Raw genomic sequence first — 114,708 nt, 5'->3', positions numbered from 1 at the left:
TCGGCTGCTTCTGCACCCAGTTTGCAGCCTGTATATTTTCTTCAAGAATTCCAAGCTTGGGGTCTCCAGCCAACCCCTTCTGAGGTCCATCTTGCTCCCTCCCTAACAATACTTCCTGAGAGCATGATCCAGTTTCCTGTATCTAAAACCCAAGTCCTCTGGACCCCAATGAACATATAGAATCTTTCTGTTCCAAAGTGAGGGAAGTTCTTTTACTTCAGCTTTTTCCCAGCAATTTTGTCTCTGCCTGCAATTTCTGCCCTTTAATGAGGCTTAGCCTTTTGAAATAAGAGCCAGAAAGTTTTCCTGACAACTTCAATATCCATCCTTAGTACATACTTCTTCTTGGCGAAGAAAGCACAGATCTGGCCTTAATTAAATATTAAATGTTTCAAAATGTTTTTGTTTTTATTTTGTTTAAATATTTGCCTTAGATACCTGGAAGCTTGGGTTCAAATTTTATGCTCAACATACATAACAATTAGGAGTGCCTGAGGTGGCTCAGTCCGTTAAGTGTCCACCTTCAGCTCAGGTCATGGTCCCAGGGTCCTGGGATCAAGCCGTACATCCAGCTCCCTGCTCAGCAGAGAGCCTGCTTCTCCCTCTCCCTCTACCTGCTGCTCTGCCTATTTGTAATCTCTATCTCTCTCAAATAAATAAATAAAATCTTAAAAAAAAATACATAACAATTATAGACCCTTGAAGATAGGATACTTAATAATTTATTAGTCTCAAATTCTGATTTCAGATTGTCATTCTCATATTATTAACTTTATGAAGTATATCATGTAAACAAGTACACTATTCAAGTCATTTTTTTTTTTTTTTTTTTTAGCTGACAGAATTCATTGCAGTAGCGTAGGAGGTAGTTAGGGTCTAGAAGGTTACAGGAATAGAGACATACTCAAGTTACCAGGACTCAAGGAGACAGGATATGGCTTGGGAACTGCAAGGTCTGTCCTGATGTTCAGCAGGTCTAGTGACTCAGTAACCTTCCAGTGACCTTCACTGTATGCTGGACCATAACAAAGAATCAATTAATCTGTGTCTGATTGTCCTGCTCCAGATGCCACCAATAAACTGACCACTTCTTTCTCTCAAAATAATGGCATCAGCTAATTTCAGCATCTCCTCATTCTTGACTTCTCCTTCTTACAGGCTTCAACTAACTAGCTTTTTAAAATCTTTGTCTTTCAGCTTTTCCCCGTGCTACTATTTGAACACCGCTCAAGGAAAGATGATATTCAGCAGCCTAACTAACTACAATTATTTCCAACTGAGTTTCCACGAAGGATCAACTCGTATGTTATTGAATAAATGGATTATTGGCTTTCCTCAGATCAGATAACTAACTGCCTTTGTTCACCCTAGTTGTGGCTAAGATGACAGGGTGATTTTATATAAGAGGAAAATTCTATGTAGAAGTAAAATTCTAGAAAAATATTACAGGCAAGGACCTCTTACAAGGGGCTGTGGGCAGACAGATATCTAGGCTTAGCTTGTTCAGTGTTACTATCAAAGGTAGAATAAAGAATGGAAATACTGCTTCCAGAATATAAACATATGTTTACCTTTGGGGATAAAGCCTCTCCTGCCCCATGCAGACAAGGTTTGGTTCCATGACCTCTGTGAGGCAATGACCGGAGTCCAAATGGGTACATGCTCCAGAGTCTGGGCTATTTGATCTTAAGTAAGACCTTATACAACAAGGTAGCCTATGGCTACAAAATCAGAAGATATGTTCCATTTGTCTCTAAATTTTTATGATACAGGTTCCCTTCAAAATCCTCAATAGTTCTGATGATAACTTCTGACCTCTAGATTATTTTACATTTCGATTTGTCCAGCTTCCACCAGCTTGTTAGATGCAAATAAGGCCATGGTAAGAGGAATAGCCCACCAGTCACTGGCTTATGTCATCACCTGCATAATGCAGGACTTCAGTCCTTTTTTGAAATCTCACTTTCTTGAGGTGTTTTAGGCATCTTCAGTGGGTGTCTCACATATGCTCACCAACACACCCTGATTCAGCAACCACCCACCAGGTACCACATTTGCTCACAGGAACCTGGAACTTCTCCCCCAGCATTGTTTCCCTAGCAGGATCTGTGCATGGCAACTTCTGCTGAGTTCTGCTGATGTTCAGAGATCAAGATCACTTGATGGGTACTGTGGTTTCCAAGTTTGCTGAAGACACTGCTGTGTTCCATGGGACGTCCCATCTTCTGCTCCAACAGGCATGGCAGTTCTTACTGGTCTTAGCCTCGGTTCTGCCTGCCAGCATCTGCCACCAAGCACTGAAGGAACAGGCTTCTCCCCTGTCAGTTCTGAGCAGGACAATCCAAACTACCAGTGTCAGTGTTTTATGGCCTTCAGTGAAACACACTTTCAATTTTTTTTTTAATTAAAATTGTATTTATTTATTTGAGAGAGAGAGGGAGCATGAGCAGAAGGGAGGGGCAGAGGGAGAAGCAGACTCTCTGCTGAGCAAGTAGCTCGAGGGGCTTGATCCCTGGTTCCCAGTATTATGACCTGAGCCGAAGGCAGACGCTTAACCGACTGAGCCACCCAGGCACCCCAACAAACATTCACTTTTGACTTACAGCCCTCTGTCTCCGTAGGCCCTAGATATTCCACTTATAAAAGAAACTGAGCTAAATAACAGCCACCAGGAGGCCGGCAGAGCACCATTCTCTTCCTGAGAACGCTCTCTGACAAATTCAAGTCCATTGTTTCTGACCTGGTCTTTCTTCAAGGTGATTTATTACAAGATACTAACTTTGTCTTCATACAAACGTTCTCCTATCAGCTTGCCAGACATCCCTGCTCATGCCTGAAACTTACCCTAATTTCAAATTGCGTCTCCGCCCTATACTTTAGTACCATTGGCTATATTGTTCTTTCCCAGTTCTATCTTCCAGATTAAAAGGAGATCTTCAAGTAATGTGCGCAAATACATATGCTCTCAACACCACTAAAACAGAAATAAGGCATTCCTATAGATAGCGAAGTGATAACACAGTGACAGAAAATACTGTAGAGATGAGAAAAACAAAACCTACTTCATGTCAGAGCCAAATGCTTAGTCTAATATATGTAATCTGTTATAGACTTGCCAGGTTTCCACAGCTTTGCAGAAATTATTGCACAAATAATAAATCATTGCACTCCAGAATCTTAGAATAATTTAGAAAGCTGTCAGTAATTCATAGGACTGAAGAATAAATAAAGACTGAATCTATCATGATAATTCAAAGAGAGTGACTAAATTAGATTGGTTTAAAGCAAAATTTTTATCCAAACTAAACAGAATTAAATAGAGAAAATAAAATGAAGTTTTCAGTTGGTTTTGTTGAGAAATGTCAAAAACATTCATTAGGAATTCAAGAACAATTGTAGGGAACCTGGGTGGCTCAGTCAGTTAAGCATCTGCCTTCAGCTCAGTTCATGATCCCAGGGTCCTGGGTTCAAGTCCCACATTGGGCTCCCTCCTCAGCAGGGTCTCTCCTTCTTGCTCTACCACTCTTCCCCTGATCCAGTGCATGTGCGTGCTCTCTCTCTCTCTCTCGTTCTCACTGTCAAATAAATAAATAAAAACAAATAAAAATTTTTTAAAATCTTAAAAAAAAAAAGAACAATTTGTCATGGACTGGATTAAAGTTAACTGCACAGGGTGCCTGGATGGCTCAGTTGGTTAAGCAGCTGGATCTTGATTTTGGCTCAGGTTATGATCTCAGAATTGTGAGATCGAGCCCAGAGTCAGGCTCATGCCCTGGGCATGGAGCCTGCTTAAGATTCTCTCTCTCTCTCCCTCTACCTCTCTCTCTCTTTCTCTAAAAAAATAAAAATAAGAGTTAACTGCAAATCTGATTATAATAAATCACTAATGTAATTGATTAATCTGTTTAATTCCTACTGAGTTTACATATTTCTTCAGTTTCTGTAGCACCTGATGGTTATTTGTTTGTTTTTTAATGTTTTTACCATTCCTAGAAGAGCATTTTTTTTCATAGTATGCATTCCAAATAGTATGATAAATGAGTAGCAAATCAATGGTTGGCATGTGTAAAGGAAGGATGTTTCCCTTCAGTGTTTTGGCCTGTGGTCTTATAGCAACATGGCAAAGTGGCTGGGGGAGAGCTACAGACTGGAGCCAGCCACACAGTGTAGGTTTACACTCTGATGCCGTATGTGTTAGAAGCGCAAGACTGTACAATGTACTTCACATCTCCATGCCTGTTTCCTTGTCTGAAAATGAGGATAATAACAGTACATATCTCATAGGGTTGTGGGGGGAATAGATGAGATTTTATAGATAAAGTCCTTAGAACATTGCCTGACACATGATAAAGCAGAAGTGATTTCCACTATTATTCCTTTAACTTATGCACGAATACTCTTCATTTTAAGTAAAAAAAAAGAAAGAAAGAAAGAAAGAAAGTTGGGGGGCCTGGGTGGCTCAGTTGGTTAAACATATGCCTTTTCCACTCAGGTCATGATCTCAGGGTCCTGGGATCAAGCCCCAAACCTTCTTTCCAGTCCTCTTCTCTCCTCCTCTGGTTGTACTCTCTCTCTCTCTCTCTTGCTCACTCTCAGTCTATCTCAAATAAATTTTTTTAAAAGTTTTTTAAAAAGTTAAAAAATTTGAACTTTCAAAATTATCTGACATTAATTTGTTTTACATATGCTAGAAACTAAACATTAAGACATTTTTAGGATAGAAAATGTTATGTGTGCTGAAGAGAAAAAGCTATCCAGGAGATGTCCATGAATTAGAAAATTCTGTGACTTAAGTGAAATCCTGGGAACAGGGGATAGTACTGATAAGCAAGGCAACATGCAGGGTCAGAGATCCTAAATTACAAAGGGACTAAGGAAAACCAAAGCCAAATATTACCAGAAGACACCTCAGAAGTCTGGTCATCATATGAACATGGTCTAAAAAAATATTTCAACACTATCTTTTGGGGGATTTTTGTCCTATGGAACAATTTCTTCCATTTCATAATGTAAACAGAGACTTAAAATGCCCACATCATATCCCTGAGACCCACCTCTGATATGTTAATTGTTCACAGTTACATTAAGAGTCAGACTGATAGGAGGAGGAGGAGTCAAGATGGTGGAGAAGTAGCAGGCTGAGACTACTTCAGCTAGCAGGAGATCAGCTAGATAGCTTATCTAAAGATTGCAAACACCTACAAATCCATTGGCAGATCGAAGAGAAGAAGAACAGCAATTCTAGAAACAGAAAAACAACCATTTTCTGAAAGGTAGGACTGGCGGAGAAGTGAATCCAAAGCAACGGGAAGATAGACCCCGGGATGTGTGGGCGGGGGGCTCCCAGCAAGCGGTGGAGCAACGGAGCACAAAATCAGGACTTTTAAAAGTCTGTTCTGCTGAAGGACATCGCTCCAGAGGCTAAACCGGGGTGAAGCCCACGCAGGGTCAGCGTGGCCTCAGGTCCCATAGGGTCACAGAAGGATCGGGGGTGTCTGAGTGTCGCAGAGCTTACAGGTATTAGAACGGGGAAGCCGGCTACAGAGACAGAGCCGACAGTGGGCTCACAGCTCGGGGTTACCTTGAACCAGCCACAGGCTCGGTGAGCTCGGAGCGCAGCCAGAGGTGAGGCAGACGGGAGTAACTGGGCACTGCTCTCTGAGGACGCACTGAGGAGTGGGGCCCCGGGCTCTCAGCTCCTCCGGGCCGGAGAGCAGGAGGCCGCCATTTGTATTCCCGTCCTCCGGAACTCTACGGAAAGTGCTCAGGTAACAAAAGCTCCTGAAAGCAAACCCCAAAAGCTCCTGAAAGCAAACCCCAAAAGCTCCTGAAAGCAAACCCGAGCGGATTACTCAGCCCGGCCCCTGGTAAGGGCGGTGCAATTTTGCCTGGGGCAAAGACACTTGAGAATCACTACAACAGGCCCCTCCCCAGAAGATCAACAAGAAACCCAGCCAAGACCAAGTTCACCTACCAAGGAGTTCAGTTTCAATACCAAGGAGAGCATCAGAACTCCAGAGGAGGAGAAAGCAAAGCATGGAACTCATGGCTTTCTCCCTATGATTCTTTAGTCTTGCAGCTAATTTAATTGTTTTTTCTTTTTCATTTTTTTTCTCTTCTTCTGCTAAAATTTTTTTTTTATCTTTTACCCTTTTCTTTTTTAATGTTTTTAACTAGTTTATCTAATATATATATATTTTTCTTTTTTATACTTTTCTTTATTCGTTTTCTTTTTTAAATTCTTTTCTTTCTTTCCTTTTTTTTTTCTTTTTTTCTTTCTGTACCTCTTTTTATCCCCTTTCTCCGCCCTCACGATTTGGAATCTCTTCTGATTTGGTTAAAGCATATTTTCCTGGGGTTGTTGCCACCCTTTTAGTATTTTACTTGCTCCTTCATATACCCTTTTCTGGACAAAATGACAAGGCGGAAAAATTCACCACAAAAAAAAGAACAAGAGGCAACCGAAGGCTGGGGACCTAATCAATACAGACATTGGTAATATGTCAGACGTAGAGTTCAGAATGACAATTCTCAAGGTTCTAGCCGGACTCGAAAAAAGCATAGAAGATATTAGAGAAACCCTCTCGGGAGATATAAAAGCCCTTTCTGGAGAAATAAAAGAACTAAAATCTAATCAAGTTGAAATCAAAAAAGCTATTAATGAGGTGCAATCAAAAATAGAGGCTCTCACTGCTAGGATAAATGAGGCACAAGAAAGAATTAGTGATATAGAAGACCAAATGACAGAGAATAAAGAAAATGACAGAGCAAAAGAGGGAAAAACAGCTACTGGACCATGAGGGGAGAATTCGAGAGATAAGTGACACCATAAGATGAAACAACATTAGAATAATTGGGATTCCAGAAGAAGAAGAAAGAGAGAGGGGAGCAGAAGGTATACTGGAGAGAATTATGGGGAAATTTCCCCAATATGGCAAAGGGAACAAGCATCAAAATTCAGGAGGTTCAGAGAATGCCCCTCAAAATCAATAAGAATAGGCCCACACCCCGTCCCCTAATAGTAAAATTTACAAGTCTCAGTGACAAAGAGAAAATCCTGAAAGCAGCCTGGGAAAAGAAGTCTGTAATATACAATGGTAAAAATATTAGATTGGCAGCAGACTTATCCACAGAGACCTGGCAGGCCAAAAAGAGCTGGCATGATATATTCAGAGCACTAAATGAGAAAAACATGCAGCCAAGAATACTATATCCAGCTAGGCTATCATTGAAAATAGAAGGAGAGATTAAAAGCTTCCAGGACAAACAAAAACTGAAAGAATTTGCAAACACCAAACCAGCTCTACAGGAAATATTGAAAGGGGTCCTCTAAGCAAAGAGAGAGCCTACAAGTGGTAGATCAGAAAGGAACAGAGACAATATACAGTAACAGTCACCTTACGGGCAATACAATGGCACTAAATTCATATCTCTCAATAGTTACCCTGAGTGTTAATGGGCTAAATGCCCCAAACAAAAGACACAGGGTATCAGAACGGATAAAAAAACAACCCATCTACATGTTGCCTACAAGAAACACATTTTAAGCCCGAAGACACCTCCAGATTTAGAGTGAGGGGGTGGAAAGAATTTACCATGCTAATGGACATCAGAAGAAAGCAGGAGTGGCAATCCTTATATCAGATCAATTAGATTTTAAGCCAAAGACTATAATAAGAGATGAGGAAGGACACTATATCATACTCAAAGGGTCTGTCCAACAAGAAGATCTAACAATTTAAAATGTCTATGCCCTCAACGTGGGAGCAGCCAACTATATAAACCAATTAATAACAAAATCAAAGAAACACATCAACAATAGTACAATAATAGTAGGGGACTTTAACACTCCCCTCACTGAAATGGACAGATCATCCAAGCAAAAGATCAACAAGGAAATAAAGGCCTCAAATGACACACTGGAGCAGATGGACATCACAGATATATTCAGAACATTTCCTCCCAAAGCAACAGAATACACATTATTCTCTAGTGCACATGGAACATTCTCCAGAATAGATCACATCCTCAGTCCTAAATCAGGACTCAACCGGTATCAAAAGATTGGGATCATTCCCTGCATATTTTCAGACCACAATGCTCTGAAGCTAGAACTCAACCACAAGAGGAAGTTTGGAAAGAACCCAAATACATGGAGACTAAACAGCATTCTTCTAAAGAATGAATGGGTCAACCAGGAAATTAAAGAAGAATTGAAAAAAATCATGGAAACAAATGATAATGAAAACACAACGATTCAAAATCTGTGGGACACAACAAAGGCAGTCCTGAGAGGAAAATATATAGTGGAACAAGCCTTTCTCAAGAAACAAGAAAGGTCTCAGGTACACAACCTAAACCTACACCTAAAGGAGCTGGAGAAAGAACAATAAAGAAACCCTAAATCCAGCAGGAGAAGAGAAATCATAAAGATCAGAGCAGAAATCAATGAAATAGAAAGCAAAAAAACAATAGAACAAATCAACGAAACTAGGAGCAGGTTCTTTGAAAGAATTAATAAAATTGATAAATCCCTGGCCAGACTTATCAAGAAGAAAAGAGAAAGGACCCAAATAAATAAAATCATGAATGAAAGAGGAGAGATCACAACTAACACCAAAGAAATACAAACAATTATAAGAACATACTATGAGCAACTCTACGCCAACAAATTTGACAATCTGGAAGAAATGGATGCATTCCTAGAAACATATAAATTACCACAACTGAACCAGGAAGAAATAGAAAGCCTGAACAGACCCATAACCAGTAAGGAGATTGAAACAGTCATTAAAAATCTCCAAACAAACAAAAGCCCAGGGCCAGACGGCTTCCTGGGGGAATTCTACCAAACATTTAAAGAAGAACTAATTCCTATTCTCCTGAAACTGTTCCAAAAAATAGAAATGGAAGGAAAACTTCCAAACTGATTTTATGAGGCCAGCATCACTTTGATCCCAAAACCAGACAAGGATCCAATCAGAAAAGAGAGCTATAGACCAATATCCTTGATGAACACAGATGCGAAAATTCTCACCAAAATACTAGCCAATAGGATTCAACAGTACATTAAAAGGATTATTCACCACGACCAAGTGGTATTTATTCCAGGGCTGCAAGGTTGGTTCAACATCTGCAAATCAATCAATGTGATATAACACATCCATAAAAGAAAGAACAAGAACCATATGATACTCTCAATAGATGCTGAAAAAGCATTTGACAAAGTACAGCATCCCTTCCTTATCAAAATTCTTCAAAGTGTAGGGATAGAGAGCACATACCTCAATATTCAAAGCCATTTATGAAAAACCCACCACAAATATCATTCTCAATGGAGAAAAACTGAAAGCTTTTCCACTAAGGTCAGGAACACGGCAGAGATGTCCATTATCACCACTGCTATTCAACATAGTACTAGAAGTCCTAGCCTCAGCAATCAGACAACAAAAGGAAATTAAAGGCATCCAAGTCCGCAAAGAAGAAGTCAAACTATCACTCTTCACAGATGATATGATACTATATGTGGAAAACCCAAAAGACTCCACTCCAATACTGCTAGAACTTGTACAGGAATTCAGTAAAGTGTCAGGATATAAAATCAATGCACAGAAATCAGTTGCATTTCTTTACACCAACAAGAAGACAGAAGAAAGAGAAATTAAGGAGTCAACCCCACTTACAATTGCACCCAAAACCATAAGATATCTAGGAATAAACGTAACCAAAGAGGCACAGAATCTATACTCAGAAAACTATGAAGTACTCATGAAAGAAATTGAAGAAGACACAAAGAAATGGAAAAATGTTCCATGCTCCTGGATTGGAAGAATAAATATTGTGAAAATGTCTATGCTACCTAAAGCAATCTATACATTTAATGCAATTCCTATCAAAGTACCATCCATCTTTTTCAAAGAAATGGAACAGATAATCCTAAAATTTATATGGAACCAGAAAAGACCTCGAATAGCCAAAAGAATATTGAAAAAGAAAGCCAAAGTTGGTGACATCACAATTCTGGACTTCAAGCTCTATTACAAAGCTGTCATCATCAAGACAGCATGGTACTGGCACAAAAGATCAATGTAACAGAATAGAAAGTCCAGAAATAGACCCTCAACTCTGTGGTCAACTAATCTTCGACAAAGCAGGAAAAAATGTCCAATGGAAAAAAGACAGCCTCTTCAATAAACGGTGTTGGGAAAATTGGATGGCCACATGCAGAAAAACGAAATTTGACCATTTCCTTACACCACACACAAAAATAGACTCCAAATGGATGAAGGACCTCAATGTGTGAAAGGAATCCATCAAAATCCTTGAGGAGAACACAGGCAGCAACTTCTTTGACCTCAACTGCAGCAACATCTTCCTAGGAACATCACCAAAGGCAAGGGTAGCAAGGACAAAATGAACTATTGGGATTTCATCAAGATCAAAAGCTTTTGCACAGCAAAGGAAAGAGTTAACAAAACCAAAAGACAACTGACAGAATGGGAGAAGATATTTGCAAACGACATATCAGGTAAAGGGCTAGTGTCCAAAATCTATAAAGAACTTAGCAAACTCAACACCAAAGAATAAATAATCCAATCAAGAAATGGGCAGAGGACATGAAGAGACATTTCTGCAAAGAAGACATCCAGATGGCCAACAGACACATGAAAAAGTGCTCCATATCACTCGGCATCAGGGAAATACAAATCAAAACCACAATGAGATATCACCTCACACTAGTCAGAATGGCTAAAATTAACTAGTCAGGAAATGACATATGCTGGCGAGGATGTGGAGAAAGGGGAACCCTCCTACACTGTTGGTGGGAATGCAAGCTGGTGCAGCCACTCTGGAAAACAACATGCAGGTTCCTCAAAATGTTGAAAATAGAATTGCCCTATGACCCAGCAATTGCACTACTGGGTATTTACCCTAAAGATACAAACGTAGTGATCCGAAGGGGCACGTGCACCCGAATGTTTATAGCAGCAATGTCCACAATAGCCAAACTATGGAAAGAACCTAGATGTCCATCAACAGATGAATGGATAAAGAAGATGTGGTATATATACACAATGGAATACTATGCAGCCATCGAAAGAAATGAAATCTTGCCATTTGCGACAACGTGGATGGAACTAGAGTGTATCATGCTTAGTGAAATAAGTCAAGGGAAGAAAGACAACTATCATATGATCTCCCTGATATGAGGAAGTGGAGATGCAACATGGAGGCTTAAGAGGGTAGGAGAAGAATAAATGGAACAAGATGGGATTGGGAGGGAGACAAACCATAAGTGACTCTTAATCTCACAAAACAAACTGAGGGTTGCTGGGGGGAGGGGGGTTGGGAGAAGAGGGGTGGGATTATGGACATTGGGGAGGGTATGTGCTTTGGTGAGTGCTGTGAAGTGTGTAAACCAGGCGATTCACAGACCTGTACCCCTGGGGATAAAAATGTATTATATGTTTATAAAAAGTTAAAAAATTAAAAAAAAAAAAAGTCAGACTGATAGAGTCGCACCTGAAGCTCTCCTCGTGTTTTTCTGCTTGTCTGCCAGCAAGCGCACACCTGGCTATCATCACTCCAGAGAGCTTCCCCACAGTAATGCTGTCGTCAGTTGACATTTACCCTTACACTTGCATTGCTGTGTTTCTCGTAATAAAGTTCAGAGGACAGGCAACCTTCCTTATCCCCATGTCATACATTTCTTGAAAAAAGAAGGTAGCATTCTTTTTTTCTTAATATAATTTTAATTTTTAAAAGTACATGCTCATTAAAGAAAACCATCCCTATTAAAAAGGATAAAGGAAATGAAAAAAGTAGTCTTTAATTAGTCCCACCACCCAACACCATCCACTGTTCACATTCTAGTAAGTATCTTCCCCCTTCCCTCCCTTCTTATTTCGTGAAACACCTACCGTCTGCTATTCCCTGGATAGCATTCTTTCTTGCAGCAAAAAAACACTTTATTATACCTGGCTATGTCATTCATTTAAACCATCTGCCTAGGCTTGTAGGTATTGAAATTTCTGGGCTATGTTCAGAAACGTGGCTTAAGTGAATACATAGAGAAAGACTTAACAACTATTGTCTTGGTAAAGATTTCAAAAAGAATGAAAATGTCCAGGAGTGGCTTCAGAGGAATACCTTTAGAATTTCATTGTTAAGAATGACTAACTGGCTATTTGTTTCAGATAAGTAATTATAAGTAATTATCATGATAATAAAGAAGTAGATCACAGTTCTAGTTTGAATCTGAAGTGGGCACTGAATTTTTATTAAACATACTTTCAGTAGTTATCCGGCTGAGTTTGTGAACTTTTTCCAATGAAGGGCTTAAGTTCATCAGTTTTATACCCAATACATAACATACATACATATAATAGGCTTTTAATAAATGCATTATTTTCCATTGCTAGAATAAATCATATTTTGCCATGATTCATTCAAAGACACATGGGTATATTTCCCTAATATTTTATTTGGAATCCTTTTTCCTCTTTTTTTATTTTATTGAGGTATAATCAAGATAAAATGTTATATTAGTTTCAAGTGTACAACATAATGATACAATAATTGTATATATTGAAAATTGATCACCACAATAAGTCTAGGTAACATCCATCAACATATATAGTGGTAAACATACACAGTAAACATTCTTCCCAATCATCTTTAATTAAAAAAAAGTATTGTGTTATACATGGCTTTATACAATGTACTGTTTTAGTCAATAATATATTATAGATATTTTTCTGTCAATAACTAGAAATGTATGTTATTATGTTAATACATGTTAAAGTATCTCATCTTGTGATGAGAACTCCTTTTTAAAAGATTTTATTTATTCATTTGCAGGGGGAAATGCAGGGGGAGAAGTAGAGGGAGAGGGAGAAACAGGCTCCCTACTGAGCAGGGAGACCAACATGGGGCTCAATTCCAGGACCCTGGGATCACAACCTGAGCTGAAGGCAAACAGAAGCTTAACCATCTGAGCCACCCAGATGCCCCATGATGAGAACTTTCAAGATATGCTCTCTCAGCAACTTCCAAATATGCAATACAGTATTATTAACATAGTAACCAGGCTGTTCATTACATCCCTGGACTTACTTATTTTGTAACTGAAAGTTTATATTTTTTGCCCCCTTTCTTTTTTTTTTTTTAAGATTTTATTTATTTGACAGAGAGAGAGAGAGATCACAAGTAGGCAGAAAGGCAGGCAGAGGGGGAGGGAGAAGCAGGCTCCCCACTGAGCAAGGAGCCCGGTGTGGGTCTTGATCCTAGGACCCTTGAGATCATGACCTGAGCCGAAGGCAGAGGCTTAACCCACTAAGCCACCCAGGTGCCCCTTTTTGCCCCTTTTCAATCATCTCCCAACCCCCCCTTTTCCTCTATTTTTAAGTGATTGTTCCTATAGATTTAATTTTAAGTTTTGTTTATTTTGTTTAAGTTTGGTTTTGATGTCTGAGTCATGTTAGCCTCTTAAAATTAATTGAGAAGTTTTCCTTTGTTTGTATTTGCTCCAAAATATTTAAATAGAATATATAGCACCTGCTTTCTAAAATCTGATATAATTTATCACTTAAACCATTTAAGCCTTTTGTTTTGGGGAGAGTTAACTCTGACCATCTTCTCAATTTTTTTGTTTTTACTGGAGTATTTATCCATGACTCTTCTTGGCTGAGGTAAGTCAGATGCTTAACCGATTGAGCCACTCAGGCACCCCTTGCCTAAATTCTTCAAAAATTTCTTTTTGCAAAAAAGTTAGTATATAACATATTTATGTAAGTTTAAAAAATATTTTCAGAATTTTTGGTTTCATTCTCCTTTCATTCCTAACCTGATAGGTTTGGTTTTCATCTCTCTTTTGTTGTAATTTAATGTCATTAGGTGGAGAGTGCCTGAAATAACTCATCAACACAATAGGAATGGTCTTGTCAATAAAGCCCCTTCACTGGCCATGAGTCTCCCTCTCTTGGATAGTACTTGGATGAATACTGCCTAAATTAGTTTCTCTGACTCTTCTCATTCAGTGCTTCCATAGCAGACCAGTCCCTACTGGCTGACACTGGCACTCTTTCTTTTGATACGTTAATGTTTTCTATCTTTTACAATCCAGTCAACTTGGTCTAGAAGTCATTCTATTTAAGGTGACTTTATCATTATTGGTTTTTGCTTTTGACATGAGAATAACATTTATTTTCTGATTTTATTTTTTATTTTTATTTTTTTAATTAAAGTATAATGTGTTACTTGTTTCAGGGGTACAGGTCTGTGAATCATCAGTCTTACACAATTCACAGCGCTCACCATAGCACATACCCTCCCCAGTGTCCATCCCCCACCACCCTAAGCTGGTTATAATACACTTAAATATTCCAGAACAGCATAAAGAATGTAAAATCAGGGCCGCCTGGGTGGCTCAGTCATTAAGTGTCTGCCTTTGGCTCAGGTCATGATCCCAGAGTCCTGGGATTGAGCCAGGCATGGGGCTTCCTGCTCAGCGGGGAGCCTGCTTCTCCCTTTCTCACTCCCCCTGCTAGTGTTCCCTCTCTCACTGTGTCTCTCTCCGTCAAATAAAGAAATAAAACCTTTAAAAAAAAAAAGTAAAATCAACCAGAGACCTCCTACCCAGTTAAAACCATCCTTAACAGTTTGGTAAACATCCCTCCCAATCATCTTGAATTTTAAAAAATAAGTATTATATTATACATGCCTTTACCTCATGTGCTGTTGTGTTTTTTTTAAGATTTATTTTTATTTTTATTTATTTATTTGACAGAGAGAGATCACAAGTAGGCAGAGAGGCAGGCAGACAGAGAGGAAGGGAAGCAGGCTCCCTGCTGAGCAGAGAGCCCGATGCAGGACTTGACCCCAGGACCCTGAGATCATGACCTGAGCCGACAGCGGCTTAACCCACTGAGCCACCCAGGCACCCTCATGTGCTGTTTTTAAGTCAATAACATACTATAGAAATTTTTCTATGTCAATAACTAGAAATGTATGTTATTCTTTTAACAGGTAGGTATTATTACAATGTATGAGTTTTCCATCATTTGTTGGTGTTTAATTTTAAAGTTAAGTATTAAAGGAAAATCTTATTTTCTTATTTCTAAATTCTTGAAAGAACTCACCATAATCACCCTAGAACAAACACCCCCTTTTAAGTTTACCATGTGCTAGCCACTCTGCTAAGATACCCCACGTGCGTTAACTTATTTCATTCTTCTTATAAGGGCATCAAAGCCTGAGTAAAAACCAAAATCACAGACTGTATTACAGGTGAAAGGTCACCATAGGTTCTTTACAAGAAAAGTAATTTTTCCCCCACTGTTTTCAAAGCACTCTAGAAGATATCCTTTGACCTATTTTGCCAAATCTTCATTTTACTTCAACTAGCATTTATTGGGCTCTTACCAACACCTATTTTGAGACCCAGTTATTTCACCCATAAAATGAGATAGTTGAACTGGATGTTTCTAGGACTTTTTCCAGCTCTGAAATATTTGTTTCTGGGTAGGAGACATTGAGACGGGAAGTTTTGTGTGTTTTGGCGGCGGGTCGCGGGGGAGTGGGAGACAAAATGATTGTAAAATGTCCCTCACCATCAAAGAGTTTATACCATGCCAGAGAAGATAAATATACAGGCAGCTCTTAATAAAGTGTAAAATTTCAATCTCTTAAGTGGAATTTAATGGGAACACATTGGAGAACAAATTGACTAAAGAAACCAAAAAGCCTTTATGGAAAAGGTGGAAATTAAATTAAGCTTGAAGACTAGATGCAGAACGCAAACTCTACAGACCTGTGGCAATTTAATCTGTGGTTTACGAGGAGAGCGAATGGGATGGGAGTTGTGCAGGATATCTCTCATTTGCTCCTTTCATGTCCCTTCTAGCTGTGTTCCACTCTGCTTCATTATGTTCTGTGCACCAGAAAATTTACCGCACTCATAAACTTGCTTTTCCCTTGGGTTCTTCCCCCCTCCCATTTTATTTTATTTTATTTTATTTTATTTTTTCAGTGTTCCAAGATTCATTGTTTATGCACTACACCCAGTGCTCCATACAATACGTGCCCTCCTTAATACCCACCACCAGGCTCACCCAAACTCCCACCCCCCTTCCTTTGAGTTCTGATTGGGTTCAGCTAATGTGAAGATAGGAAGGCGGGGGAAGAGTGAAGTAGGGATATCTATTCCCCATACCCTGCCCTGCCCCGTTTCCCTGCCTTGTTCCCTCCCTCTTGTTTAGAGACCCATTCAATACACTTGGGTCTTGGTAATGGTCCTTCACTTGCCCCTTCAGACTTAGAGGTCTAACTACTCCCCATCTTAGACACTTAGGGGTCTATAATACCCCCCCATCCTATCCCAGAGCTAGCCTTAAGGATGCTGCACCATTTCCTGTGACTACATACATTTTGGCCATGTCTTATCAGTAATTCCCTTGCTAACTCTCCTCGAATCACCTAGTTTATTATGCCATCTGTTTCTTGCTGTTTCCCTAGTACTGTATCTGTGATTATAAGAATCATTAAATAGGGCACCTGGGTGACTCAGTGGGTTAAGCCTCTGCCTTCGGCTCGGGTCATGATCTCAGGGTCCTGAGATCGAGCCCCATGTTGGGCTCTCTGCTTAGCGGGGAGCCTGCTTCCCCACCTCCCCCGCCTCTCTGCCTACTTGTGATCTCTCTCTCTCTCTCTCTCTGTCAAATAAATCTTTAAAAAAAAAAAAAGAATCATTAAATATGTCTTCACATTTTAATCCTTATAAGATCATGGTGTATCTTAACCACGATGTATAGGGCCCACTGTACTCTTGTTTCCTGACCCAAAGGCTATTATTAAAGCAATCATATGTCATGATCAACAGCATCTTAGAACTGAAGAACAATAGTATGTAATGAAAACTATTCTAGTGAAAGGCTAAAAAGGCCTATCTCAGATCCTTGTGGAAAAAAGAGAATTTGAATTTTATTCTCTGGATAACTGAAAGCAGTTGTTGGGATTCTGAGTGTTGTTATTAGGCTTGAGGTATAAGAAGAGTAATCTCTCAACAGTGAGAAGGGTGGACTGGAGGTAGAAGTCTGAGTACAGGAAGATCAGTGAGGCTGCTATTGCAATGATTTAGATGTACAGAGTGAGGAAGGTTCGAAATAAGGGAAATATGCGGCACCCGGCTGGCTCAGTCAGCAGAGCACATAACTCTTGATCACGGGGTCATTCGTTTGAGCCCCACATTTGATGAAGAATTAACTTAAAAAAAATAAATAAATAAAATCTTTAGAATAAGGGAATTACAATGGAAATACCAGAGTGGGACAGATGTAACAACCTTGTAGAAGCTGTTAGAGTTGCAAGAAAAAGCAGCTAATAAGGATAGCTCAAGAATTAGGTTTGAGACTTTCTAGAAACCTGGAAGGATAGGTACCAGCCAAGAGATCATCTCTGTCGTAGGTCCTAAGACAATAGCCTCATTTGTGTGGAAACTAGGGAACCTCATACCAAGAACTTTGAAGGCCATAGTTGGTAACAGTTAAAGCTGGAATGAAGTTTGTTGCAATTTTTACTGCTGTTGCATATGTTTGGAATTTTCCATATTAAAAAATTAAAATGTGTTCTTTCCAAACTTTGCAAAACATCTTCCAAATACAGAAGCATTTGGACAAAATTGAGGAAAAATTGAAGAAGAGGCATTAATATTAGAGGTTAAGATCACAATCTCTGAGCAAGACTGCCTGAGTTCATTTCTAAATCAAAAGCCCAAGACCCACAAATCTTTCAAATTGCCCAGGACCTCAGCCCACTTCCTCCCTCTTCTTAGCCACAGGAGGGTTATACTCATAATACCCAACACCTACAGATCATTGCCTATACACCAGCCATAATTTTAGATGTGTTACAAGCATAAACTCACTAAATTCTCACAATAGCCTCATTTGACAGTGAGTTAGCTGAGCCATAGAGATATTAAGAAGATCAAGGGCATACAGTTAGTAAACAACAGACACAATCCAACATTCAGGCTTCAGAAGCTGGGTTTGTACATATTCCATATCACAGTAAGGGATACTGGTTGCTATAACAAAGAGGATATACCCATCCCTAATATTATAGGACAGTTTAATAGTTCCCAGGTAGAGAAAGAGTGGGCAACCAAGGAGAAGTCATCAATAATATTTCTTGGACAAAAAACAGACTTGGATAGAACTGCTCATCGATGCAACTATGAAGAAAAGCCCAACAATAATAAATAAATGTACAAACTAAAAGAAAGAAAAGAACCTATGGTACAACTGGATGATAGTTTAGAAAAAGAAAGCTGGATTCTTAAATAACACATTCCACCAAAAAACATAAATAATTCAAACATTTAAACTTAAGATGTAAAAATAAAAATATAAAGTACACAAAAGAGAGATTAAAACAAACAAACAAACAAATGTATCCTTAGAGGGACACTTAGCTGTCTCAGTCAGTGGAGCCCTCAACTCTTGATCTCAGGGACATGAGCTCAAGCCCCACGCTGGGCATAGAGCCTACTTAAAACAACAACCAACCAAACAAACAAACCATACTCTTAAAATAAGATTGAATAGCCTAAGTAGGAAATAACCTCATAAGCCATAAAGCATAAAACTGATAAAATGAATCACATAAAAATTTTTTTTAAATTCTTCAATAGGAAAACTCATCAACAGTTAAGAAAAGTGACAAACTATAAACTGGGAAAAAATATTTCCAATTCATGCCACAAAGAGAAAATTTCCTTAATACATAAAGAGCTCCTTAAAGTTGATAATAAAATGATCTCACAACTCAATAGAAAAATGGACAAACATATGAAAAGACATTTCATAAAACTAGAAATTACACATGGTTCTCAAATATAGAAAGAAACACTCAATTTGATTCATTAGGAAAGACATACAAACTACAACATTATGATATCATGTTTCATGAAATTACTAAAGCACAAAAAGTTTGATGACTTTGTTCATGAGGGGATGAGTCAGTAGGTCCTGTCATGGTTTGCTAATGAGTATTACATACTTTATTATTTGTACAGAACATTTTACAGTTATCTACAGGAATCACATAATCACATACACTTTTTTTACCTAACGATTCCTCTTTTAGGTTCTCTTCCAAGCACATACTCACATGTGAAATGACTTATGTATATGGAAATTTGTTGAACCATTCTCGCCTTAAAAAAACATTTTAAAAAAAGCACATAAAAGCCTCCAGGATGCTGATTAAATAAATCCTCCTTCATCTATAAAATGGAATCACTTACAATGAAAAGAAGGAAGTATTTCTCTATATATTTTTATGGAAGCATCACCTACAAATATTATGTGAAAATATTATATATATATATATATATATATATATATATATATATATATATATATATATAAAAATGGGGGCGCCTGGGTGGCTCAGTGGGTTAAGACTCAGTGGGTTAAGACTCTGCCTTAGGCTCAGGTCATGATCTCAGGGTCCTGGGATCAAGCCCCGCATCAGGTTCTCTGCTCAGCGGGGAGCCTGCTTCCCCGTCTCTCTCTGTCTGCCTCTCTACCTACTTGTGATCACTCTCTGTCAAATAAATAAATAAAATCTTTTTTTAAAAATGTGTGTATATACTCAAAAATATATATGCCTACCTAAATAGGAGTACACTATGTATACTTTATCATATATATGCGTATGTATATATGCACCAAATGAGTAAATTAGTGTACATATAGTCAAAAATAAGTGGTATTCCAGAAATAAGATTGTGTATAAGAACATGGAAGGAAATCATCAGCTCAGTACTTAAGTATGCTCATTTCTTGGATTTCTCTACATTCCTCCATTCCTCCATTTCTCCCTCCATAGTGCCTTCATCCTAAACTTGTTCTTCTATGATTACAAAATAGGTGCGGCAATTTAAGTACTCACATGGACAAAACTGGCAAGAATGTCTCTTTTTAGGTTACTTTCCTAGGAATGAGGAACGCTTCCTAGAAGCCCTCTAGTGGATAATTCCTTAATAACACATTGGCCGGGTTGAGGATAGGGACCCAAATCCTAAATCTACCATTGGCAAAAGTAAGAAAATCATCATAAATAGCTTAGACCAGTAGTTCCCAACCTGAGGTGATTTTGCCTTCCAGGAGGCATTTGGCAATATCTGGAGGCTTTTGGGTCACAACTTCGGGGCAGGGTGCTACTGACATCTGATGGGTAGAAACCAAGAATACTGTCAAACATCCTGCAATGCACCCAACAGCTCACACAACCAAGAATTATCAGACCCCAAATGTCAATAATAGGGGAATTACTGACTTAGGCTAATCACTTGGGGAGGGACCACAGCTGGGGAGTCATCTGCCAAGATGACTTGCAGAAGGTTAACTATCTGAAGCACTTCCTTTCAAGTTATAGCTTCCCTTTTCATTTCCTCTCCTGGGTCCTATGCTTCCACTTGTGGTTAGAGTAAGGAGATCTCTGAGAGGGACTCCAGTCAGACCACAGGGTTAGAGAGGGAGATGAGTAGGTCATCAGAAGAAGAGAATCACTGTTACCAGAGGAAGGAGAAAGCTGAGCTAGGGATCTAAAGATGTCCACTACACTAATGTAGTGAGAATGAAGAGATGAGGGAATATTTGGGAATGTTAAAAAAAAATTGTTTATTCCTGCTGATTTTTTAAAAAAGATTTTATTTATTTATTTGACAGACAGAGATCACAAGTAGGCAAAGAGGCAGGCAGATAGAGAAGGGGAAGCAGCCTCCCTGCAGAGCAGAGAACCCAATACAGGGATTGATCCCAGGACCCTGGGATCATGACCTGAGCCAAAGGCAGAGGCTTTAACCCACTGAGCCACCCAAGCGCCCCTCCTGATGATTTTCTAAATATGGAGGATGAGACAGAGAGTCATGGGAGGGTTGATGACAAGAATTGTAGAGAAACAGTGACTAGAAGAGGATTTTTATCATTAACCAGGATAAAAAATTCAGGAAAAGAAACGTTTGTTTAGGTAGAAGAGAGATTTATAATGTTTTGGATTCCACTTATTTTCATTAGCATTCATCTGGAAGCAATTTTTTAGGATTAATTTTATTGGGCTACCTTTAGGTTTTACATCCTATTTAATAACCACAAGTGTCACCAACTGTGTTAGTCTAGAATAAGGAGAGATTCCTGGCTCACAGATAAGCTACCATATTTGTGTTTCAAGGCCCTGAATATGCAAGCAGAACAGCCAAAATTATCCTTCTCAACTTTCCTTTTAAATATGACAGGGAGGGGGCACCTAGGTGGCTCAGTGGGTTAAGCCTCTGCCTTGGCTCAGGTCATGATCTCAGGGTCCTGGGATCGAGCCCCGCTTCGGGCTCTCTGCTCAGCAGGGGGCCTGCTTCCTCGCCCTCTCTCTCTGCCTGCCTCTCTTGCCTGCTTGTGATCTCTGTCTGTCAAATAAATAAATAAATAATCTAAAAAAAAAAATGGCAGGGAGACTACCTCTCCCTTGTTAAAGCACAATTGTTCAGGCAGAATATAACATAACCACTTCATTTCAGTTTCTTCACAATCCGGGGATGCCTGGGTGGCTCAGTTGGTTAAGCCGCTGCCTTCAGCTCAGGTCATGATCCCAAGGTCCTAGGATGGAGTCCCGCATCGGGCTCTTTGCTTGGCAGGGAGCCTGCTTCTGCCTGCCTCTCTGCCTGCTTGTGTGTACTCTCTTTCTCTCTCTGGCAAATAAATAAAATCTAAAAAAAAAAAAAAAGTTTAAAATTTAAAAATTTTAAAAAAATAAAATAAAATCACAATCCGGAGTGCCTGGGTGGCTCAGTAGGTTAAAGCCTCTGCCTTCAGCTCAGGTCATGATCTCAGAGTCCTGGGATCGAGCCCCACATCGGGCTCTCTGCTTGGCGGGGAAATTGCTTCCCCCTCTCTCTCTCTCTGCCTGCCTCTCTGCCTACTTGTGATGTCTCTTTGTTAAATAAATTAAAAAAAAAATCTTTAAAAAAAATAAAATAAAATCACAATCCAATTGTGCTTCTCTAAATTTATACCTGGGACATCTTTATTGAATTTTGTTATTTTCTACTCATTATTGAAGGAATATGCTCTGTTTTGGCATTACGCGCTGAATTATTAAAAAGTCTGGAAACTTACTTAGTCCAAAAAGGCCTGTTCTAATTCTAAACTTCTTAACCACAGAAAAGGGAATTGGAGAAGCATACCAGTTCACTAACAGCTCTAGTTTGGAGTTATGATTCTGTCTACTAATACAATAATACCTCGCTGATCCAAACTATAGCATTTTAACAAATTTAAGAACACACTCTCCTAGACAAGTAAGTCATGAGGTAGAACGAAGAAAAGCAGGGTGCCTGGGTGGCTCAGTTGGTTAAGCGTCTTGATCCCGTGGTCCTGGGATTGGGCCCCACACAGGGCTCCCTGCTCAGCAGGGAGTCTGCTTCTCCCTCTCCTTCTGGTGCAGCTCTGCCGGCTTGTCCACATGCTCACTCCCTCTCTCTCTCTCTGTCAAATAAATAAATAGATAAAATCTTTAAAAAAATAAATAAATAAAAGGAGAAGAGAGTACTCATGAGCCATATGCTCTGAGACGCAGGGATTTTTTCCTGTCCCCAGATGCCCCCTTTCTTCATGGCTAATTCCTGGTACCTTTGGTGACCTTTACTGCCAAAAGACATCATTTGAGACCATCTTAATCCATTAAATAGATTGTAATAAATTGGAATATCAGATGAGAAGAGGTCCAGGCCTTGGTTCCTTTCCACCCAGGAGGCTTCTAGTTTTCTAAGAAAATTTGCATATCAAGAAGCATGTGCAGAGGCAGCCTTTGTCAAGACAAAATAAAGGGTATGGGGCACCTGGGTTCTTGCATTTATATAACTAAAAGTGATTCTATTGCCCCCCCCCAAAAAAAAGAACTGCTCTAAACTGAAATTGTGCCTCTGCTTAGAGTAGCACCTGGCAGTTATTAAATTTGTTAAAACAAATGTCGAGTTCTACCTAAACGGACAACACATTACACTTCTGAGTTCCATTCTCACTGTATCATACTGTGGGAAACTCAAAACTGTATCATACTGTGCTTTTGCTTCTTGAACCAACTAAATTTACTCTCTGCCTCATTTGGGGGTATTGGTTATGGGTTTATCTCTACAACATAGGCCTTAGAAATCTTGAACGGCCCCTAACTTTCTCTTGCGTCTGATTCCTCTAATCACACATCTTTCTTTTTTTAAAGATATGTTATTTATTTATTTCACAGGCAGAGATTACAAGTAGGCAAAGAGGCAAGCAGAGAGAGAAAGGGGGGAGCAGACTCCCTGCCGAGAAGAAAGATGTGGGGCTCTATCCCAGGACCCTGGGATCATGACCTGAGCGGAAGGCAGAAGCTTTAACCCACTGAGCCACCCAGGCGCCCCTCTTTTTCTTTTTCTATCTATCTAAACTTCAGTGCACTTTGTGACCTCATGTAAGTATCACACCTCCTTCATCAATGGGTGTTACTTCTTTTGCAGATACTCTTCCCCCAGAGAGCCGAAGAACTGTTCTCTCTGCTCATTGCAAATTCATGGAACTGGTGACCGTTACATTTTATAGGTTCTGGTGAGTTTTTCATCATACACGAAACCTCTTTTAGTTTTCCAGTATAAAATATTCCTCTTGCTTAACAGACTTTTAAGGAGTCTTGGGTCCTCTGTCTCTGTTTGCTATTTCTTCACAAGCTTTGGTACACTACAGATGTACATATAATCATAAAAGTTTCGAACACTATAAACATGTAAAACACGGATGTGTCTGCACAATCCTTCCCCCCACACGTTCTCCAGAAATTACCGTTGCTAATACACGGATATGTATTCCTCTGGATGTTTTCATATTATTGTTCTTTCAAAATATGCTCGGGGCACCTGGGTGGCTCGGTGGGTTGGGGCCTCTGCCTTAGGCTCAGGTCATGATCCCAGGGTCCTGGGATCCAGCCTTGTGTCGGGCTCTCCACTCAGCAGGAGAGTGGAGAGTGCTTCCCCCTCTCTCTCTGCTTGCCTCTCTGCCTGCTTGTGATCTCTCTCTGTGTGTCAAATAAATAAATAAATAAATAAAATCTTTAAATAAAAATATGCTCAGTTTTTATTCTATTAGAGCTTATTTATCTTAGAATATCGAGATTGGTTGATCTAGTTAATTATCCATCTTTGTATGATTTTTTTTTTTTTTAGATTTTTGTTTATTTGAGAACGAGAGACCCCAGGGATCGTGACCCGAACCAACTCCACCAACTGAGCCACCCAGGTGCTCCTGTGTATGATTTTAATGAAGCTTTTGTCTTTTTCTTCTATTCTAAATTTACACTCCTTTCCTGGCAGCCCATCACTCCTTTCATCTGTCTGTAACCTACTCTTCCTCCCCTCCAACTCTCTGACTCACACAGAAGTTAATACGTTGTTATAAACGCTATCCCTTTCCCAGGCAGAGTTGACTGCTCCAAGAGAAGCGTATAACCTAAGTCAGACCAATCGTATCAACCCACCCTTGTTGGACTTCATCAGCTGTGGTCTAGATGGGGGCCCATGACTTACAACACTTCCTTCCCTGCGACTAATTTAGCATAGAACAATGGGAGTCAGTACCACTATTGCAGCGAGGCCTATAGGATGACAGCGAAGTTTAGAGTTTTGGGCAGCCATGAGTCCTACAATGTGGAGACAGTTTGCGGTGAGAGAGAATGAAGCGGACATGTGGAATGCAAATAACAGAGGAGGTTTGGGAGTCATTCAAATTCCTTGTTCCTGAGACTTAGATTCGTTCTTATCTTTTTTTTTTTTTAAGATTTTATTTATTTATTTGACAGACAGAGATCACAAGTAGGCAAAGAAGCAGGCAGAGAGAGAGGAGGAAGCAGGCTCCTCACTGAGCAGAGAGCCCGAAGCGGGGCTTGATTCCAGGACCCTGGGATCGTGACCTGAGCCGAAGGCAGAGGCTTAACCCACTGAGCCACCCAAGAGTCCCCGTTCTTGTCTTTTTCTAAGATCTTCCATTTAAAAGACATTCTCGAATAATTTCCCTCTTTTTACCTACGCTAAGTCCCCAAGTAACATATGCTCTTTAGTTTAAGGACACTCTCATTTTGTTCCTACCATTCTGAAATATCACATTTTTTCTTTTTTTCTGAAACATCACTTTGTTTCAACAAAACAAAACTTTTCGACTTACGTCATTAAGGTTACACAGGGCGTTCTGAACTTTATTTTCACTAATAGGATCTTCGAAAGTTGTAAGTATAAGATGCTATTTCTTCAAGGAGCACTCATTTAGAGTCAATTGGATTAGACTCTCGACACTTTTTCCTTATTATCAGTGCATGGATGAAAACATGCAATGAGGGGCGTCTGAGTGGCTCAGTCAGTAAAGCGTTTGCTTTAGGCTCTCAGGTCATGATCCCAGGGTCCTAGGATTGAGCACCCTATCAGACTCCCTGCTCAGCGGGGAGCCTGTTTCTCCCTCTCCTCCTGGGCTTATGCTCCCTGTCACTATCTCCGTATCTCTCTCAAATAAATAAATAAAATCTTTAAAGAAGAAAGAAAGAAAGAAAACAACAATGAACAAACATGCAATCAAAATAAAATCATGTTCTTTGAGTTAGAAGTCACTAAGACTGAGGTGCCTGGCTGGCTCAGTTGGTGGAATGTGTGTGTGACTCTCGATCTTGGGATTGTGATTTCAAGCCCCATGTTGGGTATAGAGATTGCTTAAAAATAAAATCTAAAAAAAAAAAAAAAAAAACCCAAAGAAAAAAAGAAATCACCAAGATTGATATAAGAGTCACACAAACATACTCCTTCATCTTCTACAACCATAATTTTCATAGTTTAAAGCACATTTTTCATCAGTTCTATTCACAATCTCTTGATGAATTAAATGTCATATTAATTACTAGCATTCAAACTAGGAATTCCATTTGGCAGATTCTGACAAAGCACCTTAATATTAATTTCTTGAAAATTTTCTTGAGGCTGGTAAACAGCAATCATTTTAAATCTGTCCTGATTACTAACCCTTATAAGTTACATATTACCAACAATATATAAAAGGATTTTTAGAGGTACAGTCTTAAGGAAGGATGCCCTAGGGAGAGCTGGAGGAAGTGTGATGTAGGAGGAATACAGAAAGCGTTGTTGCAACCATATCTGCAACACTCTAAAAAATTTTTTTGATTAAGTAATCTCTGTGCCCAATGTGGGGCTCAAACTCATGGCCAAATTCAAAAGTCACATTCTCTACTGAATGAGCAAACCAGGTGCCCCTGCAACACTTCATTTTATTATTTATTTATCTATCTATCTATCTATCTATCTATCTATCTATCTATTTAAAAAATCTTTTTGAGACAGAGAGAGCACCTGTGCCTGTAAGCAGGGGGTTGAAGCTAGGGGGTAAGGGAGGGGCAGAAGGAATCTTAGGCAGGCTCCATGCTCAGTGTCAAGCTTGATCTCACGACCCTGACATCATGATCTGAGCAAAATCAAGAGTCAGCTGCTTAAGCAACTGAGCCACCTAGGCACCCCTGCAACACTTTATTTTAAAAATAAAACATCTGGTCAACATTGGAGGAGGCTGGGTATTAAGAGTCCAATTCTACTTTAAGCTGGTGAGTCCTAGATATTATTTTTAGCTATTCCAGTGTCTCTGTGCTTGTTAATTTTATGAGCCAACTTGACTGGGCTAAGAGATGATCAGATAGCTGGTAAGTCATTTTTTTCTGGGTGTATCTGTGATGGTGTTTCTGGAAGACATTAGCGTTTGGCTGGTAGACTGAGTAAGATTGCCCTTACCAATGTGGTGGGCATCATCCAATCCAGAATAAAAAAGCGGAGGAAGGGTGAATTTTTTCACTACTTGAGCTGAGACAGCTATCTTCTCCTGCCCTTGGACATCAGTGTTCCTGGTTCTCCAGCCTTTGCACTAGGGCTTACACAATTGGCGCTCCTGGTTCTCAGGCCTTCAGACTCAGACTGAATCATACCACTGGATTTCCTGGTTCTCCAGCCTGCAGACAACAGACTGTGAGTCTTCTTAGCCTCCATAATTGCATAAGCCAACTCCTATAAATCATGCATATAGGATATATGTATATCCTATAGCAGGATATTATTCTGTTTTGTTATGTTTCTCTGGACAATCCTAATATAGTCACATAAGGTAACTTAATGAGAAGGTCTTATCCTAGCAGCCTGACTAGAATTCAGTTATGGGGATTGGAGAGTATGGGGTCAGCATGTCCAAATGCTGACTTTTACCTGTTCTCAATCCAAAAAAAATAGCAGGAACATTATAAATAACATAAAGTATAGTTTCAGGATTTTAGCATTTCCAAATATAGAAATGTGTAAGCCACCCATCTACGTATAATAATATTCAGCCACATTCTCAAGCTCTATTACCCTAAAAAGCAATAATAATCCTTTGGGTCAAGACATATGCATTCTTTATATAGAAGTTTAAAAAAAATCTGGAATTCACAGCTTAAGTTGCCAGATGTGTCACATTATAATTTAATACTTTTCACTCTGATTTACATATTCAGCTTAATATATGTACTCAGGGTTTTTATGATTATGCCATTATATGGCATAATTATGCCATATATATTTTGACATTATATATTTTCCAATTTATTCATACATAATGATTCAATCATGAATTTCTCTAGGCCTATTCAATTGTTGGTACATATTTTTTAAAATATTTCATTTAAAAAGCACTAAACATAAGTGTTCTTCTACACCTATATATCAAATTACACCTGCTCAGAATTTTTAAGTATTATGTATATTGGTTGTTGTTGGTTCTACACTCCGGGCAGTATACTCTGACACAGAGCTTGGGGCAACAGGTCATTCATTAAAGGCAAATCTTGTTAGGTCACCGTTGCGTTAAAGGCAGTCTATTCCCTATGCTGCTCACATTCACTGCTTTTTTTTTTTTTTTAAGTAATTTTTTTTTAATTGAAGTATAGTTGACACACGATGTTAAATTAGTTTCAGGTGTACAGATCCACTTCTTCACATATATTTCAGAACACCTCCTCCCAGATTACAGTGGACCTGTTTTCCCAGGGAAATTTGGAAATGGAGGATGAGTGGGAAGAATTATAAATACCTAGCAAAGCAACTGATGTCAGGGCTGGGGCTGAGCCTCATCATCTCCCTCCTCCACTATCCACTCAAGATTCTCCTCACCCTCAGAGAGCACCTGTGCTGGTCTCAGTAGTTTACCCCATTGTTTGGTCCAGGTCCTTCCCCTAGGGTTCTGATTCCCAGAGTGCCGTGCCCATCTGTACCTATTTGCCTTTAAAATTAGGCAAGAAGGTACCAGGAGGCCCCCAGGTGGGTCTCTTGGGCACCAAGCCTTTAATCCCTGCCCTCATGGCTTAATAGCAGTTCTGCCTCATCCTGATTGGCCTGGTCAATGACTTCTGACAGAAGGATGAGTCCTTCTTTCTTCTGTGGAGTTGGAGCTTCCCAGGCGCTATAGCTACATCCGCCTTGGTGAGTTCATCTTTTGGGGGCCTTGTGTGGCCTCCATTCACTATTCCCATGGGTATTCTGTCCATGCACCCATTCTGCAAGCACTGAGGTGGCTGATGACAGAGGCTAGCTAATGTCAAGTGGCCAAGTCATTTTGTTTTCTTGGCTGTTAATAGTCTCTTCCATGGTAGATGCTCTCTGGTGGACATGAACATGTGACACATGGATCCTCATTCTTGTTTATCCACTCTAATCTTCCCTTATTTCTTCTTTTACGCCCCTATCTAGCTGGCTGAGCCATTCACCACTGACACGGGTTTTTATAACATTCTGACTAGCAGAGTCGTGCAGCAGAAGCGTGCTGGGCCCATAGCATTCTAACCCTGGGCCACTTGTCTTTCCATTCAAAGTGGAGGACCAAGTGTACTCACTTGGAGGAATTTCATTCACCAGTGATTTTTTTTTTTTTAAGTTTTTGTTTTGATCGACTGGTGCTCATCGTGTCAAGTACGCTCCTCAATCCCCATCATCTATTTCACCCATCCTCCCACTAGAAGCTAAAAGAGTCTGTTTTGGGGGTTGTTTCTCTCTTTTTTTCCACCTTTGCCTGTTTGTTTATTTTGTTCCTTAAGTTCTACATATGAATAAAATCAAATGGTATTTGTCTTTCTCTGACGGACTTATTTCACTGTTATATGCTCTAGCTCCATCCATATCATAACAAATGACAAGGTTTCATTCTTTTTTATGGCTGAATAATATTATACACACAAACACACACACACACACACACACACACACACATATGCCACATCTTCTTTATCCATTCATCTGTTGATGGACACTTGGGCTGCTACCATACCTTGGCTATTGTAAATAATGCTGCTATAAATATGGGCATGAATGTATCCTTTTGAATTAATATTTTTGCATTCTTTTTTCCCTTTTTTTAAAGTAGGCTCCACACCCAACATGGGGCTTGAACTCATGACCCTGAGATCAAGACTCATATGCTATATCAACTGAGCCAAATAGGCACCCCAGTGTTTTTGTATTCTTTAGGTAAATACCCCAGTAGTGTGATTGCTAGATCATAAGATATTTCTATTTTTAACTTTTTGAGGGACCTCCAGATTATCGTCCACATTCACTGCACCACTTTGCATTCCCACCAACAATGCAAGAGTTTCCTTTCTCTCCACATCCATATCTGTTGTTTTCTATGTTTTTTATTTAAGCCATTCTGACAGGTGTGTGGTGATATCTCACTGTAGTTTTGATAGGCATTTATCTGATGATAAGTAATGATGAGCATCTTTTCATGTATCTATTGGCCATCTATATGTCTTCTCTGGAGCAATGTCTGTTCATATTCTCTGAATTAATTGAATAATTTGCTTTTTGGGTGTTGAAATGCAACAGTTCTTTATATATTTTAGATACTTAGTGCTTTATCAGTTATGTCATTTGCAAATATCTTCTCTCAATCCATAGGTTGCCTTTTAGTTTTCTTGATTGTTTCCTTTGCTGTGCAGAAGCTTTTTGTTTTGATCTAGTCCCAATAGTTTATCTTTGTTTTTGTTTCCCTTGCTTCAGGAAATCTATCTAGAAAAAAGTTGCTACAACTAAAGTTAGAGAAATCACTCTCTGTGCTCTCTCCTAGGATTTTTATAATTTCAGATCTCGTGTTTAGGTCTTTAACCTATTTTGAATTTACTTTGTGTTTGGTATAGTTTCACTCTTTTGCATGTTCCTGTCCAGTTGGGAAAACCCAACACCATTGTTGAAGAGATTGTCTTTTTCCCAATGGAATTCTTTCCTTCTTTGTTGAAGATTGATTGACCATGTAATTGTGGGTTTGTTTGGGTTTTCTATTCTGTTCTATCAATCTATGTGTCTTTTTTTGTGTGTGTCAATAACATATTGTTTTGATTACTACAGTTTTGTAATATAACTTGAAGTCTGGAATTATAATGCCTCCAGCTTTGCTTGCTTTTTTCTTTTTTTTTTCCTTTTTCTTTTTTAAAAATTTTATTTATTTGACACACAGAGAGAGAGCACAAGCAGGAGGAGTGGCAGGCAGATAGAGGGAGAAGGAGAAGCAGGCTCCCTGCTAAGCAGGGACACCCCCCCGCCCCGCCAATGCAGGACTCTATCTCAGGACCCTGGGATCACGACCTGAGCTGAAGGCAGATGCTTAACTGACTGAGCCACCCAGGCACTCCGGCTTGCTTTTTTCAAAATCACGTTGGCTACTTGGAGTCTTTGTAGTTCTATATAGATTTTAGGATTTTTTTTTCTAATTCTGTGAAAAATGCTATTGGAGTTTTTTGTAAAGGTTTTTACTTATTTAAATAATTTCTACACCCAACATGGGTCTTGAACTCACGACCCGAGATCAAGAGTCACATGCTCTTCCAACTGAGCCAGCTGAGCACCCCTGCTGTTGGTATTTTGATAGGAATTGCATTAAATGTATAGAATGCTTTGGACAGGATAGACATTTTTAACAGTATTTGTTCTTCTAACCCATGAGCATGGAATGTCTTTCCATTTCTTTGTATCATCTTTGATATCTTTCATCAGCATTTTATAGTTTGCAGAGTACAGGTTTTTCACTTCTTTGGTTAGGTTTATTCCTGGGTATCTCATTGTTTTTGGCACTCACCCGTGTTTTTTAAGGCCACGCCCATGTGGAGCTGCAGTGAACTTTTATTTTCAGCTTGTACCCACTCATTGAATGGACACAGCCATGATTCAACCTTGACCTTTCCTCCTCCATCAGGTGATCTTGAGTAATTCTCCATACAGCCACAGTGTAAGATGAAGGAGAGGTGCTGATGCAACCCACTTGTGCCCTCTGGTCCTGCTTATGCTAGATTCCAGGTGTATAAATTTCATCTCGTAATGAATCATTGCTAGGCTGCCTAGCCTTGTGACTTAGTGGAATAGGTCTGACAGATCCCAGCTCATCATGGGTAGTTGCAACCATATGGGTCACTTGATGTCCCATGGGCAAGTATTTCCCTTCTATCAGGGTCTGAGAGCATGCCAGAGAATTGTTTTCCAAAAGGAGTAAAATTCTTTGCTGCAAATGCCATGGCCTTTCTATGGAGCCCCAGAGGCTTACATTGTGATTATTCTTCTACAGCTTGCCAAAAATTCCACACAGCATCTTTCACCATCATTGACACCCCTAACATCATAGGTCTTCTGGTTCATATGGTTCTTTTTTTTTTTTTTTTAATTTGACAGACAGAGATCACAAGTAGGCAGAGAGGCAGTCAGAGAGAGAGAGGGGAAAGCAGGCTCCTTGCTGAGCAGAGAGCCCGATGTGGGGCTCAATCCCAGGACCCTGGGATCATGACCTGAACCGAAGGCAGAGACTTTAACCTACTGAGCCACCCAGGTGCCCCCAAGGTTCATATGGTTCAAAGGGCAGAGCTATTTGCACCTTAATCTGGTCCTACTCTAGAGCCCTTTCTCCTCTGGGCCCCATTCAAAGCTAGCAGCCTTTATCACTTTATTCCAGAAAGAGAATATGCTGCCTCCAGAACCTGAAGAAACATATATCTGATGTTATGCTTCCTTTTTCACTGGAGGTGGTGTGAGATGCAATTAGTCCTTTAGTTTGGATGGGCTATCCTGCCATGCTCCTGACCATTGGATACCTAAAAATTGTAATGACATGTCAGGCTCCTGAATCTTAGTAGCATTTATCTTCTACCTTCTGATGCACATATGTCTTACCAAAGTCTGCAATGTGCTACCCTATTTGCTCATCCAGCTGGATTAGAATGATGTCAGTGACACAACAAGTAAACGTGATGTTCTGCAAGATGTCCAGACATTCAAAACCTTGTAGAACTATATTATGAGAGAAGCATGTGGTATACTGTATTATAACATAGACTGAGGGCAAAATTATAAATATAAATGTATATGTAAATATAAATGTCTATGTAAATGTCTATGTAAATGAAGTCCTTTTAATCCACATTTTAGATAAAGATGGAAAAAATTGCACCAAATTTAATGGACATATATGATGTATTGAGGCCATGTTAATCTGCTATAGCAAAGATACTATGTCTGGTACAGTAGCAGCAATTTGAGCTTCTACTTACTTGAGTTTCAAAGATCTAATGTGATATTTTGGGATCTATCTAGTTTTCAAATGGGCAAGACTTGTGGATTAAATCAAGATATAAGGGGGACCACCATCGCTGCATCTTTTTGAGTTTTAGGAGTAGGACTATCATTGTTTCCAGAATTGTACTGGTTTTCGTTTATTATCTTAACTGGAGACAGTGGGGGAGGAGGAGCAGTTTCAGAGGTTTTCACCTGGCCTTTACCACTATGAAACTTTCTCACAAGGGCTAAGTTTCCAACTACAAAGTATTCCAGTTACACATTCAGAGAATGGTAAAATAACTACACAGTGGGTTTCTTGATACAGTGAATTTACTGTGCACTAGACACTAATGGGGATTCCATTTATTACTTGAATTTCATATGCTCTCATTCTAAGAGGGGGAGCCAGGATGACTTTTCAGGGCTCTGGGTATCAAGGTAAAGTTAGACCTGAGTCCAAGAATTTTAGAAATATTTACATAATCCCTTCTCCAGGGTGTGCACTTACCCAAATAAATGGTCTTAGATCCATTTGAGAAAGGACTGAGAAAATCATTGCTGGCCACGATTCCTTTCTCTTGAGCTGCCAGCTCCTTCAGTCAATGGAATATGGGTCTGAAAACCGGGGGCACCTGGGTGGCTCAGTGGGTTAAGCCTCTGCTTTCGGCTCAGGTCATGATGTCAGGGTCCTGGGATCGAGCTTCTCATTGGGCTCTCTGCTCAGCAGGGAGCCTGCTTCCCCCTCTCTCTCTGCCTGCCTCTCTGCCTACTTGTGATCTCTCTCTCTCTCTGTGTCAAATAAATAAAATCTTAAAAAAAAAAAAAAACTGGCTCAGGTCCAGAAATTGGGCAAAAGATTGTGTTGAGTACATTTATCTTGATGAGCACTGATAAATGTATAGAATTATTTAATCATTGTATTGTATACCTGAAACTAATATAATACTGTACAATTTTAAAAATTGTGATTTTTATTGATATGACTGCCTTTGGGCTTCTATCATCCATCATAATTTTTTGATAGTACAAATCAAATAGTTTTCTTTTTGGCTGCCCATCTATTTTGCACCTACCAGCTTCATGTCCCATTAACTATTTCCATAATTCTGAGGGACAGACCCCATTGGCTTCTAAACACTTTTTAATTACACAAGTATTCCTATCAATCCTTATTCATTCAAAGATTAACAACCAGAGAATCTAGATGAAGAGTTTACAGGTGTTTATTATACTGTTTCAACATTTTGTAGATTTAAAATTTTCCAGAATAAAAAGGAAGAGAACAAAGGTAAAGCCGATGAATAAGTAAATACAAAAACTGGTGATTAAAAATTATTAACAATATATTCTCTTCATTCCTTTTAACACCCAATACTAAAGAGTTTGTGTGACCTGTTATGTCAATATAACACTTTTAGAGAGCAGTGTGAATTCCGATATGTATAAAGAGTGAACATTTTGCTTATACTTTATAAACTGTTTAATTCCCCTGCTGAAAATTCATCCTGAAGGAATCATCTAAAATATGAAAGAAATTTCTCATGAATGTATGTACTGGAACATTATTCATAATAGGAGAAAGTGGAAATAGTCTGAATATATAGCTATAGGGAATTGGGTAAGAGAATTGTAATATACCTATTCAGTGGAATATTCTGAAGTTACTAATGTTACCAATGTTGTGATGCACTAGATGGGACACAATATTACTTATGTAGTATTTCTGCCAAAAACGTACAATCCAAAAATGTTGTATCAACATAATAAGATCACAATAATCCTACCAGCACTGAATGTCAAACTGTTGTAAGGAAACAATCAGATAAACAAAAGTAAGAGATAATCTTCAAAACAACTATTCTTTATTCCTCAGAGTGTCAATATCTCAAAAGACAAAGAAAAACTGAGAAATTGTTCCAATTTATAGAAAACTAAATGGACATGACAACTAATGCCATTCATGATCCTGGACTGGAAAAAAAAATTCTATGAAAATAATTATTGGAATAATTGACAAAATTCAAATATTTATTATATATTTTTGATAAAAGTATTGAGTTAATACTACATTTCCTGATTTAATTAATTGTATGGCTTTATAAGTAGATGTCTTTATACTAAGGAATACGCTGAACCATTTAGAGATTATGTCTGCAACGTGTTCTCGAATGACTTAGAAATAATTGAAGATTAAGAGACAAGGCAACATTTTAATGATCAGTGGATTTCGAAGCATTTGTGGAAGTTTACCATTAAGACAGTTCTGTAAGTTTGATAAATTTTCAATATAAAATGTTCAAAAATGTTATCCAGTCTGTAACCAATGCTCAATATGCAGTATTTTCAACAAAATATCATGTGAAAAAATACCAAGTTCAAAATTGCATGTGCCCTACAATTATAAAAGCATAAAATGTGATTTTATGCTTTGGCATGTTGGATATACTGGAGTAGAATAGATTTTCCTTTAAAAAGTTTTTTTCTTGAGAATAAATGAAACAAGATGGGATTGGGAGGGAGACAAACCATAAGTGACTCTTAATCTCACAAAACAAACTGAGGGTTGCTGGGGGGAGGGGAGTTGAGAGAAGGGGGGTGGGGTTCTGGACATTGGGGAGGGCTTTGGTGAGTGCTGTGAAGTGTGTAAACCTGGCGATTCACAGACCTGTACCCCTGGGGATAAAAATATATGTTTATAAAAAATAAAAAATTAAAAATTAAAAAAAAAATTAAAAAGTTTTTTTCTTGGGGCACCAGCACTCAGTTGAGTCACTGTCCAGCTCTTGGTTTTGGCTCAGGTTGTGATCTCAGGATGGTGGTATACAGACCAAGTCCAGGGTTGAGCCCTGCCTTGGGCTCCATGCTCAGCAGGGAGTCTGCTTGAGCTTTCCCTCTCCTTCTGCCACTCCCCCTGCTCTCTCTCTCTCTCTTTCTCTAATAAATAAAAACATCTGTGAAACACTTTTTTCTGTGCGCCAGGGTGGCTCAGTTGGTTAAGCGTCTGTGTTCAGCTCAGACTGTGGTCCCAGAGTCCTGGGATCCAGTCCCACACTGGGCTCCCCGCTCTGAAGGGAGCCTGTTTCTCCCTTTCCCTCTGCCTCTCTCTCTGTGTCTCTCATGAATGAATGAATAAAATCTTAAAAAAAATAAAATTTTTTTTTAATATTGTTTGTTATATATATATTTTTTTAAGATTTTGTTTATTTATTTGACAGAGTAGGCAGAGAGGCAGGAAGAGAGAGAGAGAGAGAGAGGGCAAAGCAGGCTCCCTGCTGAGCAGAGAGCCCGATGCGGACCTCGATCCCAGGACCCCGGGATCATGACCTGAGCCGAATGCAGAGGCTTTAACCCACTGAGCCACCCAGGCGCCCTGTTATATTGTATTTTAAATGAAACCACAACATGAGATTAAATGCATTTTAAAAATCACCAAGGGGAAGAACTATAAGAAATGAAAAGAAAAACAAAATAATTTTTAAAGTTCCAGTTCTTCTCCAAGGTTCCTTAACCATCTTGAAAAACAAAAATTTGTAGATTCAAACTGATTTACGCTGTTGTTCCAACCCCAAAGTGAAGTCTCAAAAAGTCCAGCTCTTTTTAACTTAAAGCAAACAAATTCACTTTTGGGTGTGGGTGGGATTTTTTTTTAAAGAACTAAGAACCAAACTTTTGAGTAATGTTATCTTCTATCATATATCTGACTTAATTTCCCAAAACAGCAACATAATTCCAAGTTTATCAGTACTTTATTATTTTATTAAGACTTTATTTATGTGTTTATTTGAGAGAGATTGAGAAACAAGGGAGGGGGAGCAGCAGAGAGAGACAAGCCAACTCCTCGCTGAGCACACAGTCTATGGGGCTGGATCTCCCCAACCTGAGATCATGACCTGAGCCGAAACTAACTTACTGAGCTGAAATCAACTTACTGGGCTGAAACAGATGCTTAACCAACTGAGCCACCCAGGCACATTTCTTTTGTCAGTACTTTAAATACCTTTACCCTCTAGGCAAGTTTAGAAAATAGCATGAGTTTCCTATATCAAACATTCCCTTTTCAGCTTAAAAAACAGTTTTATTGTGGTATAGCCTTACATAGACTGTAACAATGCTTTTCAGGACAAAAATAAACAGAAGTAATAAGCTAAAATATTTTAGTATATGTGCTGCCGAAGTGAGCACAGCTAAAATATTTTAAAAAGCTTTCACTCAAGGATTTTCAGTCAAGTAATGTTGATTGCTGTGGCTTTCAAATACTACATTTAGCCAATTTTTGTAATTAACAAAACACAATATTTTCCCCTTGGCTTTTCAATTTTGACAATGGCTGCTGCTATTTCCCTATATATTTCCAAAAATCCTTTCCAGAATGTAAAAATTAAGCTCTAATAAAATGATAATATTGTGTTCACTCACCTTGCCATCTTACTTCATTGTAAAATGAAATAGTTACATTTAACTTTCATCTGAATAAATTCTCTCAAATTAACAGGAGTGGCTGGAAGTATATAAGTATATAAGGAATAAATTTTAAACAAGGTGAGATTATCTCTTTTAAGGTGTCTTTTCCATAAATTACCTGGCAATTAAACTAACAGTTTCAGAAGTCTGCTGAAAATTGTATTTTGTCATTTCCCAGAAGTCAGTTTTCACAAACCAAATATATCCAGTCTGCTAATACCCATATCTGGATCCCCCTTAAAACCTGATAACCTCAGGTACTGATATGATAAACTATAAACCCTTGTTTCTTGACTTTCCATTTCAGAACACTAATGCTGTTGGTTAATTTGTACTAAATGCATCTGTAGAGCTGGCAAAAGGTCTCCCCAGAGAGTGTGACTTAGTGATTTATTTTTTTCAAGATATAAATGGCTCTCTTTGAGTATTATTAACATTATTTTATAATTTATATTAATAAAACAATAATCATGGTTTTCCACTAGCTACTTGAAACACATAGTGTCATATCAGAATTTTTAGTACATCTCATGTTTTTAAGCAACTTCCTGAATGAGGTTTGTATTCTTAGGCTTTGAAATGAGAGTTTAGAGATAGATAAGTCAAAAATGTTTATTTCACAGGTCTCTAAAGATACAGTTGGAATAGAAAGGCATGTGGCAAGTCTTAATGAAGGCTGATTAACCATCCAGACAATTCCTACAGATTGACATTTCTTCAGAGAATCATTAGAGTCTGAGGACACAAAGAAAATCCAGTCTGCAGGGGTAGCTGTTTTCCAAGCTCAGAGACTGTAATTATAAAAAACTAAAAAACTTTGTACTATTTAAAAAAAAGAAGGGGGAACTCTGGAGTGCCTGTCTGGCTCAGTAGGTAGAGTATGTGATTCTTGATCTTGGATTCATGAGGTCAAGCCCCATGTTACATATAGAACTTAATGAGCTTACATTAAAAAAAAAAAAAAGACAAACAAACAAACAAACAAACAATCCCCCCCAAAACCCAACTTTTTAAAAAGGACTCTGAGCAATGAAACTATTATGGATCTGAATATTAGTGTTTCCATATCAGCCCCACATTTCTACGAATCAACATGGGAAGATATATTTACCATATGATTATGAACCTGGAGTCAAAGCAAGGTGAATCCGTTGTATGATTAGTGTCCTCAAGAAATCATCTCTCTCATCATCTCATCAACCAAGCCTCAATGTTAATGTTAATTAGAGGTTGCTTTAGATTATATCTGAAGTTAATAGCAGATTGAGGAACAATCAACCAGGGATCCATATTTTAGCACCAGAGCACCTTATCTGCAGAAAAATACTAGAGACAGATCATCAAATATTGTTATTCTAGATTTCTCTTCTACAGATAGCAAGCAGACCATCTGCCACCCATTAATACATTTCTTTCTTTAGACAAATTCAATGCAGGCATTTACTCACATATGTGGCAATGACAATTCAGTCATGTCTCCCTGGGAGTTCCACTTAAACCTCTGAATTTTGGGTGTTTACAATCTTGCAGGTTACTTCTAAATACTATAGATTCCTCTCATATGTTTACATTTTTCTTAATTTCAGTTTTAAAAGGGAAATTAAGGTAGATCATTTTGGGAGCTACCTTATTGTTGCCCAACATACTACTTAATATGGATTTTTCACATACTCTTTGCAGATTATTTCTTTCTCATTATTTCAGACAATTTCACTTACTAGGTGGTCCAGTCACAATCCAGTCAATATTATATAGTGTTAAGAGCCCTGAAAACCAAACTGTGTTTTTGGGAAAATTATTTAACTGCAGTTTCCTTATCTATCTCAGAATGTTGTTTTGAAGATAAAGTGAGGTTATTACTGTGGCAAGTAAACTGAGTAACATGGGGCTTGACATATAATAATTTTTCTATTACTTACATTATTTGTTTTGAGGCTAGAAATTTTACATAGTTTTACAAATTATATTTGAATTTTCCCAATATTTGTTAGCAATCTACCTACAAATCATCAAAAAGCTAATATTTTAATACTGGATACCACCTATAATTGGTTAAACAATGTTTTATATACCCTTGGGTGTTGAGCTGGGGTAATGAAGTATTCTGAAGAAAAATGAAGCAAAGTAAGGAGATAAAAAGTAATGAGCATGCTAACTTAGGTAGGGTGATCAAGGAAGTCTTCTCTGAGGAGATGGCATCAGAACAGAAAACTGAGTGAAACAAGGGAAGGAACTGTGACTGTCCCATTCATTAGATGAATTAGTGCTTGTTATGGTGTTTGCTAGCTGCATCCTTTTGGTTCTTAGTCACACTTCTTTATATGGGTACTGAACTATTTATATTTCTATGACTTAGGATGCCAAGCAGATTTTACAGTCCAGGAAGGAAGTGCCTGGGCTTTCCATGTGCTTTAAATATCTGCCAGTGATTACACATTTCCCATTACTGACTTAGTACTTCTTGAATGGTTTGTCAGTTCTGTAAATGAACTTAGTATTAGAAGTCCTTTGAAAAGGAACAGGCATTTGGAAGAAGCTATCAGAGGAAAGCCGCTATGGTATGAAGGAAAGAATCTTGAGTCAAGAGAATTGGGTTTGAATTCCAGCTCACCATTGGCTGTGTGGATATGTCCCCTAACTTTAAGGCATTTGTTCTTTACCTATAAAATGGGGATGATAATGCTTGATTCACATAATTGTTGTAAAGTTCCACCAAACTAATTGATATGAATAATACTTAGTATGTTATATGAAATCAATAAATGTTACTTGAATTTGAAAGCTTAGAGTATCCTTAAAGATAATGGTCTGGGGTTGGTTCTCTGCATAAAAGAATTCTTAAGCATATTAGACTAAACTAAGAAGTAGTAATAAGAAACTTATGTTACTACAATATCCCAGTCATAACAATTATAGTTAACATTGAGTGCTCACTATGTTCTAAGAACTATCCTAAGAATGTTACATAGATTAAATCATTTATTTCTCACACTAACCATACAAGTACTATTATTCTGCCCCTTTAACTCATGACAAAATTGAGGCTCAAAGATGGGGCTCCTGGCTGGCTCAGTCAGAAGTGTATGTGACTCTTAATCTCATGGTCATGAGTTCAAACCCCATGTGGAGTCTACTTAAAAAAATTTCTTTAAATGAGGCAAAAGGAGATTAATCTGCATACGGTGATATAGTAAGTGGTAGGATTGGGGTTATGAATTAGATGATTTGACATCACAGCTCATTCTTAAATTTTATTAAACTATACAATTATAATTTAAAAGATTATCTTGTCTGAAGCCATCATCTCAGGCCTTTCTTTAAGGAACATCACTGTAGAAAGTGACATTAAAAAAAAAGATAGAGTTTATGGTATGACCAAGTTTAAAAAGAGAGTGAATAAGGTTAAAAGAAAAAAAAAAGCAAAAAACCAAGCCTCAATGTTAATGTTAATTAGAGGTTGCTTTAGATTATGTCTGAAGTTAATAGCCAGCACTGTAATATTAAGGATCATCTACTTTATTATGCAATTTCATATCTTGTTTGAAGATCTACTCATTTTAAGAAAAATGGTTGCTTAATACTGACCAGAGACTAAGAAAGACATCTAAGAAGAACAGATTGTCTAAAATTCCAAGTCCTTAAAAAAAAAAAAAAAAAAAAAATCCCAGAGGGTGAAACAGTAACATTTTTTGAGGGATTGGTTGTAACAGATGTGATCAGTTTGAACTGCAGCTGAACAACATCCAGTAAAACAATGATTCTGGCTATCTAGAAAACCTAAATAAAGTTCCAATGACAAAGAGGTAAATAAATGAAAAAAAAAACCCTGATGTATTCTATCAAATTATTTAAAATATTTTACCATGAGTTAAATCTATAAAGGCTGGTAATATACCAGCTTGTGGAATATATTATGTAGGAAAAAGATCATGACTATACATGCTAAATGATAACCAATCATCCCAGGCTTATAAGTAACAGTTACCATGATACAATGCTGGGTCATTAGTTATGTATTAGCTAATTTGATGAAATAAAATAGTATTTCAATGCTATATTCCATTTCATACATTTCTTTATTGCCCTTTCTTTTTCTTAAATATAAGCATAAATATGGTATTAAGGTAACAAATGTAATTTTTTATATATTAATAACTAAAGTATAACATTTCTACTCTGCACAATTCAGACTGACAAAAACAATACAATCACATAAACACATAGATAAAAATCTAATCACCAAATCTTTGACATGGTAGAATCTAATGGTGATATTAGGCAAAGACACACGAATGTGCCATAAACATATGTGCCATAAACAAACTGTATACAAAATGGAGATAAATTAAGCTACAAAGAATAGGAGCATATATAAGTATTATAGAAGTACTGAGATGATTCACAAAAGTGGAGAGATTTTTAATTGAGAAAAGTTAAAAAAATGGAAGCTATAATTAAAGTTTTAGGAGTATCACTGGCTTTCAGTCTCATATGGGGACTGAAGTTCCCTTAATTTTTTGCTACTATCTAGTAGCACTATGAAAATACATCTATGCTATCCCCTCGAAGAAGATAACCAGATACTACAGAAGATATCACTGAGATCAACTGTAATTACTTTGGGTAGTATAAGTAACAGTAGATAGTTTCCATAAGTAGAAATTCATTTATTTACTCAGAATTTCATATACTTTAAGCCTGCTAGAGGTAAGCTGATTGGAAAAAAGCTTTCATTAATCACCTTTGACATCCAGGGAAACCAAAGCATATGAAAAGGCGATGGTTTTGTGTGTACAGCCTCAATTATGTGTTAGTCAACTCAAGCAACCATTATGTACTCAATAATAGGTATGACACAGCTCTGGACATCAGCAACACTAAAGCAGGCAGGCACAGGCAGCCTGCTAATACTGATGTTTCTAGTGTTGACATTCTTAAGAAGTATGGAAAATAATAATGATGTCTTCCTCATTAGAACTTTATAGCCGTGTTCTTTTAGATTTACCTCCACTTTTTATTAACAACCAGGCTGTGCAGAATAACACGGTCTTAAGAAATTACAGCAGAATGTCTTAAAGGAAAAGGAAATGTACGATGCCGGTGTAGGGATAACTGCGAGTGATTTTTGCGAAAATAACAATATATTCTTGAACATAAAGCCTCTGTAGAAGGTAGCTACAGTAGTAACGAAAAAAGTCGTCTTGAAACTTTTTAAAATTTTAATTCCTTAGTGTACATGATAATGTAGCAAAGTAAACAGAAAAAAAAATTAACTTGTTTAAGAAAACATTAGGGGAAGCAGCTTATCCTTAGGGAGGCATGAGGTTGCCTTATTATTAAGTAGTTAATAGAGTTCGATGCATTTTCAAAGCTGGTTACAATCATTACCACAGCACACCCTTGTGAGGTAAGTGTATTATCATCTGTGGTTCATAAATGACAAAGCTGAGGCACTGAATGATTAAGTCACTCGCCTAAGGAGAATGAGTCAACGTCAAGAGTCATAGTTGACCGACCTAACTTCTTCCGATCAGTCCAGGGCTCAGTCAGCGGGGCCCAGAGTGGCTTCCCTGGCTGGCACCTGGACTTCGGCTATTTTCGTTCTCGTTAAGCAGACTAGTGGGACCGAGAGGACAAAACTTTCAAATAATTTTTACTTCTACTCAAGATTTAGCCCTGAGGTCTTAATCTCAGAATTTGGGGCAGGAAAAGCTGTCGGGCGCACTCTCCCTCCCCCAATCTGCGGCTAGTGGGTACTGCGGGCGGTTCCGCCACCCCCTTTCGCAGCGATGGCAATGAGTGACCACCCTCTTTAGCAGAACAGGGGGACGGGGGAGGGTCGGTTGCTTTAAACAACGACTCTCCATCGCCGCCTCTTTCTGAAAGCAAGAGAAAATGGTGGGAAGTCAAACAAAATTTAAATAAACAACTTGTCCTCGGACCCCAACTAAGCAAATGAAGCCTCATTGTGCGTGCTGAGCCTGCAGTTCCCAACTTTCCGGGGAAGATGGGCGGACAGGGCAACAAAGGGCCCAGCAGGCATGCCTGGCAGTAAACGCGACAGCAGCTATCCAGGCGGAAGAGCACAGGACTGAAAACCACCCTCCGCCACGCTAGGGTCCGCCGCCGAGAACCGCGAACCCGACCCACCAACCACGTGACCAGTCCTTTTCTTTCTTTCCTTTTTTTTTTTTTTTTAAACTTCTTTGCCCTTAAAAAAAAGAGGGAGAGCGAGAGTGAGCGAGAGAGACTCCACTTCCCAGAAGCCTCTTGTTACCCACGCAGCCGCAGTCGTGCGCAGGCGCCGCCGAGCCAAACGGACACGTCCGTCACGTGGACAGTAGCCGGCCAATCCGGTTTGAATCTCATTTTTTTCCTCTCACCCCCCCCCTTCAGGAGCGGTTGTGCGATCAGATCGATCTAAGATGGCGACTGTGGAACCGGTGAGTATTGCCTTTGCCCCCCCCCCCCCCACCGGTCCCCGCGCTCCGTCTCCCTTCGGACTGGGGGACCCCGCGGGACGGCGTTCCCGGCGCGCACGCTACTGCTTGCTGCCCCCTCCCCCTCTTCTTGGGCCTGACCTCTCCGCGGGCAACTGGGGGCGCCCCGGAGGCTGGCCGAGGCGGCGTGTAGCGCACACGTTCTGGTGGGGGCCCGAGAGCAAGGGGAGAGGGGTGGGGGAGGGGCGGCACGGCGCCTCCTGCGGATCCGTGAGGTGGTCTGCTAGGGTGGAGAGTGATCGGGATCCTGGGCAGGGTGTGTGGGGTTTGTGTCTTCAGGATAGAACGGCGCAGGACTGGCTCGAGCGGGTGCCCGGATCCGCAGGGAGGGTGGGTGGCGAGCCGGCCCGGAATGAGATGGAGGAGGGAGCCCCGGGGTAGCCTTTCCGTCCCTCTCCCCCTCCCGAGCTCCAGCCTGGGGGTTCGTGTGCGAGGCGCGCGCGGGTCTTTATACCGGTGGGCCGAGGGGCCGGTGGGCGCGCGTTGCTGGAGGGTGGGTTGGGCGGGAGTGGTTCCGCGGCACGCGCGGAGAAGCTTCGACCTCGCTGAGGGGAGCCGAGAGGGGCGAGCGCATGTTACTCCAGCGCGCCCGAGAGTTGCCGGGGTTGGCGGCAGGGGAGGCGAGAAAGGTTTGGGGCGGGGAGGAGAACCTCGTGTTGCGCGGTAGAGCTCTCAGAGTAGGGTGGAAGGTAGTGGTGGTGAGAAAGGGGGATCACATTGTCCTCTCCCCTCCATGCTTGATACTGGGCTGTCATGGAGGAGGGAAGGGGGAGGAGCGAGGCCTACAGATCGCTGCTGCTGGTCTGGTTGCCGGCCGGACCTGCTGCGTTTCACACGCGCCTGTCTTCCATTCATTCATCGTTTTCCGCGCAGTGCGCACGTCTCGAGAGAATGCGGATGGGTCTTGATCCATCTGTTCTTCCAAACCTTTATAGTCTGAAATATTTCTAAGACATAGTTTATTGGAAATAGGAACTTAACTTTTTAAAATCAGTTTTTTGTTTATTTTTCCTTTACCTATTCTGTCGCTTTCTTTTCAGTTTAGGCACCATCTTAAACTTAGTGAAGCAAGCCGATCCCAGAACAGTAATTTGGTAGTTAACCGCCCGAAGGAGAGGATATCTTGGTCATGTTTGGTTTTGCCGGCACTGGCTCACTGAAACTTACAGGCCTGTGTTGCAGTTTTAGGAATGTCACATCTAAGTGAAATTTTTTTAGAGGCATAATGGACTGTTTTAACAACTAGAAGACCTTTGACACTCTGGAAGCAGTTCTAGACCTTGGTTGCTAGATATTTTTGTGTATCTTTAATGATAGTTTGTGATTTTGATAATGATTTAACCAGTTTGTTTAGACTTTTTAGAGACTTTTATAGCTAGATGAAAAATTAGTCATGGAAGGCTTGTAGAATACAAAAAGACTTATTCTTTCATTACGTTGGTGTGAACTATCCTTACCTTGTTGCCAGAGTTTACGGCAGTTCTCTTCGGTTACTTGTTCTTCATTGGTGCGTGTTTTCATTTATGTTCTGCAGAACTGTCTCTTAACTTGCTGATACACTTAACTAACTTTATAACATTAATGTTACATAAAAAGATAAAGGATGAAAATGAAAATACTCCCTTTTAACAGGTTCCCATGTCCACTTTTTACTGGATCTGCTCTCCTCCCTACTGTTACCAATATCATTAAAAATCATTACAGCGAGTAATAGGGGCAAGGCTGAAACCTCTAAGCTGTGAAATAATGATGTATCCTGTGAAGTTTAAGTAACATTTAGGCCCTTTGGATTTTGCAAAGCTATGCAGTTTTCTTTCAGCCCCGCAGAACAGAACTACAAAGTGTTGAAGGACTATTTTGAGTCAGTGAACATTTATAGTCTCTTATGTTTAGGAGGCTATACCAAATGTTTTTTAGGATACAACGTTATACAAAATGTGATTCTATACCTTGTTCAATTTAACTTTTAAGGAGCTTAATTCTCAGTGATGTGGTGGGTGATACAGTATAGTATTCGCTCTGTTGCTGACAGAAGGAAACTTGGATAGTGCATTTAAATTTAGGGAGTAGGGAACCTAAAAACCTAAAGTGTGTGAAAGTGGAAGGCCAATAGTAGTTTGAAGATGTATGTAAAATACATTGACATGTTTATTTTTAGTGAGAATGGCTTTTTTTTTTTTTGCACCTTTAATGCACCTTTTTCACAGGTTATTCTTAGAATTCTTTGATGATTGTAAATACTGGGAGGTGGTTGTTTTTAAACTGCAGCTGGTTAGTATTGATTGTAGTTGGTGTTCCTGCTGAAGCCTACAGAAACCATATTTATATTTGTTCATTGCTATTTCATCTAGCTTGTGAGTTTCCTTACTGCTTTTTTGTTGGGCATAATCAGTAAGCACTTAAGGAGTCATGGGCCTTTCCTGCTTGTCCCACCTTTCGTAGATATTTGGGAGATTTTTAACGATGGAAATGACATAAAATATCAGTCATTTTCTGTTTGATATTAGTTGATTTTTTTCAGATTTGTTTAAGAGATCAGTTACATAAAGATGTGGTTTACAGATACTAAATTTATTAAGAAGCTTGATAGGGCAAAGTAAAGGAAGCATTTTACCTCTCTGTAGGTAATATGGGAAATTTTTGAACATTGGGATAAACAATGTTTTCCTGTTAGTCTCTTGGCATTTGAACTGTGGCTAGGTCAAAATTAGACTTTGTGGCTAGGTCAAAATTAGACTTAATATTAGTAGTGAAGATGGCAAGGCAGTTTCCCCAGGCCATCTTGCTTCTAGTAGCAAAACGTTTCTTTGTAGCTATCTTCATTCTGCATTCTTCATTGTTGGGCTGGTTTTTGACTTGTAGTTCTTTTTAAAGGGTTTTTTTTGTTTGTTTAATTAAACTGCAGGTATACAGTTTTACATTGTATCTCTTGGGTTTTTAAAACTATGTTAATTACATAACTGGAATCAACTTGGACAGTGGGCTGAACTGTTGTTTCCATTTTTACCCTTTAGAAACATGTTTTGTACTACAAAGAGCTTATTAAAAGTAAATAAGGCTTGGGCACCTGGGTGGCTCAGTGGGTTAAAGCCTCTGCCTTCCACTTAGGTCATGATCTCAGGGCCATGGGATCAAGCCCCACATCGGGCTGTGCTCAGCCAGGGAGGCCGCCCCCCCCCCCCGCCCCCACCTGCCTCTCTGCCTACTTGTGATTTCTATCAAATAAATAAATAAAAATCTTTAAAAAATTTTTTAAAAAGTAAATAAGGCTTACATATATATTGACAAATCTATTGTATATAATAAATTTTTGGTTAATCAGAGACTGTTGATTGACAAGCAGACTTTGCAAGTTAATATTCTGTTTTCACCTTAATGAAAGAACCCAGTATATATATCAAAGTTCATTCATAAACCAAGTAAATTTGGTTCTGGTGTTTATATTTCAAATTTCACTTCATTTTATACTTTGAATTAATACTATGTATAATCATTTGACCTAGAGAAATCCAGTTTAGAGAGCAGTCCTAATTTGTACACTGAAGTTGCAGAGCATACAGTGTTAAATGAATTAGGTAAGCTTAATCCAATTTGGACAGCAAATTCTAGGCAATACAAAAATATGTTGTTTAATATATATAAGGTTAAAAATGTAGTAGAGTACCTGGATATAACAAGGAACTTGTGAAACGGTTACTCTGGCAAAGATAATTTCTACTTTTCCTTCTCTGCTACTACTGGAAATTTTCTTGCTCTTCTGGTACCTGTTAGATTTTCCATCTTTGTTGTAGAGATTTTTGTTGTAGAGATTTTTTAGAGAAGTGGAAAAGAGCAGGGGTTATAGTCTAATTTTAATATGTTTGACCTTGACTGAAATTTCTATGTTTAGCTGAGAAAATGGGAATAAGATATCTTACAGTGATTTTGATTTTCAAGTTCAGTATTCAGGGATGACAGTTTGTTAGTTATGGAGACCTAGGTATACCAAGTTAATAGTCCATGAATGTGTTGCATGCAGGTGTATTCACGCATACGTATACTCACCTTTTCCTCTTTTTTCTCAGAAATTCATGTGGCTGCTTTTTGATTATCATTCTTGGTCTTTGGCAAGAAATGCAAAACTTATGCTGTACAGTCCTGAGATACTCTTCCCACTCCTATCCCTATCATAAAAATCACTAGTGTTTGTACGAAAGTTCCTGTTTATGTCAGGAGAAAAAAAGAAAGGATCACTTTTGTCTTGCAGGTACTTAGAATGTGGTCAGAAAATAAGTTCTTTTTTTTTTTCCCCCTCTAGTTGGAACTTTTGATATATTATTCCACAGAAACAATGGAAAGCTGTGATTTAGTCACATTGTTCAGTAAGTTTCTGTGGCATTAGGACAAATCTAACCAGCATTGAATTTCTAGGGAAATGGATATAGAGTTCTAAGCAGTTGTATTAAAAATGACTTTTAAGGGGTGCCTGGATGGCTTAGCCAGTTAAGCATCTGCCTTTGGCTCAGGTCATTGTCCCAGAGTCCTGGGATCCAGCCCTATGTGGGGCTCCCTGCCTGCTCCTCCTCCTCCTCCCTATACCATCCTTCCCTTCACCACCCCCTCCCCACTCCCCGCTCTGTCTGTCAGATAAATAAAATCTTTGGGGGAAAAAATGACCTTTAAGCAGAACCTGTTTGTAACTGATTTTTAATGTAGGCAGATCTTTATTTCTTAATTAAAATGTAGCACTTATGTATGTCGGGCACTACATTACTTTACATATATTAATTCATTTAATCCTACAGAGCCCTGTGAGGGAGATACTATTGTCCATAATTCAGATGAGGAAACCAGAGCACAAAGCGATTAAGTTACTTTGTGTGACTAACTTGATCAAGATCGCACAGCTAATAAATGGTGGGGTGGAGTTCAAACTAAAGCAGCAAATTTCAGCATATGTGTTCTTAACTGTGACACAGTCTTTCCAGTGGCCATGTAATGTGTTTTCCTTATGTGATTTGGGAACAGTAATTTGATTAACTAGGTATTTTGCTGCAGCTCTAAAAGAAAATGTGTGGACATTTTAGGCTCTTTTGTACTACAGTGTTAGATAACTGATAACTGAAGTACAGTAAGAAAATAGCACTGTGGTGTCTAAATCCAAGGACTAAACAAGTTTTTACACCTAAGTTTATATTTTAGAAACTGGTCCACAACATTTTGGATAGATTTCTGAAGAAAGCAAATGGTCACTTCCCTCCCCCCCTTATTTGCTTTTGGACCCTGTCAAATCAAAATCAAATGATTTGCCAATTAAAATATTTTGCTAGTAAAGACACAGTAAGTTTTTAAGAATTTGTCATTATGGAATTTACTAATAACTACCTTGAACTGTTAGTAATTTTGATGAAAGGACTAAGAGTTAAGCAGTTGTTTTGAAAATGTTTCAGTATAATAATTGCTAGCTTTTTTTTTTTTAACAGATCTATTTTATTTATTGTTTAGAGAGCACGTGAGAGAGAGAGAGAGAGAGAGAGTGCCTGCGATCAGGGGCATGAGCGCCTGTTGGGGAGGTGTGGAGGGAGAGGGAGAGAGAATTTCAAGCCGACTCTCTACTGAGTGTGGATCCAGATGCTCAATCTCATGAGATCATGACCCGAGCCTAAGTCAGGAGTCAGTTGCTTAACCAGCTGAGGCACCCAAGCACCCCTAATGTTGCTAGTCTTAGAAGCTCAGGTGTTTGAGGAAGATAGTAGTAAGACCATTTCTCTGAAATTCAAGGCTTTGCAGTAATTGTTAGAGCTAAAATGTGTATTTAAATGTTTTTAGCTGTATGTTTTAAACTTGTTACTATAAAATGTTGAGGAGAAATTACAGTCTTTCAATACTGTGCTTATTACAGTGACCATCAATAAGATTTTTATATTTATCTGAACTAATGTCAGTGGTTTTTTTTTTTTTTTTAAACATTTTATTAGAGGGAGATAGTGCCAGTGAGGGGAAGGGCAGAAGGTGAGAGTAAGAGAATCTCAAGCGGCTGTACTAAGCATGGGGCCTGATACAGGGTTGATCCCAGGACCCTAGATTATGACCTGAGCTGCAGCCAAGAGTCAGACATTTAAATGACTGAGCCACCCAGGCGTCTCGTGTTAGTGTTCTTATGAAGAATTTTTATGGGGTTTTATATAGTCATCTTAGGGCAACACCTTATGCAGTCACAAAGTCTGATAACTTCCAAGTATTAACTAAGGAAAGAAAATTTAATATTTTAATGGAAAGATGAAACATCTTTTTCTTGTAGTTTTTCTCCCTAATTCTCTTAATATTTTGAGATAAATAATAGCTGGGAAATTCATATTTCAAGTCATTTTTTTCCCCTGTCTAACTTAGAACTCAAACTCAGGCCCTTGGGCCCAAGTTGTGTTACTATTCTATTAAAAAAAAAAAGAAGAAGAAACTGAAATTCAAGACTAAAAAGTCTAAGTCCTTGTTATCAGTAAATCTCCTGCCTTAAGCATAAATTGCTATATAGATCATTTTGCACAAGTAAATTAAATATAAAATTCTGTCTTTGAGGGCGCCTGGGTGACTCCATTGTTTAAGCTGCAGACTCTTGATTTTGGCTTAGGTCATGATCTCTGGGTCCTGGGTTTGAGCCCTGGTTCAGGCTACATGCCCAGTGGGAGGTCCGCTTCTCTCTCTCCCTCTGCCCCTTCCCCCACACATGTGCATGCTCTCTCAAATAAATTAAAAAACAAACAAACAAACAAAAAACCAAAAACCCATTGTTGAAAAGATATATCAAATGATTTATGGGCTGTGGTATGGAGCAATTCGGGTTTTTCTTTTCTTTTTTCTTGTCTCTTCTCTTCATTTGAACTTGTACGCTGTATTTTTAATAATGTTCAGGATTATAAAATCTCGTTTGGATTTTGGCTTATAGGTAATTCCCATTTAGCTTTTCTTTCTTTCTTTCTTTCTTTCTTTCTTTCTTTTTTTTTTTTTAACTTTTTTCTTGAATTAGTAATACATGCTCATGGTCCAGAATTCAAATGGATCCCTTTAGCCGTGAAGTCTATGGCTCCATTATCAGAATAATGTTTTTAAATGCATTAAGTAAAATATTTAGGATTACAAAAGAAACCGTATTTGAAGTACAGTAAGGATTAACTGAGTTAACATGCAGCATTAAGGATGCTGCCTAGCCTAGGCTCAGTCCTATCTCCCCCCCACCCCCACCCCCAGAGATTTTTTTTGTGGGAAGGGAGAGAGAGTGCATGCTAGTGCGCACATGAGTGGGTCGGTAAAGGGAGAGGGAGAGAGAGACTCTCAAGCAGACTCCCTGCTGAGTGCAGAGCCTGTATGGGCCATCGCATGATCATGAGATCACAACCTGAGCTGAAACCAAGAAATGAGGAGTTAAAAGCTTGACTAAACCACGTGGACACCCTGTCCTCTCTTTTTATGGTTTAAAACCTATTTCCTATCTATCTTTCCAGCCATCTAGTTCCCTTCTCCAGTGCATCCGCACTGTTACCCACTTTTTTGAAGATTCTTTTAGATAAGGGCTGTCCAGGAGAACTTCTGTGATGGTAGAAATGTTCTATATTTTTGCTATTCGGTATAGTAGCTACTAGCCCTTCATGGCTTTTGAGCACTTGAATTGTGACTGATTCCACCAAAGAAGTGAATTTTAAACTTCATTTAATTTTAATTTAAATGTCATTTTAATTAATTGAAATTTAATTTGATTTGTCACTAGTGGCTACCAGATTGGACAGTGTAGCTGTAGAATCTAGACCTATCTGGTATAAACATATGCATATTGTATTTGGCTTAACTTTGTAAGGTACAATCAACTATAACCAGTTTGGTTGGAGAAATTATCAAATTTTATCCTAGAGAAACTTCTGTCTGTATTTTAAACTTTCAAAGGGAATTATTTGCGCTTATATGTATAATTAAAATTGTCCTATAGCCTTTTGTGTGCTGTTTAAAAAAAATTGTGAATAGGCAGTACTTTATGTTGTTTGAAATTCAGATTTTGTACAAAAGACTAGTGAAGTCTGTGTCTCACGCTGATCCCATTCAGGTAGATCACTTCTAGACACAGCCAGCATCATCACTTCTTTCCATGGAAATTTGTATGTATATAAGCAAAAAGGGTATATATTCTTTAAAAACAAAAAAAGTGGTCAACTGTATACACTAATCTGGCACATTGTTTTTCACTTTTAATATGTGTTTTAGAGCCTTGCATATCAGCACATAAATCTTTTGCTTTTTTTTTCTGATGGTATGTATTGCATGGTTTGGTCTTAAACATAGTTATTTCTGTATTGTATTTCTATACATTTGGGTTATTTCCAACTATTTGCTAATTCATTTTATAATAGCCTTTTACTAAGGTTCCATACATGAGGTAGTATAGCTGTAAGGTAAGTGTTTTGGCAATAAATTGAAAATTAAAACTCTACTGGTTAGATAAAGTACGTTGTGATTACAGTTGGCTATTAGGCTATAAGTTTTTAGAACTACACCTTTTTTTTTTTTAAGATTTTTAAATTTACTTATTTGACAGATCACAAGTAGGCAGAAAGGCAGGCAGAGAGAGGGGGGCAGCAGGCTCCCTGCTGAGCAGAGAACCCTATGTGGGGCTCGATCCCAGAACTCTGGGATCATGACCTGAGCTGAAAGCAGAGGCTTTAAAACACCTCTTTTTCTAATTGTGATAGAGTTATATGTAAAAAACGTAGAAGATGCACATGTGCATAGGTTTTAGAGTAATACGTTGATGACCTGTGTATTCATCACCTAAGACATCATCATGTCTTTATGATGGCTTCAGTTTCCTTGAATCTCTACTAAAGCCCTACTTGGGGGAACCAGTGGGCAAGATCATGAACATATTCTGGGAAACATAGGACTCCACAGTTGTTATCTAGCAGGTTACGGTGTGAGTCAGGCAAAGAACCTTCAGTTAGGAGAGTGTTTTGTGCTTAGTAAGATGCTTTTGTGTTGTTTTAAGTGCGAGTTCCTCAGTGTGAAATTTGTAGCTGTTTCAGGGGAAAGGGTGCAAAGGAGAGAATGGGAACTTTGTCAACACAGGGTTAAGATGAATTAAGTGTAGTTAAAAATCTGGGCTAGACTAACCATGGCAATCAGTGTTTTGTTTTAAGTGTAGAATAATAAGCATCTTGATCATTACAGCCATCAGATGAAGAATGTAGCCTGAATCACATTGCTCGGATCTGGACCTTGCTCTCTATACCTGGCGCACACCTGTCTTTGACTATGCTCGTGATTCCCTCATCTGACTTCGTGTCCCTTGTTGTCTTATTTGGTTTTCTGTATCATTTCAGTAGGTCACATCTCAAGTAATTTTTTGAGAAAAGATACATGAAGAGTTGGATATTTTTGATACCTGGCCTATTAAGCAATATCCTGTAGTTTGGCTGGGTGGAAAATTCTTTTCTTCAGAATTTTAGTTGTTATTTCAGGTCATCATCTGTTGGTGGCTGTTTAAAGTCAGATATTCTTTTTTTTTTTAATATTTTATTTATTTATTGGAGAGAGAGAGAGCGAGATAGATCACAAGCAGGTAGAGAGAGCAGAGAGCTGAGCAGAGAGCCCAATGTGGGGCTCGATCCCAGGACCCTGGGATCTTGACCCGAGCCGAAGGCAGAGGCTTTAACCCACTGAGCCACCCAGGTGCCCCTAAAGTCAGATATTCTGATGGCTACTTCCTTTTCTCTTTGCTTTCCTTTCTTTTCCTCTTCTCTTCTCTTTTCTTTGTGTGACCAGTTCTCCTACTTCAGCCCCGCAATTTTTTTGTCCCCATTTCACAGTGACATGCTCCACTATGCTAGGTACTCATTGCACTTTTTAATGTAGTAACGCCTATCATCACTTTAGATTTATTTGTGACTTTCATTTCATTTCTCTTTTCTTTCCTCCCTTTAAAATAGTTATTCAGATAATAGATCGCCTAGCGTGGTTCTCTGATTTTTTTTTTTTTTTTTTTTTAGTTTAAATCTTGCTTTCGTTTTCTGTCTTCTGTTTTCTGGGAAATTTTACTTTCCAATCTTTTCTGTCATAATTTCAATTTCCAGATGTCTTCTTTTTTCTCTTCTCTTCTCAGTGTTAACGTTATAGCTTCCTATACTTGTGATGCAACATTTTATCCTTTGGAGGATATAGATTGGTACATATTTTTATTTTTTTAAGATTTTATTTATTTATCAGAGAGAGGGCGAGTGAGCACAGGCAGACAGAATGGCAGGCAGAGGCAGAGGGAGAAGCAGGCTCCCTGCCAAGGGAGAAACCCGATGTGGGACTCGATCCTAGGACACTGGGATCATGACCTGAGCCGAAGGCAGCTGCTTAACCAACTGAGCCATCCAGACATCCCCATATTTTTGAAGGCATTTTCTTTTTCCTGCCTCTTCCTCCAAGTTGCTTATTTTCTTTTTTATTTTTGAACTCATGGCAGCAATCCTGTGAAGGTGGAGGGAGGAAATTGAAGAATCTAGTTATTTTTCAAATAGCTTTTGCCATATTCTCTTTATTTACCTCCTTCTTTCACTGTCAGTTCTAAAGGTGCTTTCTTTTAGGTGCTGCCGGCTTTTGAGACTTTTAGGATCTAGCTATATATATTGATTAGTGACCACTTGTCCATCTGTGTTCCAGCCCTTTTCCTTTTTTCCCTGCTCTTTCCATAGTTGTGGGCTTAGAAAAAAGTTGTGGGATTTTGAGAGGGAACAAAATTAAAATCATTTATTTGAACATTTGAGTACCTATCATGTGCTAGACACTTCTGAGTGCTTAACCCAGCTCTCCTTTGAGCTTAAAGTTACTGAATTACTAAATAGCAAAAAAGAAAGAAAGAAAGAAAAAGTAACTTATTGTTGCATTCTGGTAATAGAACACAGTATTACAGTTTTTCTCTAACTAGGCAGATAGTGCCGGAATAGTAAACTTAGCAAGTAATTGACCACTTTCATGTACCCAGGAACCAGTGCCTTCAAGTGCGTAGAAATTATAAACCTAGTAAGTAATTTGCAGAATTTATAAATGAAAGCTATACAGTTCTACTGAGGAATACAGTGGAGGGCTTTAATAAAATCATAATTTGCTTTTGGGAATGATTCAGTATTGGAAAGATGTTAATTTTTCCTGAATTTAATGCTTAAATTTGGTATATACTGAATCAAAATGCCAAAATCATTGCAAGGGATGGGGAACTATATGCTGAGGTCCACAAACTGGCCTTAGTGCTGTTCTTGTGCGGCCTGCTAGCTAAGAACATGTTTTGTATTTCAGAGGGTTGTAAAACAAAACAGAATAAGTGATAGAAAGATATCAGCCTAAAATATTTACTCCTTGACCCTTTATAGAAAAAGTTTGCAAACTCCTGCTTTATAAAATGATTATAAAGTTTATTTGAAAGGATAAATAAATGAGAATTGGCAGTACATTTTTAAAGAGAAAAGAGGAATGGAGAACTTGACTTAAAATGAGAAAAAAATATTGAACAAAGTTAACTCTTAAAAATGTATTGGTGTAAATAGGACTGACAGATCACTGGGACAGACCCCCACCCCCACCCCCCACATCCCTTACCTGAGTGGAACATCTGTTATACCAAATGAACCTACATTGACACATCATTGTCGTCTGAAGTCTCTAGTTTACATTAGGTTTCACTCTTGGTGATGTACAGTTTTTGGGTTTGGACAAATAGTGTCATGTATTTACCATTGTATCATACAGATTCAAGTATATATTTGGTTTCAATAATTTTGTTGTAATAAATTTGGAACATTTAGATCTGTGTGAAGAAAATAAAAGTCCTTTGTAATCACAACAACTAGGTTTTCTTTGGTAATATTTTGGTTTTTCTTGTTTGTGGGCTTTTTTTCCCCTTACCTCATCTTTTATCTCTCTTTTCCTTTATTTATTTATTTATTTATATTTTAAAGATTTATTTATTTACTTGATAGAGATGGGCTTATGAATGGGAGGGGCAGAAGGAGAGAGAATCTCAAGCTGATTCCACAATGAGCCCGGAGCCTGATGTGGGGCTCCGTATCTCAGGATCCTGAGATCCGGGCCTGAGCTGAAACCAAGAGTTGAAGGCTTAACAGACTGCACCCAGGTGCCTCTTTTGCTTTTAAATAACAGTATTTTTAAGAAGAATTTTTGATTCACTACAAAATTGAGAGGAAGGTAGAGAGGCTTCTGGTATTCTTCTGTATGCACAGACCCCACCCCCACCCCCCACATCCCATACCTGAGTGGAACATATGTTATACCAAATGAACCTACATTGACACATCATTGTCGACTGAAGTCTCTAGTTTACATTAGGTTTCACTCTTGGTGTTGTACAGTCTTTGGGTTTGGACACATAGTGTCATGTATTTACCATTGTATCATACAGAAGGAGTTTCACTGCCTAAAATCTTCTGTTTTCTGCTTATTCATCCCTCCCTTCTAACCCCTGGCAACCACTGATCTTTTTACTGCCCCTGTAGTTTTGCCTTTTCCAGACTGTCATATAGTTGGAATCATTCAGCATGTAGTCTTTTCAGATTGACTTCTTTCACTTAGTATCATTCCTCCGTGTCTTTTCACGGTTTGATAGCTCGTTTCTTTTTGCGCAGAACATATGTTAACCATGGTTTATTTAGGACTTCTTAAAAAGTGCCTCCCCTCCACTGGAAAAGCGAAGTGGTTCTTGTTTGTACAGTTCTGTAATCTACCTTTTCTCACATTTACATTAGCATTTTTTTTAAAGAATTTATTTATTCATTAGAGAGTCAGAGATCACAAGTAGGCAGAGAGGCAGGCAGAGAGAGAGAGGGAAGTAGGCTCCCCGCTGAGCAGAGAGCCCCATGTTGGGCTCTATCCCAGAACCTCGAGATCATGACCTGAGCTGAAGACAGAGGCCTCAACCCACTGAGCCACCCAGGCGCCCCTTACATTAGCATTTTAAAATAATTTTCTAAGCATCACATTTAGTGTGAACACCGTAGTAGATCTCTTACTTTTTGGTCATGTTTTGATATATGCTGACTGTACTTTTTATTTACTAACATAAAATACACAAAACTGTTAGTGTCATGATACCTTTTTTTTTTTTTTAAAGAAATCTGAGAAGTATAATTACTGAGTTAAAGAATAAAGCTCTTTTTATATTTGGAAGCTTGTAGTTCATTAACTTAAGCTCAGTAAGTAGAAGAGTATAACGTACTCTGTAAACCTGGGGACATTTGAAACTGTGACTGTCTCTAGTTTTCTAATTTTAAAAAGTAATATAGGTTGATTTCTTCTGGAAGATAATTTAGATATTTTTGAAATAAGAAAGGACAACTCTAATTTTCTTGGTAAAATTATTGTTTTGGGGCCCTGGCTGGCTCATTTGGTGGAGCATGACTCTTGATCTCAGAGGCATGAGTTTGATCCCCTCCCTGGCTAGAAATTAAAAAAAAGAAAACTAGTTTATATCACAATTTTAATCTTTAACTTTTAACATTATAGAACTTCTAAAAAACATGTAGAATTTAGAAAATTCAGCTGTAAAAAAGCTGCTTACTTGTTTAACTGGGACTGTAAAGATTTCAATCAGTGTCATGAAATTTTAGTTACAATTTTAAAAGGAATAAACTTTAAAAGAATCAGAAGATAAATTCTTCAAAATGTTTGCCTTACAGATTGTAATTATGAAGCTTTGAAGAATAGTTGAAATAGAAATTGCCATGCTACTGGAACCAGTGTAATTTTGTGCAGTGAAAATGCTTGTCCTTACATGATTTTAATGTTATTTGGAGCACTTTTAAATTTTGTATAATGTTTAACTCCTATAAATTTCCTTAGTTGTTATAATGATGAGTCTTTATATATGAGTCTTTTGGTAGTCTTTGGTTTAAGTAGCATTGACATTTAAGTTTTATCATTAGCCTTCTTATACTATATCACACATGTTTATTTTTTATGTCTCTATCATCACATTTTCCTTTCTGAATTTGGAATCTTCTCCTAAGCTACATAAGAATGTGCAGTGTAATTTGGCTGACAGATTTCAAATGAAACAAGATGCCTCCAAGTCTTTCTAGTAAATGGTTAAAGATAGATGCATCCAAGTTTTAAGAATTTTATTCCATAAGGTCAGAAATTCAAGTGTGGCCTGTAGGGAATTTTTTTTTTTAATATTAGTAAAATGTGGTTAAGTATATCTTGCTGTCTATCCAGAAATAACCATTTTTAGCTATAGAGCTGCAAAGTTAATCAACTCTGTTCAACTGAAAAGTTTAGTGCTTGCTAGTCATTAATTTTAGTCAGGTAATTAATTAGGTTATTGTTACTTAAATAGATTGAACAGCTATTAAATTTTGCAGTACTTATAGGTATGACACAATTTGTACAAATCCTCACAGCTCTTCCCTTCTATACCTCAGCTTCCAATATTTTTTGTTGTGTAGATGCCATTTTATATCAGTTGAAACGAATGTTGCCTGGGTGGCTCAGTGGGTTAAAGCCTCTGCCTTCGGCTCAGGTCTTGATCCCAGCATCGGGCTCTCTGCTCAGCAGGGAGCCTGCTTCCTCCTCTCTCTCTGCCTACTTGTGATCTCTCTCTCTCTCTCAAATAAATAAATTTAAAAAAAAATTTTAAAAAAGTACTGTCTTTTGAATCAGAATTGGTATTTAGGGTCTCATAGTCCTTTACATGAAAAAGATTTCTCCATTTAAACAGTGCCTTAAGCTTAAAAGGTTTGTATTTTGCTAAATCTGCTTATGTTGTTTTTCCACCTCGACGTTTTGGTTTAGAGCATGAAAGTCACTATTTTGATTCTTCATTACAGACAAGGAAGAAGATCTGCAAAATCCACAGCCTCCTCTTTTGTGAAGAGTGATGTCAATTAGCTGATATTACTTTAACAACCGAAATAATTGATTTAATTATTTGTGGTTAATTTTCAGTGTTTACACCAATTTTTTTTTATTCCTTACAAGGCAAGTGGTAAGACTACTTGTTCTTTTGTACTAGTTAATTAGTCATACTAATTTGCATATGGAGAGTGCTGGGGGAAATGCATTGTTTGCTAAAAAGAGACCTGGGAGCTCACTGTTTGGAGACTAAAGGGGAGAGCAATATATCTTGAGGTCTGTTTACGGATCTTACATGAAATGATTTTCTCCTTTCAGTTATTTGTATCCATTAAGAGAGGATTTTATTTATACTTGACTATATTTCTGAGATTTTTAACCATATAGGCATTTAGTATGCTGTCTTAAAAAATACTACAAACTCACTGTAATTGATAATTGGCATTTGCTTGCTTTTTTTCTTGGTGGAATTTTGTGTGTGTGTCGGGAGTAAGGTATACCATTCATGCCTTTTTTCTAGTTTATTGACAGTGCCATGCATTTGCAGGATAGTGAAGGTATTGAGTCCGAGGCTGTGGCGCAAGGCATAGTACATACTGTAGTGTTGTGCAGCCTGGAAAGCGTACCTTGATAACCTTATATAATTTATTATCCAACTCTGGGCATTTTGGGGAGTGAATGAAGATTCTACTGACACACTGAAACAATAAACCGGTAAAAACCACACATATGATATCCCTAGCTGTGAATCCTGATGGTCCTGGATTCAAATGTAGCATACAGCTAGGCCACATTAACTTCCAGCACTTAAATTTGAAGAGCAGAGAGCATTAGTAGTTTCACAGTATTGTGAAGATTGAATATATTGAGATTATGTAAATATTGAAATAATTACGTAAAAATGTGTAGCACATTGATAGTAACTGCTTGGCAAATATTACTATCAAGTAAAAACTCATAGTTTGGATGAAGTGTGAGGGTGGGTGTTACCACTTTAAAGGTCACAATGCACCATTCTTCTCTGTTCTTATTTGCTTATTCTCATTATTTTGCATCTTTAATGTATGTAGTGCTTTCAGTTTACTGCAATGTTGGGTGAGTAACTTGTAGAGATAATTACAACTCTCTTTGTCAAAATAGCATTTACATTTCTCTTAAGGCCACAAATGATCTTTTCTAACTCAACTAAAGAACAATGAAGCAAGGGGTATATATAAGGAAGTGCGACTGAAAATAGGATATTATCCATTATTCGGTACTCTGTTGAACTTGTCTTAAATTACACAACTGTGAATGGCAGAGCTGGGATTCCAACCTGGGTAGCCTGGCTACAGAGTACGGGATCTAAACCAGTGTCTCTCATACTCTGGTAGAAAGTGAGTTATTTATTTATTTATTTATAAGGACTTTACTTTTTAAGTAATCTCAGTACCCAATGTGAGACTTGAATTTACAGCCCCAAGATCAAGAGTCAAATGCTCTACCGACTGAACCATCCAGGCACCCCTTTGTTTTTAAACAATTGCTCGTGTAATGTTTTTATAAATCCTAAAAATAGGATAAAGAAAAATGCAAAAATGTAAGCCTGAGTTTGCTGTTACTAGTTTTGTCAGGTACAAAAATACTGTCAAATTGTTGTAAAGTTTTCTAAGTACTTACTTCCCATTTCTATACCTACCCTGGTTGTAGACTATAACCAGCAGAAATCTGTGGACTGCATTTTGAGTTACTGCTTTAACTCTTTTTAGTGCCAGGGGAACTGTCTTCAAATTAAATTTTAGGTGATGTCCTAAAGCTGTGTGTGTGGAGAGGGGATGGTAGAAGTTCTTAGTAATATTTGTTCAATGAAGTAAGGGAAGATACTAATTAAGTCTTCTGAGGGGAAGGCTCATTGTTATTTCTAGGAAAGATAGTTTGTAAGTGTGTTTGAGTTGAGAGTTAATGAAAAATTGTGAGTGTTTACAACCATGGAAAAGCATACTGTGGTTTTGGAATTAAAGCTCTGTAGATTTGAACATGGCTAGAAGCAAGAATCTAAACTTGTCAGATTAGAGAAATGATACTGTATCTGGGAAGTATTTAGCTTTAATTTTTTTATTAAAGATTTATTTATTTATTTGACAAAGAGAGAGAGATTGAGAGAGAACTCGCACGTGCTAGAGAGGAACACAGCGGGGGAGTGTGGGAGAGGGAGAAGCAGGCTTCTGGCAGAGTATGGAGCCCATTGTGGGGCTCCATCCCAGGGTCCTGGGATCATGACCAGAACTGAAGGCAGATGCTTAAGGACTGAGCCACTATGTTAAGCTTTATTATATTAGGATTGTCCAACAAACTTAATATTGTGTTTGATACATGTGCTAGTTTTCACAGAATGTTACTACATTCTGAGATGTAGCAACAATTAGAAGCTTCCTGAGATTCTTTGCAGCTGATTGTTAAACTTGCCCTACTCTTGCTCTACTTTTTTTCAACTTCTCTTGTTATGACAGTTACTGAACTCTGGGACCACTAAATTATAAGACTACATTTTTATTTGAATCTCATAAACTAATCTAAAACCATGCTTAATATTTTGCACTTAAACTGGTTGTCTTTTCTATTCCCATACTTGTCATCAGTGTTTAATTAGTTTGATCTGTCAGTGAATGGCTTCCATTGCTCACAAGATGAAAGGTTAACTTGACCGTTAAGGCTTTTCAGTTTCCCTTCAGCCCCACTGTTCTAGTCTGTCCTTGGTTTCATGAGCCCTCTATTTCAGCCTCATTGGTTCCTTACCATCTTCTAGTTAACCTTGTACCATCTAATAGCTTTGTGCTCTCCATTCTACCCACCTGAAATAGGTTATACAAGAGTTTTTCAAGTATAGTTTGTCTTTTAGGTTAAAAATGTATTTGATAACTTAGACCAAAATTAACACAAGAAACAGCAGGTGTTCGTGAGGATGTGGAGAAAGGGGAATCCTCTTGCACTGTTGGTGGGAATGCAAACTGGTGCAGCAACTCTGGATAACAGTATGGAGGTTCCTCAAAAAGTTAAAAATAGAAATGCCCCATGATCCAGCAATTAAACTGCTAGGTATTTACCCAGAGGATACAAAAATACTGAGTCAAAGGGATACATGCACCCAGTGTTTATAGCAGCATTATCAGCAATAGCGAAATTACGGAAAGAGCCCAAGTGTATGTCAGTTGATAAATGGATAAAGAAGATTGGCGTGCGCGCGCACACACACACACGAATATTATTCAGCCATCAAAAAGAATTAAATCTTGCCATTTGCAATGACATGGAGGGAGCTAAAGAGTATTATGCTAAACTAAGTCACTCAGATAAGGACAAATGCCATATGATTTCATTCATATGGGAAATTTAAGAAACAAAACAAATGAACACAGGGGTTAAATAAAAGAGACAGACCAAGAAACAGAATGTTAAGTATAGACAAACTGAGGGTTACTGGAGGGAAGGTGGGTGGGAGGATGGGTTAAATAGGTGATAGGGATTAAGGAGGCCACTTGTTGTGATGAGCACCAGGGGTTGTATGTTGAATCACTAAATTCTATACCTGAAACTAATATTACACTGTATGTTAGCTGGACTTTAAATAAAAACTTGGAAAGAAAAAATGCATTTGATTACTGTGAGAGTACAGTAATTGTTAAATTAGCCTTTTTTGTTTTATTTGTGTAATTTTAAATTAATGAATACTGGTAAAACATGGATATTTAAGATGTAATTCTCAATAAAATCTGCTTACAGAGGATCTTAGAGCGAAGGTAGAGGATGTGGTGGAAGTAAAGAATTGTTTTTAAATTGAATGTAAATTTAGAACTTTTATTGTCTGCTCTATATACAAAGCAAAAAATGACAAGTTATGGAACACATTTTTTAGTTCTTATACAGATCATAATCTTATTTGCTTTACTTGCTCCTTTGATGATCTTACATATTTAAAAATAAGTAACTGAATCAGTTGTTACAGATATCCAGGGAGAATTTTATGAAGTTGGTGTTAACAAACAAAACTGTACCTGTTTTTTTGGTAATCCTAAGTCTTCGTAGCTTTCTAAATTCTAAGAGGAGATAAAAATTCCAAGATAATTTATTTTCAAATTCAATTTATATTAGAAGTACTTAATAAATTAGAACAAAAAGTGAGTAATTTGGAGATTTGTTACGGTTAGAGGCTTATGCTTAACTGATGAGTGAACTGAAAGAATTTTTGTTCCAGTTATTTAAAAAATAAATTTGTTTTTTTCTAATTTTAGTATATGTGCTGCCGAAGCGAGCACTATTTGGTTTTTTCTAATTTGGCATATGTTCATCATTATAAATCATTTTTAAATCAAAGGATTTAATTCAGGATGACCTTCATTCTTCACATCATTTTTCATTGTGTATGTTGCTGTAGATTCAGAAGTTTATGTAGGAATTGGACTTTCCCCATAGAGAACTACTGTCACAGAATTAGCCTGGAAGTCTTAAATAACCTCCTACACTGATTATATTTTTTCTTTTGTTTTATCTAAGTTTTTTTAAAAAAGCATCCTGATTATTTGAATCAAAGTTGAAAGGTCTTATAACAATAAAATAATAAGTTGAAAGAAATTAACAGAAAAGCGTGTCTTTTTTTTTTAACTTCTTCACAATAATTTACAGTATAGTTGCAAGAAACTTAAAAGGTGAATGATTGATAAATTTTTGGTTTAGATTTTGGTTTAAATTTCTGCTGATTAAGAGTGAATTGATGAGACAAGTAAGATGGTCATAACAAAATATGGCCTAAATAAGAAAGTGTATGCCAAAAGATATGACTTTTCTTTTTATTTTACTGTGCCTTTTCATATGTGGTTTTTAATATTAATGTTTTCGTAAGTAAATTCCATCATGAAGTGATTTCTGAGTTTTATTAGATTTGGTTTGTGTTGTGTTAAAGAGTATTTTCATTTTGTCTTGGAAATAATCGGCTATTAAAACCATTGTTGCTTTATTTTTTTTTATTTTTTTTTAAGAATTTATTTATTTATTTGACAGAGAGAGATCACAAGTAGGCAGAGAGGCAGGCAGAGAGAGAGAGAAGGAAGCAGGCTCCCCCCTGAGCAGAGAGCCCGATGCGGGACTCGATCCCAGGACCCTGGGATCATGACCTGAGCCGAAGGCAGTGGCTTAACCCACTGAGCCACCCAGGCGCCCCCATTGTTGCTTTATTAAAAGAGTTTGAAAAATTCTTAAGTTAAAAATTTGAACATGAGGGACGCCTGGGTGGTGCAGTCAGTTGAGCATCCAACTCTTGGTTTTTGCTCAGGTCATGATTTTGGGGTCATGAGATTAAGCCCTGCTTAAGACTCTCTCCCCCTTTGCCCCTCCCTTCCACTGTGCGCACACTCTCTCTCAAATAAAATCTTAAAAAAAAAATTTGAACATGAAACTATTAAAACGCAGATGGTAACTTAAAAGGCTAAATAAAAGAAACGTCAGTCCACTGCTTAAAATCTTTAAATAAAAGGGAGATGGGTTAAGCATCAAGTCGACTGAGCCTCCAGTCTGGCTCCTTGCTCAGCAGGGAGCCTCTTTCTCCCCCTCTGCTGTCTTCCCTGCTTATATTCTCTTGCTCTGTTTCTGTCAAATAAATAAAGAAAATCTTAAAAGTTTTAAATACTGAAAGATGATTGTGTTTAATAATTTTGGGGGGGTGTTTTAGAGTATTTGTCTTAACATTTAGCGTATTTGTGTAATATTAAAAGTGGAGGCTGAAAGATTTTTACATTTTTATACAATCACACATTTATTTAAAGTTGAGTACTTATTTTTAGTTATAAGAAAAATTCAAAATTATAAATGTAAAGACTGAAACATCAGTTAAGGTAGGACTTTTAATTCGAAAGAAACTTAAATTCTAGGAACTTAATATATTTTTTCCTGAGTTATTACCTGCTTTTAGTTCCTATGTGTCCAGAAATTTTTAATACCATCTAAGTCTTTGATCATTCTCCTCATTGTGAAAAGATTCAAGTAACCAAGAAGGAAGGAAAATACTAAGTTTAGCAGGTGACATTTTGGATCTCATAAAACTTGTAATTATTCATACTGAAATTGGTTTTATGTGCTGCTGACATAAACTGTTTAAGTAAACATTGGGAAAGTATGGTTTGTACTGAGGATTTTGAACTTAGGAGTACATTTTACTCGTCTCTTATTGTAGATAAATAAGATCATTTATAGCACTTAACTTCTGAAGGAAGAATATGCTGTACAGCCAACTTTACAAATTTATATATACCCAGCTCTTCACTAGAACCATCATTACTATTTTAAACTTCATGAGACATCATTATTATTGTTCTTCTAAACTGTTCATAGTCTTTGACAAATTGATCTGTTTACATTTTCCAGTGATTTTCATTCTTTTTTACATTTTCATGTTCCTACCTGGGCTCTCTAGCCTGTCGACTTTTTTCCTTTGGTGTTTGTTCCTCTTTATTTTGGATCTGTATGTATGTGTTGAGGAAGAGGGGGTTGTTTCTGTCTGTGTGCATCTGTGTATTTATCCAGTTCTGAAGGATGTTTTTCCTAGGCACTGAATTCTAGGTTAACAATTTTTCTTTCAGTGTAGAGATGTCATTCTGTTGTCTTAGTGGCTTCCATAGTTTCTTTGGGAAGTTAGCTGTTAATCTTATTCTTAAGAAAGGGGTGTGTGTGTTTGTGTGTCTATGTCCTCTTTCCTAATTACTTATAATGTGACTTCTTTAAGTTTTCAGTAGTTTGAATTTGATATGCATAGGTATAAATTTGTGTGTATTTTACTGCTTGGAGTTCCTTGAGCTTTTTGAATCTGTGACTTGGGTTTCTGATGAGATTTGGTAAATTTTGGTCATTGTTTGTATATTGCTTCTTTCGATTCTCTCATCTTGTACTTGAACTTTTTAACCATTTTCCACAGTGTTTACCATCTATTTTTCTCTGTCTGTATTTGAGTATCTTCTGTTGACCTATGTTTAAGTTCACCAATCTCACATTCTGTAGAGTTGAATTTGTTGTTAATCATTCAGTGAACTCTTTAAGTTTTATTTATTTATTTATTTATTTATTTATTTGCGAGCTAGAGAGCTTGAGCAGGGGGAGAGCAGAGGGAGTGAGAATCTCAGGCAGATTCCTTGCTGAGTGTGGAGCCCCATGTGGGGCTCACTTTCATGACTCTGAGATTATGACCTGAGCTAAAAGGAAGAGTCGGATGCCTAACCAACCTTGCCACCCTGGTGCCCCCCCCAGGGAAGTCTTAATTTCAGACATTGTACTTGGCATTTCCATAATGTTTATTTGGTTCTCTTTAAAAATAGATTTCCATTATCTTTTCAAAACTCCACATTTTTTTTTCATCTTTTCTCCTATTTTACTAGAGTAATTTTAGTTATTATGTCTTTGTTTGCTGTTTTCAGGTCTCGATGTCTTTCTGTGGACAGATTAATCTCTTGATCATTAGTGACTTTAAAAAAATTCTTTGCAAGGGCGTGTGGGTGGAACAGTTAGTTAAGCATCTGCCTTCATATCAGATCACAATCTCTGAGCCCTGAGTGGAGCCTGCTTCTCCCTCTCCTTCTGCTGCTCCCACCTGCTTGTACTCTCTCACTCTCTCTGAATATATAAGAATATATAACATATCTTAAGACTTATTTATTTATTTATTCGAAAGAAAGCAAAGAGTAAGATACAGCACAAACAGGGAGTGGCAGGCAGGGGAGCAAGCAGAAGCAGCAGTCTCCCTGCTGAGCAAGGAGCCCAGTGCAGGGCTCAATCCCAGGATCCTGGGATCGTGACCTGAGCTAAAGGCAGACATTTAACCAACTGAGCCACCCAGATGCCCCATAAATAAATAAAATCTTTAAGAAAAATTCTTTGCATGTCTAGTAATGTTTGATTGTTGGATAGGATATTGTAAATAGCATTCATAGAGACACAGAATTATGTTCTCTTCTGAAGAATGTAGAGTTTGGTTCTTGGAGGCACTTAATTTGTAGGTAGATTACCTTGATCCTGTCAAAGATTGGTTTTAGGATTTGTTAGACAGATGTATTTCACCTGATTTCCTTTCTAGGATTTCATCTGAAAGCTGAGGATTTTCACTCAGCTTTCAGGTGTGAACCCAGTGAAAACCCAGGATTTTCACTCAGCTTTCAGGTGTGAACCCAGTCTTGCTAATGGTATTCAGCCCCTGAAGTCTTGGCTGAGCTTTCTCTGCTATACTACCCAGAGCTGTACTCTGAACATCACAGCTTAGGAACTAGCCAAGGATTTCTGAGGGACTTTTACATAGATTGTTGAGGCTTAACATCTCTCTAGCCCATTTTTCTCTACTACCCTATCTAAGCCCACTTAGTCTGTGTAACTGTTGCCTGTTTCTTGACCCATTGAGACTGCCTCTGTCTGGAAATTATTAATTTTAAGCTGGTGGGTTAAGGAATGGCATTTTGTAATTATCTATATGCAGATGTAAATTGTGATAGAAAAATCCTGGTAAAAATGATTTTAGGGCATTGACTGTATAAATTTTGGGGTCTTAATTGCTTTTAAATGTTTACATTTATTTTATTTCTTACATAATCAAGCCACTAAGTTCCTGCTGATCTCATTGGCATTACAGTTGTGAGCAAAATCAAGGCATAGCCTCTATTATAAGCGACTTCATAGGCTAGTAGAAATTAGCTCCTAGATATGTCATGTTATTAAGGAAAATGTATTTTGTAAAATGATGAATACTTAACACCTGTCTTATAGATCTTCCATCCCTGACTTGCACAATCCTGTTAATGTGAACATAGATCTTTGTTGTTTTGCTAGTTCAGTTGAAATATGATCCCTAGACTCTTTTTGTGTTGCCCTTTTTGAAAAAAATCAGCTTTTGTTTTAGCTTCTGGTGCCTTTCCGTGGTATCCAGCTGTGTTGACAGTAGTTTATAATTAGGTGAAGAGCTACATGGAGCAATCTGGAGAACACAGATTATCCCCAAGCTCCTTTTTTTCTGAGAGTTTTTAAGGATTTTTTTTTTTTTTAAGAGTTTGTTTTTTGACAGAGAAAGAGAAAGGACAATCAAGGGGTCTGGCAGGCAGAGGGAGAAGCAGGGATCCATCCCAGAACCCTGGGATCATGACATGAGCCAAAGGCAGAGACTTAAGTGACTGAGCCACCCAGGCATCCCTTTTCCCGACATTTGTAGATTGCAATATTATGTCTAACCTAGAAGGAGATTTAGGATCAAGCCAACATCAAGCTTTTTTGCCTGGGGCCTTTGAAAGTGATAGAAGTTGCTGAACTTCTAAGTTAACATATAATAAATAGTGTGACAAGAAGGAAGAGCCTGTGCAGTATTGGCTTCATCAATTTATAAGCTTTCTTTTGTCATATTATACTCTCCAAACTTTAGGTACACTTCCCCCACCCTCCAAACCCTACATAGTACTTTAGTGGTATGTTAGGAAAGACAGCTGATTCCTTAACTTTGTTGCATGGTGTCTAACAATCTTTCTGATACCAAAATGTGTGTCAGATAACTGTATATAGTATTGTTACTGTGTTTTTATTGAGAAGCCTTTTGCTCTTAGTGAAGAGATGCTAGAATGGAGAATCTGGTGGTTTTCTCAGCGTTTGTTTTTGGCCTATTTTATGAAATTCTTTTATAATTCTTAAAGAATATTGGCAGTATTTGTTTAGAGTATTGCTATCATAGTTATGTTAAGAAATTTAAAATAATATTTTATTATTTTCCATTAGGAAACCACCCCTACTCCTAATCCCCCGCCTACAGAAGAAGAGAAAACAGAATCTAATCAGGAGGTTGCTAACCCAGAACACTATATTAAACATCCTTTACAGAACAGGTAAGCCTTCTGACACATGTTCTTTTGACTGAGGCAATGAGGAGAATGGTAAAATAGGACAGGTTTGGGGAACAATTAGGTGAGACTAGTTTTAGTTATATTAGGCTGAGGATTCCATTTTCACTTGGATAACCTGTTTTTAGCAAGCAGTTTTATGTGCGAGTCTTGAGCGCAGAAAAGAGAACTGGTTGAGACATTGGGTGTAAAGTCTTATCAGTAATTGGTGGTAAGTGAAACTATAGCAAATGAATTCTCTTTGAAGTGAACTTGACTCAAGACAGAGAGGTTTGGATACCAGCTTATAACGGATTTTTTGGAGGAATAATGCCTGTGAAAGGTTTAGACATAAACTGTGTAAACTAGGACAGAGTGGCAGTCAGGGAAACAAAGAAAATGGTTTGTTTCAAGGATAGGTGGTCAATAGCATATGTTACACAAAAAGGTCAAATATCCATTGGATTAAACAATTTGAAAAAAGCTCAAAATGGCCATTGGATTGAATGATAAAGTCCTTGCTAATGTAGAAGAAAGTTTAGTAGAATGTAGATGATGGAAAAAGCTTGGAGTAGTTGGTATAGTGAATACAAATGTATTATAGAGCAAGAATAAGCAACTTGAAGTCGGCCTGTGAAGGAGAAAAGGCTGGGGGATGTGGAGTCTAGAGGTTGGTTGGTTTCTTTTTAAGACAAATTAGGAGAGGTTAGGATGAATTAAGTTTCAGGACACCTAGATGGCTCACTTGGTAGAGCATGCAGTTCTTGATCTCAGGGGTTGTGAGTTCAAGCTCCATGTTGAGTGTGGAGCCTCCTTTAAAAAAAGAAGGATGAGTTAAGTTTCATAGTCAAGTAGTAGCTCATTATATATTTTTCCAGTTCTACCCCACCCCTTCCCAGTATGTTTGTGTGTTTATGGTTTATGTAATGAAAAGTAACATGAATGCTCTAAGAGCTGATGGTAGAAAGAAAAGGGCAAGGCAGAAATATTTTAAGAATTTGGAGGGAAGTAAATTAGAATTTATTTGAGGATATATAAATATTTCAATTCCATTCATTCCCTTACCCCAAGACTTTTTAACCCTGTCTACTCTAAAAATCCCATAATCCTATATATGTTTCACAGGCATCCCTTGTTTTATTGCATTTTGCAGAAACTTTTTTTTTTTTTAAGATTTTATTTATTTATTTGACAGAGAGAGAGAGAGAGAGAGATCACAAGTAGGCAAAGAGGCAGGCAGAGAGAGAGGGGGAAGCAGGCTCCCTGCTGAGCAGAGATGCAGGCCTTGATCCTAGGATCCTGGGATCATGACCTGAGCCGAAGGCAGAGGCTTAACCCACTGAGCCACCCAGGCGCCCAAAACTTCATTTTTTACAAATTGAAGTTTTGTGGTGACCCTACTTTGAGCAAGTTGGTGCCATTTTTCCAGTAGCATTTGTTCATTTTGTGTCTCTCTGTCACATTTGGGCAAGTCTTAGAATCTGTCTCAAACTTTTTCATGGTGTTTGTTATGGTCATCTGAAATCAATGATCTTTGATGTAATTACTATAATCATTTTGGGGCATCATGAACTGTGCCCATATGAGATGACATACTTAATAAATATTGTGTGTTCTAATTGCTTTACTCATTAGTTGTTCCCCATCTCTTTGCCTCTCCTTGGGTCTCCCTTTTCCCTGAGAGAGAACAATATTGAAATTAGGCCAAGTAATAACCCTATAGTAGCCTGTAAATACTCAAGTGAAAGGAAGAGTCCTACACATCTCACTTTAAATCAAAAGCTAGAAGCGATTAATCTTAGCGAGGAAGCGTGTTGAAAACTGAGATGGGCCAAAAACTAAGTCTCTTGCACTAAACAGCCAACTTAGGAATGCATAGGAAAAGTTCTTGAAGGATATTAAAAGTGCTACTCCAGTGAGCACATGAATAAGAAAATGAAACACCCCTAGTGCTGATAGGGAGAAAGTTTAAGTGGTCTGGATAGAAGATCAGACCATCCACAATATTCCCTTAAGCCAAACCTAATCCCGAGCAAGGTCCTAATGCTCTTCAATTCTGTGAAGGCTGAGAGAGTGGAGGAATCTGCAGAATAAAAGTTTAAAGCTAACACAGGTTTGGTCCCTGAGGCTTAAGAAAAGAAGCTGTTTTTCTAACATAAAAATGCAAGGGCTGATGTAGACGCTGCTCCAGGTTATCCAGACGATCTAGCTAAGATTGTTACGAAGCTGGCTACACTAAATAACAGGTTTTCAGTGTAAATGACAAAGCGTTCTAGTGGAAGATGTCATGTGGATGGACTTTCATAGCTAGAAAGGAGAAGTCAGTACCTAGCTTCCAAGGACAGGCTGACTCCTGTTAGGGTCTAATATAGCCAGTGACTTTAGGTTGAAGCCAGTGCTTATTTACCGTCCTGTAAATACCAGAGTCCTAAAGAATTATACCAGATCTACTCTTAACAGTGCTTTGTAAATGAATCAGTAAAGTCTGAATGACAGCACTTGTGTTTTACAAAGCAGTTTGCTGAATATTTTAAGCCCACTGTTCAAACCTGCTCAGAGCAGAAAAATTCCTTTCAAAATACTAATGCTCCTAAAACAATGTACTTGGTCACCCAAGAGTTCTGATATACAAGATGCATGTTGTTTTCATGCCTGCTAATATATCTCTTTGGCAGTGTATACAACATCTGAATAAAGGAGTAATTCTGAATTTGAAGTCTTACTGTTTAAGAAATGCATTTTGTAAAACTGTAGCTGCCATATAGATAGGGGTTTGTCTGATTGATCTGGATAAAGTACACTGAAAACCTTCTGGAAAGGATTCAACCATTCTAAAATGCTGGTAAGAACATTCATGATTCCATATGTAGAGGTCAGAATGTCAACATGAATGACGTTTGGAAGAAGTTGATTCCAGTCTTCCTGGTTGATTTTGAGGGATTTAAGACTTTGGTGGAGGAAGTAACTGCAGATGTAGTAAAAATAGCAAAGAAGTAGAATTAGAAGTGGAGCCTGAAGATTAGGACTGCAGTGCTACAACTCATCATAATACTTGAATAGATGAGGAGTTGCTTGTTATAGATGAGCAAAGATGTTTTCTTGAGATGGAACCTACTCCTGGTGAAGATCCTGTGAAGATTGTTGAAATAACAACAAAGGATTTAGAATATTACATAAACTTAATTGATAAAGCAGCAGCAGAGTTTAAGAGGGCTGACTCCAATTCAAAAGAAGCTCTGCAGATAAAAGTATCCAAACAACATTGCGTGTTGCAGATAAATCGTTTGTGAAAGGAAGAGTCAATTAATGTGGGAGACTTCATTGTTTGTCTTACCACAGCTTCCCCCATCTTTCAGTAACCACCCCCTTATCAGTCAGCAGCCAGCATCATCAAAATAGGACCTTCCATTAGCAAAAGGATTTTGACTCACTAAAAGCTTGGATGATGTTTTTTAGCAATAAAGTATTTCTTTTAAGATTTTATTTTTTTATTTGAGAGAGAGAGAGAGAGAAAGTACGAAAAGTGGAGGGTCAGAGGGAGAAGCAGATTCCCTGCTGAGTAGGGAGCCTGATGTGGGACTCGATCCCCGGACTCCAGGATCATGACCTGAGCCAAAGGCAGTTGCCTAACCAACTGAGCCACCCAGGTGCCTCTACACTAAAGTATTTTTAAATTAAGGTATATTCATTAGGTTTTTTAGATAATGATATTGCACCCTTACTAGAATACAGTAATAGTGTAAACATAACTTTTATGTGCATCTGGAATCCAAAAAACTTCAGTAGTCTGCCTTCCTTTATTCTAATACTTACTTTAGTGTGGTGGTTTAGAACCGCATCTGCAGTATCTCTGATATATACCTATAGTTTCACTTACCCATACAATGCATTTTCTCTTTATGGCCTGAATTTTTTTTTCATCATTTCTTCATTATCATGGTAGACTTATTGAAATAAAGTCCAAACATGTTTTAGGTAGTTTTTTCATAAGATACCTGTTTCAGCATATCCTGTAGTGAGGAAGAAACTCATTGTTTGTAAGTGGGGATTGTCAGCAAATGAGTGAGCCATAAAAAGTCAAATAGTCCATAAAGGGTAAAAATCCTTCCTCAGGGGAAAGCATTGTACCAAAGTTGAACAATTGATGAGTGGCAATTTCATATAATTCAACATAAAAGTTGCACCAAAACCCTTAAGGAAGGTATTTAAAAAAATTTTTTTGAATATCTATTCATTTTAGAGAGAGAGGCAGATGGTGAATGCATGTACAAGCAGGGGAAGGGGCAGAGGGAGAGAATCTCAAGCAGACTCCCCACTAAAAGTTGGAAGCTCAATCGACTGAGCCACTGAGGCACTCCTGTTTTGGTTTTTTTTGTGTGCTTTCTTTTCATATTTTTAGTATTGTCTTACAAAAAGCTAACTTTGTATGCCTTTTGTCTTTGAAGTTAGTTTTTGGTATTGCTGTTGCTGGGAGAGGTAATCAAAGCATATATCCCTCACAGCTTGAATAAAATTCAAGAAGAGCTTGAAAAATGTCATTAGTAGATAAACTGATTAACCCTAAATGAAGTCTCTGAGGATTTCAATTTTTCTATGAATTCTACTTCAGTAATAATATCATTGTGTAAAATACTATCATTTGGAAAAATATTCCAAGATGTTTTATGTTCAGATCTTGGTAGTTTCCTCATTATTTACTTTTTTGTAAACATTGCATAATTATGCATTATTAAAAATGTATAATAATTATAAGAGTAAATTATCAGGGTACGAGTATGTTAAGTAAAAGTTCTCTGTTTTCCTTAGATACTCTCTTTTCCATTTTACTTTTCTTCACTCCCTGGAGTAGTCAGTGTTAATTTTGTTTTGTAGTCTTCCAAAGCTTTTCAGTGTGCAGGTCTGTTTTTTTCTTTATACAGGTGACAAAACTGTTAACATTTTTGTTTGTGCAGATTTTGCCCTGTTATTTTAAACTTTGTGATAAATAGTCACGTATTTTGTCAGCTTAATATTAATGGGTATTTAGACTTTTTCTGTTTCCTCTTTACACTGTTGTAGTATATGCATTCCTGTATGTTTTTTGTGTACTTGTGGGAATATATTTATTAGCTAAAATTTCAGATTTTTAAAAAAAGATTTTATTTACTTGAGAGAGCGGTGGGGAAGAGCAGAGGGAGAGGGAGAAGTAGGTTCCCAGCTGAGGAGGGAGCTTGATTTGAGGATCCTTAGATCAGGACCCAAGCTAAAGGCAGATGCCTAACTGACTGAGCCACCCAGGAGGCCCAAGATTTCAGATTTCTTAGGTGAAAGACTGACTATGCTTTAACAGCCTAAATAGATAATTGCCGAATTATCCTCCTTTATCAGCTTAGGCTCTTAGCAATCTGAGTTCTTGGTTTCTACATCTTTGCAATTGGTCCTAGTCTGATTTATAAAAAAACAATGTATTCTGATTTTAAATTTGCATTTTAAAAAAGATTTTATTTATTTCTTTGTCTGAGAGAGAGCACATAAGGAGCGGGGGAGAGAGAAGCAGGCTGGGGAGCTCAATACCAGGACTGGGATCATGACCTGAGCCAAAGGCAGATGGTTAACCGACCGAGCCAGCCAGGTGTCCCTAAATTTGCATTTCTTTTTGACATTGCACAGCTTTGTCATATATATGGAACATTTTTGTTTTTATCTGTGGACAGTCTGCTCTTTTGTCTAGGTATGGGAAACGGGTATTCTTTAAAGTTTTATTTCCAGGGTGCCTGGGTGGCTTTGTTAAGTGTCCCTCTTTTGAGTTTGACTCAGATGGTGATTTCAGGGTTTTGAGATCAAGCCCTGGTATTGGGCTCTGCACTCAGCAGGGAGTCTGCTTGAGATCCCCCTCCCTGCCCCTCCAGCAATCTTTCCAAAATAAATTAATCTTTAAAAATAAAAAAGTTTATTTCCAGGCATTGTAAGTAGGGCTGCTGACTTACCCATGTAGGACATTAAGGTGAAAATGATTTATCCAAATAATTTGTCTTTTAACATTGTTTGTGGAATTATATTTTTTTAAAACAGTTTTTTTCTTTTCTTTATTTTTAACAGGTTTTGGTTTTTATGTAGTCCAGTAGCACCTTTCCTCCATGGCTTCTGGGTTTCATGTCCATCTTAGGAATAACTTTATCCACATAATTATTCTGTTTAATAGCTGCATGGTTCTATTTTATTGGTGTATATTTTATTTAAGTCAGCAGTTCTTAAATTTTTGGTCTCAAGACCTTTTTGTTGAGGACCCCACAGAGCTTTGGTTATGTAGATTTTTATCTATTTCCCTTTAGTATATTAGAAAATAAACCTGAGAAAATCTAAAATTATATATTCATTTAGAAAATCCATTGCACGTTAACAAATATTTTTTATGAAAAAATACTGAAAAATATAGTGGGAAGAATAGCATTTTTATAAATCTCTTTAAGTGCCTGTCTTAACAGAAGTTTGTATAGCTGCATTCAGTCTGTGAAGGAGATAAGTTGTTTCATAGGAAGTATAAGAGTATATGTCCTCATACAAGTACATGGTTGGAAAAGGAGGATTTTTAATAGCCTTGTAAGTTAATTATAGATACTATCCTTTGATAATACTTTTTTTATAGGTCAGCTGCAATGTACAATCTGAAAACCTATCCAAGAATCTTTCCTTCTTTGTTTCATTAATATCTATTGGCCTGTCTTGCATTTGGCATGGACCTTTTACCCATGCATGATTTTGAAACACCAGGGGTCCTTTGGAAAACATTGCTTCAGTGAGTTATGCAGATCTTCTAGATACTGATAGTTCTTATTATGCAGTATGGAAACAGTAACGTTCATTAATATCACTACTAAACTCATCAGAAATGTGTTTTAGTTGTGGTAAGTTTGTCACAGTGGCACATGCAGTCTTTCCAGACTTCTGATTTTCTCATGGAAGCTCACTCTCTTCATTTTCAAGAAATAACTGTGTTTTTCTATCAGTCATGGTTAAAATGGAGTTCTATGAAAAAAGTGGCTAGTTTACAATTCAGTTCCTTAAGCATTGATTGTACTTTGGTATATGGAAATGTTTTGTTGTTGATTTTGATTTTTTGCAGAATATGAAAAAGATGTAGCTAGATTAAAATTCAATGAAACCAATTACTGTGTTTCATCATTGGCGTTCTTAATTGCAACTGACGTTGTTACTCTCAGAGGTGGTGAAAGTAAAGGGTGTAGTGACTGCTAGTAGGATTTGATACCATTGTATGGAACTTGCTAAGATACCAGCCGATTTAGTCCACCATTGCTTTTGTACCATTAGTACAGATGTCAACACAGGGAAAAATAAAATAATGTCTTAGCATTGTTATGAAAATAGTTCTTACGGATCAGAGTTCCCTGAAAGGGTCCTGAAGTCCCCTAAGCATTTGCAAACCACATTTTGATAACTGGATTTAAATGATCCCTTGTTGAAAGTGCTTAAGATGTTTCCAGATTTTCCAACATGAAGAACATTCTCGTACAAACATTTTTACCTAATCATCTAATTATTTTGTTAGGATAAATTTTTATATGTCCAATCGCTGGATGCAGTAAAAAAAAAAAAAGAATTTTATTAATCATTTTTAATTGAGGTATAATTCACATATAACATTAGTTTCAGGTGTAAAACATGACTCAGTATTTGTGTTGTTTTTTTTTTTTTTTTGTATTAGCATATAATGTATTATTTGCTTCAGGGGTACAGGTCTGTGAATCATCAGTCTTAGACAATTCACAGCACTCACCATAGCACCTACCCTCCCCAGTGTCCATCATAACTGTATTGTGAAATGATCACTGTAGAAAGTTTACATAATATCTGTCACCATACTTAAAAAAAGGTTTTTTTCCTTGTAATGAGAACTTTTGAGATTTACTCTCTTATCTACTTTTCATATACATAATACATTGTCATTAACCATAGTCTCCATGTTGTATATCATTAATGACTTATGTATTTTATAACTGGAACTTTGTACCTTTTGACCCTCTTCACTTCTTTTTACCCAACCCCTACCTCTGGCAGCCACCACTCTTTCTGTGTTTATGACCTTGGTTTTTTTAGTTTTTTGTTTTAAGATTTCCCCATATAAATGAGAAACATAACAGTATTTGTCTTTCTTTGTCTGACTTACTTAACATGTGCCCTCCATGTTCATCCAATGTCTCAAATGACAGATTTCTTCTTTTTTTGTGGGCAAATAATACTCTATTGTGTACATACAACATTTTCTTCACCCATTTATTCATTGATGGGTACTGAGGTGATTTCCACATGTAAATAATGCTGCATAAACATGAGGGTGGTGCATACATCTTTTTGAGTTAGTGTTTTCATTTTCTTCAGTAAATACCCAGAAGTGGAATTGCTAGATGATATGGTTGTTCTATTTTGAATATTTTCAGAAAAGATTAAATTAATTTTGGAAAACCAGAGTATACAGTACTTGACCTTATTACATGTGTCCTTAATAATTTCTACGCCTTTGCTTTTTTTCTTTTTTGTCCTTAGCGGCTTGGCAAATTCACATTGTCAAACGGATGTTGAAATGCATCTCATTTTTATGTCAGATAATCCAAGCGTTAATTATGGAGTTGTGAAGTATATATAATGTGCTTGGAAACCTGTCTTCAGACAACCTTATTCTCAGTGAGAAAATGAAATTTCCCTCTTGAGTTACCTTTGGTATTGTAATTCAGATAATTGTACTAAAGATGTTATCTTGGGCTATTTAAGTGTAACTTTGATGTGACATGAGTTTGTATTCTAGGTATTAGAATAAAACTTTTTTTAACAGTTATATACAGATATATAGAAACTAGTATACATTATTTCACAGCATGTGACAGCATTACTCAGTGAATCCTTTTATTTTGTTATTTTCTCATTTGTGTGCTTGTGTAAAGAGAGAATTGCATTTCATAGTTCCCCCCCCTTTTTTAGGAGTCTCTTATTTTCCACTCTTGGCTAATACCTTTGCATTTCTCTGAAAATTCAGCTTTCTTGCTCTCTGCTTTCTTTTCTGCACTTTTCAGTGCTTCTACTGTTTTTCTTAAGTAACTGCTTCTTTATTTCTGTCAGAGCAGTTGGCACTCTGTAATTGTCTATTAACACTTCTGTGAATTACTCTAATGGATGAACCCAATGGGTCTCTAAAGTATGGCAGAGAATCTGTTAGGAAGTAGGTACAAAATACATACTTGTTTTTTTTTTTTCCTTTAAAGATCTTTTTTAGGGGCGCCTGGGTGGCTCTGTCATTCTACATCTGCCTTCCGCTCTGGTCATGGTCCCAGGGTCCTGGGAGGCCTGCTTCTCCCTCAGCCTCTCCCTCTGCTTGTGTTCCCTCTCTCCCTGTGTCTCTCTCTGCAATAGACACACAGGGAGAGGGAACACAAGCAGGGGGAGAGAGTGAGGGAGAAGCAGACCTCCCGCCGAGCAGGGAGCCCTATGCAGGGCCTGATCCCAGGACCCTGGGACCATGACCAGAGCCGAAGGCAGATGTGGAACAACTGAGCCACCCAGGGGCCCAGAATACATACTTTCTAAATGAAAGAGCGAAAACTACTCATTATTTGCTACTATATTATCTACCATTTAAAATTATTTTTAAATTAATATAAATTTTTAATTGTGGTAAAATACACCATAACAGAATTTACCATCTTAGCCATTTTTTAAGTGTATGGTTCAGTAGCATTGAGTACATCCATGCTGTAGTGCATCCAGTCTCCAGAACTCTTTTTCATCTTGCAAAACTAAAACTCTGTATCCATTAAACAGTTGTCCATTCCCTTTCCTTCTAGCCCCTGCCATTTTACCTTCTGTCTCTGAATTTGATTACTTTAAATACTTCATACAAGTAGATTCATACTGTTTGTCTTTCGTGATTGGCTTATTTCACTTGTAATGTCCTTAAGGTTCATCCTCAGACTTTGTTTTTAAGTCTGACACATATTCCACTGTATATTTAAACCAGATTTTGTTTATCTACTCATCTGTTAGTGGACAATTGGGCTGCTTCCTTCCTTTGGCTGTTGTGAAGAATGCGGCTAGGAATGTGAATGTAAAAACTACCATGTTTGACACTGACTTTTTACTTTTAGATGGGCACTCTGGTTTTTTAAAAACGATAAAAGCAAAACTTGGCAAGCAAACCTTCGGCTGATCTCTAAGTTTGATACTGTTGAAGACTTTTGGGCGTAAGTAACCATTTTAGGATGTTTGTTTTATTAAATGTGTAATTTTTCATTTTAAGTCACATTTCCAAAATGGAGGATAGAGTAAACAATAGATGTTCATCTGTAGACCTACCTTTTTGTTTGTCCATCTCCTCAGAACTGTTTGAATTGGAAAGTTTAGTCTTGTCAGCCTTTAGCCCTGTGTATATTCTATATTCTTGTCCTAAGAGATCCTTCCCTTGAGAGTCCTTTGTTGCTTCTAGAACTTTTGACAATATGTTGGAACCTGTCCCCTTTCTTGGTTGCCTAGATACATTTGCCCCATACTCAGGAGCTTTGTTAGGTTCCATTTTTGCAAATTTTTTTTGGTGTAACACCTAGGATTTTCTGTGATACAGATTCTGAGATTTTTCAAAGGCTGAAAGGTTTGTCCAAGCAAAATTTAGGTAAAGTAAAATTTAAAATTTGTAAAGTCTTTTGAAGAAGTTTTGTTCTATTGATTCTCGAAAAACAAATTAATTTAGGATGTAATTTATTTGAAAAATGATTTTCATTTCAAAGATAAAACTTTTAAAACATTTTTAAGAGGTGTAAACTTATCTAAAAATTCTAATTTGTACATCTAGTATTTTTTTGGATCCTATATATGTTGAATCAGTGATATAACTCTTATGTATTAACATAACCCCTGAGTATATTTTGCCCACAAAAAAGAACAGATTGTCAGAATATTCATATATGTATACTTCTTCCAGGGCAGAAACCGTATTCTTCTGTATCTTTGCAGTGCTTTGCCCATAATAGGCATTAAATGTGCATTTGAATCACTGGGGGGAAAAGCATAGAAAAATTTGAGATAACTCTTAAATTTTGAGCTCTGTACTTTGAGTGGTCACTTTATATTGAAATCATTATCTTTTTTTGAAGTAATGCAACTGTATTTAAATCCCCAGTAATTCATAGGTTTAGTTGTCTAATTAAACTAGGGTTACTGTGTTTTGCCCTTCCATCAAAACATCGAGTGATTTTCTTCTTTGATTGTATTTATTTGAGTCCTCTAAAAAGTCTTCAGTCTCCTATGGAAGAGGAAGAACAAGAGTCTTGGGAACCATTTCCCCCTCTGAACCAGATCTGCATTTATCTGGTTTGTTAGGCTTTTCACGGGTTTACATAATTGGGTTTCTAAGTGAGCCTGTAATTACAGCATGGCCCCATACATTAGTTTTGTGTAAGCAATGTCATTGCATAGTAGACTTTCACACTTAGACATATGAAGGAATTCTTTAGCTTTCTGTAAATAACTAAGCACTTAATTTCTCACTTTTTTTTCCTGGCAGATATAGTGTTAAACAACTGTTGAGCCCTTTGGGACTTATCCAGTCTCATCTGTAGTGCTCTGATTCTGTTTAAATGTGTCACTACGAATACTCATTACTATAAACTTAATAGACTTTAGAGCACAGTGAAGGAGAAAGGAGAAGGCATAAAGAAGCATTGGGCATTTCTACCTTGAGTGCCATTGAAGAAGGCATTTCCACCCTCTCCAATAATTTCGTAAAGTGGTGGTGCTAATTCTATAGTTACTGTTACTATCCAGGCCTCTTCTCTTTTGCCTAGTGGAAGCTGCCAATGATAATGTAGTTTGGAAGAGTGACCGATGAGTAACTGTGCATATCTTATTCAGCCTTGGGCTGCCTTCCCCCAAATTGGATTTGTATGTAATCCTGTGGAATGTGATCCAAACGATGCCAGAATCTTTCTTAAAATTCTGCTTGAAATATTTCTGGATTAAAATAGCATCAAGAGAATCTGACTAAGGATAATAGCATTGTCCATGGTCTGCAAATGTAGCAGAGATCATGTTTCTGCATCTAATGTTGGAGACAGGCAAAACATCCTTAAATCTGTTGCCAATTTTATTATAATTTTAGGAGGTCAAATGATTTAGCCTTCTACCTTCAGGCTAGTGAATATTTAAGTCATTGCAAGTGTTACTCTGTTATATTGATACTTGGGGAAAAGTTTAGAAATATAGATTCCAGGGTTCCACCCTATATATAAAGGGATTAAAATCACAGGAGTAGGGCCTGGGGTGGTTTTTGTTTGTTTGCTTCCTTGTTTTTTTCCAAAACTTTCCAAATAATTGCTATGCCGACTGACTAGTAATGACTTCAGTATTTGAGAACCATTGGTCTTTTCTTGGACAACTTCAAGGATAATAATGTTGTCTTCTTTCAGTCATGCAGTGCTGATAGTCAGGAGGTTTGTCTTGCTTTTCCTTGATTTGTTTTTTTGTGTGTTTAAAACTGCTTATTAGCATCATGAATTCTTTTATGTACAGAAAACAGCCTCATACCTCCTATTCTCAGTTTCTTATATATACATATATATGCACTGAGTTAACTAATACATCAAAATATACTTTTGTCAGAATAAAATCATTAATAGTATTTTCTAGAAAATGATCAAATGCTGATTCTTGAACTGACCATTATTAAGATACCTGTTTGGTCCATTATGGAAATTGACTCAGTAGAAAAACAAGTAAACAAACTTTTATCTTTTTATTTTATCATATTCTCTAAATGCATATGTAAGTACCTAAACTCTGCATTACATATTCTGTGTTTATAATTGTCCTTTTCTTTTACCTAGTCTGTACAACCACATCCAGTTGTCTAGTAATTTAATGCCTGGCTGTGACTACTCACTTTTTAAGGTATGTTTAACTGGTGATTTCATACATTCATTATAAGACTGGACCATTCAGTTACTCAGTAAGAAATCTTGTCAGAAACTTAGGAATAATTAATACTCTGAGTTTTGGAGAATAATTAAATTAATTTTACTGGGCTTTAGCCTAAACAAATTTTGCCTTACCGCTATAAATAATTGCAATTGAGAATCTTATTCTGTGGACACACACTGTGATTGATTTTTGACCATCCAGTCCAGTCTTTCTTACACATTTGAGTAGACTGAAGTCTAGAACTCTAGAGTTCATCAAGAATTCTTAACCTTGGATGCATTGGTCTTCGGGATATTCATATTTACAAATGGGTTTTGTCAAGTGGTAGGGGGTGGGGCATTCATTAACTCCGAAATTGCATAATTTTTGCATATATTTTCTATATATAGAAATGTATGTAGCTTTTCAAGGGTATCTATTTCTGGGTGTTTAAGAACCTCAACTTAAAGGAACCCCAAGGTTTATAGCTAATAACTATGTCAGGACTCTAATCTGTAGTCCCATAGCTTTAAATCCTGCCTGCTTTTTTCCCCACTACATCAGTAACAGCTTGATGGAGAACAAAGTAAGAAGTTGACAGAGTTGTTGCTTCCTCTTTGTAGTGCTCTCCTCAATTAAAGTAACAATTTTGTCTAATACTGTTACCTACTAACCTTGTAGGATGGTATTGAGCCTATGTGGGAAGATGAGAAAAACAAACGAGGAGGACGATGGCTAATTACATTGAACAAGCAGCAGAGACGGAGTGACCTGGATCGCTTTTGGCTAGAGACAGTAAGGTTTTAAAATTATAAAGCAGTTTTGGAATATTAAAACTTAGTTTGGGTTACATTTTACATTGGTTACTTAATTTAAGAGATAAGGATGCCCACCCTATAAAATCTTAAGCCAGCAATTAGTTTTGTACTATCAGTGTATACTGTGTGTTTTACATATTGGTACAGTGAAACCTCATACCATATTACAAATCAGATATAAAGAGATTGGCGGTTTACTTTCACCTTCCATAGTAAGCTCATCCTGGTCATTTCATTAGCCTCAAAATTCTAGAACCTTGCATTTTTGTATTATACAAGTTTTACAGCCGTCTTAAGAGTATTAATTTGTATACTAAATTTTTTAGATCATTGAAGCAAACAATGAAATTGATCCTATATATTGTGCTATAACCTGGAACTTTTGGCTTTATAAGACATATATTAAATATGAGGTAATTGTCATTTTCTCTAGTGAGAAGTTCTAAACCCCAACCTATCAGACATAAGGATAATAATCTCTTTTGGATTTTTAGCACTTGTCATAGTGTTTCATTTATAGTTAGCACTTACGAAGTTAAGCAGTTTGTCAGTATTTCAATAAATGGGTTTTTTATTTGTTTGGTTTTTCTTTTTTTATGAAGAGATTAATTTTGTTTTGGGGGGAGATTATCAGTAAATCCATTTTAGAATTCCACTTTAAAGTCATTTCAGCTCTATAAGATGACAGATGTTCTGGAGATGGATGGTTGTGATAGTTACACAGTGTTGTCAATGTACTTAATGCCACTGAACCATATCCTTAAAAATGGTTAAAAGTGATTTAATGTTGTGTCGTCCATACTCAAATCAAAAAACCCATTTTTTTAAATGGTAAAAATGGGTAAATTTTATATTTGCCACAATAAAAAAAAAATTGTGTTCATGAAAAACAGAACAAGAGGCAGCATGAGCAACTATTCAGTTATTCCATTAATACTTGTTTGCTGGCAAGTTGAAGCAGCAGCAGAGCAAATGAATATTAAGATAATTTGCCTTTTACATTTGCCCTGACCTCAATTGCCCCACTTGCTTAAAAAACTAAAATAACTGTTAATGATCTTGATATTAAACACACAAATGAATTTTTGAAAAATCAGGACAAAGAACTACATATATAAATAGAATTTAGACGTTCAAAAAGTTAACTTTTGATTAAAAAACTGTTTTGTAAAGAAACGTTTGTAAGTTCATTAAGCAATGTATAATTTATTTAATGTAATTTGGGATTGAATTTTTTTCTTTTTTAAAGCTGCTGTGCCTTATTGGAGAATCTTTTGATGACTACAGTGATGATGTATGTGGAGCTGTTGTTAATGTTAGAGCTAAAGGTGATAAGATAGCAATATGGACTACTGAATGTGAAAACAGAGAGGCTGTTACACATATAGGGTAAGTTTTTCTGTTTGTATACTTCCTTTAAAATATTAAGATAAAAATATATTAAGATAACTAGAAGCAGAAGTATGGTTATTTATAACTTAAAAAAAATACTTGGATTTGTAGATGACTATTTTACTTCTAATGTTTCATGAAAAGTTATAATCTTAAACTGCTATTACTATTTTCTTGGGTTTTTTTTGTTTTTTTTTTAAGTTTTTGTAAAATTTCTTTTTCCTCACAATGGGAGTGTAGAATCAATCACCAGATTGCACTGTTTTGGCATGTAGACTTTTATTCATTTATCATATGACAGTATTGTCTTTTTTCTATTTTAAAATCATAACATTAATATTATAATACTCTTAGTAATTCAGTGAGTATTGGCAAATAATGTATGTGCCTTGTGTGTACATATGTGTACACTGTACATAAACTTCCAGTCACATTTAAGTAATAGTATCTTAGTTCTGACCATATTTTTAAAACCCACGTTTTGTTTTTAATTTTTTTGTTTGTGAATATTATTCCTTGTAAAAATTGCCTGTCACTTCCACCCACCCCACCCCCATATATTGGTCATTGTTAACTGGGATCATCTTTTTATTACATTTAACTTAGTAAAATTTGACTTTAAATTTTGTTTTAAAATTAAGTGTTGGTCATAGGTCACAAAATGTTTGGTTCGCCCTTTGTGATTTTTTTCCAAACATTATGAATTCTCCTATGAACATAATTTCTTTCTAGATTAAAAGGTACAGAGATCTACCAGGTTCCATTCCACAGAGGTTTTCTTTAAAGAGAGGTTGACTGTTGTTTGTGGTCATACTCTCAATCTTCCTGTCAGCATCAAAAGTTATTAGTTGTGGGATTTAATATTTTAAAACAGTTTAAAAATAAGTACAAATTTCTTTTCTTTGAAAATCTTGTATTTGTGTCAGTATTAAAAATTATTGAAATCTTTGTGAAATATTTGACTTCAGTTTTTCAAGGGAGGATTTTTTTTTAAACCCTTCCAAGTTACATGGCTCAGTGCTCTGCTTTCTGGCATTTTTAATGATTAAGTATAATGGAAGGGAATACACTGTATCATAACATAAATCTGATAATAGTTACAATTTTGGTTATCATAAAACTGTTTTTAGAAAGTTTATTTGAAGGAAGGTAGTAGAATCTTCTGGAAGGTTGAATATGGATAAAAACTATCCTAGTATCATATTGGAGGATTTAGCTCCCAATATGTATAAACGTATGTCTTTATTTTGGTGTTTATTTTTGAAGTGTTGCTGTTTTTCTTAAGAATAGATATCTGGATTCGTAACTTTACCTGTGGTGCTCTCTGTGATCTGGCCCCAATTTTACATTGTCACCCTTTTTGCTATACTCTTTTTCTTTATGAGCTATAACCACACAGCCTTATTTTGTTCCCCAGCCTTCATATGTGCTTCTTTCTCTCAGCATTTTACTTTTAACCTCATGACTTTTAAAGGGGAGATTTCTCTAATTTCACAGACAAGATTAGATCATCCTTGTTATACAATATCACAGCCCCTACACTTACCCATTTTGGCACTCATCATAGTTTGTTCTTAAAATAGAGTCACATGTTATTTGAAAATTAGGTTGCAGAGTTAGTATATAAAGCAGAAATCATGTATGTTCTAAATTACCCTGAAAATACCACAAAGTAAGTGTGGTAAATGTAATTTGTAGTAATATACAATATTTGTTATGGTTTATATGTAAAATAAAATTGTAGCATTTTATATCAGCAAATTAAAGTAGACATATAGGCAATTTTGTATAAATGAGTTATGCATATGATACAGCTCCACTGTATGTATTTGTGATTGTTTGTAAATAATCAAATACTATGAACACCCTGGGACTGTCCATGCTTTACTTATTATTGATTTATTAGTAATTACACAGTACCTCTTAACAGGTCTCAGATACTGGTTAAGTGATTAACTGAAATTGCTGTAAAATGAAGGGTAAATTTTACTAAAAGGAAAAGGCTATGCAGTTTCCTGTTTCATGCTCTGGACTTTTTTTTTTTAATGTAAAGAACAGGAATATCAAATTTAGTGTGTGTGAATGAAAATTAATGTCTACTATTTTTATTTTTCTTCTTCTAGGAGGGTATACAAGGAAAGGTTAGGACTTCCTCCAAAGATAGTGATTGGTTATCAGTCCCATGCAGACACAGCTACTAAGAGCGGCTCCACCACTAAAAATAGGTTTGTTGTTTAAGAAGACACCTTCTGAGTATTCTCATAGGAGACTGCGTCAAGCAATCGAGATTTGGGAGCTGAACCAAAGCCTCTTCAAAAGCAGAGTGGACTGCATTTAAATTTGATTTCCATCTAAATGTTGCTAAGATATAAGAGAAGTCTCATTCGCCTTTGTCTTGTACTTCTGTGTTCATATATTTTTTTTTTTTTTTAAATTTTGGCTAGAGTGTCCACTATCCCAATCAAAGAATTACAGTACACATCATCCCCAGAATCCATAAGTGTGTTCCTGGCCCACTCTGTAATAGCTTAGTAGAATTACCATTACAAATACATTTTACCTATCCACAATATTCAAAAAAGAACTTGCATTTCTATACCTTACAGGAAAAAAATTTTGTTTATGTTCCTTTGTATGCAGGAGCATATTTTGCTGGTTTGAAAGAGTATGATGCATACAGTTTTCTAGCAATTTTCTTTGTTTCTTTTTACAGCATTGTCTTTGCTGTACTCTTGCTGATGGCTGCTAGATTTTAATTTATTTGTTTCCCTACTTGATAACATTAGTGATTCTGATTTCAGTTTTTCATTTGTTTTGCTTTTGTTTTTTTCCTCATGTAACATTGGTGAAGGATCCAGGAATATGACACAAAGGTGGAATAAACATTAATTTTGTGCATTCTTTGGTAATTTTTTTGTTTTTTTGTAACTACAAAGCTTTGCTACAAATTTATGCATTTCATTCAAATCAGTGATCTATGTTTGTGTGATTTCCTAAACATAATTGTGGATTATAAAAAATGTAACATCATAATTACATTCCTAATTAGAATTAGTATGTCTGTTTTTGTATCTTTATGCTGTATTTTAACACTTTGTATTACTTAGGTTATTTTGCTTTGGTTAAAAAATGGCTCAAGTAGAAAAGCGGTCCCATTCATATTAAGACAGTGTACAAAACTGTAAATAAAATGTGTACAGTGAATTGTCTTTTAGACAATTAGATTTGTCCTTTTATTTCTCCATCTCTATAGAAGGAATTTGTACCTCTTATTGCCAGGCAGTCTCTATTGTGTCTTCTTGTAGTGTCTTCCACGTGAACAGCATAAGTTTGGAGCACTAGTTTTGATTATTATGTTTATTAAAATTTTTAATAAATTGAATAGGTAGCACCATATGTATGGAATTAAATTGATGTGGCTATCTTTGTTTTTTATGCAGGAAGGCATGGTCCTTCGGTCTTAGATAAATAATGTACTCCTAACATGTTAAAACTCAAGGGAATTATTATCTCGGTGCATTACCATTTGATCGGAATGGTAGTTGTAAAACTTGGTTGCTGAATTGAGATGTTCTGTTGTGTCAATATGATAGCATAGGGAAAGAGTACAGGTGGTGGGGATATATACATTAAGAATTTTGTTAGTGTTACTGTCTAAATAGAATGGAATAAATAGGTATGAAGACTTATATTTATATTGGTAAATTGGTGTAGTGTGGTTTTATGTAAATTTGAAAACTTGATCTACTCTTTGTAGGCATTTGAAAGCACATGTGAAAAACTTTGTACATAATAGATAACTGTGTATTTCTGATGAGATAAAATGAAATATGGCTGTTATAGACAAAAAGGTAAGCTGAACTTACAGATAGAATGAAAATCATTAGATAAGAGGAAAATTTGTCTTTAAATGGTGATTATGAATTAATTTAAAAATAATAAGTTTGACAAAAATCCTATGTATAGTAAACATGAAATTAATAGTATTGATTTCATTGAAGAATTTAAAAACAGCTTAAAGGGTACCACAGGCTACTATCTGAGTACTCTCAATACCACAAACTTAATATTCTTACTTAGTATTCTAGAAATACAGAATCTTTTGTGTTTATATTCTCTATAGACTGTACCTGATACCTGCTGCTTAAGCTTGGGTGATTGGTTAAGGTGATTTATTGTCTGTTGATATGTAGTTGTGAGCACTACAAGAGCTTATATATACATGATGGTGGTGGTGGTGTGTTGACACTGGGTGCGATTGGAGTAATATATTAGGAATCAGTGCTCTGTTTCCTTAATTCTAAGGTGTAGTCCATTTTAAGAAGCATCAGCTTTCAGGAGTGGAGGAGGAATAATGAATTAAATGTACACATTTCTAAACTTGTTTTTAAAACCTGATTTATAATACTTATTTGATTATCCTTATTCTCATCATTTTAGAATCATAATCAGTTTTATTTTAAGTCTTCTCCCAGTGGGTGGGGAGGATGATGAATTACTGAGTCACTTTTGGCAGATGCCACATAAGTATTACAGTGACTTGCAACTTTTCATAACTTCATTAGCATCTTTTCTAAATATAAGATTAGACTGTACATGATTTTCTATCTTTTTCTCCCTGTCCAACAGATTATAAATAAATATATTTTCATAATAGAGAATTAAAATCTTTTAACAAAAGAATTGTAATTAATTGTAGGGATGTGACATATTTAACCAATTTAATTGTTTATTCAGTTCAAGAGAAGGCTTTGAGACATACTGTGTAAGAATTAAATAATTACAATACTTATATAATACTTAATATGTGCCAGGCAGTGTTCTAAGCACTTTACATGCACTTTAACCTGCACAATTATCCTTTAATGTAGGTGCTGTTGTCCCCATTTTATAGATGAAACAGAAGCAGTGAGGATGTAAGTCGCTTTATAGCTTTTAAGTTGCAAAGTGGATTTTGTTACAGAGACCCTATAAATCACATTATACTCTCTCAATAGTGTAGAGCCTATCTTACAGGCTATAGAAAATCACATCAGATTGTAGTCGTTTTATAGGCCAGGCATTTTTCTTTCATTTTACTTCCTTTGGTAATGGAACTTAAAATAAGCCTCCTAGGCTCACCCTGTTAGCAAGCAACTAAATCATTTGGGGGAGTTTTGAGAACATGGAGACAAAGATAACAGGAGTTTACAGATACATGAGTTACATAGTTATATAAGTTAAGCGAATATTTTCATATACTTTGTGTCTATATCCTGTTACCTTCTAAAATAAATGGTAAAACAAAATTTTCGGGTCGATAGGAGTGAACATTCTTAAGAGCTATAGCTTGCATTTAAAAGGATAATTTTAATTTTCTGAGGTAGTATGATAATGCAGTGTTTTAAATTTTAAAATTAAAACAAGTTAATGACCAGTCTCTATGCTACTTTTTATCTCTAATTGTTACGGATTCTCTTCATTATTTAGTGGGGGGAGAGCTGAATTTTCTCTCTCAAAGTCAGACTCTCTAGACTAATACAAGCTTTTAGTCAGATTGACATTAGAGAACAAAATGGTAGGTCATTGTTACGCAGTGTCTCTGTGGACCAGTGTAGAAACTGAGAATGTCTACATTCTATAGCAGTTTGATACTACTGTCACATTAAAGTATGTGATCAGTAATCTAGTAATTTTTGAAAATACATTTTACAAAAATATGTTCTTGGCAGAGTGCAATTTAAGGGTTAAAATTGGTCCTTCACATACAATTTGAGAAAGATTACTCTTAGGTGGTTTTCCTTAGGAGCCAAGGCCAGCTCATTTGCCCATCCTTCCCTGAAACAGCTAGGTTTGTTATTTCTCTACAGCTCATCTCCTCACAACTATGGGACTTGGTGTCAAAATTTCAGTCCTAAACTGTAACATCTTTAAATAATGCTGTGGTATTAAATAAACAGCATTAAATAATGCTGTGGTATCCTGCTTATTATGAATTCCAAAGTAGACATCAGGCAACCTTCCTCGTACTTCCAAGTAGTTTAGACTTTAATGTTGCTGTCACTTTTCCATTACTAGAAGCCAGAAATGAAATTGCAGGCACATGATCACATGTGGTACTATGGTTTGCTATCTTTTTAATTGAGAGGAACCAATTTCACATTTTAATCTTGTCCTGTTTTCTTCTAATTCAGAACTTGTCATTTTTGCGTTTATACTCGTCAATGTAAATTGTAGTCTTACCTTTGTATAGTTGAGGTTTTTTTGTTTGTGTAAAGGAAATAGTATTGTGTTCTCTAGCAGGGGCACATATTCTCTACCCCTTCCCCATCTAGATGTTCTAATCCACATATATGAATCATCATCAGTTCTGTAACTGTGTCCTATAGTGCTTCTTTGTAAGTTTTGCAGTTTGGGGCCTTGTGATTTTTTTTTTTTTTTTTTTTTTTTTTGGTTTTTAATTGCTTTACTTTCTTCTAATGAGCCAATATTTATGACTTGTTTTAAATACAGTGGTTTCTTTGCTAGATTGTACTTCTTCCCAAAGACAAGCAGTAAGACCTATTGTATTTTAGGCCTGTAAACGTTGAAAAAGCTTGAATCAAATACATTGATACTGGACCCTGTTTTATTTTTAAACAGTGTAATAAACTTAACTTCATAATTTTTGAAATGAGAGTATTTCCCAAACACATCTATGTATTGTCAAAACCATTTCCCTTGGCATTCGGTTTTGTTTTTAAGGGTATTTTTTTGCTTTATTTTTGTTTTCAATCTTTGACTCAATTTTGAGTAAATAGTTTCTGTGAAATGCTGTGGATTTTGTTTTTTTATAGGAGACTATAAAATATGTGAGGTACAAGATTTTGTTCCAACCTGACCCTGCTTTGGGTTGTCTCATGTCAAGGCCTTAAGTGTATTACATACACATTTGGGACCTTTTCTGTGTTCGGCTTTGCCTTCCAGATAATGACTATGGTTAAATGTTGCAGTGTCCTGCACTTGCTCAAGCATAAGGGATTTGTAATTGAGCCAGAATGACATTTAAGGGAATCACGAGTTTTCATTTCACACGTTTTTTCTATTTTCAGGAAACCGCTAATTATTTACCTCCTTATGCTTTTTATGAAGTGCTGTTCTTCATAAAGTGTCTTTACGTATTCATATTTTGCATTTCTGCTAATCTTAGGTTATCCCTTCTGTCCCTTTATTTGTGACAGTGACTTCCAACTATTTGTTCTTATTCATGACCTTTCTCTTGTGCTTCAGATTTGTTTATCCCTCCCTGTTAGATATCTTATGTCGGAGGTTAGCAAACTGCCAACTCATAGGCTACATTTGGTCTGCATTCTGTTTTATAAGTAAAAATTTATTAAAACAGCCTCATCCGTTTGTTTACATATGTCTGTGGCTGTTTTGTGCCACAGTGGCAGAGTTGGCTAGTTGTGATAGAGACTGTAGCTAGCAAAGCCCAAGATGCTTACTATCTGACCCTTACCCTTTTTTTCTTTTTTTAACGTCTGATCCTTACTGTAAATGGTAGCAATGGTATTACTGGCAAGAGCCAAATATCTTCTCTTCCCATTTCCTTGTCACTTCTAGTAGACCCCTAACCCCATTTCCTCCTGATGGCTTTATTATCAACATAATTAAGTATGTGCATTGTTAATTATTTCCTTTCACCTTCCACATATATATGGTATCTGGGAGTCCACCGCAGTTTCTCCTAATTGTTCCTTTTTGTATCTCAATTTTTATGTTATAAGACCTCCCCAGCTGAACTCCCTCCTTTTTGCCCATGTCCTCAAATGCTTATTTTATCTGTATGTTAAGACTTACTGCTATTGTGAAAGCAGAGTAACCAGAATTTTCACAAACTGGAAAGTACTGGAGCTTATGTACTTGTTATCAAAGTGATAGTTGGTATTTTTAATTATAAAAATGATTGCAGAGTGGTTTTTGAGTTACCCAAGAAAGCTTGTACTCTGTAGGACTCTTACCAATATATTTACTGTATTATCTAAAGCAGCATGTGGTATGCATTTATTTGTTCCTTGTTTTATTACAGGGAGTAGAATAATGAAGAAAGTGAGGAAATGTGAGAAAAGATTAAGCGAGAGTAAGGTTAGCATGAAAAATGCATTCATTGCATGAAATCACTCTAGTAACCAAATAAAAGGGAGAAGCAAGTAATTCAGAGATCCTGATATCATGCTTGGGCAACTGCCATTTGTGGCCACAGTTTTTGCTGTAAGTACTTTAACAGGCTATGCCAAAGGAAGACAGGATCCAGTCAATATTCCATCAAAGATCAAAGGAAAATACAGCTGCATGCTCCAGAAAAGCACACACACACACACACACACACACACATATGCTCTGGAGTCTGACAGCCTGAGTTCAGATTCTAGTTCTGCTCTCTATTAGGTACATAAACTTAGTCAAATTCGTTGAGCTATCTAAGTCAACTTCCTCCTCTGTGAAACAATTGGTACTTCAGGGGGCAGTTGGGAAGCAACTGAGGTGGTATGTACAGAGTATAGTGCAGTGTCTGGTGCACTGTGAATGTGTAATGACTACTAGTCATCTCCATGGGTCTTCAAAAAAAAACCTGCCATGTGTTAGAACACCTGTAGTGTATATAATACAGTGGCTGACATTTTTTTTTATCTTTATTTTTTAATTTTTAATTTTTTTTTATAAACATAAAGTGTATTTTTATCCCCAGGAGTACAGGTCTGTGAATCGCCAGGTTTACACACTTAACAGCAGTCACTATAGCACATATCCTCCCCAATGTCCATAACCCCACCCCCTCCAACCCCCCTTCCCCCAGCAACCCTCAGTTTGTTTTGTGAGATTAAGAGTCACTTATGGTTTGTCTCCCAATCCCATCTTGTTTCATTTATTCTCCTACCTCCTTAACCCCCCATGTTGCATCTCCACTTCCTCATATCAGGGAGATCATATGATAGTTGTTTTTCTCTGATTGACCTATTTCACTAAGCACGATACCCTCTAGTTCCATTCACGTTGTTACAAATGGCAAGGTTTCATTTCTTTTGATGGCTGCATAGTATTCCATTGTGTATATATACCACCTCTTTATCCATTCATCTGTTGATGGACATCTAGGTTCTTTCCATAGTTTGGCTATTGTAGACATGGCTGCCATAAACATTTGGGTGCACGTGCCTCTTTGGATCACTACCTTTGTATCTTTAGGGTAAATACTCAGTAGTGCAATTGCTGGGTCATAGGGTAGTTCTATTTTCAACTTTCTGAGGAACCTCCATGCTGTTTTCCAGAGTGGTTGCACCAGCTTGCATTCCCACCAACAGTGTAGGAGGGTTCCCCTTTCTCCGCATCCTCACCAGCATCTGTCATTTCCTGACTTGATTTTAGCCATTCTGACTGGTGTGAGATGATATCTCATTGTGGTTTTGATTTGTATTTCCCTGAAGCCGAGTGATGTGGAACACTTTTTCATGTGTCTGTTGGCCATCTGGATGTCTTTTTGCAGAAATGTCTCTTCATGTCTTCTGCCCATTTCTTGATTGGATTATTTGTTCTTTGGATGTTGAGTTTGCTAAGTTCTTTATGGATTTTGGACACTAGCCCTTTATCTGATAGATCGTTTGCAAATATCTTCTCCCATTCTGTCAGTTGTCTTTTGGTTTTGTTAACTGTTTCCTTTGCTGTGCAAAAGCTTTTGATCTTGATGAAATCCCAATAGTTCATTTTTGCCCTTGCTTCCCTTGCCTTTGGCGATGTTCCTAGGAAGACGTTGCTACCGCTGAGGTCGAAGAGGTTGCTGCCTGTGTTCTCCTCAAGGATTTTGATGGATTCCTTTCGCACATTGAGGTTCTTCATCCATTTGGAGTCTATTTTCGTGTGTGGTGTAAGGAAATTGTCCAATTTCATTTTTCTGCATGTGGCCATCCAATTTTCCCAACACCATTTATTGAAGAGGCTGTCTTTTTTCCATTGGACATTCTTTCCTGCTTTGTCGAAGATTAGTTGACCATAGAGTTGAGGGTCTATTTCTGGGCTCTCTGTTCTCTTCCATTGATTTATGTGTCTGTTTTTGTGCCAGTACCATGCTATATTGATAGTGACTGACATTGTATAGTAATTCTTTCATGGGGTTTTAAAAAAAAGTTTGTTAATGTGAGCTGATGAAGTGATGCAGACTGGTTCCATAAATGTTACTGGTTAGGGGGCTCAACTACCTTTGGAGATTGAAGTTTATAATCCAGTGCAATATATAGAGTCTCAGAGTATATAGTTTTTGATGAAACAAAGTTATATGTTATCCCCTCCAGGGTGTCTATGCATATATATAAAATTATTTATAGCATTTGGGAGCTTTGTTGACCTCCTGAAGCCACACCATGGATTAATTAGCATGAATGTCCTTGTATTAAGGGCTCCTGATCTAGGGGGATGGCCATGTGCATAAATCTTTAAATCAGGGGTTCTTAAAATTGTCAGATATAGCACCCCATATATAAAAGGGAATGTATCATTGCACATTCTGATCCTGAAGTGTGAAATTCATGGATGATACAGCTTGCTTATCCACATTTTAAAGAAAAATTAACAAATACCCTAACTAGAGAATAATATATATTTTTTAAAGATTTTATTTATTTATTTGACAGAGAGATCACAAGTAGGCAGAGAGGCAGGAAAAGAGGGAAGCAGGCTCCCCACTGAGCAGAGAGCCTGATGCAGGGCTCAATCCCAGGATCCTGAGATCAGGATCTGAGCCGAAGACAGAGGCTTAACCCACTGAGCCACCCAGGTGCCCCGAGAATAATAGAGATATTAGTAGAATAACAAGAGAAGGGAAATTAGAGGGAAGTAGTTTTTAGTAAAATTGTTATAGCTCAAGTGTAACTACATAATGATGTCTGATAATTGACCTACCTTCTATCAGTAGGAATGTGACAGCCCTAAATGTAAGCTATTAAGTTACTCTGAAATGGTGAATAATATGCAGTAAAGTTCCGGACAAATGTATCTTTTCAATTTACATTCAGTATTTCTAGGAAATTCGAGTATGGTAAGGTTGTGCAAAAATCGATTAGATGACATTATGTACTATAGTTAAATTCAAAATTTCAATTCAAAATCTGTTAACAAATAGATTTTTTTAAAAGGTTATATGAATGTCTGGCAGGATGTTTGAATGTTGTTGGAGATAATAGTCCTTAGATGTGTATATCTGTTCTGTGTATTGTTTTACCTGTACTGTCAGCATTACTCCACTTGTAATTGCTACAACCAAAGTAGCCCATAAATTTCCATAGTATGGTAGTGCTCAGTGGTACTGTGCCCATTGACAACCAGTCTTTAAGATTGTTCTCATTCTGCCCATGAATCATTCTGCTCATTACATTTGGAATCAAACCTATAATTCTGCATTTCTAAATAGTTTCGAAGTGATTCAAGTGATCATTGTGATCTGTGGGCCATACCTTAAGGCATAATGCTCTCTATCTTCACTGTCCAAAAGGGAAATTTTTCTTTCATTGCAAGAAGTTCTGTTAGGGAGCTGTGGCAAATACTGTTTCTCAAGTGATTTTTTAATTGGTTTCAAATATCAGTGAGTTTTACTTCTGACCATTTATCTGAAGAACTGTTTATATTTGTGATCATATGCTTTAGGAGCAGTGTTTGGAATAAGATGGCTCATTCTTTTGTGAAAGTTGAAGATGTGTACCCGAATGGGACGTCACCACATCTTCAGAGATGGATCTAGATTGTATTGAAGGAGTCCTGAATCATAAAACAGCATTTTTCAAAATCTTTCTTACCACAACCTACAATAAGAAATACATTTTATATTGTGGCTCAGTTTATATGTGTATATATATATCCCAAAACAAGTTTTACCAAGCTGTACTCAACTTTACTGTGAGGGACCCGTTCTGAGATTTTTCTGTGCTAATCTGTTCGTTTCTCTTCCCTTGTCTGTTTGTTTCTTTTTCATTACTCTTCCCTTGTGTCTCTTTTTTCCTTCTTTCATTCATTCATTTCTTGTGCTGGTCTTTATCTTCATCTAATTAGTCACAATCTGCAGTTTGAAAAAAATACCATAGGAAATATCCCTGGTAATGTGAACCTATTAAAATTATAAAGCAGGTTTGTTTTGTTTGGTTTTAGGATTTATTTATCTGAGAGAGGTAGAGTCCCAAGCAGACTCTGTGCTGAGCACAGAGCCCTACCTAGGGCTCAATCTCATGGCCCTGAGATGACAGTCTGAGCTGAAATCAAGAGTCCAGTGCTTAACTAACTGCGCCACCCTAAAATTATAAAGCAGTTTATACCATTTGAGCACATCGGCCATGGAAAAGTATAAAGCCTTCATTGTTTGTTTACACTTGGTTAGGTTAACTTTTCTTTTTTCTTTTTTAGTTTTTTTAAGTAATCTCTATACCCAGCATGGAGCTGGAACTTAAAACCCTGAGATCAAGAGTTGCATGCTCTTCGTACTGAGCCAGCCAGGTGCCCCTAGTGTAACTTCTTTAAAACTAAAGTAAAATTAGCATATAATACTAGTTTGAAGTATATGACATAATTCAATATTTGTTTACAGTATAAGGTGATCACTACAGTGAGTCTAGTTACCATCCCTCACCGTACAGTTGACTTCCTTCACTCATTTCATTCACCCCCCCGTCCTCATCTCCTCTGATAGCGATCAGTCTGTTCTCTGTATCTGAGTTTTGTTTGTAAGTTTGTCTTTTAGGTTTCACATGTAGGTGAAATTGTGTTATTATCTCTGGATTATTTCACTGAACATAATATTTTTTTAAGGTCGATCCATGTCTCATATGGTAAGATGTCATTTTTTTTTAATGCCTCAGTAGTCTGTTGTGTGTGTATACCACATTTTGATTCATTCATCCATTGATGGACTTTTAGGTTGTTTTCGTGTCTTGGCTATTGTAAATAATGCTGCAATGACTATAATGGGGTGCATGTATCTTTTTTAAGTAGTGTTTCTGTTTTCTTTGGATAAATACCCAGAAGTGGAATAGGTAGATCATGTGGTAGTTCTATTTTTAATTTATTTCTAAATTTATTGAGGAACCTCCATACCATTTTCCATGTATATTTAGACTCTGCCCATTTTTTAATAAGTTTTTTTTTTTTGCTATTAAGTAGTTTGAATTCTTTCACATTTTAATTAGATGCTAACAAATACAAAATCTATTCCTAGGTAAATGAGTGGGTACTGTTAAGTCTTAGTCAGTTAAAACAGTAACAACATTGTAAGAACTGATAATGCTGATTGTATTATTTATTTTTATTTTTATTTTATTTTATTATGAGAGGGTGCAGGTGCGTTGGGGAGGGGGGCAAGGGCAGAAGGAGAGAGAATTCCAAGCAGTCTCCACCCCATCAGGGAGCCTGAAGCAGGGCTTGGTCTCACAACCCTGAAATCAGGACCTGAGCTGAAATCAAGAGTCAGATGCTGAACCAGCTGAGCACCTCAGGTGCCCCGGTAATGCTGGGCGTTTTTTTTGTTTGTTTGTTTGTCTTTTGTTTTTTAAATTTTATTTATTTGACAGAGATCACAAGTAGGCAGAGAGGCAGGCAGAGATGGGGGAAGCAGGCTCCCACTGAGCAGAAAGCCTGATGTGGGGCTCGATCCCAGAACCCTGAGATCATGACCTGAGCCAAAGGCAGAGGCTTAACCCACTGAGCCACCCAGGTGCCCCAGTAATGCTGGTTTTAGATACATACTCCCTGGAACGCTTTTTGGGACGGGTGGGTGGAAGCAATAATTACATTGCAAGCTACTTGCCTGCTTAAGGTCACAGTTCATGACAGTAAACCTGGATCATCTGCAATAACCTGAATACTTAACTTTGTATAACAAAAGAGCCTATATTCTTCATCCCAAGTGTGGTATCAAACTTACTAATTTAAAAATTAAAAAGAGGGGCGCCTGGGTGGTGCAGTGGGTTGGGCTGCTGCCTTCAGCTCGGGTCATGATCTCAGGGTCCTGGGATCGAGCCCCGCATCGGGCTCTCTGCTCCGCAGGGAGCCTGCTTCCCTCTCTCTCTCTCTCTCTCTCTCTCTCTGCCTGCCTCTCTGCCTACTTGTGATCTCTGTCTGTCAAATAAATAAATAAAATCTTAAAAAAATTAAAAAAAAAATTAAAAAGAAAGTGCAGGGAATATGCTCATTAGCTTTATCCAGCTGGAATTCTGATCTATTTAAAGATATTTCTTAGTACTCAGTCTCCCACTAGTATTAATGAGCAGGCTCAGTATTCAGCCATTCAACAAATATTGAGGACCTATTATATGCTAGGCACTGCTAAGTCTTGAATAGACAATGAACAAAAGAGGGCATGATCCCCCCCATGATGATGATAATCTGTAAATTTATATAATGTAAATGATAATAGGTTTATTAAATGGTTACTGTATGCCAGGGTAGTTTATACTAACAAAGCAGAACAACTTAAATAATAAATCTAATAGATCTGTAGATATGTTCATTTTCCCTTCGTATTTGTGGAAGTTTTTGCCTTATCAGTTCAGTGCAAAGTTATTTGAGGCTAACAGATAACATTTCAATGGCTAATGATTCTCCATTGCAGTAGATAACCACTGATATTACTTACCCTGAACCCCTCTCCTCTACTCCCTACTTCCTAAAGTCTCTACAGCTTTCCTGTAGCTTAGGATTTTAAATAGGTAGTTTATTTCCATAGCAATAATTAGTTACCTATATGTGAATTCCAGAAAACATTTTGACATAATTTCAAAGTTACAGAAAAACTAATAATACAAAAAATTTCTATATACTTTCACCCAGATTCATCAGTGTTAACATTTTACCACATTTATTTTATTCTAATACTTTTGTGAACGTCTTGAGAATAGCTGATGTCCTCCTTTGCCTAAATACTTCAATATGTTTCTTAAAATATTTACTGCATGTTTCCTAAAAGCCAGGACATTTTCTTACCTAAGCATAATACAATGATCAAAATCAGGAATTTAGCATTGATACAATGGTATAATCCATAGATTTTACTCAGATATTCTCATCTGTCCCAATAATTTCCTTGATTGCAACTGAAAACCAGTTTATATGTCATATCCCTTTAGTTTCCTTTATTCTGGAATTAAATTTAATCAGCCCTCCTTTTGGCTTAATGACAGTAACAATTTTGAAGGGAGTGTGCCAGCTATTTTGCAGTATATTTCTTAGTTTGGGTTTGAATGTTTCCTCATGGTTAGAATGAGATTATGAACTTTTGGCAAGTATACAATCGAAGTTAGGTGTTTTTCTCAGGGCATCCTACCAGGGACACATGATGCCAGTTTGTTCCGTTACTGGTGATGTTAATTTTGATCGCTTGAGTAAGGTAATTTCTGTGGGTTTCTCCATTGTAAACTTAATAATTTTCACTTTGTAGTTAATGAGTATCTTGTTGTGGAACTTCCTGTTTCTTCACAAATTTTACCCACAAGTTTTACTACTCAATGATGGTATTATCTTCATTTATGATGATTGACTAATGGTGATTTTTCTACTTCATTATCCTTCTGTATTAGTTGGTTTCCTATTGTTAGAACTTTGTCTTATTTAAGTGCAGACTCGTGCTTTCTATTTGATTTTGATGTTCATACTGTCCCAGATTTGACCAGTGGGAGCTCCTTCAACCTGGCTCCTTGTCCTTTTGGCATGTTCATAATCATTCTTTAAGTGGACTTTACTTTTGGATACAAACGAATGTTCCAGACTTTTCTTGACTCATGTACTTTATCTCCTTCAGCTCTGAAACTGGTAATTTCACCATGGAGCCCTGATTCTTTTAGTGAAGAATGGAATTTATAACTGAGATCTGGACAGTTGTTATACTCATTGATACCAAGTTGTCATTCCTTAAAAGTTCTCACAGTAGAACTAGGAAATAGAAGTATGTATGTACTTACATACATGTCTTCCTATAATCCTTTATATATAATTGTATATACACACACACACACACACACACACACACACATATATATATATAAACTCTGTGTGTGTGTGTGTGTGTGTGTGTGTGTGTGTGTGTGTATCCATGATTTACACTGGTATCTCTAATTCTAACTCAAATACCACACAGGGGTCTTTGTATTCTCTCTTTGTATTCTCTCTTTTCATATGTATAATTCTCTTCTGTGTACAGTGAGAAAACAGGACATCATCCCCAATATATTTTTTGTTCTGTCCTGGAATAGAAAATAGTTTCATAATTGCTACCCTTTGTCTTTACAAAAAAAGAAATCTAAGAATTCAAGACATGTTCAGAGTTCATTTGATCTTTTGATGCAGGGCTTTTAGTTCAAATACTGTGTTCAGAACTTCAGTTCTCGCTCCTACCCGTCCCTTCCTTCAGTGTGGCTATGTTATCATTTGAAATGCCCTTCTGTTCATTGGTTTTGTTTGTATTCCAATTTAGGTTCCCTTGCCCTATCACTTCTTGTTTCTCTCTTGTCCCTTCCCTTTCTTTTTCCTTTCCCTCCTTTTTTTTTCTTCCTCCCTTCTCCCCTTTCCCTTCTTTTCTTTCATCTTCTTGAATGTGTAAAACGTTAACATGATTCCAAGAGGCAGAACTGCTTATGAAGTTATACTCAGAAAAATAATATCCTCGTCTTCCCCCTCATTCCTTGTGTCCTCCCTACCCCATTTCAACCCACCTCCCTTGGGTAACTCAGTTCATGGGTCCCTGCATTGTCTTTCCTGTATTATTTTTGCACAAAGGAGTAGATTCATATATATATTTTACTTCCTCTTATTTCTTACACAAAGGGTGATATACTACAGATACTCTTGTGTTTGCTTATTTTGCCTGACAGTGTGTCCTGGAGATTGTTTCACATCAATTCATAGAGATCTTATTCATATTTATAGCTACAGAGTACTCCATTGTCTGTCCCATAGTTAATTCAACCACTCTCCTATGTATGACTGTATGTGCTCCAATATATACAATTACAAACAGTGCTGCAGTGAATATTCTTTTGCAGTTAAATTTTCTTGCATCTTCAGGTTAAACTCCTAGAAACAGGATTATTTGATTAAAAGATAAGTTTTTGTTGGTCCCTTAAAGTTTGCATCAATGTACATTGCCACCTGCAGTAAATGAGAGTGCCTGTTTTTCCTTTACTTCACCAACTGATCATGTTGTTAATATTTGAATATTTGCCACTGGAAAGTGGAGAAGTGATATTTTGATATAGTTTTAATGTTCTCTTACTTTGAGTGATGTTGAATATACTTTTTTTTTTTTTTTAAAGATTTTATTTATTTATTTTACAGAGAGAGATCACAAGTAGGCAGAGAGGCAGACAGAGAGAGAGGAGGAAGCAGGCTCCCCGCTGAGCAGAGAGCCCGATGCGGGACTCGATCCCAGGACCCTGAGATCATGACCTGAGCCGAAGGCAGTGGCTTAACCCACTGAGCCACCCAGGCGCCCCTGTTGAATATACTTTAAGGGCTGAGTTTGTGTGTTTTCAAAATTTGTTTTTGTCTCTTATTTATAATTTTTCTGGTATATTTAACAGCCCCTCAGGTAGTTACCAGGTTATCAACTGTGCAACCACGACTGAAAATTCCTGCTCTGTTCTTATAATACTTTTCCACTTTGGCCACATTTATACTCCTTTCCCAAAATATGTGTGTGTGTGTGTGTGTGTGTGTGTGTGCGCACGTGCACACAAGCATGCATGCCCTAGAATCATTAAGGATAATGTGGGAACAGGTGGTTTCAGTTCCTGGTTCCAGTTGTTCCTAAAGCCCATATATTTCCCTGCTCTTTCTATTTTTTGTTCAACAGTTTCTGCATTGAAGCAAATAAATCCGCTTGCCTTTCACTTAAATTCATTGGATTTCATTACTACCAGAATAGCCTAGAAAACCATTTGGGGGCACCTGGGTGGCTCAGTGGGTTAAAGCCTCTGCCTTCGGCTCAGGTCGTGATCTCGGGGTCCTGGGATCGAGCCCCACATCGGGCTCTCTGTTCAGTGGGGAGCCTGCTTCCCCCTCTCTCTCTCTGCCTGCCTCTTTGACACTTGGGATCTCTCTCTCTCTGTCAAATTAAAATAAAAAAAGAAAAGAAAACCATTTGGTTCTTTTTTATCATAATTTTTCATATTCTCTGGAGGAGTATTCATCTATTGGTCAGTTATGTTGTTTTTTTCTTTTTTCTATTTTTTAAGATTTTTATTATTAGCATAATGAGGGGCTGAGAGGGAGGGAGAAGTAGATTCCCTACGGGGTGGGGTACCCGATGTGGAGCTTGACAAGGCTCAGTTCCAGGACCCTGGGATCATGACCTGAGATAAAGGCAGACCCTTAAGTGCCTAAGCCACCCAGGCACTGCTATTTCACTTCTGGTAGTATCTTTATGTCCATTTAAAAATTTAGTTATTTGCAAAATGTAGCTGTACTGTACTGGTTATTTCTCACATTTTCTTCTGCTGGGCCTTTTTGATACTAAGCTTTCCATTCCCCTTTGTCTGCGACTGTCCTCACTTTAGTTCTTGTGCTGGTTGTTGTAAAGAAAGCCATGCATTTTAGGGTGCAAGTGTATTTTTTCTGGTGCTCTCTCAGATCTGCCACTGCTGGGCTGTCTGTTCACTTCTGTGTAGGCTCAGGCGCTTTTGGCAGTACTTATCTATGATTCGGTGTCTACAGATTATACTTTTCCTATGTTTCATTGGGAGAGGCCACAAGGTTTCCTTTCTCCCTATATTCTTGTTTTTGTACAATTTCCAAGAAGAGAAAGGGAAAGATGCTGGGGTTTAGCTATTTCTAGGTAAATTTATCCTCAGTCTGTTATTTTCAACGGGAAACCAGATTTTGGTCATTTTAACCCTTTCCGAGATACCCATCTTTTTCGTTTTTACTTTTTTTAAAGTAATCTCCACACACAACTTGGGGCTTGAACTACAGGCCCAAGATAAAGAGTTGCATGCTTTTGCAGCCAGACACCCCTCATCTGCCTTTAATACAGAAGATTAATGTATTCATATAACTAATGTGTTTGATGATAGTCATCTTTTTAGTTTTTCTTAAATGCTTGATTGCTGCTTTTTTCAGTGTCTTGGTGTAAACTATTTGCTTTGCTTTTGTCTTCCTAAATGTATTTTGTTTTTGATTCTTGTAGTAGATATTTTAAGTTTTCAAAGCATTCTTTAACTTGTGTTCTTTGTTAGTATTAACCATTCTGAGATTCAACATTTTTAGCCCCTTTTGTTTAAGAAAATACTCCAATTCTTAGAATTCTCGGGGTTTTTTATACTGTTTTATGAACACATTCACAGCATTAAAAGTTATCTCTATTTTTTATTTACTACCTGACCCTGAAGGTCATCATTTTAAAAAAAAAATAATGAAATCAGCTTTATTATTTTGGTCTGACTATATAAATGCTATTTACTCATCAAAAATTCAATTTATAAAAGTATGAGGGCTACTGTTAATATTTTGGTGGTCAAATTTTCATGCATTCATTATAACCCAGATAAACCCAGGGCTAGTTTAGATGTTAAGCTATAATTGACCCAAATATTTGATGAAAAGCAGTATCAACTATAGAGGTTTATGAATTAAATACCTAACATATAATAAGACTGCCAGTTGACAGTTACAGGGTTTATAGCAACTTAGCAAAGTTAGGGCTTTGGATTGGCTTCTCTTGATTTTCTTGGCTTTCCTCTCTTAGTCACAAGATGGCTCTCACAGTTCCAGCCATGACTTACTCAGATAACTATGTTCAAAGGCAGGAAGCAAAGAAATAAGCTACTTTTCCTAGTGTCTCTCTTTTTAAGGAAAAATGAAATCTTTCCTAGGAAGCCCTAGCATATGCTTACTTTCCGTTGGTCAGGTTTCATGGTTATGCCTCAGATGCAAGTAAGATTGGGAAAGAGTGCTTCTGGCATGTTCCGTTTCCATATTAACGGGTAGACTTTGATATCAAGAAAGAATGGTAGGGAATGAGTGTTAGACGATCTACAGTGTTTGTCGCTTAGTATATGTGCAGTAGTATCCAATAGTGCCTAAAATTATGTTTGTTTTGGTGTGGACGTTTTTCAAAAGTGAATTATTTTTTTCTTACAATATCCAAACCCCATATACGCATTGTTACGAATCTGTTAGCTCACATTTCACTGTGTTTATAAATCCACCCAGGTATAGAGTGGAGGTTCAGTCATTGTTTTATAAATGGGCTCATGTTATATACATTAATCTGACACTTCCTTTTCTTGCTTACTGTGTAGTGCAGATCCTCTAAAGTTGATGGACATAGGTCTAATTTCAGTCAATCTTTTTTTTTTTTTTTTTTTTTTGAGGGAGAGAATGTGCTGGGGAGGGGCAGGTGGAGAAAGAGAGAATCCTAAACAGGCTCCACGCCCATTGTGGAGCCCCATGTGGGGCTCCATGCGGGGCTTGATATCATGACCTGAAATCATGACCTGAGCCAAGGCACTAGAGCCAGGCACTAGAGTGAAAAAGTTCTGCCTGCATGGAGTTGACAGTCTATTGAGAAAGACGGGCAATAAACAAGTAATGAATACAATCTAATAAATATTGTATGCATACGATGAAACAGTTACGAAAGATGACTGCTAAGTGCTATAGAGGGAAGTAAAGTAGGATAAGCAGGCAGAGCATTATGGCAAGGGGGTTCTCTTTTAGGGAGATGAGGGCAAATTTCTGAGCAATTGGTTTTTGGGTAAAGACATGAATTAAGTGAAGGACAAGCCATGGTAGTATCTAAGGAGGTACTATTTCAGGCAGACAAGACTGTGTTTTTATTAGAAGGTCACTAGCTGGAACATGTAGCTGGGGTGGAGTGATAGGGGGAGAAAAGAAAGAAATGATGGCAGAAGGGGTGGTCTAGGGCTAGATTACAAAAGTCCTTGTCAGCCATAGTAAGAAATTTGGTAAGGTGCTGAAGCTTTTAATTTTTGATCATCTGATGACTATAGAATCTTAATGTCATTGGTACTTCATTTTTCTCTGTATAGTAATGTTTTGAAAATATTTTCCTATGTGTATTTGGATTTACTCTCCTGTCTCTTGCTTTTTACTCTTCTGCATGTTTATATCCTGAGTCCATGTTTCTGTCAAGTTGCTCTTTACTATTATTTTCTTAGAGTTATTTGTTTCACATTATAAATACTTACACAAGTATATCACTTAATGGCCTGAGTTTTATCTCATTCACAAATTAAATTTTCTTAAAGTCAAACCTATCTACGTATGCTGTTACTGCTTATAGAATTATGACCATTTTATTCCGCAGGAATTGCTACTGTCTATATAATACCTTTTTATTTTGCTATGGCTTTTAATATTATATTGCACACTGGCTGATATTAGCAGAAAGAAAGGTTTTGCCACTTACCAGCTTGTGGCTTTGGGCAAATTTTTCAATCTCTCTGTACTTCTATTCCTCATGTGTAAACTAGGGATTATAACAGCATCTAACTCATGGGGTTGTGAGAATTAAAGGAGTCAATACTTCTAATGTGCTTAGAACAGTGCCTGGCACCTAGGTATTATGTAAGTCTCTGTTACCTAGCCATGATATCCTTCACTTGCTAAGTGAAGGCAATATTCCCAGATAGGGAAATATTCAGAGACTATACCAGCCACCTACACCATCTTAGCAAAATACTCAAGAACTCAAACTTGATTTAGAAAGAAGCCAAACTGATTTTACCTTGTACTGTTAGAGATGAAAAGAAAAAATTCAGTACTGATGTTTTTAGAGGGAGTGAGCAGGGAAGAAGGGAAATGATTCTTTTTCTCTTTTTTTCTTTCAGTCTAGAAGGCTGTATGATTTTATCTTTGAAATAGAGTTTTATAAAGCTAATCAGGTGTGTCTGTTTTCTCAAACAATCCCAAATGGGATTCTCACCTCTTCAGTCTGTAGACTCGTATTTTCTTTTGTTACTTTGTTTCATTATTACCTTTCCTCCATCTGTATTTTGTGAACTTCTGCTGGCACCTCTGTGATTTTTTTTATGAGAGGTGCCTTTGGATCTGTCCAGGTCAGCTGTCATCTTTTCTCTCAAGTCACATTCTTTTGCATGCCTGCTGACTGTTTTGAGATAGGCCTCCTTATTTGACCTTTCATTAACTGAAGATCTAAATAGTTCACTTCCTGTGTCGATTTATCTACTGAATTTAAAATTTTTAATCCATGGTTTGTGATTTGTGATCAGATTTCCTTAAACACATTGACTTTGTACATTTAAGGTGACTTTGCCCTTCAGGAGGTCATCTCAGTTCCAGGTGTTTGCATGCTCGTTCTCACTCTGGCTGCTAGGTTAGGGGCTCTGCTGTTTGCTTTTGCCTCCGCAGAGCTCTGCCCTTACTCAGGGCCCAAGTCCTGCTACTGGTGTACCTCCCGTGGAACTCCTCGAGTTCTGAGAGGCACTGGCATTTTCCATCTTGCAACCTGCTTGTACGCCAGCCCGTACTCTAGTCGGTTCTCCCGCCAGAAGGTTGTTTATCCCCTACTGAGAATGGTCTGCTTCCTTGGCTGGTCAGATTAAGAGGCTGGAAGGATTCAGCCAGTTTATCAGTTCCCATCACTTACCGTCCAGGGCCAGAGATGTGAAAAGGAGTAAATTATGAGATCTAGTATGATCACGTTCTCAGTTTTAACCCTCATCCGAGGCCTCCTGCTCTTTCTGCAGGATCCCATTGTTTCGTCTGACCTGGAAGGAAAGGGCTTGAGTTCACTCTCTTGGAAGAGATCTGGGCACCCTTGAAGTTTAGCTCATACATGCTGTCAGCCCACTCAGGGGAAGTCATTGGTATTTGGGCTGGAGTTGAGAAAGCTAAGCATTAGCAAAGCGGCACTGCTGTCGTCCCAGATATCTTCCAGTGTTGAGCTTTTAATTTTAGGTCAGTTGGTAGACAACTTTATGTAACAAGAAGGATTCATGGGGTGGTGTATTTTCTCAGACTTTGTCTATCTGAAATAATCTTTGATTTCTTTTTACATTTAAAGGAAGCTTGAAGGGGTATAAATGGTTTAACATTTTAGGATTGCAGTGTTTTCTCTTTGAAAACTTACAGATACTGCTTAATTATTCTTGGCGTTTAAAATTGCAGTCATGTCTACCCCTAATGTTCACTGGGCCCAAGGCAAGAATTCTAATGGAGATCCACATACAATATATCTAAATATTTAAAATGTTTGAATCAAGCTAACAAACTTAAATACATTCTGTTCTCTCAGAATTTACTTGGCAAGTAAATTTTCATTACAATAAAATTGAAAGAGAAGTGTAGTATTATGGTTTTTATATGATGAAAAACTAAATGTCAAAGATGACTGATTACTGCTCATGTCTGGGTTTTCAACACCAATGTTTGTGTGAGTGATAAAGACATATGTCCTTGATGGTTCTGTTTCTTTTGTTCAGTCTCCTTCAGGAATACTGTTTATTTTTATTCTATTCTCTATATATTTGGCTATTCTTCCATTTTTTTTCTTATCTTTTTCAAATCTTTATTCTAAAGAGCTTTCTCATTTGGCCTGCCTTCATTCTAGCAAAATCACTAATTACATTCTTATAATAAGAATTCTCATAATTTCTGTTTTTAGTAACATAAAGTATAAACAATTATTCCAAGTATGTAATATTTAAATATATTTCATCAAAAATGAAAATTAAATACTAAAAATTATTTTTATGTTTTCAAAAAGTTGTCTTAAAATATTCAGAATTATTTATAAAAACTAAAAGGTAAAATACAAATAAAATAAATGTCTCAATTTTAAATAAAAATTAAAAACTTAATTTTTTGGAAATTTAATGAAATGTTATTAAGTGATTTATATAAATAAAATTCTTTGCAATTCTAACGTTCAATGTCCATCTTGTTGCCAATGTAGAGAGAACCAGTAACACATTTCACACGTTGCCTCTATAACTATACACAAACCTAAGAGTAATAATGAACTGCTTGATATCATGAAGTGTTGTATTTTGTGTACTTGATGTGAATACTTGGCTATTTGTGTCATTCTGCTTTTTAAAAATCTAGTTTCATTTAGTGTCTTTTAACCTAACCAAGTCTCTGTCACTTACCCCCCTTGACCTTTGTTGCCTACTAGAAGAAATCAGATCTTGTAGGATGCCCCATAGTCTGGATTTGTCCAATTGTTTAAGCCGTTCTTTTATCTCTGATATTCCCATTTACTGTAAGTTTAGCCTAAATGTTTGGCTAGAGTAATGTTAAACTTTTTTGGCAAGAGTGGTTCATGCTATTTATTTCATATTGCATCCCATCAGTGAGCACATAATGTCAAGTTTGATCACTTGGCTAAGATGATAACACCAGAGCTCTCAATTATAAGATATGTTTCTCCTCTGCAGTAAGCAAGTAATCTGTAGGGTGATACTTAGGTCCTGTGCCAATATCATCTTCAACGACCTTTATCCAATGGTTTTAATATCCTTGTCTGAATTATTTCATTAAGATTTGCAGAAAGGTTTCTAATTAAATACTTCCTTCTATGTTTATCAGCTGACATTTTTCTATAAAGAAGAAATTTCCCTCATCAACAGGAGATAAATTCTGGTTCTTCCCCAAAGGCAGAATAAAAGTTTAGTTCTTTCTTTTACAGAGTAAAGAAATGATTACCCTGTAAGGAATGAAAAAGGCATGGGGAGAGGAGAGGATGGAAGCATGACTTTTATATGACTTTGATACTCTTTTACCAATGTGTTTTATGAACTTGAAACAATAGTAGAGTGTAAAGTGTAAACATCCAAATTTAACTCCAACAAGGGGCACCCAGGTGGCTCATTCGGTTGAGCATCCGACTCTCAATTTTGGCTCAGGTGCTGATCCTTGGGGTTGTGGGATCCCCGAGCCCCTGGTTGGGCTCTGCGCTCAGCGGGAAGTCTTGAGATTCTCTCTTTACCCTCTCCCCCTCTTGCTACTGCCTGCGCTCGAGTATGTGTGCATACTCTCTCAAATAAATCTTCAGATTTAACTCCAACAATTAAAAACATATTTTATTTTTATATTGTTAGGATCCATACAGAGAAAATTATTCCAAATGAGCATTGAACATAATATTCTATCTGTACATCCTTAATGGGATGTATGCTAAGAACAAAAAGAAATTTGAAGAAGTCTCTTTTTAGGCGGAGGGGCAGATGGAGAGGGAGACAGAATCTTAAGCCAACTTCGCACCCAGCATGGAGCCAAAGGCAAGGCTTGATCTCACAACCCTGAGATCACGACATGAGCCAAAATCAAGAGCAGGAGGCTTACCTGGTTGAGCCACCCAGATGCCCCAAGAACTGCAAAGAAATCTTGAAACTAAACTAGATAATCTTATTGCTGATAGTAATATTGGTGTTAGAATTATCAGACCCTAAGATTTTCACTGCCAGAGAAAAAGAGATACAAATGTAAAAGCTGAAGTCCAGAAATACCTTTATAGCAGTAAATATGGATTAGAAATATTAATATGAAGTCATTTAGAAGTATTTAAGTATTTCCTAGTTTTGCCCAAAGAACCTAGAGTTAATGAGACCCCACCTGGTAAAAATAAGATTCCCAGGTATATATGATCTCTCTCACAAAATCTGCACTAACACTCTAAACCTGCAAAGCTCATTAAATACAACCCTCTATCTCTTAGGTAACGGGAGAAAAACCCAACCAGACTGACTAAATTCATCACCCTAACCCTAAGTGGGTCTCAGCCACCTCATGTATGTGATACTAACAACCTGGTCCATTTGCTGTGCTGCTCTCTTGATTATTCCACATTTCCCTTTTCTCACCCTTCCAAGTCACTTTCTCTACCCTGTGATGGCTTTGCTTCCTAATTCCCTGAGAAAATGAAACCAACCAGAAAAGAACGTTTTAGCCTCCTACCCACCTATACAATTACTTGTATTTTGGTTTATCTGCTACTATAGAACCTCCCTCTCGTCCACATAGGCAGAACGTTTCATGCCCTCCCATTCTGCTCAGAGACATTGCTCCATCAGTCCCTCTCTCTGTCATCCTCGGCTGTCTCACTACTTAATTATTCCTATCTGTATATAAATATGTTGTCTATTCTCTAGGAAACCTCTCCCACTTTCCCTGCTCATTACTTCCCTAATTCTCTGCTTTGCAGCAAAACCCAAAAGAGTTACTTGTCCTCTCAATTAGGATCCATGAATTTGTAGAACATTCTACCTCTTCAGAAGTTTTCCTTGTGCCTCTTCCTAGTAATACCACTCTCAAAAGGTAATCACTATTCTGACTTCCGTTATTCACTAGTTTTTCTAGTTATTCACTAGCTTTGTCTGATCTTAAACTTCATATAAATGCGTCATCCTTATGTACCATTGTGACTGCTTTCACTGAATACAATATAACATGCATCTCTTGTGTTGCAAGTATTAATAGTTTAAAAACAATATTGTAGAGTATTCCATTGTGAGACTATACCATAACTGATTGATTCTTCTATTGAACATTTGGGCAGCTCCTAGTTTTTGACTATTATGGATAATGCTGCTGTGGCCATTTTTAAAACATTTTGGAAGGTCTGTGCACATATTTCTCTCTGGGGTGTATCTAGGGGAAGATTTCCTGGATCAGAGGGGAGGTACATTCATTTTAGTACATAGTGCCATCAGCTTTCATATTGGTGAACAGTTTTCCAAAGTGGTTGAACTAATTTACCTTCCCATAAGCAATACATGAGAGTTCCAACTGTTGCTTCAGATCCTCAGTAATGTTTGGCATTGATAATCTTTTTAATTTTAGCCATTATGGTAGGTTTGTTATTTTAATTATTATTCCTGTGACAAATGCTTGTATTAAATACCTTTTCATATGCTTGCTGGTCATTTGAATAGCCTCTTTCGTGACAGACCTGTTCAGTCTTCTGCCTGTTAAAAAAAATTGAGTTATTTCTCATATTCTTACAGATTTAGATACGAATCCTTTGTGGGATATGTATATCATGAAAATCTCTCATTCTGTGATTTGCCTTTTTACTAGTTTGTGGTTTTTGATGAACATAGTTCTTAATTTTAATGAGGTCAGTTTTTTATGATTAGTGTCTTTTGTATTCTATTTAAGACTGTCTTGAAGAAATTTTTCTGTTTTATTTTAAAAGCTTTATTGTTTGGGGTGCCTGGGTGGCTCAGTCATTAAGCGTCTGCCTTCGGCTCAGATCATGATCTCAGGGTCCTGGGATCAAGCCCAGCCTCGGGTTCTCTGCTCAGTGGGAAGCCTGCTGTCTCTCTGTCAAATAAATAAATAAAATCTTTTAAAAATTTCTATTGTTTTACGCATTTGGAACTGTGGTCTATCTCACATTAAATTTTGTATACCATGTTTGATGGGGGTCAAGTTTCATTTTGTTCTGTAAAATAGCCAAATGTTCCAATACCAATTATTGAAAAACCATTCATTCCCTTACAGATTGCATTGATAACTGTCACAAACTGGGTCTTTCTCTGACTATCCTGTTCCATTGGTCTATCTGTATATCCTTGTGCCAATCCCACACTGTTGTTACTGTAACTTTGCATTGAATCTTAAATTCAATTGTGTTTTTTTTCGAGCTTGATTGGACCCCTCTGGTCTTATTTCTTCATACCTCAAAGCCAAGGTAATATATATTTATGGACCCAAAGTCAATAAGACCAACTTTAGGTTATCAGCAATCAGCTGATAGAAAAAAACATATGGTGCTTGAGGTACATATTTTGAAAAGTTTTGGATGGCAAATCTCAACAACAGTATTTTAAATTTCCATAGTGCACCTATTCTCATTCCTTCATTTTCTCCGGTCTAATCATGTACAGAAAGGTACTAGTTTTTAAAACGAGGGTGAAGTTATTGCATTATTCTAGATCCATAATTTTCACAATGATATCTATTTTAAAAACACAGAATAAAAATAAATAGGCAATAAATCCTCAGTTTTATCCTATGTATTATCACTGACACTACCAGGATCTATTAATAATATATTGAAGAATTTTACATTTTCACCAGTGGTTCACAACTGGGGGCAACTTTTACACAATGTCGGGAGACATTTTTGAGGGGGGTGTAGTCACAACTGGGGCAGGAAATGGTAGGAAGAGGTAGGTCCTACTGACTTCTAGTGAATAAAGGCCAAGAATGTTGCTCAACACCCTGTGATACGCCAGACCACACTAAACCACAACAAAGAATTATCCAGCCCCAAACGTCATACTGCAGAGGTTAAGAAACATGATTACGTTTTTCTCTCGCTGAAAGATCAGATTATCAGGCAAATAACCCACCCATTTAATTCTGCTATGGTATTTGCAGAATAAAGTTAAAGAGAACAGCCAACATGTGCCTTGCTGAGTGAATGTGGCATGAGGGGTGGAGAGGCAGGATTTAAATGTTAGATAAACCACATCCAGTTTATCAGAGAATAAAATCAAGAACTGAAGGAGGAAATGGTGGTAATGTGAACTAGGGGGTCAAAAGCACCTCCCCCATGGAGATTAGACAAAAGGCTGACAGGCTCTCTCTCTCTCCTGTGGGAAACCATTCTCTTCTGGCACATACTTGCAGCATTTACTATGTAGAAGGGGGTGGAGATCTATGCCAGCCTACTGTCAGTTTTCCCAACATATTTGTTGACGAGACAGTCTTTTACCATAGAATATTCTTGCATCGTTTGTTGTAGATTTATTAACCATGTAAGCATGGGTTTTTTCTAGGCTCTCTATTCTCTTCCATTGATCTATATGTCAGTTTTTTTGCCAGTATCATACTGTTTTGATTTTTACAGCTTTGTAATAGAGCTTGAAATCTGAAATTATGATACCTCCAGCTGTGTTGTTCTTTTTCAAGATTGCTTTGGCTATTTGAGATCTTTTGTAGTTCCATATAAATCCATAGGATTATTCTAGTTCTGTGAAAAACATTGGTAGTTTGATTGGGATTGCATTAAACCTGTAGACTGCAGTGGGTAATAAGAACATTTTAACAATATTGGTTCATCCAGTCCATGTACATGGAATGTCTTTCCATTTGCTTGTGTCATCTTCAATTTCTTTCATCAGTGTTTTATAGTTTTCAGAATATAGGTCTTTCATCTCCTTGGTTAAGTTTATTCCTAGGTATTTTATTCTTTTTGGTGCAATTATTAATGAGATTATTTTCTTAATTTCTCATTCTGCTACTTTGTTATTAACATATAGAAATGCAACAAATTTCTGTAATTAATTTTGTATCCTGCAATTTTACTGAATTAATTTATTAGTTCTAATAGTTTTTTTGGTAGAGTCTTTAGGGCTTCCTGTATATATTATCATGTCATCTGCATATAGTGAAAGTTTTACTTCTTCCTTACCAATTTGGATGCCTTTTATGTCTTTTTCTTATCTGACTGCTACTAGGACTTCTAGTACTATGTCAAATAAAAGTTGATAAGCATAGATATCCTTGTCTTGTTCCTGATCTTAGAATAAAAACTCTCAGTTTTCTTCCAATTTCTTAGTTGACAGTCTTTGGTTTTCTGGTGTTTTTTTGTTTGTTTGTTTGTTTTTAAGATTTTTATTTATTTATTTGACAGAGAGAGAGAGAGAGATCAGAAGTAGGCGGAGAGAGAGGGGGGAAGCAGGCTCCCTGCTGAGCATAGAGCCTGATGTGGGACTCAATCCCAGGACCCTGAGATCATGACCTGAGCCAAAGGCAGAGACAACCCACTGAGCCTCCCAGGCACCCCCGACAGTCTGTGTTTTTAAGTCTATTTTTGTCTGCTATAGGTATTGCTACCCCAGCTTTCTTTTCCCTCCATTTGCATGATAAATGTTTTTCCATCCCTTCACTTGGAATCTTCGTCTGTCTTTAGGTCTCTCATAGGCAGCATATAAATGAGTCTCGCTTTTTTATCCATTCAGTCACCCTGTGTCTTTTGGTTTGAGCATTTAGTCCATTTACAAAGTAATTATTGATGAGTATGTATATTACCAATTTGTTACTTGTTCTATGGCTTTTGTAATTCCTCTCTGTTTCTTTGTTCTCTTCCTTGTAGTTTGATGGCTTTCTTTAGTGATATGCTTGGATTCCTTTCTCTTTATTTTTTGCATATCTATTAGGCTCACATGTAACTTCTTATGCATACAGCAGTCTATATTAAGTTGATGGTTGCTTGAACCCATTCTGAAAGCACTAAATTTTTACCCCTCTGTATTTTATGTATATGATATCATACTTCACATCCTTTTATTTTTTAATCCTTTGACTGATTTTTTTTTTAAGATTTATTTATTTATTTGAGATGGCAGGGGTAGAGCAGAGGGAGAGAGAGAGAATCTTAAGGAGACCCCCCGCCTTGAGCGTGAAGCCTGACATGGGGTTTGGTCTCACAACCCTGAGATCATGACCTGAGCCGAAATCAAGAATCTGTCACTTAACTGACTAAGCTACCCGGCACCTCCCACCCCATGACTGATTTTTTATAAATATAATTGATTTTACTGCTTTTGTGTTTTAACTTCCATGCTGGTTTTACAAGTGATTAATTTACTGCTTTTATTATGTTTGTATTTACCTGTGACATTTTTTTCTTTCATAATACTCTCTAGTTCTATCTATGTTGTTGCAAATACATTTTGCAAATACATTTTTTGATGGCTACATAATATTCCATTGAATATATATATATATATGTATACACACACACACACACACACACACACACACACACGTCTTCTTTATCCATTCATCTGTTCATGGACATCTAGACTCTTTCCATAGTCTGGCTATTGTGGACATTGCTGCTAAAAACATTGGGGTGCCCATGCCCCTTTGGATCACTACATTTGTATCTTTGGGGTAAATACCAGTAGTGCAATTGCTGGGTCATAGGGAAACTCTATTTTCAACTTCTTGAGGAACCTCCATACTGTTTTCCAGAGTGGCTACACCAGCTTGCATTCCCACCAACAGTGTAGGAGGGTTCCCCTTTCTCCACATCCTAGCCAACACCCATCATTTCCTGATTTGTTAATTTTAGCCATTCTGACTAGTATGAGATAGTATCTTATTAAGGTTTTGATTTGTATTTCCCTGATGCCGAGTGATGTGGAGCACTTTTTCATGTGTCTGCTGGCCATTTGGATGTCTTCTTT

General features: G+C 37.2%; 1 protein-coding gene and 1 long non-coding RNA gene across 3 annotated transcripts; one reads left to right on the top strand and one right to left on the bottom strand.

The window, feature by feature from the left end:
* Positions 1 to 24,308: 24,308 nt before the first annotated feature.
* On the bottom strand, positions 24,309 to 29,915 carry LOC116583263. Its single transcript, XR_004282666.1, has 3 exons — positions 29,831 to 29,915; positions 25,871 to 25,878; positions 24,309 to 24,329 (listed from the first exon to the last, which is right to left on the bottom strand). It is a non-coding gene; the product is annotated as an uncharacterized LOC116583263 (long non-coding RNA).
* A 12,621-nt stretch (positions 29,916 to 42,536) lies between these two features.
* Positions 42,537 to 86,941, top strand: EIF4E (eukaryotic translation initiation factor 4E). 2 transcript variants are annotated; one of them, XM_032332967.1, is made up of 8 exons: positions 42,537 to 42,563; positions 43,553 to 43,599; positions 68,290 to 68,396; positions 78,524 to 78,619; positions 81,254 to 81,317; positions 82,008 to 82,121; positions 83,394 to 83,533; positions 85,660 to 86,941. In XM_032332967.1, exons 2-8 carry the CDS (start codon positions 43,582 to 43,584, stop codon positions 85,772 to 85,774), a joined length of 654 nt encoding a protein of 217 aa, XP_032188858.1. In that variant the 5' UTR covers positions 42,537 to 42,563; positions 43,553 to 43,581; the 3' UTR covers positions 85,775 to 86,941. The 2 variants fall into 2 exon arrangements, with proteins under 2 accessions (XP_032188858.1, XP_032188857.1); XM_032332966.1 differs by lacking the exons at positions 42,537 to 42,563; positions 43,553 to 43,599 and adding an exon at positions 44,214 to 44,285.
* Positions 86,942 to 114,708: the final 27,767 nt, after the last annotated feature.

This window comes from Mustela erminea, chromosome 2, assembly GCF_009829155.1.
Source record: "Mustela erminea isolate mMusErm1 chromosome 2, mMusErm1.Pri, whole genome shotgun sequence".
Classification (NCBI taxonomy): domain Eukaryota; kingdom Metazoa; phylum Chordata; class Mammalia; order Carnivora; family Mustelidae; genus Mustela; species Mustela erminea.
The sequence above is the reverse complement of the archived record's forward strand: the minus strand, read 5'-3'. Positions and strand labels throughout refer to the sequence as shown.

Excerpts from the sequence above, each read along its gene's own strand:
- EIF4E (XM_032332966.1), top strand. The coding sequence starts at position 44,229 with ATGTTACTCCAGCGCGCCCGAGAGTTGCCGGGGTTGGCGGCAGGGGAG. Across the intron at positions 68,397-78,523 it reads AAACATCCTTTACAGAACAG|ATGGGCACTCTGGTTTTTTA; the intron begins GTAAGCCTTCTG and ends TTTTACTTTTAG. Across the intron at positions 83,534-85,659 it reads GAGGCTGTTACACATATAGG|GAGGGTATACAAGGAAAGGT; the intron begins GTAAGTTTTTCT and ends TTCTTCTTCTAG.